Source organism: Rhineura floridana, chromosome 11, assembly GCF_030035675.1.
Source record: "Rhineura floridana isolate rRhiFlo1 chromosome 11, rRhiFlo1.hap2, whole genome shotgun sequence".
Taxonomy (NCBI): domain Eukaryota; kingdom Metazoa; phylum Chordata; class Lepidosauria; order Squamata; family Rhineuridae; genus Rhineura; species Rhineura floridana.
In genome coordinates, this window is record NC_084490.1 from 71,771,211 (window position 1) to 71,915,389 (window position 144,179).

The window sequence follows — 144,179 nt, forward strand, 5'->3', positions numbered from 1 at the left end:
CTTTCACATGAATATCTTCTGGTTCTGATTCAATAATGTAATCAATCTATATGACCCATCCAGCCATAGCCTACTTTGGGAATAACTGCGATATGGTATGTCCATTTTAATTGAATAATTTTAGCAGAGGGATTAACCTGTGCACTTTTTATAGAAGTTACAAAACCCACCCTGCTTAGGTGCCCTATTACATTTTTAGTGCTTTTTTGTTTAGTATGATTTAATGTTGTGTTATCCATAAAATAAACCCAATTCATGAAGGGTTAGTGAGGCTGGACTCCTGTCAAACTTTTTTTTTTTGGAAGTGACATATTTCAAATAATAGTAAATCTGCAGCACTCCCTCTGCAACACAGAAGATGGGATATATGGAGGATAGAGAAGGGGGCGAATTTCAGCATTTTCAGATTTGTTAACGAATTTGGTCAGAATCCGTAAATATTGTATGTCTTCAAATTGGGTTTGACTAATGCTTGCAACTGTCAGTGACACCGGCTTTTTAATAAACAAATCCATGGCTAATTTGACATCATTATTAACATAAACAGCTTTGCTCTGAAGTGTTGCAATGCGTTTTTCTTTGAAGTTCTGTCTCAGTGAGGTGATAACAATTGCCATTAACATCTTTGGTCAGCACTGCAGTAACCTGAGGCAAGGGGCAGAATTGACAAGCGATGATCTGCCTAATTTAAATTTAAATAGAAAACCCAAGAGACCATCACAGAAAGATCGCCAATAGCATTAGCAATTTCATTAGCTATTACAAGCGGATTGGAAATAGCAAAAAAATAAAAATAAAAATGGGGGGGGGAATGTTCCGGAGCAGCACCACGAGCTAGCTGAAAAAAACAAAACAGACCAGAACCAAAGAACGAACCCCATCCCTAATGGAGCATCCAAATATTGATATACAATGGGATATATACTTTATTCTAATGAATATTTACAAACCTACACTAATATACATATTGAAAATTGAATAGAAAGGTACATGTTTATTTTTATATATTATTTCAACACTTCTATGTATCAAAGTTGGTATAATAATATATCTTAATGTTTTCTCTGGAAAGATTCTCAAAACACATACAATTGCAATTTTTTTCAAACCAATTAATTTTATGGGAACTTTTAAGGATTACTGTACTTTGCAATTTCTTGTTCTCTTACACCGCATCTTCTTCTCTTTGAATTGGCTCCCAACCATTTCTGTTTTTTGAACTAATTGCTCCTCTGCTTATTCTAAACCTGTTCTAAATTTTAATGTACTTTGGCTAGTTTTGCTGACATGTTTCGGTTCTTTTCTCCAATTAAAGTGTGGCTTGCCTAAGCCTTCATACTTTGCCTTACAATCAACCTCGATTTCCCATTTTTGTTGTTTACAAATTAACAATTTTTTTCATTCAAATTTCATATTTTTTTTCATTTATCTTCACATCACAGGTTCACTGCTATCAATCATTTACTGTAACCTGTTCCTATGAATGCTTTACAGATAACTATCCTTCACAGTAAAGCAATCTTCTTCAAGTAATGTCAGCTGTATCTCATTCTCTCTCTTTCACTAGTGCCAGGTCAAATTTGCACCTCTCAGGTTCCACTTCTATTCATTTATACCAGTACTACCAAAACAACAACCGTGACAGTATAGGAAGTATATTTTCCTTCTCCTGGCCTTTGATTCCACACCCCCATTAATGCCCAGCAAGACACTCCACGGCAACAGCAGAATAAAACAAACACAAGGTAATCTTATTCATTCTTGGCATATTATTGTGCCAAACGAACTCACAACCACAGCAAACATTTTAAAAAGTTAGGACAAAGACTATACATTTTACTGACATTTATCTATATATACAAAAATACAAATAAAATAGAACAATTACTACACAGTAATAATATCTGATATGATATTTATAAGCTGATTCACTTTTCAGTTTGATCTGAACAGCTTGTCTATTTGCTAATAGACAAAAAACCTTTGAGGTTTAAGAAGGTACCTATAGTCAATAGTTATTTCTAGGAAATTTTAAAAAGCAGGGAAATTGGGCAGCTATAGTGAATGCACCAAATTGTGGAATAACAGCACTGACTATTCTGCTAGTCTCCAGTGGACACAAGGAGTGTCTCAGTTTGCAGAAGATCAAACAGTGGGTGGTGAAATATATTCTAGAAAATTTCTAGGTGTGCTCTGTTTTTAATTGACTATCCCCACCCTTCCTTAAGTGAAGTGATTTAAGCATAGCAGGCTGAACACATACATCTTGGTCAGGCCAAGTTTTTCCAACAGCTAGACTCATTGCTTAAGTAGCAACATATTGTAATCAGTCTAATTTTACATCAAACTACAGTTTCAGATTCAACTCTTAATGCGCCTGAAATAGAGCATAACCTCCAGTTTGAAACATAAAAGGCTGTCTTCACCATCATATGACATTGACCAATAAAAAGGCTTTGAAATTAATAAAAATAAAATTGACACAGATTTCTCGGATGAATAATGGGAGAAATATAATTTTCTAAGTTAGATTCTCTGTAGAAACAGCAATTACACAGGAAAGAAGCAAAGAAGAACATGAAAAAAATATAAAAATGTAAGTCTCCATCTCTGGAGATGCAGTCCTGACTGAAGGTGTTGCCATCACTCACCATAGACATGTTACCAAATTCTTCCAAGCTACACAGGAAGTGGATTGGACTGTGAAAGACCAACCCAATTTGTGTTTCCATTTTTACAAATTTGAAGGGCAATACAATATCCCAGAGAGTAGGTCAGGTCTCCTGCTTCCCTGGTGCATTCACTATAGCTGCCCAATTTCCCTGCCTTTTAAAGTTTGATAGAGATATCTGTTGGCTATAGGTACATTCTTAAACTACAAGGTTTTTTTTTGCCTATTAGTGAATTTCTCTGCTTTTTAATCTGGGACCTAAGAAATGGGATCCTGTGCAAGTTTGCTGAGAATGGATTGATCATTTGCATGCTTATTGAGTTCAATGGGATTTAGTACCCTGCAATCATGCTTAGGATAGGCGAAACTGACTATGGAGAAGGAGGAGGGAGGGAATGTGTAGGGAAGGAGGCAGGAGGGGAAGAAGAAGAGCAGAGGAGACAAGGAGGAGGGCAGGTTTGATCATTTGCATGCTTATTGAGTTCAGTGGGATTTACTCCATGCAATCAGGCTTAGGATAGGTGAAACTGACCATGGGGAAGGAGGAGAAGGGAAGAGAGGGAGGAAAAAGGGAAGGAAGGGGGAGAGGAGGGGTATGAGGGATGGGATAGGAGGGAGGAGGAGGGAAGGGTAGGTCTGAATGCAGCACAACCTGACATGGGGGCTGCAGTTAGTGCAGAATGGTGTGGCCCGATTGCTGACATAAGTGAGACCCTATCAGCTCAAAATACCTCTGCTCTGAAATCTGCACTGGTTGCGGATTTGCTACCAGGCCAAGTTCAAGGTGTGCTTTCCATGTTATGGGTGCCACATAGTACTTGTTCTGCTCTTGTAAAAAGTAAGTCCTTTAGTGTGGCAGCACCTACGCTTTGGAACTCCCTGCCTATTGACATTAGCAGGTGCCTTCATTGTACTCTTTTTGGCATCTGCTAAAAACATTTTTGTTTAGGCAAGCCTACTCAGGCATGTAGAAACTATTATGTTTTTATCTATTTTTAACTCATTGTTGGTTTTATTATTTTCAATGTTTTTAAATACCTGTCTTTAACTGTTTTTGCCAATAATTGTATTGTTTTAATTCCTTCTCTAAACCGCTTTGAGATTTTTTACTATAAAGCGGTAGATAAATGTTGTAAATAAAATCCACTAATATATTTTGGAGTCACTGTGGCCCTTGGGTCTCTTTCCATTTTTAGGAATCTGCCTTATACTGACTCAGGCCATTTGGTGCATTCCAGCTCAGTACAGATGACATGGACTAGCATTGGCTCTCCAGGATTCCAGGCACTAGTCTTTTCCAGAATAGAATTTTGGACCTTTGCATGCAAAGCATGTGCCCTACCACTGAGCTACAACCCTTCCCATTTAAAAAAATATATTTTAAAAAATATCTCCTAAAAAAGCCCTCCTTGGACCCTGATAATTTCAACAACTATAGGCCGGTAGCAAATGTTCCATTTCTGGGCAAGGTTCTAGAGCGCGTGGTCGCTCGCCAACTCCAAGCTCTCTTGGATGAAACTGATTATCTGGATCCATTTCAATCAGGCTTTCGGCCGGGGTTTGGTACAGAAACGGCCTTGGTCGCCCTGTATGATGACCTCTGTTGGGAGAAAGACAGAGGGAGTGTAACTCTGTTGGTTCTCCTTGATCTGTCAGCAGCTTTTGATACCATCGACCATGGTATCCTTCTGGGGCGACTCACGGATTTAGGAGTTGGAGGCACTGCTTGGCAGTGGCTGTGCTCCTATCTTGGGAATCGTCTCCAGAAGGTGATGCTTGGGGAACATTACTCGAGTCCCTGGGTGCTCCAATATGGGGTCCCGCAGGGTTCAGTTCTGTCCCCCATGCTCTTTAATATCTATATGAAGCCGCTGGGTGAGGTCATCAGGAGTTTTGGAGTGCGTTTCCAGCAATATGCTGATAATACGCAGCTCTATTTCTCCTTTTCATCTTCTTCAGGTGAGGCTGTCAATGTACTGAACCGCTGCCTGGCCGCGATAATGGACTGGATGAGAGCTAATAAACTGAAACTCAATCCTGACAAGACTGAGATGCTGTTGGTGGGGGGGCTCTCTGCCCAGATGGTTGATGTCAGACCTGCCCTAGATGGGGTTACACTCCCCCTAAAGGAGCAGGTCCGTAGTTTGGGGGTCTTATTAGATCCGCTCCTGTCACTTGAGGCTCAGGTAGCCTCGGTGGCACGGAATGCGTTCTACCAGCTTCGGCTGGTAGCCCAACTACGACCCTATCTGGACAGGGAGAACCTCGCCTCAGTTATTCATGCTCTGGTAACCTCTAGATTGGATTACTGTAATGCACTCTACGTAGGGTTACCTTTGAAGATGATTCGGAAACTTCAGCTAGTGCAGAATGCTGCGGCCAGAGTTCTTACTGGGACAAAGAAATTTGACCACATAGCACCTATTCTGGCCCAACTGCACTGGCTACCAATATGTTTCTGGGCCAGATTCAAAGTGTTGGTTCTTACCTATAAAGCCCTTAACGGCATCGGACTGCAATATCTGATGGAACGCCTCTCTCGCTATGTACCTACCCGTTCACTGCGCTCGACCTCTAAGGCCCTTCTCCGGGTCCCAACTCATAGGGAGGCCCGGAGAACAGTAACTAGATCTAGGGCCTTTTCAGTGGTGGCCCCTGAATTATGGAATGCCCTCCCAGATGAGATACGCCTGGCGCCTTCTTTATTATCCTTTCGGCGCCAGGTAAAAACCTACCTCTTTGCCCAGGCATTTTAAGCTTAATTTTTGATTTTAATTTTAATTTTAAATTTAAATTGCAATTGTAATTTTTATTTTATTTTTATTCTAATTTTGTTCTTAAATATGTTTTATAATTGTATAGTGTAATCCACACTTGTTCGTATTTTAAAATGTGGTTTTATCTTGTTGTACACCGCCCTGAGAGCTTGTTGCTATAGGGCGGTTTAAAAATGTAATTAAATAAAAAACAAAAAATTAAAAATTGTTCTTTCCAATTCACTAATGAATGCACATCATACCTAGGGCAGATCCACACCATTCATTTAAACCACATGCAAAGCACATTTGAAGCACATGAACACCACCACATAATCATAGGAATTATAGTTTGTTAAGGGTGGTGGGAACAATAACTGTGAGGGGGAAACCACACTTCCCATGATTCTTTAGGGGAAGTCATGGGCTTTAAATGCAAATTGGGTGTGCTTTAAATGTATTGTGTGGATCTACTTCATAAACTTTGCCTCCATGTAAATCATTTTAATTAATTTTTTAAAATGGAAATGAGCTTTAAAGTTTACTGGGTGACCATGGGCTACTCACCATCTCTCAGCCTAAACTGCCCCTCAGGATGAAAACAACAGAGGGGAACCATGACCACTCCAAGGAAGAAGGGCACACTGAAAATGTAGAAGAAATAATGATGTACAACCATAGTGTGAAATCAGATACTTACTGGGACATAGTAGAAAGAAATATTTATATAAGCATGACTATCAAATATTTTATTTACACAACCTGTAAAGATATTTATAGTGCAATTCTACATTTGTTTACTCAGAAGCAAGTCCCAATGTATTCATGGGGGGGGGCTTACTCAAACAGGGAAGTGTGCACAGAATTGCAACCTCAAGTGATAAGTGATTCACCCAACCCAAAATTCAGAATCATGCTACTTTAAGCTGTTTTGCAATAGTTTTATACTTGTTTTTATGGTTATTGGATTTTAAATGGATTTATTTCTTGTGAACTGCCTTGGTTTCTGGTTTGCAACCCTACCGCACGGGATTGTTGGAAAGACTCCATAAACACACACACACTGGAGGTGTAAAAATACATACACCCCATATAATAATTTATTGTCAAAACCAACAAGTTGGTCATTGCAGAGCATTTTAAAAAATCAGTATTAGTTTCCTACATAATAAAAGAAGTGATACCTAAGTAAGCCCTCCCTAATTGCTTTAAAAATAGGATTGGAAGAGAAGAGAAAGATTTTTTTTGCTATGCTCTTTGCTGTGTTCACTCAAAAGTTCCATTGATTTACAGCACAATCCTAACCATGTCTACTCAACAGTAAGTCCTATTGAATTCAATGGGGTTTACTCTGGGTATGTGGGATTAGCATTGCAGCTTTATTTCCAGAAAAGCAAGTACTGGATTAAAGCTTCATATTTGGAAGGTTTTCAAAACAGTGCCCTCTTCAACAGCCCAGGAAAATTTAAACTTGTTTGACTCCTGCACATAAGAGAGAAAAGACTGAAAGCTATATACTTACTAAATTTATGAGGTTTTCAGAAAAGTGGGGGGGGGAGTTTTCTGACTTACAATCATAACCTGACTTCACTTGTTGGCTACAAACATGAAAGAGCGGGATTAGAGCAGCCAGCTACAAACTCATTTAACTGATGTTGCGGGGGGCAGCTGATGTTTTGGTGTATATCTCGGAAACCAGACCACCTAGAAACTTGATCTTTCAAAAAAAATGAAAGCTGAGTGTCCAGAGATTAAGGTGACTCACCCAGAGACCCGGAGAGAACCCAAAAAATCCAGCATCTTCAGCCAAACAACATTACACCTGGTTGCAACCTCAAGTGATAAGTGATTCACCCAACCCAAAATTCAGAATCATGCTACTTTAAGCTGTTTTGCAATAGTTTTATACTTGTTTTTATGGTTATTGGATTTTAAATGGATTTATTTCTTGTGAACTGAGTTTACAACTCAGTGTAAAATACTGTGGTGTATTCTTTTGCACTACTGTGGTGCTTTTAGTTTTCATGTTAGAAATTCAGTTGTCTACAGCTATGAAGTTCTATGTTACCATGAATCCTTTCAGGTATGATCTGCAACTGAGTACTGAGAAAAAGGTTGTAGCAGTGTTGTCCATGCTTCTGGCCCTGCCCTGTTGGCATGAATGTCTGCACTACAGAAGCATCAGATGGCCTATATTTCCAAATCATTGGCCCATAGCATTGATTTTTTAAAATACAACATTGATTGTATCCATATATAAAAAGAAATTACAGCTGTATTGATATACAATAAGAACATAAGAGCCTACTGGATCAAGCCAATGGTCCATCTAGTTCAACATCCTGTTCTCACAGTGGCCAACCAGAAGTCTATGGGAAGCTCACAAACAGGACCTGAGTGCAAAAGCACTCTCCCCTCCTGCAGTTTCTAGCAACTAGGATTTGGAAGAATACTACCTCTGACCATGGAGGGATAGCACAACCATCATGGCTAGTATCCAAGTTGATGGCCATCACTGCCTCTTGTGGGAACAACTATGCGACATGTGAAGAAGTACTGCCTTTTGTTCTTCCGGAATCTTCCAGCTTAATTGGATGTCCACGAGTTCTAGCGTTATGAGAGAGGGAGAAAAATGTGTCTCTATCCACTTTCTTCTGTGCATCTGAAGGAAAATGAAGACCAAAGAGCAGAAGTGAGAGATGATAATGTAATACAAATGCAGATTAGGAAAAGGGTACAAAATAATATCCAAGTGTTTGGATATCCCAGAGAGCAGAGTTGGATCAATAATAAGGAAATGGAAGCTGCATCACACCACCCAGGCACTACCAAGAAAAGGCCATCCCCCAAAACTCAGTGCTTGAACAAGGAGGAGGCTTGTGAGAGAAGCCACAGAGAGGCCAACCATCACTTTGAAGGAGGTACAGAGTTCAGTGGTTGGGAGTGAAGTAATGGTACACCGGTCAACCATATCAAGAGCTCTGCATAACACTGGTCTGTATGGGAGGGTGGCAAGAAAGAAGCCATTACTCAAAAAGTACCATCTGAAAGCACATCTGGAGTTTGCCAGAAAGCATGAGAGTGCCCCAGCTGTGATGTGGGGAAAGGTTTGGTGATCAGATGAAACCAAGATAAAGCTTTTTAGCCAAAACTCAAAGCGCTATGTGTGGCGCAAGCCTAACACTGCTCATGTCTCAAGACACACCATCCCTACAGTGATGGTGGTGGCAGCATCATGCTGTGGGGATGCTTCTCATCAGGAGGGACTGGGCGTCTTGTTAAAAACAAAGAAGCAAAATGCAGGGGGAAATGGAGCAAAATGCAGGGAAATACTCCTTCAATCTACTAAAAAACTGAAGCTTGGGAGGAAATGCACTTTTCAGCAGGACAATGATCCCAAGCACAAGGCCAAAGCATCATTGGAGTGGCTCAAGAACAAAAAGGTGAATGTCCTACAGTGGCCCAGTCAAGTCCTGATCTCAATCGCATTGAGAATTTATGGCGCTATTTGAAAATTGCAGTCCACAAGCGATGTCCAAGCCAACCTGAACGACCTGGAGTGAATCTGCCAAGAACAATGGGACAAAATCCCTCAGACACTGGTACATACCTACCCCAAAAGACTGAAAGCTGTTATTGCAGCGAAAGGTGGCTCTACCAAATATTAATGTGTGGGAGTTGAATGCCTATGCAAGCAACATGTTTCAGTTTTTTATGTTTCTTCTGAACATTTCCCAACACAAAAAACCAATGTCACCTTACAGTAATTGATTTTGAGTTTCAGTGTTTCAAAATAAAATATCATACAGAACAAAATTACAAAGTACCATTTGTAATTCAGTAATAGGAGAGCATTGGTCAGGGGTCTGATTACTTTTGCAAGGCACTATATATTTCACCTCCTACCTCTTGTGCAAACTGAGACAACTTCTCATGTCCCTTGGAGACTATTCTGCAGAATAGTCAGTGCCATTATTCCACAATTGTTTTTGGAGTTTTTTTCATGTAAACTATGCAAAGAATTGCTGTACTTCACATATTCAGAGAAACAGAAGCAAAAGAAAATGATTTACTATAAGAAATTTTACTAAAAAGGCAAAATAAATATATGTATATTTAAAGTGACTATCTGAACTATATTAGCTATCTTAATATTGTTGCTTCCTCCCAGCTAAAACAAGATCAGCACAGCACATATCTTGTTTCTGTTATTTATGCTTGTTGCAGGTATTGCCACCATATGCTCAGAGGCACATGTTACAAAATTCTTCCAAGCTACACAGGAAGTGGGTTGGACTGTGAAAGACCAACCTAAATTGTGTTTGCTTTTTTTACAAATTTGTAGGGCAGTACAGGTCAGGTCTCCTGCTCCCCTAGTGCATTCACTATAGCTGCCCAATTTCCCTGCCTTTTAAAGTTTGATAGAGATATCTGTTGGCTATAGTTACATTCTTAAACTAGAATGTTTCTTTCCCTCCTATTAGTGAATTTCTCTGCTTTTTAATCTGGGAGGTAAGAAATGGGATCCTGTGCAAATTTGCTGAGAATGGACTGATCATTTGCAATGCTTATTGAGTTCAATGGGATTTACTCCCCTGCAATGCTTGGGATAGGTAAAACTGATCATGGGGAGGGGGAGGAGGAAGGGCAGAGGGGAGGAGGGGGATGGGAGCAGGCAGGAGGGGGAGCAGAGGAGGAGTGCAGGTTTGACTATTTGCATGCTTTTTGAGTTCAGTGGGATTTACTCCTGTGCAATCATGCTGAGGATAGGTGGAACTGACCTGGGGGAGGGGTAAGGAGGGGGAAGAGAGAGGGGAGGAGGAGGAGATTGGGTGGGTGGGCATTGGGCAGAGGGGAAGCCCCTTTCCTTTCCAAAAGAAAAACATTGTTTTTTTGTTTCCCCCCCACCTTTTTATTCTACAGCAGGCACATGTAGTCTCCCACCCAAATTTAAACCAAAGCTGTCCTGGCCACATCCACACCAGGCCTTTATTTCACTTTACACACTCATGGCTTCCCCCAAAGAATCCTGGGAATTGCAATTAGTGAAGAGTGCTAAGAGTTGCTAGGAGACACCCTGTTCCCCTCACAGAGCTTCAATCAGAGCAGCTGACTGTTAAACCACTCTGGCCATTGGAGCTCTGTCAGCAGAATAGGATTCTCCTCTCAGCACCCTTCACAAACTACACTTCCCAGGATTCTTTGGGGGAAGCCATGATTGTCTCATGTGAAATCAAAGTCTGGTGTGGCCCCCTGATTAGGCAAGTCCAGCAGCTGAGTCTGGCTTTTAGAACACTGACAGTTGGTTCTTACTGAGCATGCCTGACATTATCATTGACTTCAATGCTAAATTTCTTAAGTTAATTAAAAATCAGCCAGGCATTTGTTTTAACTTTTAAACAGCAGAAAATGAAAGTCAGAGTATGGGGCAAGGTCAGTAAAAGGATTCCAGGTACTCTGTGAACATGACTGATTTTTAATTACTTTCAGCAAATTATGAGAACTCTGACAGAAAAAAGTCCAAAAGGGGTCTGGATTTCCCCCCTCTCTTTTTACACTTTGAACTCTCGATTCTCTGTTTTTTTGTGTATCGCTGTGAAAATTTAGAGGATTGTTAAGCAAGTGGATCTGAAGTTTTGTAAGGTTTTGTTTTGAAATGAACTTATGGGAAGCAGCAGTATGGCATGGGGAGGTTATTTTCAATTTAACATTGCGGAATGCGAAAAATCCATGCTGGCTATAGTATACAGCCACTCTTGTGACTGTATAATTGAACCTATCTGCATGTTGGGGTTGACGGAAACAGTGTGACAATCTGTAGTGTCGTTAGTGAAGAGTTGAGTTTCCCAAAGGGCGTGGAAGGGGGTTGCCTTGTTAGGGCTTGCTTTTGAGGGAGTTGATCCTCTTTAAATTCTCTGATTGGTTGCCTGGCCCCCATACACAACTAGTACTTTTGTAACTATACAGAAATTACAAACAATCCCATAGAAAAATCTTTGCAGAAGGCTGCTTCTGGAAACAGTAGGTCAGAAGAGGTGGGAAAGCAAAACATATTGTGAAAGCATTTCACACTTTGTGTGTGTGTATGTGAGATGAAATCATGGCTGAATAGCAATCTGAGTCTCTTCTGTTCTAGGATATCTTCTAAACAACTCTGTAAAAATAATTTAAGAATGTATAGCGCACTTCAAAAAGATTCTCTGAACCTGACACACAAGCAGGGCAGTATCATTTCACACTCAGAAGACATTGAAATGAAGTAGTTTTAGGAAGGTTTCTGGAAACTACTATGTATTTTGATGCTATATACGTGAGAAACCAGCAGTAAATTCCACTGAATTCAATTCCACTTGCTCAGGGAGATGTGTGTTTAAGGACTACAACCACATTGGCTCAAGTTCCCTTTTTCTTGTCAGCTTTATACTATCAGGCTGCTTGGAATTACTCTAGCCAGTGCCTGTGAACAATTGAGGTAACAAATGCAGCACACCAGTTGCTACTAGAATGATTTAATAATACAAGATGCCTAACCAAGCAGCAGCTGGCATTTTATTTAATGAGTCTGTTTTGTTCTCATATTCTTCACTTTTTGAGGGCCTGACCACATCCTCTGCTTGATATTTTTTGAGCTTCGAAAACCTGGGGTCACAGCCAAAATTCCAAGACATGCTGGAGTTTTTACACAAAGAATTTGGTTGTGATGTTCTGCATGTGTTGCAGATGGGGAGGGAATGCTTGGAGACAAGAGAAAGTTCAAGTATTAAACTGGGAGATTGGAGGTTTGAGGTAACCAAGAAACAAGCTCTAGCATGAGGTTAGACCAACAATACCTGAACAGTACTTTTTTCAACTTAAGAAGTACTTCAGCTGTGTAGAGTTGGTTATTTCTTTAAAGATAATCTTTACATATGGGTTGACTACAAGCTGATGGGCAAATAACCCATGGAAGTAAGATGAGACTGAACGTGCTATAATTTGGTCTGCTTGGATCCACACTTAGACTAGCAGCAGTGCTGGATCTGGAACATGTGAACCACACTGTTCTGGCAAAGGATTTCATACTCTCTGAGCCTGCATGCCTTCTTGAGGAAGAAATTGGAATAGGCTTCACTGCCACTGCTTCAGTAGCACAAAATACTGCCATATAAAGCCAATGGGGCATTTTTATAGTTAGAATGATGTGAGGCAATGTTGGTTCAGACAAACCCATATCTTAATCGTGACCCTATACAACAATGAAATTGACTGGACAATTTTTCTGCCACAGAACAAGCTGCTTAAACTCAGGAGGCAAAGTCCCAGTGGCATATCCTGTGAGCTGTGGCTTGTCTTCATAGTAATACTCCTGAGACAAAAGCAAGGTAAAGGAGGTGGAGCCACTTCTGAAGTCAAAATATAAAGCTGCTGATTGGCCAGTACTCAGTGACTGCTATGAAAACGCTGGTATATTTCAAACTGTCCATTATAATGGCTACTGTATTAGTAGTTGACATCAGCATTGTACCATGCATGCCACACTTTCAGTTTGTCAGATGTTATACTTGGTCCTAGTGATCTCAGTACTGGGGGCAAGGAACAGGACAACTCTTTTTAACAATATCCCAATCTTTGCTTTGGTTAAAATGAGAACCAAGGCCCACCCACGATCTTCACAGCATGTTCAGTTTCAGTTCCTTTTTCTTGGAACTGAATCCTATGCATACTTAAGGGATCTCCCACTGAAGTTAGCTATGACTTCTGAGTAAATTAAATACGCTTGGCCTGGGAGAGCGTGACAAAAATGTGGAAGGTGAGGATTCAGTGCAGGTTGGTCCATGAGAGCAAATGGGGCAGTGCCCCATCAGCTTCAATCCACTCCCAGCCAGCCCTATCGCCCTTCTTGCACACAACCAGTCTGGGTTGTGGCACTGGCTGTCAGCTTCCTTCCTAGCAGAACTCAACAGGGAGGAGGATGGCAACAAAACTAGAATTGGTTGGCTCTGCCTGTCATTGGCCCTGGCTCCACCTAAAGTTGGTCTTCCTGCCTTCCGACCTACCAGTCCCAATGGACATCAGCCACCAAGAGATTCTAATTTTAGCATAGCACAAAATAAACAGCAGAACCAGCAGGTGTTCCCTTACCACATTTCAACAAGAAAGTGAGCTGGAAACTTTGAATTACTTTCAGCAATCATGTTAAAATAACCTTTTTAATTCTTTGGAAAGACCTGTCTTTAATCTATTAACATACATTCTGCTTTGAAGTAACAACCATTATTAACATGTCTTCCTGGTGAAAAAAAAAGGTAAAGAACTATTTCTCATGTCCAAGTCCAAGATCATACAGTCTTATGGAGGTATTAAATGGTGGACATGTAAATAATGGACATTAAATGGTTGCATTGGTGTTCTTTAAAACACCTAAAATCTATTTTTAAAAGCTTATTTCCACCTGAAAATCTACAAGAGGGACTACTGAACATTTTGAACATATACTCTGAATTGCTAATATGATTTTGCCATGGCAGGTGAGAGTCTTACTTAGAGGGACTACGCTTAACAGATCTGAACAAATTTATCTCTGGCCACATACTGTTGCTTGTGAATCAGCTTTAATTGCTTCAAACACTGCATAGTTTTATTGAACAGAACTGCACATTCATTTATTCCAGGTTTGTTCTCTTCCATTCCTCCCTAAGTGCACACCCCTTTATAGGATAGCCCTGCAATCATATAGGAGGGCATCCTGGAGACTAAAGGTTGCATCAGAACTTTCTCCCTGAGGGCCAGAAAGGGAGCATGGAAGGGGACTGACTGGGAGGGGGACAGATCCAAATGATCCAGAGCTTTGCCAAGCCACTGACACCTTTCCCCCATCCTTCCATATGCCTCCCAAACTCCCAAGAAAATGATGGAGGATGCCTAGCCCAGCAAGGCATAGGACAAGGTGGACAAAGGGATTATGTCCCCCACCCCCCAGGAGGCCTTATGATAGCAGCCGAAAGGGTGATCTAAAGAGGCAGAAGAACTAGGTAGTAGAAAAGAAAGAAAAAAATGGAGATCCCCATATACTTCCTCTATACTATATACCAATGTCAGAGATAGGCCACACTTTTCACTTTTGTAATCAGATATTGACATCATTTTTCAGCATGGCCACTGGAATGGGCTGATGGGAGTTGTAGTTGAAAAAAGTAACTTTTCCAAGCTCTGCGATATGCAATCCAGGTTTCTGCTAATTTTTCAATGCTCTAAACTTGCTCCCACTTTTAACACCACAGCAGATCTAAGACAGTAAAAATTCACATCAGACATTAAAAGAATTAAGCATAATGCAATACAAATAGGGCCTCTGGGGGAAATGTTAATTCAATTTAATCATTTTAATTTACACTGGATATATATAGAAGAGCATTTTTTTCAAACCCTACAGGTTAACACATTCACAAAAACAGAAGCATTGCTGAGGAACAGAGAAACTTCTGAAGCACTCTGTTATCTGAAATAGAAATAAAAACAAGGCACTCTCCATTTACAGCTGTAATATTCCTGATTTTAGTATATGAAACAAGACATGTTCACACTGAGACGTTTCTAAGAAGAGGAATAGTAAAACTGGTTTTTCATTTCATTTTTTTCACTCTTGAAATTTATTAGTGATTATCCTGCATGAATAAATTGATTAACTTAAACAAAATTAGATCCCATAGGTAACAAAGATAATCCCCCCCCCAAATCTATGGAAATGAAAGAAGTTTAACATGAAGTTTAAAGGTGAGGCTGAGGCTGAATTATCTTATTTCTGCAACTCAGCCTCTGAAACTCAGACATCGAGAATTGGTTGGTGAAGAGATTCTGAGAAGTCTTTCAAACTAATTCTGTACCAGGTACTTTTTAAAATGTTTGTATTTTATTAGAATAATGAAAATGAAAAATGGACTGCCTTCAAGTCAATCCCGACTTACGGCGACCCTATGAATAGGATTTTCACGGTAAGCGATATTCAAAGGGGGTTTACCATTGCCTCCCTCTGAGACTAGTTCTCCCCAGCTGGCCAGGGCCTGCTCTGCTTGCCACAGCTGCACAAGCCAGCCCCTTCCTTGTCCGCAACTGCCAGCTGGGGGGCAACTGGGCTCCTTGGGACTCTGCAGCTTGCCCATGGCTGCACGTAACCCCTGAGCCACTCACTGTGGGGGTGATCTTTAGCTGGCCCTTGGTGCCCAGGAGACACGAGAGGGGATTTAAACTCACAGACTCTGGACTCCCAGCCAGGCTCTCCTCCCCACTGTGCTATACTAGCGTGTAATGAAAATATAGTAAAAAAATTATTCCAACTACAAATGCATATTCTTTCTAATACACATTTTTTGCTTTTTGTTTTAAATCTTCATGTTCTATTTACTGTCAATGTGTCTCTTGCAGGAGAATGAAAGTAAAACATGAACCTGAATTGAATTACTGACAAAAGTTCCTATTCCCGCCAGTAGGTTATATCTTTTGCACATGTGAAAACATTAGCGTGCCTTTAAATTTCTCTTCTGACTATGTACATAAATTCAAAATAGGATTGCTTTGCAGGTCAGGAAAGATTTACCTACAAGAAAAATCAGTTTCCTCTGATATTTAATTATGCTGTTCTGTTTGCACATGAGACAATATTAAAAAAAGGCAATGAGTTTTAAAATATCTGCAGGAAAACTGAAAATATGTTAATGTTTTCCTATTGACAATATTACTAATCTTAACAGAAGAATATGTTTCCCCCAAAAGCATATCCAAATATAATAAATGATAAAATACCAGACTTTAAAAAACTAGATAATAATTTGATATCTAGGTTATCCAATGCATCTATCAGGCAGTTAAGCTGGCATTTGTTCAATTGTAGAATTTAATTTCTATATAAACAACAGTTAAAAAAATTACAAAATTACTGCAGACTGTTTAAAGATAACAAAAGATATCGGGACATGAGAGCAACATTCAAAAAGTTTCCTTTTTTTGTTTGTTTGTTAGCAAAATGACCAATTAAATCTTAATTTAATATAGTGCATATAATTATTTTTTGTAAAGAGCTAAAATATTTAAATATTATTTATGTTAGCAAACATGAGCAAAATCTTTAATATCAAAGTGCTAAACTGTACTGTCTTAAAAGTCACTGCAAATAAAACAGTCAGGTAAGTTTTACTTGTGGAAGGACAAATTTTATATACAGTTGGTTAATAGAAATGCACGCATATATGTGTGTAAGACCATCCACACTCATTATATAACTGAGTCCGTGTGAACATACTATTTAGTTAATCTGTGTAACACAGCTCCCATGAACTGGCAGTCATTGCAATAAATACAGGCAAAGCTTTACAATATATTATTGCATGCAAATATTTATACAAATAAAGACACTATGCAACAAATAGTTTCATATTAATATGGCATCAACAGTATAAACATACCAAAAAAAAGGAAGTACATACATGGAATGTTTAAAATGCAGCCTACTAAACCCTTCCTAGCATTTACATTCAGACTATTTTTTACAAGACATGTTCTTCCAAACTGTCTTGTATCCATTTACTAAGCAATTTGCTAAATTCAGTTCTAGACTTTAACTATGCCTGGTGCCGACCCTTTCAGTAACTATGCATTGTTATTTACTTAATAAGAATGTGGCCTCATCACAAATTGCCTGTGCCTTGCTCCCCCCCCCCAGGCATATTAATAAGTCATGTTACATGGATCCAAAGTTTGGGAAACTTTGTCATGGAAGTTAGTGCATGTAAAACTTTTTCCTCACCTTTGTTTCTTTCATTTTATTTTTTATATTAAAATAAATTATAATTAACGAATAAGACTTAGTAAGACAGCACTTTAAAAATTGCACTTGACCATGGGAGTTAACAGCCATTGTCATTTTGCTGTATCTGATTTATACGAAACATGAATCAACATTAGAAAAAAACAGAAGCTTCATTTGTGCCAGGATAATGTGCCCTTGGTACAGGAAGTATGCTAAAGTTATAAACTATAAAATACATACTACCTGGATGAACAATTCGTCATTGTTACAGTTATCAAACACTATTATTTTCAAACACAGCATCTACAATTTTCTGCTCAGCACCGAAGAGGAGGTGCTATTCATTAGAGTATTTTTCCTGCTGGGGTAGCATCGTCCAAAAGTGCCATATTAGTGATTAAAAATCAAAACAAGAACTGCACTCAACGCTCCCTCCCTCCAATTTCCTATTTCCAAAACTGTAGTTCTGTTTTAGGCAGTTTGCAAGGAAATCCATTAGGAAAAGTCCAATGCTTAGGGCTGGAACTGCTCCTCCCTCCCCAGTTAAATGAGAGCAGCATTCTTAGCAGTACGTTTCAGTCTTTTTCACGTGCTCTGGTAGACAGTGCCTTTCATGAGGGTAATTTCAACCTCAGAATGGTAAGGTGTCCAGAAACAGTTTGTCAATAATGGAAGGGGGAGGCACCAAATCTTCCAATTTCAGGTAAAAGATCCGCTGCAGTCCTAGTGTGCAGAGGGAACGCAAGTCAGCAAGGACCCCTAGTACCTTTGACTCCACTGGCTCAAAAGGTTGTCCTTTGCTTTGGCAGCTGAAGGCTAGGTGATCTTTAAAACTGCTCATGATCTTGTTGCATAGCTCATGCACTTTCTTTGGTTCTTTTAAGCCATGTCGTTCTGCAAAGCAACAGTAGAAAAACTAAATGAGCATTCATATTTTATGATCAGTTCAATAGCTCCTCTTATTTATAAAACCATTATCTAATTACTAATTAGATTACATAATATTACTTAGATTTGCATGTCAATATGAGACACACAAGTATGTATGTCAGTGAGAGACATATCAGCTTGGCTCTTAGAATGCCACTAATGTCTAAAATTGGCTTTTTCCAGTTAAGACACCAAAATGTTTATGTAAGTATAGGTAAAGAGAAAGTAATTTCGATGATATGTACAGAATTTTAGTGTGATCTTTTCATTGGAGGATTTGATGGCAGAACAGTCACAGAAGGTGTTTTGGAGATCTCCCAGCTTCCCTACCAGTTGTGAATGCTCAATAACTATGGCAACCATTATTTATTCAGTGAATTCAAGTGGAGATCAATATCCACCGCAAGCTTCATCAGTGCTAGGCCTGGAATTCCATCAGGAATTCACAGACACTCTAAGAAATGAAAAGCACCTCAACCAACCTTTGCTATTTCAATTATCTTCTACTTTTTGCATCTTATTTACCTGTAAAAAGGGCTGGAGGTAAATTATCTCAGAGTCAGCTATTCCAAGGCTGGGAAAAAATGGTTATATTATATTGTGTAAAGTACTAAATTGAGTACTACATTAGAAAACCTTAACATATAAAAAGATCTTTCACCATCCTCCCCTAACTTGTGACAAACACAAGATGGTAACAGATACAGAGAATATAACAAAGTTCATCTAGTCCAGTATGTTTGCTAAAGTGACCATCCAGATGCCTCCAGGAAGCCCAAAACCCAGAGATGTAGCCCTCCTTTACTGTTACCCCCCCCCCCCGGAATCATTCCTTTCTATGGTTCAGGTAAGACTTAAAACAAAAAACACCCCACCATCATTAGATCCCACGGTTGTAACCAATTATTGCCCAATATCAAACATTCCTTTTTGGGAAAAGTCTGTAGTGGTTCTCAGATGAAACTGATTCACTAGAACTGTTCATCTGGGGCTCCGCCTAGTTTGGAGACTGAAACTGTCTTGGTTGCCACAGTGCAGGTGTGGCTAACCAGAGGACCATGGACTGCATGCAGACTACTAATCTGTGGCCCACCAGCCCCTGCAGCTGTATCTCCAATCAGATCTCAGCCTAATTATGTTTTAACTTTTTAGTCATTGTTGTATGTCCTTATTGTTGATCATGTTGATCATGTGGTTTTAAATTGTATATGAAATGTTTTTTATCTTGATGTACACCGCCCAGAGAGCTTCGGCTATGGGGCGGTATAAAAAATTTAAATAAATAAATAAATAAATAAAATACTCTTCAGAGAGCAATCTTTTGTTCAGAGTAAAAGGCAGTGCTGAAGTGGAAAGGCTGGAAGTGCTGTTTTTGCATGTGTGTGAGAGTGCAAGTTCTGAGAGGCTGCACACTGATGAGTGTGCATGCTGTATATGTTATGTGTGTATATACACTAGGGATGAGCAAGAATTCAGCTGAACTTGGATTTAGCACCCGATTTTTCAATGGTCCATATATTCTCCATCTTTGTTTATTATAATAATAATAAAATTTTATTTTTAGGCCGCCTATCTGGCCGAATAATCGGCCACTCTAGGCAGCGTACATCATTAAAATTAAAATACAGCATATATAACAAATAAATACATTTTAACATCAATCTCCTATTAACAATCAACCCACATCTGTACACTATAAAACTGAAACTAACTAAAAAGCCTATACGTCCGTTGGAACAGCCAAGTTTTTAGTCCTTGGCAGAAACTTACCAGGGAGGGGGCATGGCGAAGATCGTATGGCAGAGAATTCCAGAGGGTGGGGGCCACAACCGAGAATGCCCTCTCTTTGGTCCGCACCAGCCTAGCTGTTTTAACTGGTGGGACCGAGAGAAGGTCTTGTGAGGCTGATCTCGTCAGGTGACATATTTGATGATGCTGGAGGCGCTCCTTTAGATAAACTGGACCGACACCGTATAGGGATTTACCGTATAGGGTCTCAGCCTCTGTATCAGATGTAATTGATACCAAGCTGCCCGGCTCACTGCTGATATCTGAGCCTCCATGGACAGCTGGGAGTCAAGAATGACCCCAAGGCTACGAACCTGGTCCTTCAGGGGCAACCTAACCCCATTCAGCACCAGGTCAATATCTCCTACTCTTCTCTTGTCCCCCACAAGCAGTACCTCGGTCTTGTCAGGGTTCAGTTTCAGCCTGTTTCCTCCCATCCATTCACTTACGGACTCCAGGCACTTGGAAATAGTATCTACAGCCAACTCCGGTGAGCACTTGAATGAGAGATAGAGCTGAGTGTCATCCGCATATTGGTGGCACTGCAACCCAAATCTCCTGATGATGGCCCCCAGCAGCTTTACATAGATGTTAAACAGCATGGGAGAGAGGATAGAACCCTGTGGCACACCACAATTCAGAGGCCAAGGGTCTGAAGCCTCCTCTCCCAATGCTACTCGCTGGTGCCTATCAGAGAGATAGGAATGGAACCACCGTAAAACAGTGAACTTCAGCGGTTTTCTTCTGACACGGATTTCCTCCTCAAATATTCTCTTGAATATATTGTTCTTTCATTTTACTCACAGCACACCAGTACAGCTCTCTTGCTCTCTCTCCCCCCACCTCCCTCCACTTGAATAATCCAAGCTCCAAGTGGAGAGGAAGCAAGCCAAGCCTGTAACAGCAGAGGAGGATGAGGTGAAGCCACGTTCCTTTCAAAATATTGATAATTTTGATAATTCCTATCAGCATATAGCAGACAAAGAACGGACTCAAATCGATACTGCCTATTAGGTCAACAGAATGCTTTCAAAGTGGCACTGGCCAACACATCCTATCCCTAATATACACTGGCCACCCACATTGCTGGCATGCAGCTCTTAAAAGTGTGGGTGACTGTCAATGTGGCAGTGACTCTTGGACCAAAAGAGGATAGACACCCCTGCTCTAGGGAATTACTTGTACTGGGATAGGGACAGTGGGAGTGCTGTTGGTTCTTCTGTACATCTTAGCAGCATTTGATACCATGGGACCATATGGGTGCTACTCATTCCCAGAGAGCTTCGGCTATGGGGCGGTATACAAATACAATAAATAAATAGATAAATAAATAGAGAAAAGGCCTAGAAGGTGGTGCTGGGGGGACTTCTGTCCTTGTTCTATACAAAACCACTGGGGGAAAAATCATCCAGAGGTTTGGGCAGTAGAGTCACGAGTATGCTGAGGTTACATAGCTGTATCTCTTCTATACATCTGTTACTAGAAAGGCAGAAAACTTGGGTCCGTGTTTCTGCTGTGGTATATGGGATATAACAGGTAGAAGCTTCACCCAGACAAGATGGCACTAGTAGTGGGCTGTGGATGGATTATCTGATTTGGATTAGGAGTGCAGTCTGTCTTGGATGCACACTCCCCTAAACAGGGGTGGCTAAACCTCAATTCGTATGCCAAGGAAATGGCTTGCCAGCTCCTGCAACTTCATTTCTCAATCTGATTAGGTCATAAAGCTCTGTCCATTCTGTAGAGACAGAGAGTAGCCAGAGGGATCTTTTATCTCCAATCTCAATGCCGTGGTGAGATAAAAGGCAGTAATCCCCCCTCCCCAAGTGCTTGGGTGAAGGAAAATGCTGACTCTTACAGAGTAGGCAGAGGTTTATCTCAGATCTCAGCACTGTGGTTCTTTGTGCTGACAATGGAGATAAGAATTCCCTCTGGCTGCCCTTAAGAGAGGATTTTAGTACTGAGACTGGAGAATAAACCCTATGCCTGCTCTTAAGAGTAAAAAAATGTATTTTGCCCTATCCCAACCCTGGAGTGAAGGTAGGGAGAAAGGCTGTCTTCTGCTTTGCACACAGCTTTGGGTTGTTCAACCCGGTACAAAAACAATGAAAGCATTTAAAAAATCTTAAAAACAAAAGACTTTAAAACAAATTGTTTTCACTGGAAAAAGGTGATCCAAACCATAATCAGGGTTTGCTTTTTTTTTTTAATCCATGTTGGCAGCCAGTTTGTTTTGGGGGCAATTCAAGGTGCTTGTTTTAACCAACACTGCTTGTTGTTATGTTTAATTATGTGTTGTGTATTCCAGATATACTGCCAATGAATTTCAATAGTGACCCCAAGTACTAGTGTTATGGGAAAGGGAGAACAAGTTCTCTATATATTAGGGTTGCCAGATTGCCCATTTAGCTGGGTTTTACCCAGATTCTAGCTATGCTACCCAGCGTTCACTTAGCCAGTTAGGTGTGGTGGATTCCCAGCTTTCATTTTTTTTTAAAAAAAACAAGCCTCTAGCCCAGCCTTTCCCAACCAGTGTGCCTGCAGGTGTTGTTGGACCACAACTCCCATCAGCCTCAGCCAGCATTGCCAATGGTCAGGAAAGATGGGAATTGTGGTCCAACAACATCTGGAGGCACACTGGTTGGGAAAGGCTGCTCTAGCTCTCGTGGATCCAGAGATACAAGGCAAAACATGGAGGCAGTTTTCTGCACATTTTGTGAGAAATCAGCCTACTCCTTTCATTGTTCTTAGCTACTGAGGGACACTGCAGCTGTCCTGGGAAAACGAAGAATTTTAGTCTGCTTGCCTGCTGCATGTACAAAATCTAGCAGTTCAGAATACTGCACATGCTTACTTGATCAACACAAGCAGCTCCACCCCTTATCTGTAGACTTTTTGGTTGAGTCAGCAAGAAGCAATAGCCTTCATCTCAATTGCCTCTGTGTCCCAGGGTATATGTTTTAAGTGGTGAATGCAATGGGAGGGTCTGCCTGCCATCATGGAGGATGGAATAAATGGTTATGAATCCATCCAACATTCCCTGCCCTGAACAAATACAAGATATAAAAGCATACATCTCTGTAGAAAAGGCTGCAGTATTTGTATTTGAATTTTTCAGCTCTGCTTCCTTGGTGCTTACTCCCAAGTAAAATATATTTATCCTCCTTTAAAATGACTGGCAGGCATCTGCCCACCAAAGATCACCCTACTTCACTTTTTCCCCAGGGATGGATGGTTTATGTGTTTGTACATATATATATATACACACACACACATATACATATATTAGGGTTGCCAGGTGAGAAGCATCCCAAACCCTCAGATTTCAGGGGTGGGCCCTAGTGACGTCATTAAGCATGATACGTTAGGCATCAACCACAGTTGCTTGGAGCATACAATTCAAACAAAAACATTTATCTGATTGGAAGTTAAGATAGAAATCTTAGCTAAAAGATGTAGTCTGGGTAGGGATCATTTAATCTAGCCTACTTGCTTCTGGCAAGAAGGGTTTAAGTGCCCTCAGGCCAGGCCAGTCACCAGAAGGCCATTGTAGGAAGAAAGGAGCCTAGTGTTGTGGAGATGTTAGATGTGAGCACTCAGGAATAAAGATGGATGACCCTGAAGGCTGCAATTCTAAACACAATTACTAAGGGACTTAGTCCCATAGAACTCAATAGGACTTACTTCTCAGTAGATATGGGTTGGATTGTGTTGTTGGTAAGGCTTGACTAGGGATCCTCTACAAAGATATCCATATCCAAGCAGGTTGGCAACCCTCTGCCTGGAATGCCCTGCCTCTATCTTTTACCATGGCTGCTCCAAACTTATTTACAGATTTCACTTCAGAAAGAGGCTTGAGAAATGAGTAAGAGTAAGAAAATTCTCTACCCTTTTCTGTCTATCCTGCGGGCTGCTATAAACTCACTTTGACAGCCAACCCAATTCCAGTGAGTACTAACTGACAGAGAGAAAACACACATGGTTTGGTCTACCTTCACACTTCCCAGTATGTGAATTCTCTTTTACCACTATTGGGCAAGAAACGAACTGTCATGCAACCAAGAAGATGCATCAACAGTGGATTTAAGGAGGTTGAGCTGAGCACATGGAACCGCTGTTGTTGTTTCTATGGATGTAAGGGAGTGAGGTCAGAGTTAAATGAAATGTAAATAGAAAAAGAAAAAGAAAAAACAGTGATAATTTCCTAAATGCAATACCATACCAACCACAACACAATTCCGATGACTAAGGTAGAAAACTCAGCATCCCGAACCAATCAGGGTTCTTAAATAAAACTAAAAAAATCCTGGCAGCCAGTCAGCCAAGTCTCAGAAATCCCCATGCAGCACAACCTGACATGTGGGCTGCAGTTAGTGCAGAATGCTGTGGCACAAATGCTGGCATGAGTGAGACCCTATCAACACATAATACCTCTCCTCTGAAATCTGCGATAGTTGCTGATTTGCTACCAGGCCAAGTTCAAGTTATGCTTTCCATGTTACGAGTGCCACATAGTACTTGTTCTGCTCTTGTAAGAAATCAGTCCTTTAGTGTGGCAGCACCTACACTTTGGAACTCCTAGCCTATTGATATTAAGCAGACACCTTCATTGTACTCTTTTCAGCACCTGCTAAAAACATTTTTGTTTAGGCAAGCCTATCCAGGCATGTAGGAACTATTGTGTTTTTTATGTTTTTAAGTCATTGTTGGTTTTATTATTTTGAATATTTTTAATACCAGTCTTTAACTGTTTTTGCCGATTTTATTGTTTTAATTCCTTGTTGTAAATAAAATACATAAATAAAATTTGGAGTCACTGTGGCCCCTGAGTCTCTTTCAATTTTCAGGATCAAAGGAATCTACCTTTTACCAACTCAGGCCATATGGTTCCGTTTGGTACCATCTAGCTCAGTACTGATGAGATGGACTAGCATTGACTCTCCAGGATTCCAGGCAATCGTCTTTTCCACAAATAGAATTTTGGACCTCTGCATGCAAAGCATGTGCCCTCCCACTGAGCTACAGCCCTTCCTCTGTTTAAAAAAGTATCTTTTAAAACTGTTCAGTTCACTAATGAATGCACATCATATCTGAGCAGATTTATATCATTCATTTAAAGCACATTCGACACACATTTGAAGCACATGAATCCCATCAAAGAATTGTAGTTTGGTGGTGGGAACTATAACTGTGAGGGGAAACTACACTTCCCAGGATTCTTTGAGGGAAGTCAAGCGCTTTAAATGTGAGTTGGATGTGTTTTAAATGTATTGTGTGGATCTACTTCATAAACTTTGCTTGCATGTAAATCGTTTTAATCAATTTTTAAAATGGAAATGAGCTATAACGTTTACTGGGTGATCATGGGCTACTCACCATCTCTCAGCCTAATCTGCCCCTCAGGATGAAACCCATGACCACCCCAAGGAAGAGGAGCACACTTAGAATGTAGAGGAAATAATGATGTACCACCATAGTGTAAAATCAGATACTTATCGGGACATAGTATCAGATACTTATCGGGACATAGTATGAAGAAATATTTATATAAGCATGACCGTCAAAGATGTTTATTATTTACACAACCTGTAAAGATATTTATAGTGCAATCCTATGTTTGTTTACTCAGAAGCAAGTCCCAATGTATTCAATGGGGCTTACTCAAACAGGGAAGCATTCACAGAACTGCAACCTCAAGTGACAAGGAACTTCAAACCAAACACCCAACCCAATATTCAGAATCATGCCACTTTAAGCTGTTTTGCAACTGTTTATACTCGCTTTTATGGTTGCTGGATTTTAAAGGGATTTATTTTTTGTTGTGAGCTGCCTTAGTTTCCAATCACCAACCCTACCTCACAGGATTGTTGGAGACTCCATATATACACTCAATGAAGATGTAAAAATACATACATCCCATATAATAGTTCATTGTCAAAACCAGTTGGTCATTGCAGAACATTTTTTTACAAAAATAAAATCAGTATTAGTTTCCTACATAATAAAAGCAGTGATACCTAATTGCTTTAAAATAGGATTGGAGGAGGAGATAAAGATGTACAACACAAACACAATCCTTTGCTATGTTCACTCAAAAGTCTCATTGATTTACAGCACAATTCTAACCATATCTACTCAACAGTAAGTCCTACTGAATTCAATGGGGTTTACTCTGGGTATGTGGGATGAGAACAGCAGCTTTACTCCTAGAAAAGCAGGTATTGGATTAAAGATTCAGACTGGGAAGGTTATCAAAACAGTGCCCTCTTCAACACCCCAGGAAATTTTTAACTTTTTTGACTCCTGCACACAAGAGAGAAAAAGACTTTTGCTACTGATGAAAGCTATATACTCACTCAATTTATGAAATTTTCAGATAAGCAAAAAACACACAACAGTTTTCTGGTCTTGAAATGTCTAACTACTGCCTGGAGGTCAAAAAATCCCTTGTCAATCACAGCCCTGACTTCACTTGTTGGCTACAAACTGAAAGGGTGGGGTTACAGCAGCTGGCTACGAACTCATTTAACAGAAGTTGTGGGGGGGGCAGATGAAGTTTTGGTGTACATCTCGTGAACCAGACCACCTAGAAACTTAATTTTTGAAAAAAATGAAAGCTGAGAGTCCGGAGATTAAGGTGACTTACCCGGAGAGTCTCCAGGTGAAAACCAAAGACCAGGCAACCCTAACGTATATACATACAGTACACACAGAGAGACTGTGTATGGATGTGTGTGTGTGTGTGTGTGTACACACACACACACACATTCAATGCAGTGGGGGAGGGTGTACGCTTTCCCCCCTTAAAACCAATAGTAATAGAACAGCCGACCTTTCTAATGCTAGCACAGCTTGCCAAGTCCCTAGAATTCACGATATTTCTGGATCCACAAGGGCTAGAGACTTGCTTTTAAAAAAAATGAAAACTGGGAATCCAGGTCATCTAATGGGCTAAGCGGTCACAAGGTAGCATGGCTGGAATCTGGTTAAAACCGAGCTAATCAGGTAATAAGGCAACCCTACTCCAATGAAATACTTACTGAACCTATGATTTGCCCCTGAATGTACACAAAATCTACAGGAACTCCAGATAAATATCAGTTAACTAAGCAGTAATGCAACAAATTGGAATCTTACAGGGCTGAGGACACGTAATGGAATTTTTAGGCATGCAGTCTCTCAATAGATGAAATGATCTCATGGCAGTATGGCCTTCTATGAACTGGGAACACTATTGCACCTCTTTTCAATCTGGCCTTCACAAGCATTTAAGAACGACACATACTCTTTTTGGAATCTAGAAGTAGTACATGAACATTTACTCAGACATGCTATTACCTCTCAAAACATTTGCAGAGTTTTTTTAAAAGATATACACACAAGCTTGGGTGAAGTTCTGTTTGTTGTGGGGGGAGAGAGAGAGAGAGAGCACTTACCTGTAATCATACTTAGAGCTGATAAGCATGCTAAGGCTGGGATGTCAAGGCTGAGGCTCTGTAAATTTAAGGAAAAGTCTTTAATTGAGTCAAGCCACTCCCCAAATCCACGAAGGCACTGAAGTCTATGAAGTACAAGTCCATTGCAGAAAACAAATTTATCTTCAGCAGTATCAGACCTTGAATGTAAAAAGACAGATCTTATGAACACCATTAGAGTAGCTTGTGTATACACTGCTGTTAAGTGCACATGATTTGCACATTAGCATAGGTCCATATACAGTATGCATTCAAATGCAAATATATTACTGCTTTCTTGGGGCAAAACCAAGTAGTGTCTATGACATCTGTTTGCACAGTTAACATCTGGGGGTAAAATGTGGCATATAGTTGAAGAAAATCTAATTAGCTAAAAATTAGCTGCCCTGGGCTCCTTTTGGAAGGAAGGGCAGGATATTAATGTAATAAATAAAAATTATAAAAATTCAGTGCTGGCCAAGCACATGAAAACCATGAGATGTTTGCTTTTGAACCTAACAGATACCATACTTCCTTAGGACTTGTTTACAGAATTATGGGTACCCAAGGCGGTTTTATAGATTAATGATTTGGGGCTGTTATCCCCAATTTAAACACATAGGCACGCACATTTTGTTGTGTGTCCAAAAGCCTGATCCTAAACATGTTTACTTGGAAATAAAATGGGATTTGTATCCTGGCAAGATCAAAACTTTTGGACAGGTCTATAAAAACAGCTCAAAAAATTTCATGACCCCCTCCCGCTAGGGAGGCAGGCTGGCTGCCAAGAAGGAAAGGGAAAAGCAGCCTTTCTTCTTGTTGCTTCACAAAAAGCCCTTTCCTCTTATTCTGAGTAAGGGCGTCATCAGCAGCGGCAATGCGAGGAAAGGGGAGCTGGTGATAGTGATCCCCTCTTCTTCTGGTATCTCCACCCTCAGCCTCCTTTGGCGTCTGCCATGTATTTTATAGGCAGATGCCTGCCCTCGGTGCACCTCAAAGACGCTCTGGCACTTCAGCAAAAGTCCTCCCCTCTTCTTTGGAGAAAGGGGGAGGTGTCATCTGCAGCAGCAGTGGGGAGCAGACAGTGTCCAGGGAGTGAAGACTTTTTAAAAAATAATAATAATACATAATTCATTTCTTTACTGTTCGCAGCCCCTTCTGGATTACTTCAGGGTTTATGGCCCCCAGGTTGGGAACCACTGGTCTATGGGATACTTCTACTATGGGTTCTGCTGTTTGCACTGAATTTCCTTTACCCAATTCTGCACATTCAAAATAACTAATATGCTAGGGTTTTGGTGTCTGTGTGTGTAGTGTGTCTTTTATAAAGTTGATCCCTTCTGCATTTTTCTTCTAATTATCCAGGATAATTATCCATTAATATACCGTGAGCTTTGCCGTGCATCCCTTTCTCTCTCCCAGTGTCTCCTGTACCCTTCAAATCGTTGCGTTTACAACCCGCTGTCTTTGGATCGGTCTTTAAGCTATCATCTCCATCCCCCAGAGGCTTTACTTTAAAGCCCTCTTGATGAGTTTTGCCATACTTCTGCCAAAGAGATTCTTCCCAGTCCTCGTGAGGTGCAGCCCATCTCTTGCCAACAGTCCCCCTCCAAGAAGCTTAGACCATGGTCCCAGAATCCAAACCTCTCCCGTCGACACCATCTGCGTAACCAGTTGTTGACCTGCACTATCTTCCTTTCCCTTTGTAGTCCTCTATCCTTCACGGGAAGAATTGACGAGAAGACCACCTGCGCCCCCAAATCCTTGACCTTCCTACCCAGAGCCTCATAGTCTGAGGTGATCTATTCCAAGGTGTTTCTGGCCGTGTCGTTCGTGCCCACATGGATGAGGAGAAAGGGGTACCTATCTTGGTTCCCAATGAGCCTCGGCAGGTTGTCAGCAACGTCCCGGATGCGTGTCCCAGGGAGACAACAGACTTCCCGATTCATTTTGTCCGGCTAGCATACCGGTGCCTCTACCCCCCTGAGCAACGAGTCTCCAACCACCAGCACCCTCCTCTTTTTGCCGAGAGCGGTGGTTGCATCAGCTTCCTTCTTCTGGGGTGTGGAGTCTTCCTTTGCAGTCAGTGTCTCTTGATGCAGGTGAGCTTGTTGAGGCTCTTCAGGGGTGCTGTCTGCCGAGAGACGCTGAAAGCGATTTGTTAGTTGCAGCAGTTCTGACTCCCTCCTGTTTTTCCTTGCCCTTACAGTGACAGTCCTCCACGGGGATTTGTTGCTGTTGCAGTCCTCTTCTTCCTTGTCACTTTCTTCCTGTACTTTGTGTCACTTCCTTAATTCCTCTTGTGTTTTATTGAGTGATGGGGGACTTCAACTACCCGGATATCTGCTGGGAGACAAACTCTGCGAAGCACAAAGCCACCAACAAATTCCTGATGGGCCTTGCTGATAATTTCCTCTTTCAAAAAGTAGAAGGAGGAACAAGGGGATCGGCAATCCTGGACCTGATCTTAACTAACATGGACGAATTGGTCACGGGAATTAAAGCAGTCGGTACCTTGGGGGAAAGTGACCACGTAATGCTGGAATTCGTGATTCTAGGGAAAGCCAAAGAAGAATATAGTCAAATATGGACCTTGGATTTCAGGAAAGCTGATTTTAGCAAGCTCAGGGAAATGATGGGTAGGATCCCGTGGCTAGATAGACTAAAGAAAAAAGGAGCCCAAGACACGTGGGAGTTCATGAAGAACGTATTACAAAAAGTGCAATTGCAAACAATTCCAAAGAGGAAGAAAAACGGAAGACATCAGAAAAAGCCAATGTGGCTACGTGGAAGACTGGTGGAGGAGGTAAAAGTAAAAAAGAGCATGTATAAAGAATGGAAGGAAGGATGCATCACCAAGGAAGAGTACCGACGAGCGGCTCGGGCTTGCAGGAATAGCGTAAGGAAAGCTAAAACCCAGAATGAGCTGAGGCTGGCGAGGGAAGCGAGGAACAACAAAAAGGGGTTTTTCAGATATGTTCGAAGCAAGAGAAAGACCAAGGAAACGGTGGGAGTGCTGCTCAATGAGGATGGCAAAATGTTGACAGATAGCGAGGAAAAGGCAGAACTGCTCAACGCCTATTTTGCCTCCGTTTTCTCCCAAAAAGGGAACAGTGTGCAACCTTGCATCGGTAGCAATCTCAGTAAGGGGTCGGGACTGCAGTTCGAGATTGATAAGGAGATAGTCAGGAAATACCTAGTTAACCTAAATGAGTTCAAATCTCCAGGGCCTGATGAACTGCATCCCAGAGTACTGAAGGAACTTGCGGATGTACTCTCGGAACCTCTTGCCATAATCTTTGAGAAATCCTGGAGAACAGGAGAGGTGCCAGAGGATTGGAGACGGGCAAACGTCGTCCCGCTCTTTAAAAAGGGTAAAAAAGAAGATCCGGGGAATTACAGGCCGGTCAGTCTGACTTCAATACCGGGAAAGATATTAGAACGGATAATAAAAGAGTCCATTGGCAACTATCTAGATGACAATGCTGTGATTAATAGGAGCCAGCATGGGTTTGTCAAGAAAAAATCCTGTCAAACTAATTTCATCTCTTGTTTTGATCGGGTCACTAGCCTAGTAGATGGTGGAAATGCTGTAGATGTCATCTATCTAGATTTCAACAAAGTGTTTGACAAAGTCCCCCACGACCTTTTGATTAGCAAACTGGTCAAATGCGGACTACATGGAAATACTGTCAGGTAGATTCACAACTGGTTGGAAAACCATACTCAAAGAGTGGTCGTCGGTGGCTTTGCTTCGGACTGGAAGGAGGTTTCGAGTGGAGTGCCACAGGGTTCTGTCCTGGGGCCGATACTCTTCAACATTTTTATCAATGACTTAGATGATGGGGTGGAGGGAAGCCTTATGAAGTTTGCGGATGATACGAAACTGGGAGGGATAGCTAACACAATGGAAGACAGGAATAAAATCCAAAGGGACCTGGATAGACTAGAAAATTGGGCTGAAATTAATAAAATGACATTCAATAAAGACAAATGCAAGATTCTGCATTTAGGCCACAAAAACAAAATGCATGGGTACAGGATGGGAAATACCCGGCTTAGCAGTAGTGCATGTGAGAAGGACCTTGGAATTGTAGTGGATCGCAAGTTGAACATGACCCAGCAGTGTGATGCTGCGGCAAAACAGGCACACACAGTTTTGGGCTGCATAAACAGAGCTATAGTTTCCAGGTCGAGGGAAGTAATAGTCCCACTATATTCTGCATTCGTCAGGCCTCATCTGGAATACTGCGTTCAGTTCTGGGCGCCTCATTTTAAGAAAGATATAGACAAGTTAGAGCGGGTCCAGAAGAGGGCGATGAGGATGATAGCCGGTACGGAGAACAAGTCTTATGAGGAAAGGTTGAAGGAACTTGGCATGTTCAGTCTGGTGAAGAGAAGGCTGAGGGGTGACATGATTGCACTCTTTAAGTACCTGAAGGGCTGTTACATAGAGGAGGGTACAGATTTGTTCTCTGCTGCCCCAGAGGGTAGGACTCGGTCTAATGGTTTTAAGTTGCAGGAGCGTAGATTCAGATTGGACATTAGAAGGAACTTCTTGACAGTAAGGGCAATTCGGCAATGGAACCGACTGCCTAGGGAGGTGGTGGGATCCCCTTCGCTGGATGTCTTCAAGCAGAGGCTGGACAGCTATCTGCGGGAGATGCTCTAGCTGTGGATTTCCTGCTGTGAGCAGGGGGTTGGACTCGATGGCCTACAAGGCCCCTTCCAACTCTAAGATTCTATGATAATATTTTCCATACTCATAATTTACTTCAGACTTGCCTGCCTGAGTAAATAGGTCCAATTTATTATTATACAAATTTATGAACTGCTTCACAGCATAAAGCCATCAAAGTGGTGTACAAGATAAGAACAGAACACAAAAACACCAGCTCTAAACTCAATAAAATCAATTCAACGAACTCTAAAAACAATAAAACTAACTGTGCAAATTCCGACAGCAAAATGATTTCATCAGATCACCGCAGAGATCCTGCCTGTCTCAAAAACAGAACTGAAGTTTCATAGCTCTCTATTTGTTATAATTTTAGAAAAGGCAGATTTAATGGCCTCATCATTATATTGTCATATTTTTACAAAATGAATCTCAGATTTACCTGATGGACAGTCTCAATACAAAAAGCTCCAAAAAGGCTGATTCTATCAGTAGAGTTTGATCTTCCTTTGGGAGGTCTGTAAATCCTGGGATTTTTTCTGCCCAGCCCCTGGATATGTCAATGGAGGCAGTGAGGAGATTATAGAACTGTTGTACATGTTCTGCATCTGTACCTGTAGAAGTCTGCTCGGTGGAACAGTACTAGAATGAAAGCATTACAAAACAGAAAAAGGAAAATATACTTTAGAGACAGGTTGAGAATAGTGTGATTTTTTTTCTGCAAAGCAAGCAGCGCTTATAAATTGTCAAGTATACTTTGTTTTTATACATGTAGCTCTTAATGCTTATTTTACCCCAAAACACAGTGTAAGTATGGCAATTCATAAGTACCCCAACTCCTCTCCCTAAATCATGCCTCAAGGCTTCCTGATGCTTATGTGAGAGGTGCATCAATCAGAAATATCCCTTTATCAGTCTACCTTGCATCATTATGTCTCTCTTGGACTAATATGATTGTGTGGACATGATGTATTATTTGTATTGTTTATACGCCACCCTTTAGTCGAAAAGGCTTTCAGAGCAGCTAAGATGGTCCCTGCCCTCAGGCTTGTAATCTAAAAAGACATGACACACAAGGAAAAAGAAATGGGAAGGAGGAGGGAAAAGCAATCACAAGTTCTTAAAATTATGGCTAAAGTGCTGGGAGAGGCCAGGGAGATCTGGGTTAAAAAGCTCACTGGATGACATTGGGCTAATTACTCAACCTAACCTAACCTGCATGATGGTTGATAGAATAATATTACAGACAGTCTATAACAGACCACCTTTTCTATAAAACTATTTTTCCCCATCAGGCTTCTGAATATGTATTTTTGATGGCTGAGGTCAAAAAGGTTTGCAAACATGTTATAATAATGTGAAAGTGATGTTTAAGCAAGTGTTTTGGTACACAAATACTAAAAGGTTGGAGTGGAAATACATATTATCTATGACCTGGATGTTTATTTCTTTTGCCTAAAACAGTACCCTATCTAAAGTTCTCCCCTCTAACATGTAGGATCAATTACCTTGCATTCTGGGTGTGTTTTCCTGGCCTCAGCTGCAGCATCCAGTGCTATGGAGCCGAGACCAGGAAAATGCATAGCATGCCATTCACAACCCAGAGTAAAAGTGATCTTGTATATTGTGATGGAAAGAGGGAGAAATGAATACCAAGATTGCTTTCAGCAGCAATCCTGTGTTGCATGAAAACATGTAACTCCAACTCCTGAGTATTAGTGTACTATTGATGCGGTTTTCTAGTGTCACTAGAACCCTTGATCCAACAGTATTAAAGGGATATAGGATGAATTCTTTGTTAAAAATTAACACATGCAACATTGGAAAAAAAATTAAGATTCACAGTGCAATCCTATGCACATTTACTCAGAAGTCCCATTGTGCTCAATTGAGTTTTCTCCCAAGAAAGTGTGAACAGCAGGGGTAGCTAACCTGTGGCCCTCCAGAAGTTGATAATCATTGGCCATGCTGGCTGGCGCTGATGGGAGCTGGAGTTCAGCAACATCTTGAGGAGTGTCACAGGTAAGCCATACCAATTTAGGAGAATGATGCCATTTCCCCCCACCCACACTCCATTTCCTTCACTTTCTTGCAATCCCATTTCCAATCACTAATTCTAATTCTTCACAAGCACTTCCTACCTTTTAAAAGCATATTCTATCACAGCTACAGGATATACAAATGTGTGGCCAAGCTGTGTACACACATCATTATTGATAAGAGTTGCCACAGAATTTTAGCCAAAGTAAAATTCAAGGGAATATTTGGAGGATCCTGCTCAGGTGGAACTTTTGTAGGAATTTCAAGGGAGTTTAAAAAGAAAACTGGTTTGGGACATTTTTAGACTAGGGCTGCACATCTCTAATTAGATATTTTGAGGGGCAAGGTTCAAATATCCCTTTGATATGTGTCTCAAAAGGTTAAAAAATAGTTCCCACTTGATTGTTTGTCACAAACAGTATTTCTTGATAACTGTTTTAGCATTCCTGTTTAGTGGATTTACAAACAGGGACTTGAATACTTAATCAGATGCAGGGAGCCTGGGGCCCTCCAGAAGTTGCTGGGATACAACTCCCACCAACCCTGACCATTGGTCGTGCTGCCAGATCATAGACTCATAGAATTGTAGAGTTGGAAGGGGCCTATAAGGCCACTGAGTCCAAACCCCTACTCAATGCAGGATTCCAAAGCATACCCGACAGGTGGCTGTCCAGTTGCCCTCTGAATGCCTCCAGTGTTGGAGAGCCCACCACCTCCCTAGGTTATTGGTTCCATTGTTGTACCACTCAAACAGTTATGAAGTTGTTCCTGATGAAATCTGCCTTCCTGTAAATTGAGCCCATTATTGTGTGTCCTGCACTCTGGGACAATCAAGAAGAGATCCTGGCCTGCTTCTGTGTGGCAGCCTTTCAAGTCCTTTAACAGTGCTATTGTATCTCCCCTCAGTCTTCTCTTCTCAAGGCTAAACATGCCCAGTTCTTTTCAGTGTCTCCTCATAGGGCTTTGTTTCCAGTCCCTTGATCTAGATGATGCTGATGGGAGTTGGAGTTTAACTACATCTGGAGCACAACAGGTTCCCCGTCCCTGTTTTGAATGTATGCAGCGCAGCTTATTCCATCCCTATCCAGAAAAGATGTCCAGGCTCCTGATGTTGCTCTCTCCATTCTCTCCACCATTCTGCTGATAGAGCAGAGATGTTCAATCTGTGTGGGGATCCTAGGATTGCTCAGAAGTTTAGCAGAGATGAGCTGATCAGAAATTCTGCAATGTTCAACTGCAGGGGAATTTGTGTATGTTCTGGGGCGTAGTTCATTTCTAATCTAACACACTTAATTAAAAAAAGTTTCATCACTGCATGTGTCTTAGAACGCTCGCCCAAATCGTCTGTAATGTGCACATATTCCATAGAAAGTGAGATGTGGGAAGAATTCCCTGGAGGTAGAAAGTTTGGAAACCTCAGTGAGGGAGCAAATATATTGATAAAAAAGAAAGTTCACAAAATGTCCTGCAGCTTGTGGTTAGCGTCATGGAGGCCAGTCAGTCACACAGATGAATGCATCTATGTTTCTCATTGTTATAAAGTATAACAAAGTAATCTCTGGAACTCTTTTTAGAACACATTGCTCTTTTGCAATGTGATATTGAATAGACTCAAGCGCAGGCTTTTAAATCTTATTGCCTATAATTTATATATGAAAGAGCACATTCCACATTACAAGTAACGATGGTTCCATATTACAACTCTGAAAAACAGAACAAAACCATTGCCTGGCTGCAGCTTTAGAATCTGTTGGCCTATGCCAACAGATTCAGTGGCTTTGTATGATCCCAACCCAATTCTGATATCCCTACTCTTACAAGCAAAGCTACTTCTCCTATGGTGCCATAATGGGAAAGGCTCATGTAGTTCCTCTAGGGAAGAAAACTTTTTCAGTCACTCATGCAGTCAAGGATCTCTGAGAAAGGTTTACACACATAGTTATGGTCAAGCTATTAGAAAGTGTGTGTTCAGTTTTCTGCTCTTGCTCTTTTGGCAGACCAGGCTTTTGTGCTGATGTATGGAAAGAAACATTAGACAAATGGTGCTATGGAAAGATGAGGCACAGCCACACTTTTTCATATGCAGACTTTCTTTTTAGTGTGATCTCAGCCAGTTTCCTAAGGTTCTCCTAACCTTCTCTGGCAATATAACAGGATGAAGTCCTATGGTCCCTGGGAAGGCATCCCTGAGGCCATAGAATAGATCAGATCTCTCTTGTCAGGTCATAGAGGGAGCCTCCCTCTTTCATTGCGAGAGCTCCTTGTGCAGCTTGGCCCAACGGACATCAGAGGTCTGTTGGACATGGTGGTCAAACTGCCTTTGTATTCCCCCCCTCCAATCTTAGGATTGCACTGTTAAGCAAGCAATATATAAATGACCTATATGTCTATATGCCAAGATAATGGATTAATATGTGAAAGGGTGAAAGTAAAATGTTCTAACTAGATAAAGTTATTATTTTGATTAGCACAACCTCTGTACAGGTTGAACTTGAAACCTAGATGCTGCATTTACCTTTAACAATGCATGTGCAGTGGCAGAGGTTACTGCTGCTGTGCCTCTCATTCTATTCTTTCCCAGGTCGAATTGCTCCTTCTACCCTTTCTGCTGCATTGAGTAGAACTTCAGTCCCTGCCCCCTGCAGCAGATGGGGAAAAAGAGGATGAATAACAAGGAAGTGGGAAGGACAGGGTAGGTGGCAACAGCTCAAACTGCATTCATGGTAAAAGGTGGGATCTCCAGTTTGTATGTTGCAGCCCTACTTAGACCTTCAACAATAAAAATAGTGCCACTAGAAAGAAAGAAACACATCTTCATTGATGCCAACTGAAATGGGAGGACCCTGTCTGGCCTGTTCCAGCAGTCTCATCTGCAAAAGCCAGGAGAGGAAATTTCATGGCAAGCACCTGCTAATGTTTGTAGATCCTGGCAGAGGCTCAGGAACAGAAGCTGATTAGCAATCTAATGTGGCAGCACAGCAAAAATTTTAATGCTACTTAAACTTAGGGTGCGGAGTAGTGATACAGTGCTTAGTCCGCCTAAAGAGTATTACAAGTCAAAAGCCTTGAACATGCAGCTCCCCAAACATTTCTCAGGGTCAGAGGCACATCTAGCTCCTGCCATCTACATGGTGTAGGTCTTTAGGCTTAAAGGCAACACCGACTCCAGTTTACTGCAGATGGGGCTGGGAAACTTTAATGCAGATTGTGCATTGATATATTTGATATATAAAAAGTGGTGTATAAATTGTAGAAGTTTTATTAATTGTGTATAACAGGAAGAAGAGTTAAATAGCTGCCTTTTCTTTTTATCAAAAAACCCCCTGATGAACACTTGAACTTCTTAGAGATTGCAATCTTACAGATTTTTGACAGGCAGGACTGAAACAGGTGCAGATTCAGTCATTACTGTATCTCCCATGCTTCAGGAAGCTGCTCCTGTTGGGTTTCTGCTTGTGAATTCATACCAGCAGAAACTCAATAGGTGCGTATGCCACCTTGAGCTCCTTGGAGGAGAGGTGGGATATGAAATAAATAAATAAATATGGGGGGGCACAGCGATTCCTATGTGGGACAATTGTAGTGAGAAAGCAGCAGTGGGGGAGGGCTTCACCAACTTCCTCAGGCTCCGATCATGAGCATGTCTGTAGGCACACAGGCTTGCTGCTTCCTTCCCTCTAAAATCTCTTTTTAATGTTTCTCTTTTAGTGTTTTTAATTTCCCTTCTAACATTTTTATTCCATTTCTAATCAAAGAGCTCAGAGCATTCAGACTTGGAGAAAGAGCTGGGGGAGAAGAGGAAGAGAGAGGCAGGGTACAAATTTTGTATTAGCCCTTGCACGCAACTGTTAAAAAGCATAGATGCCATTTGGGGAGGATGGGAGGAAAGGTAGCAACTGGAAGCCTCACATAACAAAAACTGGTATTTTCATTTTTTGGTAGTCAGAAGGCTCTTTAGGGAATGAGCCAACACTACACTGATGCTGTAGCTTCAACAAGGAAACGATGGCCTGGCATCCTTCTTTGGGCCTGTACAAGTGAATACCAGAGTAGATGCTATATTGGAAAACATGTGATTCCCTGACCCACATTTGTCAAGACAGGAAACCAGGCAGGGAGAGAGCATGCTCAATTCCTCCTACATCTAATAATTGTCTCCCGAAATGCCATTTTCAATGTCATTTCCCTCAGGCTTTTAGAGTTGGATAGGTTTGATGGGTGAAGTCAGTTTTCAATATGACACTACTATTGTATTAGTTACATAGGTTTTTTGTGTGAATTTTATTTTAATTTGTATATTATTATGCGTATTGTATTTTAATTATTGGTTTGTGGCCTATGACCATTGTGGTGAAGGGCAGTATAAAATACCTAAATAAAAAACTCCAGGTGGACTCACTTTTGGTTTCAGAGCCTGACTAAGGGTAAATGTTGCCCCTGAGGGCATTTGCAGGACAAAATGAGAAAGCTGAGGAGGAGCTAAGCATTCCTCTCTTGCTGATGGTTCCCTGTAAGTAGGGATGAGGAAGAAATTAGATTCATCAGTTTGTATTAAAAGCCAAATCAGACCCTCACTTTCTGAAACAATATCAGAACTGAAATACAGCCCTCTGAAAGTTGCACATATCTGAATTTTATGATTCAGTTCTCCAACCAAATAATGTTTCTAAAAGTGTGCCTGAAGTGTTCATGTAAATATTGAAAATAACATATAAAATGCATTAAGTTGACCTAAAGGGTTCCTGGTTCCCTAAGAGTTGCCTATGGGAGGCAACTATGCAGGGTTCCATTCTTCTTGTTCTGATGCCAACCTCTCTTAGGAGAGTAGTCATTGCAACCATCTACCTCATGTGTAAGTATTAGACTAGAAAAGGTTGTTATTTTCTTGTTGTGTCTGTGAATCCTCTTGTTTGTACCAAAACCCCTGTTTGGGTGTATGGTCTTAAAGGATTACTTGCTGCTATATATTTGGTGTGCACTTATATATTTTTAATAAAGCTACTTCTATTTAACCTGGTGTGTTCATTGAGAGAAAGGGTGGTTCTGAATTCAGCACCTTGATCATCTCAGTCACATAACTACCAAAGAGGGAGAAAGAAGTTAAAAGCTTAACTCTAATTTGAGGTATTAAACCAGAGGTTCCTGGCAAGGAGTGTAACTGTGGCTCTTGCCTCATAGGATCTTGGTTTTACCTATTGCCTGGGCCCAGAGATCCCCTGGCTCTGAGTGGACCAGTAACAAGGGTGATGGCAGCCTACCTTCTACCTTGCAGGGTTGGTGTTGGATTGCACAGCCTTGGCAAGGGTGAAGTGGTATTTTTTCGGTTCCAGTCCCATTTCCCTAAGGGTGGGGTTTGGGTCTGACGCATGGTCCCTGTGCCTTGACGGTAGGGATTCATGACATGGTCCAGGCCCCAGGTACCCAGCCAGCTGGGACTGATTGATACCACCTGTCCCTCTTTGGAGGGATACATAAGCCGGCTGGCTGGGGTGGCCTGGGAGACCCAGGGCCTGCAGGAAGAGAACATCGCCGCCCAGGGAAGGAGAGTCTGCTACTGCTGCTGCTGCTGTGGGATCACCACCTCCACCACCCTTCCCTGTGGGACTTCTGCCTGGCAGACCTGCATCCTGCAGGACCAGGCCCCAGGTACCCAGCCAGCTGGGACTGATTGCTACCACCTGTCCCTCTTGGGAGGGATACATCAGCCGGCTGGCTGGGGTGGCCTGGGAGACCCAGGGCCTGCAGGAAGAGAACATCGCCGCCCAGGGAAGGAGAGTCTGCTGCTGCTGCTGTGGGATCACCACCTCCACCACCCTTCCCTGTGGGACTTCTGCCTGGCAGACCTGCATCCTGCAGGACCAGGCCCCAGGTACCCAGCCAGCTGGGACTGATTGCTACCACCTGTCCCTCTTGGGAGGGATACATCAGCCGGCTGGCTGGGGTGGCCTGGGTGTTTGTTTGTTTTTTGTTAGTTTGTTGTGTGCTGCTTTTTTTTTTTTTTGTGGGAATAAGGAGGATTAATTTTATGATGTTTTAATTGGAAATTGGTTTTAAATTGTTTAGGACTGTGGTTTGTTTTTGTATATGTATATTATGTATAGTTTTTTGTTATTGTAAGTCACCTAGAGTGTCCACTAACCTGGACAGATAGGCGACCAATAAATAAATTATTATTATTATTATTATTATTACATTAGGATAAATTGTTTGCAAAAATGTGTATATTAGTCAAAACTGCACACAAAATACGTTTATTATGAGAAAGTTGCACAGAAATGCTGAAGAATTTTTATGGGTTTTTTTTAATTGCAAATTGCTGCAGAAACATGGAGAACTGAATTTAAAATTGGAAAAATTAGAAACTGAGGGAACCGAAACGGACAGATCCTTCTATCCCTACCTGCATCTCTACTGTAGGGTTATGAGGGTCATACAGGATTTGAAACCCTGAGTTTAGCTCCAAGGAAAAATACATTTTAATTAGGAATCTCCCTAAGTCACAACATGGGACGGAATTCTCATTGAAGCCAGTACGAGTTTTGTCTGGATGAAGACTTCATGGTTTGGGGTTAGACTCTCATCTCTCTTACGCAGCTCAAGTCTGAAATGAAGTTCCACCAGTGTAAAAACAGGTGGGACACCGAATTAGGCCTATGCCCTTTAAAGAGTCTCCTCCTAGTAAGTGTTTTTTGAAAGCAAGTTTCTAAATATACTGTTACTATGGGCTGGGTAAATTAATACCAGCCCTAAAACATTATCAACAAAAAGTCAAAATAAATTCAAGTATAACTTGAACTGATGCTCCTTGGATACTATACAGTTATCTAAGGTGACTTTGGGTCAAAATACAGGCTAGTCATAAGGCAGTGTTGTGCATTAGAAGGTCCAAATTAATTCTGCAATGTATTTAATGAAGACAAGCCAACTGTGTATAAGACATGTGGAAAAAGTGGATCTGACTGAACAAACCTATGTTTAACATACATCTATAATTAATATTAATTTTTCTGTTTATGATTTCCAATATTTATATAACTGAATTTTATTTAACAGAAGTGTTTCAATGCTGCTAAGCTTTGCTGACTATTAAAAAGTTCAACACCCAGGAAAACCTGAAGAATTAATAAAAAATCAGACTTTGGAACAAAATCTTGCAGATTACAAAAGTAAACCAATCAGCACACACACCCCTCAAGAAAAGTTACATTCTGGAATAAGGCTCCTGAAATCTAAAGTGCTAAATCTCAAATTACTTCAATATAAGTGGACCTTCCACATTTACTCCCTGGATTTAATGGGATTTACTTCTAAGTAAAGATGCAAATGACTGGATTGAAACACAGTCATAATCCAGAAATCAGTTAAATGTCATGGGGTTTCATTCATGCTTCTGTCCTCTCTCTATTACAGAAGAATGCATGAAATCCCTTCATATTTGCCCTGACCAATTTCAGGAATAAAGTGCATCTATGCAATACTTCTGTCACGACAGAAAACTTCTGACAAAACACTGTGCAATCACAAAGCAAGGGGGCTAGACCACCCACTACCATTGCTAAAAACCAACCATTTGTCTTCCTGCATCACTTTTTTTCATAAATTAAACAAACCAATTGATAAAGAATTTATTTAATAAAAACTATTGGTCATTACAAAACTAATGCTATATAGAAAAGTATAGAACATACTCTGGAATAATCAAGCTCTCTGGGTGCAGAATCGGATAAAGCTTGCACAAGAGCACTCATCATACTGACTGGAGGAGAAGGTGGGGAGGGCTGGGAAAGTTCTTGCTGTAAAGGGCTCTTTGGTTTGGAAGGCAGCCGGCCTCTTCTCCCTTTCAAACTGTCAGTACGGACAACTGATCAAGGAGTGGAGAAAAGAAAAGGGGAAAAAACAGAACACAATCAGTCTTCAAAATACCATGGCAAATTCCTACAAGATACACATGAATGTTGCAGGGTTAGCTTTTTGCCTAATACAAGGAAAATTAAATCAAACAGCCTGTCTTCCTCAAGAGAGAGTTTTAATTGCATAAATTGATATGGGGGGGGACACACACTTAAGCACATTGTCAGTATTCACTAGTTGTTGGAGCACCATTCTGTCTTTGTAATGATGTATAGTTTTGAATAACATTTTATTGACAGGAATAACAATTTATAGACATTTTATATGAGGCTTGTATATTTTAAATTTGCATATATTTGATTTTCATATGTACAGCACTGCAGTGCTAAAAACAAACACCTTTGCATTTGTAACTAGTACTTAAGATATTACAGACATGTATATATAAAAATGAAATATAATACTGACAAATACAACTTGTAATTGCCTGAAAATATGAGCAAGATGGCAATTTTCTTCAAGAAAAGTATTCAACCAAGTTTGTATTAATGATTTTAGATAGATAAAATAAGACTGTCAACCATTAAATAGTTTTACAGAGCAGTGTTATATGTCTACTCGTGTGAGCAGCTTTAGGTATGTTTATGTGGAAAAGCAACATACACAAACTGAAATAATAAAAACAAGTCAGTTCCATTGACTTCAGCGAATCTTATTCCCAGCTACGTGAGCGCAGGATTGCAGCCGCTCACTTGTCTAAGTGCCACTGAACTCAATTTGGCTTACTTACAAGTAGACACTAGATTGCACTGTAAGCTTCTTCTTTTTACTTATTTACATCCTGTGTTTCCTCCAAGGAGCTCAACCCAGTGGTTCTTCCTCCTCCGCTTTGTCATCAAAACAATCCTCTGAAGAAGGTTATGGTGAGGGAGAGTGACTGGCCCAAGATCAACCAGTGATCTTATTGGCTGAGTAGTGATGATCCCTGGTCTCCCAGGTCCCAGTCTAACACTCTAATCACTACACTACACTGGCTTGGATTAATCATTTGCTGTTTAAACCTATTATTTAAATAGAATAAATTATTCAATTTGCATAGAATTGAAACTTCATTGTAGATACGCTTTCAGTTACTGAAGGAAATTAAAAAACCTTTGGAAGAAAAGCCTGTATTCAATTGCCACTCTGTTCTGAGGCAAGGTTGGTGGCAACACATGAAAGGGCTTTTTCTGTGGTGGCACCTACCTGTGGAACTCCCTGCTCCAATAGGTTAGGTTATCCTTCTTTATTTGTGTTCTGCTGGCAACAGAAAACTTAAAATAAAACCCAACATATTGCTTGTTGGCAACTCTGTTAATAGTCTTAAAAGTTAGCTATGACTAATTTATACATTAGTCCACCAATTTCAATGGGTTTTCTGAGTATGATGCCAGTCATGTACCACCTGTTGTGTTTTTACTACCATTATTATTTTTGTTGATTTGTATTTTATTCTTGCTTCTAAGCTTGCTTTTTAGTCGTAAGCTGCTTTCAGCAACTAAAAAATAGCATTAAAATAACAAAATAATTCAAGACTTTATGGATTAAATTTGACCTCACCATTTCAAATGAGCCCCCACATTAATCCACTAAAAGTTTAATGGATAAATATATATATTGAATCAATAAAAGCTTGCATCCCTGAAACATTATCATAATTATTTACTTGGCTGTTGCCTAAAATGTACTTAATGTTTTTGGGAAAAGATAAATGGCAGAATGTACATGAATTTGATGAGACTGGATAGAAACCTTAGACTGCAAACCAATATACATACCTGGGCATAAACCTATTATACACAGTAGGGCTTGCTTTCAACTACATATATATATATATATATATGTAGGATTGTGTTGTTAAATACAGGTGGACAAGAGTCAAGAAATGCAAACATCCTCTTTGAGGAGGAAGATTTGAAATGAGCATTGTGTAAAACCTTGTATCACAGCAAGGAGAATAGGCTAAAGAGTTACTGTAGAAAGCCTTTTAAAAGTTCTGCTTTCCAGCTCAGATTTCTGGAGAATCTCTGAAGAATCTATGTCATTTGGAATAAGAGATCCTACATCTGCAGTAAAGTAACTGTTATACAACATGTAAGAACAAGGGCATTCATTGTTATTTCTAAAAATCACGACTAAATGAGAGTCCCTCCTTTCATACTCAAGCCATTTAGTAGGGTGATGTGTAAGCTAAAAATAGCAAACTCTTACCTTCTTTTACCATGCCGACACTGAGACACTTCTGAAATCGGCAGTATTGACATCTGTTTCGACGGCGCTTATCCACTGGGCAATTTTTGTTAGCCAAGCAAACATATTTTGCATTTTTCTGAACTGTCCTCTAGGAAGATAAAATGCAAAAAAGAGTGTACTAGATGAGTTGGGACCTGACAACTTGCATTTTAATTACAATGTGAAAAGTGACAGTGCAATTCATATAATTAAATAAAATTAATTTCCTAACACACTAGCCTCCAGGAAAAACAATTTTATTAGTGTTAGCTACTGACAATGAAAATCAACGATGGTTCAGAAGCTAGGCTCAGGAGACAATCAACTCCTAAATGATAAAATCATATCTGAAATTACCAGATCATCGCATCATACCTTTGGGGAATAGATTAACTTGGCTCTTAATATTCCTTTGAGAACAATTTTGTTTGGTCCATTCCCCTGATTATTACTGACATGAAAACAAAATCAAAATTACCTGATAATTGATTCTTCTTGCTATCAAGATAACTGGTTCAAATGTCTCTAACTATCTCTATCCTTAGATATCAAAATAACTAGTTTAAATTTCTTTCTCCAATTCTGTTCTTAAATATCAAAATAACTGGTTCATTCATCATTGCAGTCATCAAAGAGGAAATAAAACAGAGAAGCAAATGTACAACATACTGTATAACTATATAAGTTATATTATACAAGATATCTAACCATGTGCTCACAACAAGATGGGAAAAAAACAGGGGGCATGATTCAACCAAAGTTAAATTCTTTTTAGCTGTTGATTGCAATGGGAGAGTTAAGCTCAAATTGCTGTCCGATATAAAGGTTTTTTAATAATGAGTTCGCTGTGGATGCAGCATGCCTTGGCTTATATAAGGTTTATGAAATATTTTGCATGGAATTATTTTAAAATTAAACTCATTGATTAGATTTTGTTAAACATAAGTAAAACAGATACTATAATGTATTCAAACATCTAAAAACCTTATCAATAAAAGGGACATTTCTACAAATAAATAGTATTTCTCATTACACTATTTTCTTTTGTTGAAAGCTGAAAACCAGTGAAGGCACTTCTCCTACACATACCTATCTGGAAGTCCCAATGAATGCAACAGCACTGACTTCTGAATAAACACACAAAGGATTGCTCAAGCACATCTTTATATCATAATAATTTTTAAAAAACCTAGTCAATGACTTTGCTATATTATGACTTGGGAATTTACACTAGATGTGGGAAATTCTTGTTGTTATAAAGGGCTCACACTTGACCTTTCTCCAAGATTAAAGAAAGATTTCTGTGCTTTAAGGTTAGGGCTTTAACATGAAAAACCAGATAAATGTGCTGCACATGTATTCTCACTAAGTAGTGACTATAATATAAAACACCCTTCCACTAAACACAATAGGACAGCTGCAGTCACTCCCTTCAGTGGATGCAGAATCTAGGAAGCTCCAGCCATGGAAGAGTTTTCTTGGGCAAGTCCCACTGAAATGGACAGAAGCTTACAACCCCCTGCTCATTTCAATGGGGTGTGCACAAGAGAACTTCCTGGTAGAATGTGTCCTTGTTTGGTCTTAAAAACAACAACAACCGAGGCAGAGTGACATTTCAGGATCAAGAGCAGTCTTACTAAAAGCAACCTTGTATCTATGCATCTCAGATATGAAACTTAATTTGCAAAAAATCAACCAACATACTTACAAAACTGTGATATGCAAAACAAATGTGCATATACATACAAAGTTGTTTTATTTAATATCACATTTATATACGACAGAATGCATTTCAAATGCTCAAAATATTTCAGATATTTTATCTTAGTAATTGCCACAGTAGTCCTATTAAGGTAGATCTGTATTTGCATCCCATATTGAGCCCAAGAAGGAGAGACTGGCTTGCTGAATGTGAAGAACAAGCAAAAAAATTACAAGGCACAAATGTTAATGTAAATGTATGTTTCCCTACATTCACATACTAAATATAGTTTGCAAAAGAAGTCAACCAAGGTACTTATAAAAATGTGATATAAAAACAAATATATATATGGTTTATATATAATCAAAACAAATATATTTGTTTTGTATAATATATCTATATATGAGTGAGTACATTTCAATTGCTCCAAGAATTTCAGATATATTATCTCAGCAATCACCTGGGGACTTACTTCTGAATAAAGTATAGGATTGCACTGTAAAGGCATTCTCTGTGGGGCAGTCTATTCCATAAAACACCTTTGGTACATTGCAGGGCTCTTTTAAGGTGCTGGTGTTAACCTTTAAAGCCCTTAACAGCTTGGAACCCAAGTACGTTAAGGACTACCTTCTTCCTTTTGTTCCTCCCCCATGCTCCAATTATCATCTGCGGCTCTGCTCCAGAGTCTTCAACTCTGTGAGGACAGGCTGGTGTCAACCAAAGTTAGGGCTTTCTCTGCTATTGTGCCCACCCTATGGAATGCCTTGTTAAGCGAGAAGCATCAGGTCATTATACTGCTTTAGACAGTTGCTGAAGATGCAGCTTTTTAAAAGCCCTTTGGCTCTTGCTAATTACATTCTTTGCTGGCTTAGTTTATTTGATGGCTGTTTCAGAATTATTACATTTGTTTTTAGTTTTATGTTAATATTTTTGTTGTGTGAGTTTAATTTGGGAGCTGTTTATTATTTTACACTGTTCTGTTACTGATTTGTTAGTTGCCTTAAGTTTCCTTGGAAAATTAGGCAGGGTAATTTTTTTTAAAAAAAAATAGAAATAATGCAAAGCTTAGGGATAGACAGAATATGCAGCTAAAACTGTTTTTTATTATTTTATTTAGAGTATCTGCACCTTATTCTTCAGACAAAAAGGCTCTCAGAGCGGCTTACATATAACAATTAAAAAAGACAAAATTTGTGTCCAAGACCCACCAAAAGCAACCTAACGTGTTCCACTGATGTCACTAGGAGACCACATGTATGGGCACATGGATGAGATAATCTGCAATTCTTACCTTGAAAAAGCCTTTGCAACCCTCACATGTCCGAACTCCATAGTGCTGACAGGCAGCATTGTCCCCACATACAGCGCAAGTGCCCTCTCCTGATGATGAACTTCTGCTGGGTGGAGAGGGAAGACCACTGCTGCTACCACTGCTCTCACCCAAAAGACTGGAAGTGGCAGCATTGAGGCCCAGTGGTGAGAAGGCTAAGGCAGCTGCTCTCTTGGACAACGGAAGCCCATATGGATGGTTTTCCATAGCAGCCTGGCTAGCGGTGGGTCTTTCCGATCCTATGGGTAGGCTCAAGGCAGTGGTATCGTAGCACATGTGGGCACTGGCAGACGGTGTGTGGGGTGGTGAATGTTTGAAATGGAAAAGTGGGAAGCGGCCAGGCACAGTTTTCATAGGGACAGTGTTCATCAGGTGTCTGGGGGCCATGCAGGTCTGTGCTGGTGGAAGTGGGTGGGGTGACGGTTCATCCCAGGGGGCCTGGTGGGGAGGAAATCCAGGGGTGGTGGGTGTGGAGGGTGGGGACTGCTTGAAGTACATGGAAGTGTTCAAAGCCATGCCTTCATCAGCAGAGGGAGACAGTGAAGGGTGATAACTGTGCATCCGATTGTCTTCCATCTTGATGAGGGGCCTCTGGCTTGTAGAAGAGGAAGGTGAGGAAGAAGAGGTGGCAGACTGCATTTGGTATAAGCAGGAGGGCTTGAGCTCATAATTCCCAGCATAGCCCTCCATAAAAGTGCTGAAGCTGGGCAGAGAGGTGGTGGCAGCCGCACTGATCTCAGCACTGCTCAGCTCCATGGTAAGCTTGGCATAATCCGGGTTCATGATCTCAGGATTGTACTCTGAGCCATAGGTGAAGGTCTGAGCTGCATAACTTGAGCCAGGGGGCGAAGGGCTGTACTGGGCTTGTGCACAGGGCATATCTGCAAGGGCAAAGGTAAAGGTCCATTAACAATGGCTTTATTCCCAGCTTTCTCATCAATATTTTCCCCTGTATTCTTCCTGCAAGTTCTTGCATTTTGCAGAAGCAAATTAGACATGTTTTCTCTATTCTATCTTGGAGATGCTTTAAAATGTGACAGATTTCCTACTTGGGAAAATATTTTTTTGGGAAAACACTAGCTATTTGTAGGCAATGACATATGCATCTATCTTCCAGTTTGCTGTATGTATACAGCATGCATATGCAGTGAAAGATACATGTATAACATTGCTTTGCATGTTTTCTATGACACTATCTATGACAGCACAATCCTATACATGCCTACTCAGAAGAATCCCACTGAGTTCAATGGGGCTTACTCCCAAGTAAGTGGATATAGGTTTGCAGCCTGAAAGGTTTTCCATATCGGGAGTTCTTCACATTTGTGACAGTCTTTGGAATGAATGTGAAATTGTACATCCTTCAATGTACAAGAGTCAGCATCAGCTTTCAATCAACTGGATGAGGTCAGCAGCATTATTCAGAATTCAGCCCCGTTCCCCAACTGCTTAAATCTGAGTGATTTTTCTATATATTAAACATGGAGCAAAAGAAAAATGTAAAGCTTCTGAACATTCACTGTTATGTCATAATACCCAGAAAAGAAGTGGTGTGTGTGTGTGTGTGTGTGTAGGAAATCAGGTTATCACAGACATTACAAAAGAAAAGAAGAAAAGAAACTAAAAAGTTGGTTGTCTACACAATATACCTCAAAGGAGGAACATTCACAAGACAAATGCTTCTTGCTGCTGGATCTGCATGCTATGTTTCTGATTTTTTTTATATCTCACAGTTTGTTCTTATGAAAGTTAAACAAGCTAATTTTAACCTCAGCAATAATGATTTAATAGGATTACAAATATCCAAAGGATTAAATGCTTGCATTAAAACTCTCAGTCACCAGATCTTAGTTTCCAGTTTTGAGAAATAAAACAGACCTTTTGGTAAAAGGGAATAACATATATTGCATATCGATTATGTATGACATTTAGAACGTCTGGTTCTTTTACATTTATTTTGAAATACACAAACAAAAATATAATTCCTATAAAGGCCTCCCCAACTTAAAAAGTAGCTCTTCTTTAATGTGTAAAACAACTTCTTACTTACATTTCCAATTTTCCATTAAAATTCATAAATACATTTATAACACAACTAGCCATCCTATCAATAATAATTTCATATTTATATTGAAATATGTTTTACAGATTTTAACAACTGCAATTTGCAAAGAAAGAGAACTCTGGCTGCAATCCTATATTCACCTACTACACAGTAAGCTCCATTGAAACAGACTGCTGAGAAAACATGCATATGGAATTGCTCCGTCAGTCTTCTTTCAGACAGTTTTGAAAACTACAAGAAAGAAAACTCTTGATTTTAAATTGTATTTCACGTTTATTTATTAAAAACCAGTAGCTTCATAGGACTCTTCTCCAGGTATTTTTTAAAAACGACCTCTTCAGACAAAGACTAAAAATATAAGAGAAACTCCTGAAAAACATTCTGTTTCTGACATCAACCATTTTTGAGAGGAAAGCTGCCCTGAGTGGTTCCCTGAGTAATGTTGTTAGACCACGTGTAGGCCACATATTGGTGGTTAGAAAAGAACCCTCCTGCCACCCACTCATCTCCAGCAAGCATTCAGGGAGCAGGGTGGTTTAACAAGAAATTAAATGTCACCGTTTGACATTTGGACACTCTGAGGAGGAGGAGGAGGGCTTTTGCACCGAGCTCAAAAAGGGAACACGAATCCTTGGAGTCCCCCCCCCCTTTGCAAGAGTACATCTGAATATCACATGAAGTATTTTGGAGAAAGAAGAACCTTCTAGGCAGTCTTTGGGAGGCAATTCTACTTAGGGATAAATTCCCCGTCACCTCCCCTTTCAGAAGCTTTACAGGAGAGATAAAGAGGAAGGGAAGAGGAAAGGGGTGCCATACCTGGAGGGTGGCTTGTTCGCTGAATGGTGGGGGCGGCTGGCTGGACGGTAGCAGCTGTCACTGGGGCAAGCTGAGGCGAGGGCGATCCCTCCTCTGCGACGGGCCTCACAAGAGGGGGCTCTTCCGACCTGTGCTCTAACACAGAGAGAAGAGAGTTGGAAGTTGATTGGCAACTGCTGCTTCCTGGAGTCGGGTGGGGTGTGAATCCAATGTCCCCAAAGACCTTCTTGAAAAGCTTTCTCCAAACCCCGGAAACAGTCTGGTCCCCTCAGTCAGGACCTAGCCACATTCATTTGCAACATCAGCAGGATCACAGGGTGGGGAGGGGTTAGACCTTTCAGAGATATTCCAGGCCCCGTTCACCTCTCAATGAAAGTTCCTGCTTTTAATGGGAGGAAGGATCCGTCTCCAGTTCTTTTATGGAGGCGGCTCTGTTTTCCATCCATTTGTTTATTAAGATGTAAACCTTTTCCTGCCTTCCAGGGTTCTGGGTAAGCGAGCGCAGTGAAGGCACTGAGACCACAGGCAAGCACAGGGCACCGTTAACAATATTTTTTTTTAAACCATCAACCACAGCTTTTTGTAGTAGCCGTTGGCCTTGTCAACTTTCTGGGAGAGTTTTCATATACAGTTTTGAATATTTTATTAACATGAAACATGATTTTGGAACCTGTCAGGCTTTGGGTTCTGGCTGTTCTTTATGATTCTGGGGTCCTCCACCCAATTTCTGGCCACAGGCAGCCAGTAGGTTTGCCTGACGTCCAAAGAACCAAATGGGCCCCCGCCCCTCTGAAATACAGGGCAGTCCAGCTCCAGTAAGGAAGAAAATGCTGGGGTGGGGAGTCCTCCCAAGGGGTCAGCTTGTGGAACCCATCCGGAACTCCAACACCCCGCGGCGTTAGATCGTATTCTCTCCCGCTTTCCTTACGCACACAAAGCGCACGCGCCTCACCTAGGGTCGCAGGCACCAGCATGCAGGAAAGTTGCATCTTCGGATTCACACAGAGCAGCGCGCGGGTCTTCCTTCCGCTCACCCGATGAATCACCTGGGAACCTCTCTTACCCCCCCCTTTCACATCTGGAGTGTGAGCATCAGGCATTGTGTGGCTTCTGTATGCGGTACGCCCTGGGGGCGAATAGCCAGAGCAGAGCGCTCTCGCCAAATCCCCCTTCTCCTTCCACGAATCTGCTCGCGGCCGCTACTGTCTGTCCTGCAACTGCTTCGCCCAAGAGGCTGCCCAGGCGGGATCTCCCCTAATGGGGATGCCTGTTCCTCGCCGAGTTTCCCCCTTCCTGACTTCATGGCATGCTTTCTCCATGGCTGTGAGTCAGGAGTTCTGTCAAAGGTGCATTTCTCCTCTGGAAGTTTTGCACGAGCCTTTCGTCCATCATCTTGCCTAGCCTGGCCTCTTGGTCCTCACGCGCAGGGCCCCCACCTTGCTTTCCTCTCCCGTGCCCGCGGGCCATTCGAGGGCTTCACAAGCGGGCAAAGGATGGACTGGGATCCTCGGGGCCAAGCTGACCTAAGGGGGTAACCCTCAATCCCCCTCCCTTTCTCGGTTCGCCATAAGGAGAGGGATGGGCCAACAAAGAAAAAGCAAACTTTCGCAAGGAGGAAGCAAAAAAAGTCGCAGGAGTTCTGCGAGGGGCACCGGCGTTTGCGAGGGAGCATCGCCAAATTACCGCCCCCCCCGAATAGGCGTTGAAAATGGCAAGTAAATCAGGAGCCCGGCAGCCCATCGTATTCTGTCAAGAACAAATAGCGCGAAATCATAGTCATGGCCCTTCCGCACCGCTTAACGGTTAGGAGGAGAGGCGCGTAGCCTCAAGCCACGGCTGTGAAAATCTTTCCTCCGTAATCCCAGATGTATGGCTATTGGTCAGAACTCTGCCTACGCTCACAGACACTCTTCTAGGTTTATTACTTTCAAGACAGAGTAGCCAAAAGAGATTCCGGGGCTGCATATCCCGGCTCATGGCTACTTCAGACACTTCATTGGGGCCAGGATTCAACCCCACAATCTGTTTTCAATGGACGAGCCTTGTAAAATAGGCAATTGTAAAAAGTAGTAGTCACGAGCATATGTAGAATGTCTTTTCCGGGTCAGCCCACAAGCAACAGTAGACAGCGACCTGGGATTAGAAAGGATCTCTTTCCCTTTAATTAAATTGATTTGTCCGTCCGTCGTCCCCCCCCCCCCATATTCTAATCCAAACCCGCCTAGTCAATTTGGGATTTCTCTTAGTTATTGCCGCAGCGGATCAGATCAAAAAGTGCAGAAGGAGAGTCACCCCTTTGCCTCTCTTCGCCCTGTTCCACGTGCGGGCTTGTCGTAGTTGAAAAGCGTCAACGAGGCGCAATCCCCTCAACTTTTGTCCGGGCCCTTCCGCGCACCAGATCAGATCATCTCCGCCGCCAGGTCCTTTAACGAGCTCCCCGCCCCGCTTTCTCCTCTAAGCTATCCCGCCGGCTTTTGTTTTCCCCTCTTCTCCCATCCCCAATCCAACCTTTGCCCAAGCCACCCTCGCGCAGCAAAAACCAACAGGGAAGGTCCAAGAGCACGTCTTTTCCTCCGAGAGAAAGCTCCGCTGGGGCTGCCCCGGACGAGGACAAATTGCCGCCATTCATCAAGCCCGGGAAGGCAAGCCCACGAGCATCATCCCCATGACAACTACAAGCAGAGGAAAGAAAGCGCCGCTGGCCGAGATCGAGAGAGCAGGCTGCACAGAAGAGCCCACATCCCCAAGGCTGGCGCTTCAAGTGGCGAGTTCAATTCTGATCGGCCGCTTTCCTCTTTACTACCGCGAAGACGGAGCGTTTTGTTCCCTGCCCGGATTTGCCGTGACCAAAAGTGACCCAAACTTTGCCCAAGTGTCTCCCCGCCACCTCCATCCCCTGTTGCAGCAGCACCTCATTCATAATACTGTATACGTACTCGGTTGCTGTGGCGGTTCCGTCTTTACATGTAGTGTGTCCAACGCTTTATTTCCCTGAAAACCTCAGCAGGTTGCCGCTGTCCTGAGGCGTAGCAGAGATGAAAGCCCAAGGCTCCGATGTGGCTTCAGTCCGGGGGGATGCGCTGTCCTGAGGCATTGGATGGTTGGAAGGGGCGGGGGAGAGCCGGGATATAGCAGGAGCGAAGCGAAGCCGCGTCTCCCGCGTGTCGCTGCTGTGAGAGTTGGGACTGAGTAAGGAGTCCAAGCCAAAGCAATGTGTCTTTGTTTATATAGGCCGGCCGGCTAGCTGCGGCGCGCTCAGAGCCTGTCCCCGTCCCTGTCGGTTGTAACTGAAGGAGGCTCCTGAGTGCGCGCTTGCTCTCCCTCTCCCTCCACGCCGCGCGTCATTTATGCGAGAGGAGCCGTAGAGGCCTCTTCATACAGCGGCTGGAATGCGAGACGTCAATAGTGACGCCATGGGAGCCTGACGCTACTGACCCCCGCCCCCTGCCCTCCGCGCCGGGTGTCTGTGCGTGTATACACACACATGTGTGTGTATACACACCAGCCCTAGCCTGCACGTTTGTTTGCGGAAAGGCACGCCGGCAATAGTCCAGCAATGCTCACTCTTGCGAAATAACTACTCCACTTCATGGGAGAAAGCGAAGGAGAAAACGCGGCACAACCTCTGGGCGCCGCGACTGATTTGAAGCAGGGCTAACAATTGGGATCCTCGCTTCCAGACACCGTGGCTTGATGTTGCGTCTGCGGTCCGGGTCGCAGTGGCAAAGGACGCTGGTGCAAAGCATACGCTGATAAAGGGGCGCGGAGGAACTCTCTTGACTGCTGGGTGAATTTACTAATCAGACATCGCGACCCCTATTCATTGGGGCAATTTTTCCTGCATAATAATTTGGTTCTGAGTTCAAGAACTTCCAAGTTAGATTCTTGGCATCTTGTTTACTTAAAGGTAAATGTGAACCCCCTCCCCCCCCAAAATAATCCAGAATATGGGTCTATATACTCTACGTGAAACCTGCGATATAGCGATACTGCGAACTATCAAGAACGTCCCCACATGTGACTGAAATGCAAATCATACTGGCTTTTCATGCTGCTGGGAAGAGGCTAACAGCATTTTCCAGTTTGCAGAGTTCAGATAGATTTGTTAAATTACTGCTGAAGCGCAGGAAAACTTGTATCAACCCGAAAGAGAATAGAGAATGGCACATTGGTCCACACGTGTGTTCGTTTCACAAAAGTAGCAGTATGTCAATAAATTATGCTTGAATGTTGAGGGAAATTTGACGTGTGGAAGAGATGAAACACTGAAAAATCAATTTGCGTCTGAGAGTATTTTTCTGCAGTCATGTGAACCTTTCATAGGTGTAAGTTTCACTGAATCGGGCTTATTTCCAATGTAAACTTGCACTATACAATTTAGGCTGTATATTTATGTACATATGGCTGGCATCGTTATGAAAAAGAAAGGCATGATATTGGGCCTTCCTTGCACAGCTTCATTATGCATGCTTGCATTACTTATCGGAACAAGCACACCAGAAGTCCGTAGACAAAATCCCTTATACTCCACCCCCATCCGCTTTTACTATTCTCTTACACGGAGGGAGCCCCTCTCAGAACCAATCGGAGCGGGTACGTCACCATGCAGCGCCGGCCCTCGTGACATTCTGGCCAATCTGAATACGAGACGCGAGGGGCTCAATTCCAAGCGGGGCGGGGACAAAGGAGGCTTGACGCAAGGAAGGCGCGTGATTGACGCAAGCATCGTTTCTAAATTTAGCCCCCATGGAGTTTTTTGTGGTGATAGAGGCGCGCGAGGTGGGTCTTGAGCAACCCGTTGGGCGGTTGGTCTGGCCTAGAATGGGTGGGCGAGCGCCTGGGTGGTATTTCTCTCGCGCGCAAAAGGAACTATTTTGGGAGAGGAGTATGGCCGGACGAGCCAAATATAGTGCGAGCAGAAGATATTTATAGCGCTGTACATCCGTTACTGCCAGCCGTCTCCCTGTTGCTTTCCGGGGAGGGGGTGGGAGGAAAGTACAGAGTCAGGACCTTTGCAATCGGGACTCGGTTTTGCAAAGGGGTCATCTGAGTGGGGATTCCCCGGCCTGACCGGGAGGAGACGGCAGGGGCTGCCCCGGGCCGAGCCTGACGCAATGGAGAGAAGCCGAGGGCGGGTAAACGGGGATATCCCTGGCGGGGCGGGGCCTCCTGCTAGTAGCAGCAATATTGGTTTTGCTCCTTGCCCGGAGGGTGCCGCTGCCCTCTCGTTTACATTCGTTGGTCGTTCCTACAAAGGAAAGGCACCTCTAGCCCAGCAAAGCTAGCCAGCAGCCTCCCTCCATCCTGGAATTATTGCCTTCTTAAAAAACACTGGGGAAACACTAGTCTCATGAAATGCAAGCGAATCGCGGCGAGCCCGTTGTTGGGATCCTATGTCAATGGGACATCGGAATACTGCTAACCACGTAGTGTAAAAATCTGGAACGTGACAAAATAGATCCTTGAAGTTGGCGGCACCCCCTTTTCCACTTCGCTTTTTGCTGACTTCACTTGCTGGGGTAAATCTGTGTGCAGCGCTGAAGCTGCTGATCTGGAATCGTTCGAGACACAGGTGTGGACAAAAGACGCAGTCCTGAGAATGTGCAGTGCATGTATACTCAGAAGGAAGTCTAATTGAATTTAGTGAGATTTGTTCCCTAGTAAATGTCTCTGTTTGCAACCCGACACTGTCAGTATTTACTCGGAAGTAAGCCCCGCTGACTAAAGTGGGATTTGCTCTCAGGTAAGTGAGTACAGAATTGGAGCTTTATGGCACAATTCTATGTGTATTAACTTGAAAGTAAACCCCACTGTGTAATATGTAAGTGACTGCGTAGGACTGTACCCTTTGTACTCCAGCTGTTGAAAACAAAATGGAGTAGTGTTTCAATACAGTATTTATTCCTTATTGATAGCCCTGAACAAGAAAAGTAAAAACTTAGGAATATATCCTTAGCTGGTGCTAATGCTGAAATATATATGTATTCAGGTAGGGGCTGATGACATTGGGGGAAATGTTTGATGTTACTGTTCACTTTTGAGGACTGCCACAGTTGATAAAGCTGCAAATGGGTAGCTTCCCCCCATCTTTTTTCAGCACTCACACCCTTTCTCATGGGGTAAGGTAAGGCATGAGCAAGAGAAAAGATGAGGCTGGGATGGAAGGGTTGGGGCTTTTGCTTCTGTATACTGTGAGCCTTTCAGTCGATATAGGTATTTGTGTCTCATTAATTTCAAAGTTAAGGGCGAAGGGAGTACATCTTGATATGATAGATAAGTTCCATGAGCTGGTGCAGCAAAAGCTGGAATTCTTTACAGTTCTAGGGTTTCTTTATTTTAGTTCTAGTTCTTATTTATCACCATGTAAAATGGAATATTGTGACAGTTTTTCAGATGGGCAGACCACACTCTTCCCCTCAGCCAACACATTTCTTCCCTAGTGGCTCCAGGGGCCAGTGGTTCCATGCTGCCCTCTACTGTTGGACAGCATAGGAGCTGCAGGGAAGCAAACTTGCATTTTCTTTGGGTGCTATGCTTTGGAGTTTCTTTGAGGATCGGATCTTGAACTATTTTTTCTGCAAGTCCAGAAGAGAGACTCTTCCCCCAATTCCAGCTGTTGGTTGTCTTCTGCACTCTGAATGATTGAGCTCAAAAACATGATAAAGACAAGTTGGGGGCTGTGAGAATTTATGTGGAAAGCTCCCTTTTTTTTAGAGGGTTACATTCAATGTTAGTCCTACTTAGAGTAGACCCATTGAAGTTAATGCATGTGACCAACTTGGGTTCAATACTTTCAGTGGATCTTCTCTGAGTAGGACTTAGTTGAATACAACCCAAAGACAATATTGCAGGAAGGGAAACGGTGCTGGTATAATGGTGGGGATGCCCTTAAACTGAGTGGTACTGTGCAGGGAAGCTGTTTAAATACCCCCCTCACACGTTCCATATTATTAGGTACTTAAAAGACCCTGGGCACAGGCCTATGATACAACTTTACATAAAATTTGCATATGCTTACTTATATGTAAAGATTCAGATTTAGGCCTCAGAGCAAATTAAGGCTATGAGCATACTAGTCGCCTACTGTAAAGTGTTTGCATTGGCCACCCCTGGAGGGGCTACAGGTTGATCTGCCAATAATCTTTGAAATCTGTTTGAAGCTGTTTAAAAAACAACAACACTCAAGCTGATCTCACCAGGATTTAGAGTAAAAAGGGGCAGGGTTTGACTAGCACTGTGTTGCTCCTGTTTTCAGAAAAGAGAGGTGGAGATGCACTGGAACCAGCAGAACAGTGAGTGTGTCTCTACCCTAAGATGGCATCCGGCTGGGCATGCAGCAAAATGCAGTGCTAGTGAGACCTCAGCTACCCTTAAGCAAAGTAAAACAATTTAAGTTTAAAAAGGCAGGGAAGGGGAAAGAGAGCTGGGGCCCAGCATAAAAGACATGGGGCCCAGGCCCCCTGGCCTACCCTGTAACAATACCCATGAACTTCAGTGCTACATGAGGAAGTTTCTCTGCTTTCCACAAAGCAAGCTGCTCAGCCAGTCTCCCCCCCCCTCTCTGTGTGTGTTTTTTTTTTAACCTCCTCTCACTATACTGTTTTGGAGAGATTGGGGATTTACGCTCCATCTATGCTGTCTAAGAAAGTTTCATTTTCAGTAGGGGGAGAGGAAATCAAGTCATTGAGCTAGTTTTCTCCCCCATTTGTGTTTTTGCAGAATGTGGGTGGGGAAATTGGACCATCCAGGGCCACTTTTGGCCCCCTCTTGCTTTCACCATTGTAGTGTTTTTTTCAGAGTTTCTAATGTTTTCATCCTATGGGAAGTCTGTGCACATTTGCAGCCATTCTCCTCTCCCTCTTATTAAACAAAGTAATATCACTGGGATTGAATTCTTACTCCTGCTCCTAATGCAACCCATCCCAGCACATTCCAATGCTATCTCCAGCTGTCAAGCTTACCAGGCACCAGTAGCCTGGGGCAGGGACTCTCTATATTGGAAGGACAGGGAATGACGTATTGGTGGCGGAGTCGCTCTATACGTGAAAGAAGGCATTGAATCCAGCAAGCTCGAAACCCCAAAAGAGGCAGACTCCTCCACAGAATCGTTGTGGGTGGTGATACCATGCCCCAGGAGGGACTTAATACTGGGAACGATCTATCGTCCCCCTGATCAAAATGCTCAGGGAGACCTTGAGATGAGATATGAAATTGAGGAAGCATCCAAACTAGGAAATGTGGTAGTAATGGGTGACTTCAACTACCCGGACATAGACTGGCTGCATATGTGTTCCAGTCATGACAAAGAAGCAAAGTTTCTAGATATTCTAAATGACTATTCCCTAGACCAGTTGGTCATGGAACCGACCAGAGGGACGGCAACCCTGGACTTAATCCTCAGTGGGGACCGGGACCTGGTGCAAGATGTAAGTGTTGTTGAACCGATTGGGAGCAGTGACCACAGTGCTATTAAATTAAACATACATGTAACTGGCCAATTGCCAAGAAATTCCAACACGGTCACATTTGACTTCAAAAGAGGAAACTTCACAAAAATGAGGGGATTGGTAAAAAGAAAGCTGAAAAACAAAGTCCAGAGGGTCACATCACTCGAAAATGCTTGGAAGTTGTTTAAAAACACTACATTAGAAGCTCAACTGGAGTGCATACCGCAGATCAGAAAAGGTACTGCCAGGGCCAAGAAGATGCCAGCATGGTTAACGAACAAAGTCAAGGAAGCTCTTAGAGGCAAAAAGTCTTCCTTCAAAAAATGGAAGTCTTGTCCGAATGAAGAAAATAAAAAAGAACACAAACTCTGGCAAAAGAAATGCAAGAAGACAATAAGGGATGCTAAAAAAGAATTTGAGGAGCACATTGCTAAGAACATAAAAACCAACAACAAAAAATTCTATAAATACATTCAAAGCAGGAGACCATCTAGGGAGACAATTGGACCCTTGGATGATAAGGGAGTCAAAGGTGTACTAAAGAACGATAAGGAGATTGCAGAGAAGCTAAATGAATTCTTTGCATCTGTCTTCACAGTGGAAGATATAGGGCAGATCCCTGAACCTGAACTAACATTTGCAGGAAGGGATTCTGAGGAACTGAGACAAATAGTGGTAACGAGAGAGGAAGTTCTAGGCTTAATGGACAATATAAAAACGGACAAATCACCGGGCCCGGATGGCATCCACCCGAGAGTTCTCAAAGAACTCAAATGTGAAATTGCTGATCTGCTAACTGAAATATGTAACTTGTCCCTTGGGTCCTCCTCCGTGCCTGAGGACTGGAAAGTGGCAAATGTAACGCCAATCTTCAAAAAGGGATCCAGAGGGGATCCCGGAAATTACAGGCCAGTTAGCTTAACGTCTGTCCCTGGAAAACTGGTAGAAAGTATTATTAAAGCTAGATTAACTAAGCACATAGAAGAACAAGCCTTGCTGAAGCAGAGCCAGCATGGCTTCTGCAAGGGAAAGTCCTGTCTCAGTAACCTATTAGAATTCTTTGAGAGTGTCAACAAGCATATAGATAGAGGTGATCCAGTGGACATAGTGTACTTAGACTTTCAAAAAGCGTTTGACAAGGTACCTCACCAAAGGCTTCTGAGGAAGCTTATCAGTCATGGAATAAGAGGAGAGGTCCTCTTGTGGATAAGAAATTGGTTAAGAAGCAGAAAGCAGAGAGTAGGAATAAACGGACAGTTCTCCCAATGGAGGGCTGTAGAAAGTGGAGTCCCTCAAGGATCGGTATTGGGACCTGTACTTTTCAACTTGTTCATTAATGACCTAGAATTAGGAGTGAGCAGTGAAGTGGCCAAGTTTGCTGATGACACTAAATTGTTCAGGGTTGTTAAAACAAAAAGGGATTGCGAAGAGCTCCAAAAAGACCTCTCCAAACTGAGTGAATGGGCAGAAAAATGGCAAATGCAATTCAGTATAAACAAGTGTAAAATGATGCATATCGGAGCAAAAAATCTTAATTTCACATATACGCTCATGGGGTCTGAACTGGCGGTGACCGACCAGGAGAGAGACCTCGGGGTTGTAGTAGACAGCACGATGAAAATGTCGACCCAGTGTGTGGCAGCTGTGAAAAAGGCAAATTCCATGCTAGCGATAATTAGGAAAGGTATTGAAAATAAAACAGCCGATATCATAATGCCGTTGTATAAATCTATGGTGCGGCCGCATTTGGAATACTGTGTACAGTTCTGGTCGCCTCATCTCAAAAAGGATATTATAGAGTTGGAAAAGGTTCAGAAGAGGGCAACCAGAATGATCAAGGGGATGGAGCGACTCCCTTACGAGGAAAGGTTGCAGCATTTGGGGCTTTTTAGTTTAGAGAAAAGACGGGTCAGAGGAGACATGATAGAAGTGTATAAAATTATGCATGGCATTGAGAAAGTGGATAGAGAAAAGTTCTTCTCCCTCTCTCATAATTCTAGAACTCGTGGACATTCAAAGAAGCTGAATGTTGGAAGATTCAGGACAGACAAAAGGAAGTACTTCTTTACTCAGCGCATAGTTAAGCTATGGAATTTGCTCCCACAAGATGCAGTAATGGCCACCAGCTTGGACGGCTTTAAAAGAAGATTAGACAAATTCATGGAGGACGGGGCTATCAATGGCTACTAGCCGTGATGGCTGTGCTCTGCCACCCGAGTCAGAGGCAGCATGCTTCTGAAAACCAGTTGCCGGAAGCCTCAGGAGGGGAGAGTGTTCTTGCACTCGGGTCCTGCTTGCGGGCTTCCCCCAGGCACCTGGTTGGCCACTGTGAGAACAGGATGCTGGACTAGATGGGCCACTGGCCTGATCCAGCAGGCTCTTCTTATGTTCTTATGTTCTTATGTTCTCTCTTTTTAAGGACTGTTTAAGATAGAGTGTTGGACTATGATGTGGGAGACCAGGGTTCAAATTCCCACACAGCCATGAAGTGCACTGGGTGACCTTGGGCCAGTCACTGCCTCTCAACCTCAGAGGAAAATGAAAAATGGACTGCCTTCAAGTCGATCCTGACTTACGGCGACCCTATGAATAGGATTTTCATGGTAAGCGATATTCAGACGGGGTTTACCATTGCCTCCCTCTGAGACTAGTTCTCCCCAGCTGGCCAGGGCCTGCTCTGCTTGCCACAGCTGCACAAGCCAGCCCTTTCCTTGTCCGCAACTGCCAGCTGGGGGGCAACTGATCTCCTTGGGACTCTGCAGCTTGCCCACGACTGCACAGGTGGCAGGGCACGTAACCCCTGAGCCACCCACTGTGGGGGTGATCTTTAGCTGGCCCTTGACACCCAGGAGACACGAGCAGGGATTTGAACTCACAGACTCTGGACTCCCAGCCAGGCTCTTCTCTCCACTGTGCTATACTAGCTGTATCAGCCTCCGAGGAAGGCAATGATAAACCACCTCTGAATGCTGCTTACCATGAAAACCCAATTCATAGGGTTGCCATAAGTTGGGATCAACTTCAAGGCAGTCCATTTCCATTTTCAAGCAGATGCCTGAAAAGCAACTTCTAGCTGCACCATTCTCTTCCTTACATTTCCTTCCTAGTAATGCTTCTGGGCAAGGAAGGAAAGATGGTGAGGCAGCTGGAGGCCTACTCTGTTCTCCGGCATAACCAGCCACTGCTCCCCCAAATTAATGTTGTTTAAAAATTAAAACATTCAGGAGGAGAAAGGTGCCTCCACAGGCACTAAGGAAAGGGATTGGGGGTCTTCAACAGGAGTTTGACCACTGGATATTAATGATTCATTTTAATTGCAACTAGTTGCGTTTTCTAATGTCCCTTTTGCTACTTCTGGCTATTTGTGATTACAAGTTAGTGTAATATAGTGGATTTTTTTGTTTTTGATTAGATGCTTGAAGAGCCTTATTGGCAAGAAAGGAATGGGTGGGTATACATTTTTAAATACATAGATACAAAAAACACCACATCTTGAGAATCTGAACCCTGAGGTATAAATGCAGCTCTCTCTATCTGACCCTTGGGACTCTCCCTGCTCTGTGTCCTCCTTGAGGATTTCTGCATGTCTGGAATGTGTACTTGAACTGTGGTCTTAAACTGTGGCAATGCCACTTGCTTGCCTGGATGGAGGAATGTGGGTGTAAAAATCTGTGAGTTTTGTGTGGCATTTAATTGTGCCACCAGTATGATCCTGATTCAATATTCACTAATAGGCAAAAAACCTTGTGGTTTAAGAATGTACCTATAGCCCACAGATATTTCTATCAAACTTTAAAAAGCAGGGAAACTGGGCAGCTATAGTGAATGCACCAGGGGAGCAGGAGACCTGACCTCTTCTCTTGAGATATTGGACTGCCCTACAAATATGTCAAAAACTGACCATGGGGAGGAGGAAGGAGAGGGGAGAAGGGGGAAGGGGAAGGAGGGGAGGGGAAGGGGATGGGGAGGGAGGGGCAAAGGAAGGGGGAGGGAAGGGGCAGGAGGGAGGTGATATGAGGGAGAAGGGAGAAGGGAGTGTGGGTTTGATCATTTGTATATTTTTTGAGTTCAATGTGATTTATTTCTGTGCAATCATGTTTGAAAATGGAAATGGACTGCCTTTAAGTTAATCCCGACTTACGGCGACCCTATGAATAGGGTTTTCATGGTAAACAGTATTCAGAGGTGGTTTTACCATTGCTTTCCTCTGAGGCTGAGAGGCAGTGACTGGCCCAAGGTCACCCAGTGAGCTTCATGGCTGTGAAGGATTCGAACCCTGGTCTCCCAGGTCGTAGTCCAACACTGACCCAGGAGAGGGGCAGGGAGGGTAGGAAGAGGGGAAGGGGAGGAGATTGGGTGGGTGGGCACTGGGCAGAGGGGAAGCCCATTTTCAAAAGGAAAACATTGTGAACAGTATCATTGCCTTTCAATGTTTCCCCCACTTTTTTATTCTACAGCAGGCATATGTAGCCCCCCACCCAAATTTAAACCAAAGCTGTCCCTGACCACATCCACACCAGGCCTTTATTTCACTTTGGACAGTCATGGCTTCTCTGAAAGAATCCTGGGAAGTGTAATTAGTGAAGGGTGCTCAGAGTTGCTAGGAGACGCCCTGTTCCCCTCACAGACCTTCAATCAGATTGGCCTACTGTTAAACCACTCTGGCCACTGGAGCTCTGTCAGTGGAATAGGAGTCTCTTCTCAGCACCCTTCATAAACTGCACTTCCCAGGATTCTTTGCGGGAAGCCATGACTGTCTCACATGAAATCAAAGTCTGATGTGGGTGTGGCACCCTGATTAGGCAAGGCCAGCAGCTGTGAGTCTGGATTTTAGAACAGTGACAGTTGGTTCTTACTGAGCATGCCCGACACTATCAGTCAGTTCAATGCAAACATTTTATCAGCCGGGCATGTTTTTAACTTTTAAACTGTGGAAGATGAAGGTCAGAATATGGGACAAGGTCAGTAATAGGATTCCAGGTACTCTGTGAACATGGCTGATTTTTAATGAATTTCAACAGATTATGAGAACTCTGACAGACAAAAGTCCAAAAGGGTTCTTTTTAGACTTTGAACACTCGATTCTCTCTGACTGTTTTGTGTATCACCATGAAAATTTAGAGGGTTGTTAAGCATTTCTGAGTTCAGGACTATATGTTTTGTAAGGTCTTGTTTTGAAATGAGCTTATGGGAAGCATCAGAATGGCCTGGGGGTATTTTCAATCTAACATTGCAGAATGTGAAAAATCCACTCTTGTGGTTGTATAATATTTATTGGCTGATATGGTCCTAGTAATTCTGTTTCCTCCCTAGTTTAGGGATTACCATGATGATGATGATGATGATAATAATAAATTTATTAAATTTAAATCCTGCCCTTCCAAAGGGTGGCAAACAATAAGCAATAAAATAATAAAAACATCTTAAAAACAATTCCAATATAGATGCAGATAGGGATAAAGGTCTCTATACGAAAGCCTTGTTAAAAGAGGAAGATCTTCAATGAGCATCAAAAAGATAACAGAGATGGTGCCTGTCTAATATTTAAGGGGAGGGAATTCCGAAGAGTAGGTGCTACACCACTAACGGCCTGGTTCTTATGAACGAACCTCCTGATAAGATAGTAGCTGCAGGAGGCTGTCACCTGCAGAGCGCAGTGATTGACTAGGTATATAAGGGATGAGACAATCTTTCAGGTATTCTGGTCCAAAGTAGTATAGGACTTTATAAACCAAAACCAGCACTTTGAACTTACCCTGGTAGCTAACTAACATTCAGCGTGCATTCACACCATACATTTGTTCCACTATTATTCCACTTTAAACAGTCATGGCTTTTCTGGGAAGGGTTGTTTGTGAAGGGTACTGAGAGTTGTTAGGAGACTCCTATTGTTTTCACCGAGCTACAATTTCCAGAGTGGCTTAACAATCAATCCCTTTCCCCAGAGAACTCTGTGTATTGTAGCTCTGTGAGGGGAATAGGGGTCTGCTAACAATTTTCATCACACTTCACAAACTACACTTCCTAGGATTCTATAGGGAGATCCATAACTGTTTAAAGTGGGATAATAGTAGAATATATGGTGTGAATGTGGTCTCAGTGGAATTCTTTCAGTAGCAAGATAACATGTTGGTGATATTGTGCCCCAGTGAGCAGTCAAGCCATCACATTTTGTATCAACTGCAGCTTCCAGACCAACCTCAAGGGCAGCGTACATAGAGTGCATTGCAGTAAACCAGCCTGGAGATTACGAACTCATGGACAACTGGTCAAGCTATCACATTCTAGAAATGGCTGTAGCTGTCTTACGAGCCAAAGCTGGTAAAACGCAATTCTAGCCACTGAGGGCTCCAGGGCCTCTAGCAACAGAGATGGGTCCAGGGCCATCCCAGATATGAACCTGTTCTTTCAGGGGAAGTATGCCCCATCCAAAGCAGGCAATTGACCAATTATCCAGATTTGGGAGCCACTCACCCCCAGTGCCTCCTGTCTTGCCAGGATTCAGAGTTCAGTTTTTTTACCCTCATCCAGCCCACCACTGAGTCCTGGCACTGGTCCAGGGCTTGCATAGGAGGTAATAGGATATTACCAAGAAATAGAGCTGGGTATCATTATTGTATTGATGACATCTCACCCCAGATCTCCTTATGACTGCTCCCAATGGCTTCATATAGATGTTAAATAGCGTTGGGGACAAGATGGTACCCTGCGGCACCCTACAGTACAACTGCCAGGAGGTTGAATCACCCAGTGCTATTCTCTGAAACTTACCCTGGAGATAGGATTGGAACCACTGTACCCATCTGGCTAAGTTGGCTCAGAAGCATACCATGGTCAATGGTGTCAAAAGCCACTGAGAGGTCAAGTAAGAATAACATAGTCACATTCCCCCTGTCCCAGTATAGGTCATCCAGGATGACCAAGGCCAATTCAGTCCCATAACCAGGTCTGAACACAGATTGAAATGGGTCAAGTTAATCTGTTTCATCCAAGAGTACTTGCAATTGTTGCCCCACAGCCCTCTTGATCACCTTCCTTAAAAAGCAGGTATTTGTGAACAGCTAGTAGCTGTCACAAAACAATGGGTCCATGCAGAGAACCACAAACCATTGTAAAGGTCAGATCACTGCCTTTTTCAGGATGTCTGGGACCACTCCCCCCTGCAAGGATATGTTGACTACATCCTGGATCCACTTGGACATATCCCCTCAGCAAACTTTAATAAGCCAAGAGGGGAAAGGGCTGAGGAGACACGTTGCTGGCCCCATCATACTAAGGATCTTGTCCACATCATCAGGCAATATCAATTGAAACTAATCCCAAGAAGCTGCAGAAATGTTGCACTGGACACCTCTGGAGACTGCAGTTAATGTGGATGTGACACCAAGATTGCTGGGAAGCCAACCAACTTTACTCTCAGAGTGCCTGGCAAACAATTCTGAATGGTCTAAAACTCGATTCCCTGTAGTAGATATTAACAGATAGACAAAATTGGCAGAAATTGACACAGTCATTACATCCTATCCCCGCTTCACTCACTCTTCCCACTCACATCTTTGTTGTTATGTGCCTTCAAGTCCATTACGACTTATGGCGACCCTATGAATGAGTGACCTCCAAGAGCATCTGTCATGAACCACCCTGTTCAGAACTTGTAAGTTCAGATCTGTGGCTTCCTTTATGGAATCCATACATCTCTTGTTTGGGCTTCTTTTTCTACTGTTTTCCCCAGCGACATTGTATTTTCTAGTGAATCATGTCTTCTCATTATATGTCCAATATCCCTCACCATATTAACCACCCCAGCAATTAACTCTACATATCTGAATTGCTCCAGCCCATCCAAACCTTTCCCCAAGAAAGAACTTTGATCTGAGATAGGGTGCTAAACTCAGGCAAGTTTTACCGGTTTACCCCTTACTGTGCCCTTTACGAATATAACCACCAAGTTTGCCAAATTGTGCTACCGTTTCCTTTAGAAGGAATGTGCCTCACCCTTTTTTTGATAACTTTGCTTGTTTGAGCACAATAGTGGGGCTATCTTCTTCTGCTGATCACTGGATTCTGCATTTAAAGTATGATTTTCAATTTTGCTCTTGGATGTTTTGCAATAATTGGTGATTGCCTTTCCAGGTTCTGTCGTAGGGCTAAGTTTAGACAAATGGGCTTTTAGTGAGAAAGAACTTGGAGCTTGCAGATTGGACTACCATCACTATTCAGTGACATCACCACTCACTATTTATTTATTTAAATACTTCTAATCCTGCTCTTCAGAAAAAAAAAGTTACAATTATGCCAGATGTATGTATTTGTAATGAAATGTTTGGTGTTTCTGTTTTGGTTTTAATATATTTCATAAGGCTAGTTGTCTGAGGAAAATGGAAAAAGTAAAATTGCAATGAGTTAGGAGTGAGACATTTCTGGGCAGTCTTGGCAACTGTTGCCAAGAGAACTGGAATGCTGGGAAAGTGATAGTTGAGGCAGTTAGTCCAGGGAGAGAGTGGAAGACGAGAAGGAATGGTGGGCTACCGAGCAAGAAGGCAGTGCTGTTGTGAGTTTGTGAAGTATTTCTGGTGAGGGGAGACTGTGATTAAATTGGGAGTGGCTGTGGCAGAACAAAACCGACGGGCATTCAGCAGCCCGCAGTGCCAAGGAGCAGCACAAGAGCATCACCTCAGGCAACTCTGTGGCATCAGAAGGGGCTTGATGGGGGACAGAATTGCAGTGATAGTTGATCATACCAGAAAGGATAAAGCCTTGTTAAGTTTTTATAAGCTGGAGAAGTTATCTCTTCCCTTGTTTATAATAGAATTGTTTATAATAAAATATAACAACAAAGATATTATAACAAAACATAATCAAAACCAAATCAAATACCTGAAGAGCATAAGGTGGACGTTGTCCTGGGGCCACTGGAGGGGTCAGCATGAAGGGAGGCAAAAGGATCCAGAATATAGGGCAACAGTTGCATTAATCTTTTAAGAATTTATTCTCCCATAAAACTCTTGTTCAAATACAAGGGTAGTTCTTCTTTTGCAAACAGGGTATAGATGAATCTCTGCATAATTTTATTGATAGGTTAGAGGAACAGGCCCAGGCTATTGAACCATCTAGAACCTGGTAGTGTGAATGTGAAAGAAAAGTTAAAGGGTGACGCCATTGAAAAAAATGAGGATTGATCCTCTTAGTGGGCAATTTTCGTTACACAGAACGCAGCACCCGGGAGAAAGCTGCTGGAACTTTCAGCAACAGGCCTCGCAACTGTGGAAGTGGGAGTCCAGGTCTAATAGGACAGAACTGGTCTCATCTTTGGAAGCTTGCACCCAGGTATAGAAGGTAGGTAGTGAAGGAAAGAAGGAGACAGAGTTAAAGGAAACTATGAATGTAATTGAGAAGAAATTTAAGGAGCTGGTGACAGATCTAAATGCAGAAAACAAGTGGCAGAGGGAAACTATTGGTTGGGCAGAGAGTACAAACAAGGGGTTTCTAGGGATTTTCCTGCATTCAGCTAGAAATGGGATGAATACAGTCATTTCATTTGTCACTGATGCAAAGAGCTGGGACATATAGATTGGCAATGCAGGATCCAGTTACACTCTTCCACCCTGCGTTCAGTGGGAACACCTGACTTCTCAACAGAGCAGGTGGTAGCCTTGACTCCCTTTTCTTCCCTCATCCTTTGCAGCCTGATGTAATGGCTGCTGCCAGGTTTCAGCTGATCAAGGGAGGAGCTTAGCTTCTCAGCAGAGCAGGTGGTAGCCCTCATCTTTCACAGTGATGTCCCCATATCTCCTAACTAATAATTGTGTTAGTTCTCAAGATGGTACCATGCTTGCTCCTTAAAGGTACAAAAGCACAGATTTATGACATACTGTCCCAAAATATTTTTAGATGTGAAGAAAGGTTTACCCATCTAAAGTAGTAGTTCCATTTTTCCCATGCCTATCAGTAGCCTCTCTGCCCCACACTGCAAACTGCTTTTAAACTCCCCCAAGCAAAACTTTGAGCTATTTTGGAAAACCAGTATATAATTATTTTAATTAAATTAACAACAACAACAACAGGTTTATCATGTTGTGCTAAGGGATTTCCATGTTCATTCAAGTTCCAAAATGCCATGAAATTACAGCTGTTAAGGGCCGTGCCCTAAATGGACAGGTTATTTAGGCAATATGGATATAGTATTGTTATCCTGTGGTTAGTTCCTTGGAGCTGGATGGCTCAGATTTGTCTGTTCACTGGAATAGACACATGGAGCCTATGCAGGTGAAGTTATCATGCAGTTGAAGCTACTGTTCCATGTTACAAGTACCCAACTGCCAACCAATACCATTCATGTGTGTGTGTTATGTGCCTTCAAGTCAATTATGATTTATGGCGACCCTATGAATCAGCGACTTCCAATAGCATCTGTTGTAAACTACCCTGTTCAGACCTTGTAAGTTCAGGTCTGTGGCTTCCTTTATGGAGTCAACCCATCTCTTGTTTGGTCTTCCTCTTTTTCTACTCCCTTTTGTTTTTCCCAGCATTATTGTCTTTTCTAGTGAATCATGTCTTCCCATTATGTGTCCAAAGTATGATAACCTCAGTTCCATCATTTTAGCTTCTAGTGATTGTTCTGGTTTAATTTGTTCTAACCCTCAATTGTTTGTCTTTTTCGGGGTCCATGGTATCTGCAAAACTCCCCTCCAACACAACATTTCAAATAAGTTGATTTTTCTCTTACCCACTTTTTTCACTGTCCAACTTTCACATCCATACGTAGAGATCGGGAATACCATGGTCTGAATGATCCTGACTTTGGTATTCAGTGAGACATCTTTGCATCTGAGGATCTTTTCTAGTTCTCTCATAGCTGCCCTCCCCAGTCCTAGCCTTCTTGTGATTTCTTGACTATTGTCTCCATTTTGGTTAATGACTGTGCCAAGATATTGATAATCCTTGACAAGTTCAATGTCCTCATTGTCAACTTTAAAGTTACATAAATCTTCTGTTGTCATTACTTTACTCTTCTTGATGTTCAGCTGTAGTCCTGCTTTTGTACTTTTCTCTTTAATTTTCATCAGCATTCATTTCAGATCATTACTAGGTTCTGCTAGTAGCATGGTATTGTCCGCATATCTTAAATTATTGATATTTCTTTCCCCAATTTTCACACCTTCATCTTGATCCAAACCCACTGTCCGTATATGTTCTGCATATAGATTAAACAAATAGGGTGATAAAATACACCAGTGTCTCACACCCTTCCTGATAGAGAACCAATTGGTTTCTCCATCTTCTGTCCTTACAGTAGCCTCTTGTCCAGAGTATAGGTTGCATATCAGAACAGTCAGATGCTGTGGCATCCCCATTTCTTTTAAAGCATTCCATAGTTTTCTGTGATCTACACAATCAAAGGCTTTGCTTTAATCTATAAAGCACAGGGTGATTGTCTTCTGAAATTCCTTGGTCCATTCCATTATCCAATGTATGTTTGCGATATGAGCTCTGGTATCTCTTGCCTTGCTAAATCCAGCTTGGATGTCTGGCATTTCTCACTCCATATATGGTAAGAGCTGCTGTAGAATCTTGAGCATTACTTTACTTGCATTGGAAGGCAATAGTTCGATAATTACTGCATTCCCTGGGATCCCCTTTGGAATTGGGATGTATATTGAACGCTTCCAGTCTGTGGGCCATTTTCTTTTTCCATATTTCTTCAAAATATTCTGTCAAAATTTGGAGAGATTCCATTTCAGTAACATAGCAACTCTATTTGCATGCCATCTGTTCCTGGTGATTTTTCTTCCAAGTATTTTAAGAGCAGTTTCCACCTCACATTCTAAAATTTCTAGTTCTTCATACGGTTCCTCCATGAATGAACCTGTCATCCTTGCATCTCTTTTATATAATTCTTCAGTGTATTGCTTCCATCTTCCTTTTATTTTATCTTATAATCTTTTATTTTATAGTGTGTTCCCCTGTTAATTATTCAACATCCCTTCTCACTATTAAAGCAACCCCATTTCTTAATTTCTCATTTCCTGCATAAAATATTTTGTAGTTGCCTGATTAAAAGTGTCCCATTCCCATCCATTTTAATTCACTCACACCAAGTATTATAATGTTGATGCTTTCCATTTCTTGCTTGACAATTTCTAACTTTCCCTGGTTCATGCTTCTCACATTCAATGTTCCTATTGTGTGCGTTGTACCAGTGGCGTCACTAGGGTTGGTGTCACCCAGTGCGGTAACTCATGGTGTCACCCCATGGACCTCCTCCCATACCAGACCATACAGAATCCTTAGTAATGTTTTTTGTACTAATGTTACTCGTAAATCGTAATTCCCGTATAACACTGAATGTAATAGCACACACACACACACACACACAGAGAGCCAGCTGTGGGATCGTCACACAAACAACCTAGAACATTTTTTCCCTTTCACAAGGACATGCAAAAGATTGAACTCAGGACCTTCTGCATGCAAAGCACGTGCTCAGCCTACCACTGAGATATAGGGTAGAAAAGCACTCACTGGTCTGCTGGCCTGGGGATAATTCTGAGGGCCAGTTAGAGAGGCTTGGAGGGCCACATTTGGTCTCTGGGCCTAAGCTATCCTCCCCCCCCCCATTCTAATGAGCAGCTACAAGTGAAACAGGGCAGGGGGTGCAGAAATCCTGATTCAATAGGTCCCCTTCCCTAGTCTGCACAGTTTTGTTTTGGCTTCAGAGGATCTCCAAATCAAGGATTACAGGGACAGAAGAGGCAATGTCATTTCCACACAGAATTGAACGGAAACCTATCTTTTTTTGAGAAATTAAGCACTGGGGATCATATTGCGCCAAGTCTAACAGCAATGGTAAATTTCTATTAAAAAAAAGTGCCAAAGCTCACGGGTGCTTGCTAGCTCTGTACCCCTAAACCAAGGGATTTTCTCAGTTTGCATAAAGATTTTGTGTGGTTTGGGGACATGGGAAGCTGTAGCCTTTCTTGTGGGAGTTCTATGCAAAAAGAAATATCTAAGGGCCATTGTGCTTACGACACTAAATAATAATTATAACAATAATAATAAGAATGATGATGCAGGCTGTGAAGGAAGACCATTCTGCCACACAAAGAATTTATTTCTTTAAAAGATATGTATACTCTGTCCTTCAGAATAAATGTTCCCAATCCCTGGCAGTTAACATGTAGTAACAATTCTCCTTGCCGTTTGGTGGGGTGACACACATGACTAAAGTCTTACCTCTAAAGTGCTCCTATAACTGTAAGGACTACCCTGAAAGAATCCTGGGAACTGTAGCTTGTTAAGGGTGCTGGGAACTGTAGCTCTGTCAGGGGGGGTCTGATAACAATTCTCAGCACCCTTAAGTAACTACAGTTCCCAGGATTCTTTTGGGAAAGCCACGACTGTTAACGTGGCACACGAGTGCTTTAAATATGTGGTGTGGATATGACCCAAGCTATCCTAGAAGAGCACACCCTAAGACTTAACTGGCCATCTGTATGGGCCGTATGGCTGCAGTGCTTTGTATCCACATTAATGCAAAGAGAGACCAAATCTACCTGACTTCCTGGACAGCAGTCTTGTGCACGTTTTCTTGAGAAGCCAAGCGGGCTTTCTTCCGAGTAAACTTGCACAGGCAGATCGCTCTGCAAATGAAAATGTGCCGACTGTGCTCAGGTGCAGCAGCCTCTAGCCTAGCCTGGGCTGGTAACAGGCTACAACGCTGCTGTTCCCGTGCCCCGCCCTTCTCTCCCATATTGTTGTGGCCACCGGTGCTCTCTCTACCGCATGCGCCTTGAAATTCCTTCGCTTTTTGCAAACTTTCCAACTCCATGCCGCCCCGGGCCAATGGCGAGACGAGCTACAGGAAACCGCGAAAGGCTAAGCCAATCAGAAGAGGCATGGGGGGACGACACAAATTAAATCGGGGCGGGTAGAAGAGTCCTTAACGAATTAAAAAGTTGAAGCGTGTAACAACAGCCAATGGTGGAAAGGTGCACAAGAATTTTCTTTTCTCCTCCTCCATCCGCTTGTTTTCCCACGTGCGATAGTCAAAGTTGGGCTTTTGAAGAAGAAGCCAGTCTGTGTCCCAGTGATTAAATCCCTGAGGCCCCGCCCCACGGGAGATCATCCAGCCCATCTGCGCCCTTACCTCACGCCTCTGTGTTAGTGCGCATGCCGCGTGGGCAGGGCAGCTCTCCCCTGCTTCCTGGTGCCTAGGGGCGGGGCGGCTCTGGGTGTCACCCCCCTCCATGGTGTCACCCGGGTGCGATCTGCACCCCCCGCACCCCGCTGGTGATGCTCCTGCGTTGTACAACTCCGGACTCTCCTTTTGCATCTGTGCACATCAGCCTCTGGGTTTCCTTTCGGCTTTGGCTTTGACCCAGTGGCATCATTAGTCACAGCACTACTCGTACTTGTCTGTTGTTCTTCCCTAGTAGTAGCTCGCTGAGTGCCATCTGACCTGGGGGTCTCATCTTCCAGCACTATCCCAAGTTGCATTTTGGATAGTCGATTCATAGGGTTTTCATGGTAAAAGGTATTCAGAGGTGGTTTACCATTGCTTTCCTCTGAGTCTGGATGCATCCTAATCTGGTGTCTCAGTTTTGACCATCCTAGAGGGGGGATACCATCCATACTGAATGATAGAGTTCATAAGGTACGTTGATGGTCATCTAGTCAAACCCCCAGCACAGTTAAAGCATCTTTCCTTTTAGCAAATGAAGTGAGAGAATGGACAAGACAGAGACTCATGTGCTAGTGTCAGCATGATGTCATGTAATATTGTGCATTATTGTGTACTCCAAATTTGGAGCAGCATTATGGCAGTAGTTTTTTGTGCCAGGATCCAGCTCTATAATATGCAAACTATGAACAAATATCATATTTGAACTTCTAAATGAGTCACCAGATCACTTTGTGGAATAGGTTTTCAGTTCAGAGTGCACCCTCCTTGCAAGGCTCTGAGCCCCAAAATGGTTTTATTTATTTATTTAAAGAGCAGACATGCCATTTAAGAATAGAATATCAGTTCTTGTGTACTGATGTTTGAATTCTCATACCTTGCCATGGAATTTGTTCCTCTTGAAGCTCTAAAGCCATTTTTTTCTTCCCTCACAGGCGATATTATGATTGAGATTGGGATTACAATCAGTTGTAATATACATTGTCTTACCTAATTACTTAAAATGCAAGACTTTCAATTAACTGGCCAATGACACAGACTGACACTGCAATATTACTGATAGCTACTCTGCACTAACCTCAGTCCTTACATGTGGTTTATGTTTGACTAAGTTTGTGTAGTTACAATGCAATCAATAAACTATGAAGTCCAACACTTGAAATTTTCCTGTTTCATAAACTCAAAAAGTATTTAAAAGTGAGGCACTCTATGTATCTAATCCAGTGAATAGTCAAATTTATCCACCCCTATGCCACTAATAGCCATCCAGTTCCAAAGTAGCAGTGAAGCTGGAATTAACTACAGGATAGGATTATATATCAATATTGTCTAAGTAAGGGCATGGCCCGCAGCAGCTGTAATAGTATTATCATGCAGATCAATTAAACCAGCTTCTCAATGTAATTGGAAATAACCCTGAGAAAAGTTGGATTTCTGTGGTGTTTGAAGTTAAACAAAACCATAGCCTAAGTGGGCTTTCTTATTTAGTATATAAAAGTATCAGTCAACCACATTAAAATCTCTTTTTAATAACACATAATTAATGTGGAAATGGTAGTTTCAGATGTTGGCGCCCAGTAACCTAGTTACCATTCTGAATGAACTTGTGTTGTTTAATGTGAATAATTTTGCTCAATTCAGGGAATGGGAAAAGAGAGGGTGTTTGCTTAAAGATATGCAACTGCATCAAGTGGTGCATTTCCCTAACATTTGATAAGCACTCTTTGCGTGTGATTCTGTAGACAACTGTGGATCCACTTAATAGTTGTTCCATTCAGCCCACATTTAGCTAGCTTACTAATTAGAATATGTTGGGGCACTATGTCAAACTCTTTGCTGAATCAAGATACATTATGTCCACAGCATTCCCACAGTCTACCAGGGAAGTTACCCAATAAAAAAATGAGATAAAATTAGTTTGGAAGGATTTGTTCCTGACAAATCCATGTTGGCTTCTCGTAATCACTGCATTGCTTTCAAGGTGCTTACAGACTGACTGCTTTATAATGTGCCCCAGGATTTTCCATTTCTAGTGATTGAATGGTGACGTTTCCACAGGTTTTATAGATCTTTGGAGGTGAAACGTAAAGAATGGGATGCTCTTGACATTGGTGCAGTCTTTAAATCTTTAGCTTACATTATTAATCAGAGATGCTATAAATTTGGAAATAAAAACTAAATTACTAGCCAATGCACTCAAAAGGAAACTGATTCAGCAGTGAATAATCTTCATCAAATTGGGGCAGGGAAGAGGACATTCAATGCTTGGGGAATCAGCATTACTTTCATTAGCAGGAGGGAATTTACTGGACTGGTCCAGGGAATGGTTAATGTCTCACTAGGGAAGGAGTTGTCCTGCACTTTGAAATAAATGGTGGTGCAGCTCCTTTTGAAGAGGTTGTTATTCAGTCCAGAGGTTATCGAAAACTACCTCCCAGTCTCTAATATTCCTTTTCTGGGCAGGGTGATTGAGAAGGTGGTGGCCAGCCAAGTGCAGGTAAGCCTGAAGCAAATTATTTTAGACCAATTTCAGTCTGGTTTGGGGTCCATTTTTATTAATGAAACAGCCTTGATCTCTCTGATGACCTTTATCTGGAGAGTGATGGGGGAGTGTGACTGTGTTGGTTCTCCTTGATCTCTCAGTAGCTTTTAACATTGACCATGGTGGGGGTGGTGACGTCACCCAACAAAGATGGCATCTTAGGTCTGCTCTCCACTACTCCTGGCACTAATTCTTAACCTCTCCCTCTTGGGTAAGATCACCTGAATGAAGATAGTGGCCTAGTTCTTGTTCCAATTATCACTAGTTCCTGTAGGTAGAACAATAATGACACAAGGGCAGAAACTATTTAATACATTTATTCACATGAATAAAAGAGCCAGATTGGCATTAAATGTCCATCAAATCTAAATACAGTAGGTGAGGTTTTCCATACCTCCAATTCCCATTATGTTTCTTTTCAGATTAAGCAATCTGCTTAAGCCTTGGGTCAAATTGGAGGCCAGTAACTGGAATGGCACTTTGGCTCAGACAATTTCCCTTTTTGCCCTCTTCCCATAAGAAATGAAAAAAGGTTGAGAACTTTTGTTCGTTTGTTTTTGGCCTGCTTGTTGATGACATGGTGAAAATCATTATGTTTCTCTTACCCCATCATCCCCCTTTTTATTGTCATGATAGAAAGGCACTTGGTAGAATTTAAAAGACAGGTGGTGGTTACTGGGAGATTTCTATCATGGTAGTTTTTCAGAAGAGCAGCCCCAAGACAAGTTGGAGGGGACTCAGCAACTTGGTTGTCTATTCAGTAAGTCAGATTCATTACTTTATCTCAAATGGGCCGGCTAAGGATCTATCACTGCTGGGTTCAGTTGATAACTGCGAAGAAGCCATTTTGGCAATTAAGCAACATATAAATAAATAGTGATAATAATGTGTGAACTATGGACTCCAGAAATACATGCCTTCAAACAGGCTGGTACAATCCCTGCAGAAAGGTGCTAGGACCACATTTTAAAATATCTAAAAATTCTACAAATGTCACAATGGATACTGGGGCACAACTATTGGATTCAAGAGATGCACATTAGCATCATCTGTGATATTGCATGATATCCTGAGGTTTGCTCCTCAGATTGTGCAATGCAGCCATTTGGGCAGCAAAATGGAACAGCTGAAAACTGGTTCTGGAGCAGACCCAGATTAAGTGGTTTACAAAAAGGTATGACATCTAAACTGCTGTTTCCACCAGAGGAGCTATTTTTCAATACTAGCACAATGAAGATTTGCCAGAAACACTCACAGCAGACAAAGCCTGAAGCAGTTCATTTCACCCTTTCTTTGGTGCTTCTGTGAATGAATTGAGCACCAATGCATGAGCTCCAGCAAAGCACTCAAGGCAGAGCCAAACTAAGGAAAAAGCAACTGAAGACCTGGAGTGCTCCTTTCTCAAAGAAAAGGCAGTTGCTAGGGAAGATAAAAATCTCTCCAGGAACAGCATACTGTCATCAACTCAAAGCCCTCACAGAAGCTGAGCTTCTTATGTTCGCTGCAGTAAAAGCAACAGCACATAGAACAACATCTTACCATGCGAGGTTTTGTCAAACAGCCCAAGGCCACAGAAAGTCTCTGGCTTAAGCCTGCTCAAAAAAGTTTTCCCCCAGTCCAAACAGCTGCCCTTAAGCCCCGTATCAAATATGTATTTGATGATAATATAAAGTATAATAAATAAATAATAGCATTATACTTTTTATATTTTTAATAATATAAAATATGTATTTTATAACTACTATTTATTATGGGGCATAGTTGTGGTTAAGGGAAGTTGGTTAAATTGCGTCCCACTATTATAATGAGAAATTGGGGCTGGGAGGGGTTAGGTAATTAAAAATGGTTCAACAGACTGGTTTAAAACTTGGGAGTGCAAGAGAGGTTTGTTTGAGGATGGTCTATGGTGAATTTGGGGTGGCAAATATAAGAAATTGCTTATTTTGAATTATTTAAATGTTGGATGAGAAACTGGCATGTTGACATTTTATCAGAAAGGCACTCTTCAGGCCAATTTTAGTCAATGGGCTTGCTTGATCTACTGTTGCTAGTGGTTTCTGGCCAATCTGGAAGTGTAGAAGCTTGTTGTTGCTAGGCAAGATTTTCACAAACAAGGCTTCAGCTTTGAAGAGTTTATATTCAGGTAGGCCAACAAGTTAGAAGTTTGTATGGAAGGAAATGGGAAGAAGAAAACACCGGAGGAGGAACTGGGGTGGGGAAGTGGAGACCAGAGGTACAAGCAATAAATATTATAGGGTATATACAAAATATTCTGTCAGCAAGTGTCAAAATAATATAACATTCAGAATGTTTCCCTTTCTGTATAGGGAGTCCCATGGATATAAGTCCAAATGTTCAGTCAGTAAACAACAAAATGAGACTTCCATCTAATTCCACTATCAACAAGCTCATATTTGCAGACAAGCCAGAGAAAGGATATTGTCCATCCTCGATTTATATAAGAAACAAACCTTTGCCATATGACCTAAAATGCACCAGATGTCTAGTGTTCTCAGATATTTTTGTGCCATAATGTTAATGTCTGTCCCTTAAGGATTTCCATGTTTACTGATAGATGGGCTGCAACATTGAGAGAGATAAGCAATTCTGTAAATTTAATGTCAGTATTAGGACCCTCAAGTATAGAAAATAGTAGCAATTGAGGAATAAATTCATAGAATCATAGAACAGTAGAGTTCAAAGGGGCCTATAAGACCATCATGTACAACCCCCTGTGCAATGCAGGAATTCAAATCAAAGCATTCCTGACAGATGGCTGTCCAGTTGCCTCTTGAATGCCTCCAGTGTCAGAGAGCCTACAAGAAGTTTGTCTTGTCTATCCCTATCCACATGGTGGATTTCCTGGAGAGAGAAAAAGCTTACATTTCCTAATGTATTTGGAGACCCTCCTTCCCTTCAGCATATCTCCCAGAGCAACCATCTTGAACTCAGCTGTTCAATATTTTGGGGTTGCTTGACAGAATCTGGTTGTCTCACCTCAAAAAGGATATTGTAGAGTCAGAAAAGGGCAACCAAAATGAGTAAGGAGCTATAGCAGCACCCCTTTGAGGAAAAGTTACAACATTTGGGGCACATGATCAATGTGTATAAAATTATACATGATGTGGAGAAAGTGGATAGAGATTTTTCTCATTTTCAGTTCTAGAACTCAGGGACATTCAAGTGAAGCTGAAGATTCGGGACAGACAAATGAAAGCACAAGACAAGGAAGTCCACAGAAGAATGTGAGAAGAACGTGGACTAGATGGTCCTTTGCCCTAATCCAGCAGCCTCTTGGGGGATAAATAATCTTTTTATTTAGATTCTTTTTCAAATGTGTGCCTAAACTTTCCAGAATAGATAACAATGAGATTAGCCCAATTGTGCTCTTCATACATATACATTATTTTCTGAATCAAACTTAATATTGTAAAACAAACCGAAAATGAATTGAAAAGAAAAATTAAGGTATATTGATATACTAACTGGAATGTTTCCCTTGCAGCTCAGGTTTGTAACCAATGCATTTTAATACATTTGTATAGATATTCAAGTATACATCTCAAATTAGATTTCATCCTCACGTGGATGCTGGTGAAAATAACAATATCGTGTTCATAATAATATAACGCACTATAAAGTGATAGAACAGTAGTTTATTCTCTTTTGTTTTGTTTGCCCTTCCAATGGGAGGGAATTAACTTGCACCACTTCTAAGGAGCTTTTTGGAGGAGTGCCAGGGAAACAAGTAGCCCTAGTGTTCTGCAGATCCACAACCTTGTGAGCCGCCTTGAGGGCCTTAGGCGGCATAGAAATAGAATAAATAAACAAATAAATAATTGTCAGATACTAATGATTCAAATCTTCCTTTCTTTCCTAGGTATGCTAACTGACTATATAAAGCATAGCCAACACAAAGACTCGAAATGCATTGTTCTCAGAATTCGTACAAGTCACTAATGAGTATAAGCTGAAGGTGGAGATTTGGCATTTTGCCTTTGGTTCACGTACGTACACAATAAAGTCATCCCAGACTGGAAGAAATATGTCTGTTGTTTTCTGTCCACTTGCTAGTCTTTGTCTCTGTCAGTTTTTTCTAGTGACTTTCCAAACTTTAGAATACCATGTGTTCAGACTGGCTCCCTTTAAATCCTTCCAAGATCTGGCAATGACTGCTCTAGCCACTGTTAAATGACATATCAAGTCTTTATTCTTCAGGCTCTTGTTCTGATTGGTATATATGTTAAGAAGTGCCAATTGCTATACAATGTTCTGAATTTATTTTATTTATTTTATTTTATTTATTTATTAGATGCATATCCCGTCCTTTCTCCCTTTCTTGCCCAGGGCGGCAAACAAAAGCACTAAAATCACTTTAAGACATCATAAAAGCAGACTTTAAAATATATTAAAACAAAACAACTATTAAAAACATATTAAAATAAAATATCTTTAAAAACATGTTTTAAAAGCTTTAAAAACAGCTATTTTTTAAAAAGTTTAAAAACATTAAAAAACACTTCCAACACAGATGCAGACTGGGATAAGGTCTCTATTTAAAAGGCTTCTAAATTTCTAAAAAGCAACAACAAAAAGAGGCTAGCATCCAAACCAGGAAAAAGAAGGAGGGGCCAAGATGCTGGAAAAATAGAAATTTATTGTATTATGAGCCCAACGAGTTTCAGCCAATTAATCGTTTGAAATGCAATTTGACATTTGACCACGTCACCAACATATTGCAAAAAAGCATAACAAATCACTGGCACATTATACATCATATTCCTGGTTGTCATGAACAACCCCTTATCTCTTTCAAGAGAACCAGGAATTTAAGAGACATCCTGATTAAAAGTGAATTTAGGGATAACATTCATAAGAACATAAGAACATAAGAAGAGCCTGCTGGATCAGGCCAGTGGCCCATCTAGTCCAGCATCCTGTTCTCACAGTGGCCAACCAGGTGCCTGGGGGAAGCCCACAAGCAGGACCCGAGTGCAAGAACACTCTCCCCTCCTGAGGCTTCCGGCAACTGGTTTTCAGAAGCATGCTGCCTCTGACTAGGGTGGCAGAGCACAGCCATCACGGCTAGTAGCCATTGATAGCCCTGTCCTCCATGAATTTGTCTAATCTTCTTTTAAAGCCGTCCAAGCTGGTGGCCATTACTGCATCTTGTGGGAACATTCATCCCATCACAAACACCCTGCCAGGCACTAGTGCACCTAGGGGTCATCACCCCTGTGGACACTGTGCCTATTGCAGGTTTACATGTTAAATCATGGAGTTTGTTAACCCTATTAATCAAAAAAAGGACACTTTGAACCATTTCTCAACATGCAATACTGCCAGAGTTATTTATGTTATTCAGTGTGGATGTTTGAAACTATATATTGGACAGATCTCTAGAATTGTTAAAACACACATAGGGGAACACCTGAGCAATATTAGGAACAAGAGGTCTGGAGCCCCCTTAGTGGAGCATTTCAATAACTGCCAACACTCTATTGCCAAGCTAAAATTTTGGGTCTTAAAAAAAGTATGTGGAGGGAACAATGACATTTTACTGAGGAGAGAGATATGGATATTGAATTTGAAGACCATGACCCCTAATGGTCTAAATGAGGAGCTTGAATTTTTTCCTCTACTATGAAATTCAGTAAATATCCATGGTCCCTTACTTGTTTTCCACCCACAGGTGGTTGTCATTCAGCAATAAGGAATAAACTTAAGTGATTCCACCAGTATCCTATTTCTGGTTGCTTGTATATACTCATGCCTAATGTTCTGCTTTTTGAGGCGTTTATACTGTTGTAAGCATCTGTCATGAACCGCCCTGTTCAGATCTTTTAAGTTCAGGTCTGTGGCTTCCTTTATGGAATCAATCCATCTCTTGTTTGGCCTTCCTCTTTTTCTACTCCCTTCTGTTTTCCCCAGCATTATTGTCTTCTCTAGTGAATCATGTCTTCTCATGATGTGTCTAAAGTATGATAACCTCAGTTTCATCATATTAGCTTCTAGTGACAGTTCTAGTTTAATTTGTTCTGTCACCCAGTTATTTGTCTTTTTTGCGGTCCATGATATGCGCAAAGCTCTCCTCCAACACCACATTTCAAAGGAGTTTATTTTTCTCTTATCCATTTTTTTCACTGTCCAACTTTCACATCTATAAATACACCTATACAGTGTGTGTAATGCATGACATGGTCCAGAAGGTTAATTAAAGATCTACATCAAGTTCATTCCCATGTCAGGGATCCTGGGTCCCTCTGCCTCACCTGTATAAACACAGGCTTTAGGCATCTGTGCTTCACAAATTTTCCACTGCCACCAATTCACTCAGAATACTTTCAACATCCTTGTGTATAGTAGGCTTTAGGCATGGACACCAACGCTAGAGGCAGTTTAAACCTTAAACTAAGATTGTATGTTTATTAAGGGGATACTATTTATATATGGGAATGCTGCTACTTATACTGGGACTTTAAGGTGCTTGCTGACAGTTTCTGAAGACCCAAGAGACACCATTACTGACACCAGCCTCTAAGTGGCTTTCCCTGAGGCCAATTTCCCTAAAACTCCATCCCAGCCAAATACTTCTACAACACACTTCAGCTATGGGGGACAACCTGTCTCTGTACTTTAAAGCTCCTCTGGTTGTCCTCCTAGCTGTTTGGACAGTTTAGCCAACCTTAAAAACCCACTTGTGTCACTTTCCTCTGATAATATCTTTACATAGGGCAGGCTCTCAGATTAGCTCCCTTACCCTGATTTTGCCCAGACAAGTATTACCAACACACTGAGCTCAGTATGTCCCTCAGCTATTCTCTGGTCTTATTCCTCACCCTGCTCTCATGAACCAACTTTCTATCTCCTCAACACCCAACTTACTCCAACCAACCACCATCAACTGAAAGTCAGCCAATCAAAGCCTGCTGTCTCCCAGACCAATCAGAATGGATTTACCTGATCCAGGCCCATCTAATACATTCTCAAAGCGATCATACCTCTCTCGTCTCAGAACCTGTCACTAAACAACCACTGCTAAGCATGCTTGTAACAATGTAACAACACAAGGCCTCATAACAGTCACAGAAGTCACAGAATATTTTTTCTTCTAATACAAACATAAATAGCCATATGAGAGAGAAAGCATTTCTCCACACCTCCTCCCAAAGATCTGATTTGCAGACATTCTTTGTTAGCAGTATGTCTCTGCATCAGGACCTGTGGTTCTCCAGATGTTATTGGACAACTCCCATTATCCCTGACCATTGGTCATGCTGGTTGGAGCTGATAGGAATTTATAGAAAAGCAGAGAAAGAAAAAGAGAAAGCAGGTGCCTAGTACATTAGAAGAAATTAAGACTTTTTAAACCAAAGAATTGAAAGATTTTGAAGAACAAATGCTAGACAGAGTTAAACAGAAAAAACGTTGGTATACACCAGAGCTTAGGGCAATGAAACAAGCTGGAAGATGGCTTGAATGCAGTGGAAGGAAAACTCCACATGAATGCAATTGAACACTAGTTACTTATTATCGAGCCTACTCAATGGCAGTAAAGGCAGTGAAAATGACATACTTTGCCACTTCCATTGCAACCTCACTGTGTCATCCAGCATTGCTCTTCCAAGTAGTGTGGGGCCTTTTGCTGTCTGGCCTATGGAGGTGGTGGAACCAACAGTGGCCCACTGTGACTTGTTGGGAAGCATTTTGAGGATAAAATCTCTTGTATCTGCTGGGACCTTGACTCCACTGTTATAGCAGATGAATCTCAAGAGAAAGGTGAAAAAAGTATACTAAAACTAGAGAGATAGCAAATGAATTTAAGAGTTTTATGAAAAACTATGCACATCAGAATGTCCTCCTTATGAAAAAATCAAGACTTATTTAAGTAAAAAAAACTACCTCACCTAACACCAGTGGAGGTACTCCTCTTACAGAGTCCTTTTACAATTACTGAATTGTGGAATGTGATTATTAGCTTACACAACAAGGCCCCAGTTCTGGATAGGTTTATGACTGAATATTATATATATTAAAGACCCTCTAGATAAAAAAGAACAACCATTATTGGGTGTATTGAATGAAATCATGCAAAATCTCTCTTTTCCAAAGATGTGGGAGGAAGCAAGAATAGTGATGATCCCAAAGAAAAAGGATATCAGAAAAGTTGAATCTTATAGACCTTGTTGAATTAAGATTTTAAGATTCTGACCTCTGTTTTGGCCAAGAGATTAAAAGCAGTGATTGCTAACTATATAACATTCAACTAAACAGGATTTATTTAAAAAAATGCAGATTGCCAACAAATATAAGGAAATTATTGAATATAATGCATATTGTTAACAAGTCAAAAAACCCATATGGTCTTATATTCTTGGATGCTGAGAAGGAGTTTGACCATTGAGAATAAGGATTCTTCTTTCAAATCTTAGACAATATGGGAGTAGGAGGTCAATTTGCTTCATGGGTGAAAATGAGTTACACAAACCCTAATGCTTCTGTCTTGGTGAATGGAATTGATTTAGATAATTTTTTTATTTAAAAAGAGGTACTAGACAAGGTTGTCCCTTAGCACCCCTTCTGTTTGCTTTATCTATAGAACTATTGGCAGAGGTGATTAGTTAAGAATTTAAAATCAATTTATATCTCATTGACATAGCTATTTTTTTATATGACCTAATGACTGCTTAGACTTCTAAATCTGATACCTGAGTACAGTCAAGTATCAGGTTATAATATAAACTTGGTTAAATCTGAATGGTGTGGGTTCAATATGGACAATTCTTAAGGCTTTTACGGGGTAATTCCCCCTCGGCTGAAGGCTACAATGCACAGAGAATATGGGGTAGTCTCCCCTCCCTTTCTCTATGCTGCCTCCCTTGTTATTTGACCTGGACTTGGACGCCAGTGAATCAGTATGACCCAGGGACACGATGTGATACTCTACCTATTCCAGGCCGCCGCCGCCTCTCATGGTGGAGAGTGCCGAGCCAGGCTGGAGCCGGAGATGAGCTGCGGCCTCTCGGTGGGCCTGGTGTTGCGGCCTGTTCTTGGAAGACGCTGCGTTGCTACGAAGATCTTTTGGCTTCTGAGGGTTAGGAAGCACCCCTGCAGCAGCCGCTGACCTACCATATGGCCTCGTCCACTTTGCCTGATATCGGTTGTGTTTACACCCTGGCTCCTTCGCCTTGGCGTCTTTGAGAAGAACTGCCCTGTTGGTTTTGATTTTGAGGGGCCTGTTTGTCCCGCCCCTCTCCCTGCTGGAGTTGCTGGACGCTAAGATTGGGGGGGGGGGAGATGGCGTTTTAGATCTTGCAAACGGACTATCACCCACACTGGTTTTTATAACAATGTGGGAAGACTTACACCAGGAACTTCCATCTGCAGTTACATCTTTGGAGAAGCCTTATTATTGAAACTCAGTTTCCTCTATCTTATTGTTTAGCTTTTACTGTTCAGTTTTTTTGATGTTTTGATGTTTTATATGTTTTTGCTTTGTACGTCGCTCAGAGTGGCTGGTTAATCCAGCCAGATGGGCGACTAATAAATTGAATAAATAAATAAATAAAATCTTAAGGGAAAAAAGTTGATTTTGCTAAAAACTATAAAACTTCATGGAAAGATAATCCAGACAGATACCTCAGTGTATGGATCACACAGGATCTAGATAGCGTAACAGAATACAACCACACTAAATTCAAAGTGGAAGTAAGAGAAGATCTGGTTAGATGGAATCAATTAAAAATCTCATGGTTAGGCAAAATGTCTGCCCTTGAAAACGGTCATTCTTCCAAACTTTTTATTTTTTTTTGAACATTGAAACTGTTGCCAAAGACATAAGAAGAGTGGCAAAATATGTTTATAAAATTTGTTCGGCATGGAAAAAACACAGGAGTTGCAAAAAATCCACTAATAAAAACAGTGAGAAATGGGGGATTATCTTTCCCATCTATGAAACAATATTATGAGGCAGCTATGCTAATACATTTGAGAGAATGACTTCAGCCTGATAGAGCTATAATGTTAGAACAACAGAATGTCTTAACAAATTTGAAAGACACATGCACTGAGAAACCTCAACCACTCTGAAGCTCTGCTGACTTAATTCTGCTGGTTGACGTAACTGTATAGCTCTATCCAACAACAAGCCAGGCCCAACTGGAAGGGGTTCAAAGGAGGGCAACAAAGATGATCAGGGGACTGGAAACAAAGCCCTATGAGGAGAGACTGAAAGAACTGGGCATGTTTAGCCTGGAGAAGAGAAGACTGAGGGGAGATAGGATAGCACTCTTCAAGTACATGAAAGGTTGTCACATAGAGGAGGGCCGGGATCTCTTCTCGGTTGTCCCAGAGTGCAGGACACGGAATAATGGGCTCAAGTTGCAGGAAGCCAGATTTTGACTGGACATCAGGAAAAACTTCCTGTTAGAGCCATATGACAATGGAACCAATTACCTAGAGAGGTAGTGGGCTCTTTGACACTGGAGGCATTCAGGAGGCAGCTGGACAGCCATCTGTCGGGAATGCTTTGATTTGGATTCCTGCATTGAGCAGGGGGTTGGACTCGATGGCCTTGTAGGCCCCTTCCAACTCTACTATTCTATGATTCTATGATCCTCCAACAAGTCTTTGCAATCTAGAATTGTTTATGCCCAGCACAATCTGATCTCTTATTAAAGAATGCCTGAGCTCTATGAAATCGCAAGTCAAACTTTTTGCTCTTAAATCTGAAACATTCTAAATGTTTCTCCATCTTGCTGATACCATGATCTAAATTTATATCTTTCCATTGTCTCATTATTTTTAGGAAGACAGTACTTCTCAAACTTTTGCACCAGCACCTTATAACGTTTTGTCTCTTCAGCAGATGGCTCAAAGGAATTATAAAACTTTACTCCATCAGTGCCTGCCACATTAAGAAAAATAGCTATTTTCTGTGCATCTAGCTTATCTGACTGCATCAAACAAGAAAATCTGAAACTCTTCTTGCTTAAATATCTTCCATTCTTCAGCTGCCTTGTTGTGTGAGAGAAATAAAGGACATGGAGCCCTATTGAACCCATCAGAATCATTCATATGTTCTGAGCATATGCAGAGGTGGTTCCTTGCAGGCCACACCTATATAGCAACAAAGCACATTCTGGGAGCCAGGAAGCAGAAGAGGAGCCTGACTATTCGCTTCCTGAGGAGCCTTGCCATTTGCTTCTTTATTTTCTTTCTTATATCACTCACTGTCATTGACCTGGACATATTTGTGTGTGCCTGAGACTAGAGAAAATGAGCACCAATAGACACAGTGTGAGACTGTTGCTTCATAATAATATTTATCTTTTTTAAACTTCGTTTTCATGATGTGTGGCTAGTGCTCTGCCTCTTGCAGTAGTTTCAATTCAAAGCCCCTCCAAGTGGCATAAAAATGAACATGTTGTGTTTGGTATATATATTGCAGTGGCATACAGAAATAACTAGTCTGGAAGACTGGTGGTTGAAAGAATAAAGAAACTTATTCTTAAGCTCATTACTACTGGGAAATAAAGTAGCATTTAACTACGTACTTACATGTGGCCATTGCAGAACCATGAGGCTTGCACTCAGAGGAGCCATCTCTAACTTAATGAGAACAAAGAGAAGGAGAAATGGAAATGGACTGCCTTCAAGTCGATCCCGACTTATGGTGACCCTACGAATAGGGTTTTCATGGTAAGCGGTATTCAGAGATGGTTTTACCATTGCCTTCCTCTGAGGCTGAGAGGCAGTGACTGGCCCAAGGTCACCCAGTGAGCTTCATGGCTGTGTGGGGATTCGAACCCTGCTCTCCCAGGTCATAGTCCAAACCATGAGAAAACAAACAAACAAAAACAAACAAGTAGTTACTTTAAAATAATGAATCAACAGAATGAAGAATAGGTTGCATTTTTCTGTCTGTTGCCTCCCCACTGGTTTATTTTATTTATTTATTACCATTATTTTTACCCCGCCCTTTTTCCAAAACTGGAACTCACGGCGGCTTCCAGATAAAAGCAACCTGGTTCAGGTTACTTGTTACATGAGTAACTTTTCTCACAGATGTTGAAAGTGGTCTCTGGGAAATGGCATAGTGAGAATATTTGCAATCATGTCCTACTGGCCAGTACAATAAGCCCCTTTTCATGCATGTCTCCCAACAGGCAGTATTTCACAACAATATGCGTAGTACGTATGCTGATTCTTTCAGACTGTGAAAGCTTTATGCCACCCTGGGGTCCTACAGGGAGGAAGGGTGGGATATAAATCTAACAAATACATAATAAATAAATAAACTTTGGTAGTCTTCCAGGATCTGTATGGGCTTTGGTTAATCTATTCCTAGATCTTCCAATAACTGACATAGCCATTTCAGTTCCTGGCATGCTTGGGCAGTTAACACATATTCTGCTGGTGGATTTGTGATCTGCTGTGACCCTGGCCCAATCTGCACCTGTGTATGCCACCAGTTTAGGATTGTCAGTGGCCTATATCTTTAATTTCAGATCTGCAATCCCCTTTAGATATCTGGCCACTCTCTTTACAGCATTCTAGTCACTTTTCCTTGGTGATCTGTTTTTTTTTTACACAATATCCCTACTGCTATGGTTATATCTGGCCTTGCTGTTGTTGCCAGGTACAGTAACTTTCCTACAACTGTCCTGTATTTGTTATTCTGTGAAAGGGGTTCACTGTCTTCATCTCCCTTTAGATTATTTGTCTTCATGGGTATTGACACCTGAGTGGCATCCTTGAGTGCTACTCTGGTATATCATGGATCTTTTGTCTTTGGCTAAAGAGATAGCTTCCATCTTCTTTCTGTTTGGATCCCAAGGTAGTGGGTGATGTCTCCCAGTTGTTTATCTCTTGATTCAACTGCATCTTCATAACTCAAAAGTAAGTCATCACTATAAATCAGTATATATGTCCATCTGCTGTTTCTGTATTGTGTGTAGAGATAGGGATCAGATGGACCTTGCTTGAAATCTTCTCTGGTGAGCATCTGATTTAGTTTCTCATTCCATGCTCTTGTGCTTGTTTTAAGCCATATATACTTTTCTGAAGTTTACACACAAGTGGTTTGTCTCCTGATTTTTCAAATTCAGGAGGTTGCTCCATGTACATTTCCTCCTTAATTTCTCTGTAGGAAAGCAGTCTTTACATCTAAGTGTTCAACATGTATCTTTCTTGATGCTGTCACACTTAAAAGTGTCATTGTTGTGGTATACTTCATGACAGGGGTAAATGTTTAGTTGTAATCCTCTCCATAATTCTGGGAATGGCCTTGGCTACTATATTGGCTTTATATCGCTGGATTTCCCCTTCTGCATTTTATTTATTATTTATTTTATTTGATTTTTATACCGCCCATAGCAAAGCTCTCTGGGCGGTGTACAACCAATGAAAATATATAATTACATTTCAATTTTTAAAAACACCTAATCCTTGAAACAACAGTTAGACAAACAGACAAGACATATAACTAACATAAACAACATTAGATACAAATATTAAAATACTAAAATGCTAAGATATTAAAAATATTAAAATGCCTGGGCAAAGAGGAAGGTTTTCACCTGGCGCCGAAAAGATAGTAAAGTAGGCGCCAGGCGTACCTCGTCAGGAAGGGTGTTCCATAGTTCGGGGGCCGCTACCGAGAAGGCCCTCTTTCTTGTAGTCGCCTTCCGGGCATCTTTCTGAGTAGGCGCCCGGAGGAGGGCCTTCGATGTTGAGCGTAGTGCCCGGGTAGGTTCATATCGGGAGAGACGTTCCACCAGGTATTGTGGGCCCGTACCGTGTAAGGCTTTATAGGTCAAAACCAGCACCTTGAATTGGGCCCGGAAACGTATAGGCAGCCCGTGCAAGCCGGCCAGAATTGGTGTCACATGTTCCAACCGCTTGGTCCCGGTTATTAATCTGGCCGCTGCATTCTGCACAAGCTGCAGTTTCCGAACCGTCTTCAAGGGCAGCCCCACGTATAGTGCATTGCAATAGTCCAACCTTGAGCTTACCAGAGCATAGACAATAGATGTTCCCTGTCCAGATACGGGCGTAGCTGGGCCACCAGCCTAAGCTGGTAAAAAGCACTCCGTGCCACCGAGGCCACCTGCGCCTCAAGTGACAAGGACGGATCCAAAAGGACTCCCAAGCTATGCACCTGCTCCTTTGCTCTGAAGACCCACTTACACCCCATTTTTGCCTGCTGGCAGTTCTGTGAGTATCCACGTCTGATTTTTTAGTAGAGCCTATTTCCTCTTGTGAAGCTCTTCTCCACTCACTTGCTTCTGTTCTTCCCATGTTGGGGATTCATGAAGTACTGCTGCCTTTGCTAAGTAGGATAGTCGTGTAGATGGCATGCCTTTGTTGGATTGGAATGAGCATCTGAGTTCTGGTTCTGGAGCCCTGTCTGCCTGCATGGTGACTTCCAGATCTGCCTTTCCTTTATCCCCTTGTGCCTGAGCCTGGTCTTCCATCTCTGCACTGGTGATGGAGGTGGATAAACTTCAGCTTTGTATATTGGTTGGTATGTTATTTGCTGTTCTTGGCTGTGAATTTCTTCTGTTGAGTACTCTACATGAACATGGTTTGTGTTGGTTCTCTCATCTTTATCAAAGTACACAGTACTGTTCATTGTGATTTTTCCTGTTCTTGAATCCAATATTTTGTAGCCTTTGCTTCCTGGAGCATAGCCAATCATTATTCCCTCTTGGCATCTGTTGTCCAGTTTTGACCTCTTCTCCTTTGGTACATGAACATAGGTCTTGGATCCAAACACTCTGTTGTGCTGCATGCTTGGCTTTCATCTGTGCCACAGTTCAAACAGTCTTGCTTGTCAACTTGACTGGCAGTTGGTTTTGCAAGTATATAGCTGTTATCACAGCCTCTCCTCAGTACTGATTTGGGTACCTCAGAGTCCAACAACATGCATATCACCATCTCCATTAGTGATCTATTCTTTCTTTCTGCAGTGCCATTCTGCTCAGGCATGCATGGTATTGTATGTCTGTGTGCTATGCCCTGCTCTCTCAGGTGTACTTGGGTGTGGTATGACATATACTCACCCCCATTGTCTGTTTGAAGAGCTTGAGGCTTCCTGCCAAATCTGTTGCTCAGGGTTGCAATATATTCTTTCAGCAGCGAAGGGTCTGACTCTTCTCTTTCAGCAGGTAGCTCACACAATTCCTGGAATAGTCATCTACAAAAATTAATAAGTAGGTTTTCTGCCTTAGAAGATGACTGGAGGGGCCCACAGAGGTTGATGTGCGCTAACTCCAGTGGCTTCTTTGAGTGCCTTTCTCTCTGTTGGAGAATGGGTGGCTTTGTGCTCTTCCCCTTTATGCAGTTCATGCTCCTGTCTTCACCACTGTTGCACATCATTATTGTTATGCTTTTGGTCAGATTATTTCTTTGCCTGTTCCTTTGTACAGTCTAGTTCAAAGACTCCCTAGTTCTCAAAGGCTCTAGCATATACCATCCATGTTTTTTGTGCACAGGTTATCACAAACATTCATATTAAAGCCAGCTCCAAGACAGGGTGGTTTCCTGGTGACAGAGATGGAAGTTCTGTAGACCACAGCAACTACCCCCCCCTCCGTCCCTGCAACCTGTGCTTGTGTTGCACCAATATCCAGGTGGGCAAAGCTGGGTCAGATCAACTCCTCCCAGCTCACCCACCCAGGTCTTGGTAATGCACACCAAATCAGCACCTTCATCCATGATCAAATCATTGATGAGTGTGGTCTTATTGTGTACTGATTTGGCGTTAAACAACAACACACACAGGCCAGTGGGCACAGCAGATGAGCAACGAGGAACCCATCTATGACAGGAGTGGCAGCAAGGAACAAGGTGAAGATAGCCTTGTCCTCGTCTTCTATTCACCACCTCCCCATGGCTATACTTCCCTTTACCCATGATCACTGAAATTGGGGTGGCATCACCCATGTTCCTCCATAATAAGACTCCTCCTAAACACCTGTAATGGACCCAACAAAAGGCTACCAACAAAACCTACTTGAGCCAATTATCCCAATAGGCCTCTGCGAGAATTGGGAATAGTCAGACCCACTCAATATTTTTCACACACGGCACATCTACTCCCCCACGTCTCACATCCAGGGAGGGGCAGCCTTCTGCCACTTACAGACTCTCACTCTGAAGGCATCTGGCGACTTTCTCCTATCATTCAGTTCACTGCACAGGCTCTCACATTGCACAGAAACTACACATGAGCCATACGGCCTCCCTACTACAAATCTCCTGCAGATTTCATAGAAAAAAAGAAAGAAAAAGAGAAGAGGGTAGCTCCCTTGCCTCAGGACTTCCTAAGGGGTGACCCCGCTGGTTGCAGACCTGCTGCCCAAGGGCAGCCAGGCTTTCATGCCTCCTGACACAGCCAGGAGCTGATGCAAGAGGCTGCAAGATTACCTGCAGCCTCTCTCTGGAGCGAGGGCCAGACAGGGGGTCCCAGTCCTTGCAGCACTTACCAGGGACTTCACCTGTCTCAAAAGACAGCAGCCCAGAGGAGCAAACAGCAAGCACCCAGATGCTCAGATACTCACTCCCAGTCATGGCTTCCCCCAGAGAATCATGGGAAGTGTAGTTTGTGAAGGGTGCTGAGAGGAGACTCCTATTCCCCTGACAGAGCTCCAGTGGCCAGAGTGGTTTAACAGTCAGCTGCTTTGACTGAAGGTCTGTGAGGGGAACAGGGCGTCTCCTAGCAACTCTCATCACCCTTCACTAACTACACTTCCCAGGATTCTTTGGGAGAAACCATGACTGCTGAAAGTGAAATAACAGTCTGGTGTGGATGAGGCCAGGGACAGCTTTGGTTTAAATTTGGGTGGGAGGCTACATGTTCCTGCTATAGAATAAAAAGGTGGGGGAAACCCTGAAAAAGAATGATACTGTTCACAATGTTTTCCTTTTGGAAAGGAAAGGGGCTTCCCCTCATCCAATCTCCCCTCCCCTCCCCCCTTCCTGCCCTCCTCCCCCCACAGCCCTACCCCAGGTCAGTTTTCACCTGTCCTGAGCATAATTGCACAGGAGTAAATCCCACTGAACTCAAAGAGCATGCAAATGATCAAACCTGCCCTCCCCTCCTCCTTCCTTTTATCCCCTCCCTCTTGCCCCTTCCCTCTCCCTTCCTTCACCCCTTCCCTTCCCCATCCCCTTCCAATTCCCTCCCTCCCTCTCCTCCTCCTTCCCCTCCCCCTTCTCCTCCCCCAGGTCAGTTTTACCTATTCTAGGACTATGACCTGGGAGACCAGGGTCCAAATCCCCACACAGCCATGAAGCTCACTGGGTGATCTTGGACCAGTCACTGCCTCTCAGCCTCAGAGGAAGGCAATGGTAAACCACCTCTGAATACCGCTTACCATGAAAACCTATTCACAGGGTCGCCATAAGTCGGAATCGACTTGAAGGCAATCTATTTCATTTTCAAGCATGATTGAATGGGAGTAAATCCCATTGATCCCATTGCAAATGATCAAACCTGCTCTCCCCTACTTCTCCCTCCCATCACCTCCTTTCCCCCCTGCCTTCCCCCTTCCTTCCCCCTCCCCCCTCCCCTTCCAACCTCCTCCTTCCCCCTCCCACTCCTTCTGCCCTCATCTCCCCCTTCTTCCTTCCCTCTACTTTCCCCTCCCCCACCTCCTCCCCTATGGTCAGTTTTACCTATCCTAGCCATGATTGCACAGGAGTAAATCCCATTGAACTCAATAAGCATGCAAAGGATCAGACCTGCCTTTCCCCTCCTTCTCCTCTCCTCTCCCTTCCTCCTCTCCTGCCCACTCCAGGCCTCCCTCCCTATGGTCAGTTTCACCTATCCTAAGCATGATTGCAGGGGAGTAAATCCCACTGAACTCAATAAGTATGCAAATGATCAATCCATTCTCAGCAAACTTGCACAGGATCCCATTTCTTACCTCCCGGACTAAAAAGCAGAGAAATTCACTAATAGACCAAAAAAACCCTTGCGGTTTAAGAACGTACCTATATCCAACAGATATTTCTATCAAACTTTTCAAAGCAGGGAAATTGGGCAGCTATAGTGAATGCAACAGGGGAGTAGGAGACCTGACCTCCTCTTTGAGATATTGTACTGCCCTACAAATTGTGAAAAACAAACCCAAATTGTGTTTGCATAATGCTGTTATTTAAATGTATGGTGTGATCACACTTGGAGTACTGTGTACAGTTCTGGTCACCTCACCTCAGAAAGGATATTGTAGAGTTGGAAAAGATTCAGAAAAGGGCAACCAAAATGATCTAGGGGATCGAGTGACTCTCCTATGAGAAAAGGGGCTTTTTCATTTAGAGAAAAGGCATGTATCAGGAGATATGATAGAAGTATATAAAATTATGTATGGTGTGGAGAAAGTGGATAGAGAAAAGCTTTTCTCCCTCTCTCATAACATTAAAAATTGTGGACATCCAATGAAGCCAAATGTTGAAAGATTTAGGACAGACAAAAGAAAGTACTTCTTCACACAGCCAATAGTTTGCCCACAGTAGTTCGGGCATTGGTGACTTCAAGACTAGATTACTGCAATGCTTTCCTTGCACTTGAGCAACAACTGCAGTTAGTGCAGAATGCTGCAGCGAGTTTGTTGATGGAGTTGAGACCATGTCAACATATAACACTTCTGCTCAGAGAACTGCACTGATTTTCAATTTGTTACTGGGCCAAGTTCAAGGTGTTGCTACTAGTATATAGAGCTGTTAACAGCTTGGGATTTGCAAGACTGCCTTACCCCATATGTGTCCACTTGAGCATTTTGCTCTTGAAACAGGTACTGTTACAGGTGGCACATAATACTCATCCCACAGTTGTAAGAAATTGCTCTTTTAGTGTGACGGCACCTACTCTTTGGAACTCCCTGCCTATTGACATCAGGCAGGCGGCTTTACTGTATTTCTTTTGGTTCCTGCTTAAAACTTTTCTGTTTGGGCAAGCCTTTCCAGACTCACAGATGTTGATCTGTTTTAATCTTTTTAGTAGCCGTTTTAATTGTTTTAAATATGTTTAATTATTTCTTTTTAACCATTTCATCGATAATTTTAATGTTTTTTGTAAAAGGCATAAAGGTCATTACATTCAAGCAGTATATACATTTTGTTAAATAAGTTAATAAATAGTTAAACTATGGAATTCACTCCCACAAGAGGTAATGATGGTCACTAATATAGGTGGCTTTGAAAGAGGTTTAGACAGATTCATGGAGGTTAAGGCTATCAATCACTACTGGCCATGATGCTTATGCTCTGCCTTAACAGTCAGGGGCAGTATGTTTCTGAATACCAGTTGCTGGAAAATGCAGGAGGGGAGAGTGCTCTTGCTCTCAGGTCCTAATTGCAGGCTTCCCATAGACATCTGGTTGGCCACACTGAGAACAGGATGCTGGATTAGACGAGACATTGGCTTGACCCAGCAGGCTCATATGTACCTCTGTGTGTGTGGTTTTAGACTGGTATCTATGGTGTGCAGTACTTGTAATTTCTCTCTCAAAAATTTATAATAAAACCCACTACATAGATTATCATCACCGTTACAGTTCTTGCAGCCCTACTTTGCCTGAGGAGATTGCATTGCTCCTTGTATAAACAAAGTTGTTTTCCTATTTCGTGTGAAAGCTGTTCTTCTAGCCTACCACTTCAAGTCTGCATCAACGAATGACACATTTCTGAGGTATTGCGTCACAAAGAGCCATTCTGTCTACCAGGGACAATCAAAGGGAAGCAAGCATTTCTGTTCTAAAATGAAAAGCCCAAATAGGGTTGAATAGTCACCAAAGAATGTATCTCCCCACAATTCTATAATGATCCGCAATATCAGATAGTTATTTAAAAACACTTGCAGGAAAAAAAACCACCCAAATTTCCTCCTCACATTGCCATGTAGATATACCCCAAAATGCAGTTATGGGAATAGGTTAAAAATGTGATAAGCATGATTCATCAAAATCATAGCTTAATCTAAAAGATTTTGCTGGATGTATTGAAAAATAGAGAAAGCTGAACAGTCAGTCTAAAATGTGAAATATTATTAGTGATGGGGGAAGATGGGGGAAGTGACATTTAACAATTAGACAGAGGCTGTCTCTATAGATGGAATGTATATCAATATTTTCACTACTGGAATTATTCACATATCACAATATGGATAGAAAACAAAGGGCTGGTTCACACATGCATTTCATCATTTGATGGCTGCAACATTACTTGATGGTTTATATGTATGAATGATCCATTACCAGATTAAATCAGTTGAGGCCTAACTGGTTCACATCTCTCCCAGTTCTCCTTTGTACATTAGATAAGGGTTCATAAAAAGTAAAGGTGTCCCCACACTTGTAGTGCGAGTCGTTTCTGACTCTTGGGGTGATGTCTTGCAACGTTTACTAGGCAGACCGTATATATGGGATGGGATTGCCAGTTCCTTCCCCGGCCTTTCTTTACCCCCCAGCATATGCCGGGTACTCATTTTACCGACCACGGATGGATGGAAGGCTGAGTGGACCTCAACCCCTTTTACGGGAGATTCGACTTCCTCCTTTCGTTGGAATCGAACTCCGGCCGTGAGCAGAGCTTCGGCTGAGAGTCATCGAGTCCAACCCCCTGCTCAATGCAAGAATCCAAGTTAAAGCGTACTTGACAGGTGCCTCTTGAATAGGGTTGCCAGGTCGGAACCATCCCAAAACTTGACATGTCATGGGAGTGGGTCCTAGTGAAGTCACAGGGTGGGCCCTAGTGACATCATGGGGGCAGGCCCTAGTAAGCTGAATGTGCTTTAAATGTATTGTATGGATCTGCATTACTTCCTCTGGAAGCTAACAAATGGGAATGCAGTACAAAACAAAAAAATTAAAATTAAAACATGGAAGGAATACACCAGGTATGGGCAGCCTTAGGACTTCAAGGTATGGTTCTGATCCTGGGGAGTTGCAATTCAGAACCATCCAGAGGGCCTAACAAAAACCATACCCCCCTTTTTTAAAAAAAATAGAAATAAAAGAATATAAGGTTGCCGGAGGTAAACTTACCAGAACCAAACCCACAACAATTTAAAAGGAATTTATACACCTATACACCTGATCTTTCTACAATGAGCACACACAAAACTACTTAAAAAAACAACAATCAAGAAATACTTAAAACTCTCTTATTACTTATCCTGGGATAAAAGAGATGAGTCCCTGGCAGAGATTAAACCTTTGACCCACCCCTAAAACGATTCCATAGCTGAAGTCAAAGCTTGTGACTAAACTATAATCCAATACACACTTACCTGGGAGTAAGTCCCATTGAACCTAATGGAGCTTACTTCTGAGTAAACATGTATTGGATTGCAGCCTAATCCAGGTTCATGCCAGTGGTGCTTTAGTAGTAAGGATAAAGCCAGCTTTTTGAGTGTCTATAAAGACCTGAAACACATTTTTCCCAAAATGCAAATTGCATAGACAAATGAAAATAAACACAGTATATTTTAGGCAACTCAATAGTGATCTGAGTGCCAAAACAGATGCGACATCAACTGTATGAATAAGTTTAAATGAGTAGTAAGATTCATCAAAGCAAGGACTGTAGGCTTAGTCCCTATAATTGTTTTAAATTAATCGGTTGTAAAGCAAACCAAGCCACACTTAAACTCTGATTCTCACCTCTTTTGCTGGTTTTGTTTCTTTCTTCTAGCAGGCATAGGTGAGGCGAAGTAGCTTGTGAGCAGGGGGGATGCCACCTGCCTGCGCCCAGCCCCAGCCTCATCCTGTCAGTTGCCCAGCCACTGCCACCCCCTGGCTGCATGGGCTGCTGCCACCCTCCAGCCCTGCCGCTGCTGCTCAGGGGGAGCCCTGCATGGCACAGCTGCCTGCCTGCCCACGTGCTGCCCAGGAGATCCTCCGCTTGCTGCCGCAGCTGCCTGCTCTTTCCTGTGCAAGGGAGTCCCCAGGGGTGAGGTGGGACCAGGGAGGGGCGGAGGGACGCAGCGGCGGCGGCGGCTGGTTGCTGAGTGCATGAGTGAGTGCATGCGCAAATGAGCAGGCGGGCAGGAGGGGAGGCAGCGGCCTGCCCAGATCCTTCCCAGCAAGCAGAGAGCGAGGATGGCTCCCCTTTAGTGTATGCATGAAGCATGCATGCATGGCTGGGCAGGAGCCTGGAAAGCCGGAGATCCAGGTAATTGGGGGTGATTTGACCAGAGACTGGAGAGGGGCCCCAGATGCCAGAGTCTCAAGCTGAAAACTGGAGATCTGGTATCCCTACTCTTGAATGCCTCCAGGTTTGGAGAGCCCACCACCTCCCTAGGTAATTGGTTCCATTGTTGTGCCATTATAACAATTAGGAAGTTTTACCTGATGTTCAGTTGAAATCTGGGCTTCCCAACATGAGCCCATTTTTCCATGTCCTGCACTCTGGGATGATTGAGAAGAGATCCCAGCCATCCTCTGTATGGCAACCTTTCAAATAGGAGAGTATGATCAGTCTTCTCTTCTCAAGGCTAAACATGCCCAGTCCTTTCAGTGTCTCCTCATAGGGCTTTATTTCCAGTCCCCTGATGATCCTCAGCACCCTCCTCCAAACCTGTTCCAATTTGTCTGCATCCTTCTTAAAGTGCAGTGCTGAGAACTGGATTCTGTAAAGATGAGGCTTAACCGATGCCAAATAGAGGAGAACTAGTACTTCACATGATTTGGAAACTATTCTTCTGTTAAGGCAACCTAAAATAACATTTGCTTTTTTTGCTACCACATTGCACTGTTGGCTCATATTCAGCTTGTGATCCACAATTCCAGGATCCTTCTTGCATGTAGTATTGCTGAGCCAAGTATTCCCGGTTTTATAACTATGCATTTGCTTTCTTTGTCCTAGGTGTAGAACTTTGTACTTATCCCTGTTAAATTTCATTCAGTTGTTTTCAGCCCAATGCTCCAGACTATCAAGATCCCTTTGCATTTTGTTTCTGTCTTCCAGGGTATTAGCTATCCCTCCCAATTTTGGATCATCTGCAGGGCATCTCCTCATCCAAGTCATTAATAAAAATGTTGAAGAGCACTGGGCCCAGGTTTGAGCCTTGGGGTACCCCACTCATTACCTCCTCCCAGTTTGGGAAGTAACCATGGATAAGCAGTCTTTGATTCTGTAGTCTTTGGTTGCCAGGCCCGGCCTCCAAGAGGTCTTCTGTATCTTTAAAAGTTGTGCAGGGGGAAGGGAGAATTCCACCTTGTGGTTTTTCCCATTACAGTGTTGCAAGAACACCTGCACTTGGCTGACTTTCTCTTCTCCTAAAGATACAGCATCAGTCTCAGGCCATGGATCTGGCAACCCTACCCTGTATGTGTATATATGTGGGGGGTGACTGACATTTTGCATTTAACCAGATGTAACTTGAAAGAAAAGAGTGTCCACAGTGTTGCCTGTGTATGTGTGTTTGTGTAGGCAGGCAGAAGGAGAGAGCTTTTTAGAAGAGTTTCTAGTGTTGTTCATGGCTGAGTGGGAAACTTTTAGATCCCATTCCAATGCTCTTAACCATTGCGGTTATACATATACTGGGGTTACCAGGTGTCCGGTTTCTGGCCAGAGACTCAGGTTTTGGGGGTTCTCTCTGAGTCTCCAGGTGAGTCACCTTAATCTCCAGACTCTTAGCTGTCATTTTTAAAAAATTAAGTTTCTAGGTGGTCTGGTTCAAAAGATATAAACCAAAATCTCACCCTCCCCCACAACTACTTTTAGTTGCTCTGATATCTGTTCTAATCCCTGCCCTCTCTGGTTTTTAGCCAATAAGTGAAGTCAGGGTTGTGATTGACAATAGCAAGAGCTAAACCTTATTTCAGGTTCTGAGAACAGTTTCCTTTTCCTGTTTGTCTCACATCAGAAATTCAGTCAATATATAGGTTTCAGCAGCATTAAGAGTACTTTCTCTGTACATGATTGGGACTTGCTTCTGAGTAAAAATGCATAGGATTGCTCTACAACAGAAGATCACAGCAGGATCTTGGTAGGCATAAAGGTGTACACGCAGGGTTTTGTTTATTACTTGTAAAATGATATATTATACTTTTATTGTTCAAATAATTTTTGAACAGATGTTTTAAAAAGTGTACATACTGCAGTGTTATACTTTTCAAGTTAAGGAGTCAAAGTTTAAATTTTACAGGACTGTGGAAGAGGGCAGCTTATTTGGCTGATTCATAACCTGTTTTGAAAACCTTTCCAATATGAAATTTTCCTGGGAGTAAAGTTGCAATGCTAATTCCACATACCTGGTAGTTAACCCAATTGTATTCAGTAGGACTTACTTTTGAGTAGACATGGTTAGGATTGTGCTGAAAATCAATGGGGCTTTTGAGTGAACATAGAAAAGGATTGTGCTGGAAATCTTTCTCCCCCCCCGATCCTTTTTTTTAAAGGAGTTAGGTAGGCCTTACTTAGGTGCCACTGCTTTTATTTGGTAGGAAACTAATACTTAAAAAAAAAAGTTTCTGCAATGACCAACTGGTTTTGACAATAAACTATTATATGGGGTGTATGTATTTTTACATCTCTAGCGTGTGTATATATGGAATATTTCCAACAACCCTGTGAGGTAGAGTTGGAAACCAAGGCAGCTCACAATAAGAAATTAAGCCATTTAAAATCCAATAACCGCAAAACAAATATAAAACAGTTGCAAAACAGCTTAAAGTGGCATGATTCTGAATTTTGGATGGGTGAGTGAAGCTCCTTACCATTGAATTGCAACCCCATGCATGCTTGCCTGTCTGAGTAACCCCCATTAAATACATTGGAACTTGCTTCTGAGTAAACATGCATAGGATTGCACTATAAATATATTTACAAGTTGTGTAAATAATAAACATCTTTGACATTCATGTTTATATAAATATTTCTTCATACTATGTCTGATTTCACACTATGGTTGTAAATTATTATTTACAAATGATTATTTCATCTATATTTTAAGTGTGTCCTTCCTTGGGGTGGTCATGGTCCCTCTCTGTTGTTTTCACCCTGAGGGGCAGATTAGGCTGAGAGATGGTTGTTTTCAGTGTTGTTGTTTTCAGATCTGTGACTTGAAATCTCACGATTTTGTATGGGTTGTTGACTATGCCTAAACCTTGGGGTGTTTGGCCTAAAAAAACTGTCAGGCTGTTTTTTATGTGCACTTATTTGTGGAAAATGTGTAATATACTTAAATTGACTATTACTAAGTAAACTAGTTGCCATATTTGCTATCATACTTTCTTTTATTTTTGTCATTCAATTTCATAGTTTGAAATAGTGCTGTTTACTAAAATTGGATTGATTTAGCTGTTGAAAAATTACATTTCAAATCAAGTACAAAATTTTGAAATAAAATGTTACTTTTATGCTCAATGGTTGAATATTTTCAACCATTTTTAAAATTACCTACTTCCACTTTTAAAACAACAATTGGCTGTTTCAAAGGGACTAAGTATATGCTTGTCTTTATCTTTGATACAGTAATTACATTTTCTCAAATTGTAAGCTCTTTAAGCTGTGGTAGGAATCATACAATAGGCACAAGTGAGCTAAAAATACATCCCAGGCAGTTTCATATTTAACTGGCTAATAACTGGCAACAGAGAGAAACAGGAGCCAAATATGAAAACAGGAAGTTCACTCTACAAGCTGCATTTTTCTGATAGGTAGGATTACTTAAAGCCTTTGCTAAAATAATAACCCCCTTCACAGTTTAAATAAAGGCAGAGTTGTTGGCTATTATTTATAGCTCTGCGTAGCTGAAAAGCAGTGACCGTATTATATTTTTAAAAGCTGAACTGTGTCCTGGAAACAGATTCTAAATTTAGCACTTTTATTGTGACAATAAAGCCTTCAGTTTTATTTTCTGTTTTGACTCAATATTTCAGTATAAATACCCTAGGTGGTCTTCATGTAGTAAAGTGACCTCAATTAAAAATCTAACTTTGGTCATGAAATGATGGGGTGGCCTTAGTTGCGCTAATATCTCTCAGGCACCCTCCTTCAGCAGGGATGTTAAGGATAATCAGGCATAGAGCAAAAGAATCTGTTGCTCCATAACAAAAATGTCAAAATTCACAGTTGGGCAACACCTTTATCAGGATCAATCAAAATGTCACAAAAAAGGTGTATGAGTTATCAATCAGGGGGTTGGGGGAGAGAAAAGAAAGCTGACAAAAATGAAATCACAAAATCTGTGTTTAGTTACAGGCTGCTTTCACACATGGGGTAGCGCTCCTGTCCCGATTTCTAAAATTCCTTTCACACTGCAGTACCTGTTGTGTTAAGGAGCAGCTTTTTCAGCCGAAATACTGGCATTTCACGCAACTGTCTTTCACATGGCTTGTTTTCGTCCCTCACCCATGCACACTGTTCCTCACTGTGTAGGAGGTCTAAGATCTTGTCCCATCACCATGAAAGCCCTCTTCCTTTAGGATCTGACTTTTTAAATTGTTTTAGTTGTATCAAGACGGGTGTGTGTGGGAAATGCTGCTGCTATCTGCGCTGATGCCGGAATACCGGTACAACGTTCATCAGGCCAAAAAAATATATATGTGTGCGACTAAGGGGCGGGAACGCACTGTATGCTGGGATGCCTGTCACATGAGCAGCTGCAGCTAGAAATAAACTCCTGCAATCTTCTGAGTTCCCAACCTTGCTAACGGATTATTTCTGGTATCATTTATCATGGAAATTAGCGCTAAACTTCCACTACATTCCACTAGAATTCTGGAGCTAGCTTGTGCGTCGTGTGAAAGATCATATATAATGTGCAAATTACCAGGTAAGAAATCATCAGAATAACGGAATAAAGTGCAGTGTGAAAGCAGTCACAGTCTTATGCTGGAGTGCAGCAGCAGCAGGAGGAGACAGCAGATGTTATTAGATTAGGAAGGCCAGCGATAGGGAATCTGTAACCCTCCGGATCTTGTTGGACCATAATATCCAGAATCTTTGGCCATTACCTATCCTGGCTGGAACAGATGTGAGCTAGAGTCCAACATCTGAAGGACTACTGATTCCGCATCCATGGATTAGGCTCTACTAAATTTCAGTTGCACCTGGGATTGCTAAAACAAAGAAGCATACAACACTTTCCCCATTATTTAAAAATATAAAATCTAGCAGTTACCCTAATCCATACTGTCATCTGTATAAAAGGTTAATCGCAGTGATAGGGGTTGGACTTAAACGGGGGAGAGCTGTCCTAAAATCCTCGTTGAGCTAGGAAGCCTGCTGGGTTGCCTTGAGCAAATCTCTGAATGTTTTGGCAGAATCTCTTGGTTCCACTCTGAACCGTTAGTTTGTTTAGAACAGGGTGGGGAAGATGTTGACTCCAATTCCCATCAGCCCCAGGCAGCATAGCCAATGGTCAGGGCTGATGGGGTTCTAGTCCAACACATCTAGAGGGCAACAGGTTCCCCCATCCCTGTTTTAGATTTATATGCTGCCTTTTAATAAAAACAAAGTTCTCAAAGTGGTTTACTTAGTTAAACTGGACAAAATAAAACATCTTAAAACATGGGAAGGTTTTCACTAGTGTTTGATATGCTCTTCTATCTCTCTTTTGGTAGGCCTCAAGGGACAGATGGTTGAATACTTGGTGGAGGAGGGGATTGAAGGTGCTGAGGAAGCAACAATTTGAAAAGCCCTCTCCTGAGCCCTCCTGTAGCTTTTACTGGTGCCTTAATGGGCCAGCAGCTAGAGGAGGTATAGCTCCCCTATCCTGGAAATATTTGTCAAGGGCCAGACTAAATTGTTGAAAGAGTGTAAGGTCTTTTGCATTCTGTTGTGCCAAGACACCAAAGTTGATTGTGAAAACCAACACAAACTCTTCAGTCTACTCAGGGAGTGCACAGAGGCCTCCAAGTATGCAAACCCTCTGAAGCAAATGAGGCACAAGCTGGAGGAACACCCCTAGGCCCAGAGCTTGGAAAAGTTACTTTTTTGAACTACAACTCCCATCAGCCCCAGCCAGCATGGGCACTGGATTGTGCTGATGGGAGTTGTAGTTCAAAAAAGTAACTTTTCCAAGCTCTGCCTAGGCCACATGAAACCCCACTTCACATGTGCACAAGGAAGGCAGGTACAGGTCCCCAGGCCACAGTACACCAGGCCATCTCTTACTCTGTTTTCAGAATAGGTTCAGAAGCTGAACAGTGTGACATGTCTGGGATCTACTCTAGAAATGTTTCTGCCCCAGCTGGAGCCTGGAAGTCTGGTCTGGATTGTGATTTGGGCAAAACTTTGTCCCATCCCAACTCTCAGCTCAGTCTACTTCATGGGGTTGTTGTGAAGATAATGATTAAAGGGAATAAACCTATGTGGACTGCCCTAGACTCCTTGGATGAATAAATTTTAAAAATTGAGCTTAGGTGGCTATTTTGCACTACCAGCCACCTTTGAAATGTATCATGGAGGAGTGCAGCTAGTTTTTTCTCATTTTTCAAACTATTATTTATACAATAAATATTTATAATAAAATTCCTATGGAAACAATAGAAGTCATGTCATAGCAGACATAGTACATAGTGAGTAGAATTCTCAGCATGACAACAGAACACGTTTTGCTTCTTCATTAGCAGAACAAGGTTTTTTTATTCAGTGAATTTGTATACATTTACTTGTGCTAATTAATTTTGTTTTTATGTATGGTTTGCAGAATAAATAGTAAACAGAATGATGAGCATGGAGGTGGATAAGGGGGCTGGAACTGAATGCTATAGAATGAATAAGAAATTGAGTTTTTGGTGGGCAGAAATCCTGCCCTTGGGGTGCATCCCCTGTTTTTTAAATATATATATAAAAAAACTGGCAAACTCTGAACATCTTGCTAGAGCCATCAGCAGGCCTCCTGTTGTAGCATTTCACCAACCTCCTAATTTGCGCAGACTGTTGGTGAGAGCTGTGCTTAAGCCACCTATCACCAATCTAGGGTCTCATCCTTGTCACTCCAAACGCTGCATCACCTGTGTGTACCTCAGGGAGACAGCCACTTTTACAAGCACTAGGACAGGCAGGACATATTACATCAAACAGAACAACACCTGTAGGTCCTGCAATATAGTTTACATCATCGAGTGCAAAAGACCAGGATGTCATATCCAATACGTAGGAAAGACCACAACTGACCTACGCACGCGCTTCAGGAACCACAAGTCGGCAATTTTGACAAAAAAAGTGGAGCAACCAGTTGCACAGCATTTTAACATCGAGGGTCACAGCCTGTTGGACTTTTCCATTACAGCGATAGAGATGCCAGCGGATCCAGCAGCATTGACTAAAAGGGAGAACTTTTGGATTTGGACACATTGGCACCACATGGCCTGAACCTGGAGGACAGTACCACCACTACTTAGCTTCTGCAAATGAAGCCCCTCTGAGCATTCCATCCTCAAAGCTCTATAACGGCCACCTTGGTAGCAGCATTTGTATGTTGGCAGCTGATGAAGGTGGAAGCTGAAATGTTTTGTTAATACAATAAAAACCTCTGTTTGGTTAAACACAATTACGTTCATATATATATATAATAAAGAATGAGAAATGTATTTATTTTGTTTGTTTGTTATTGTTATGCGCCTCCAAGTCAATTACGACTTACGGTGACCCTATGAATCAGTGATGTCCAATAGCATCTGTCATGAACCACCCCGTTCAGATCTTGTAAGTTCAGGTCTGTGGCTTCCTTTATGGAATCAATCCATCTCTTGTCTGACCTTCCTCTTTTTCTATTCTCTTCTGTTTTCCCCAGCATTATTATTTTTTCTAGTGAATCCTGTCTTCTCATGATGTGTCCAAAGTATGATAACCTCAGTTTCATCATTTCATCTTCTAGTGACAGTTCTGCTGTAATCTATAAAGCACAGGGTGATTTTCTTCTGAAATTCCTTGTTCCATTCCATTATCCAATGTATGTTTGCGATATGATCTCTGGTGCCTCTTCCCTTTCTAGATCCACCTTGGACATCTGGCATCTGGATGTTTTTTAAATTGTGTTTTGGCATTATGATTGCTTTGTTTTTCTTCTTTAGCTTTACTCTGATTTTTGATACGACCAGTTCATGATCTGTACCACAGTCTGCTCCTGGTGTTGTTTTTGCAGAAAGTATGGAACTTCTGCATCTTTTCCTCCCAATTATATAATCAATTTGATTCCTATATTGACCGTTTGGTGATGTCCACTTGTACAGTCATCTTTTTGGTTGCTCAAAAAATGTCTTTGCAAGAAACAAATTATTGGCTTCACAGAATTCAATAACTCTTTCTTCTGCTTCATTTCTATCTCCTAAGCCCCATTTCCCCATAATTCCTAGTTCTCTGTTCCCTACTTTTGCATTCCAGTCTCCCATGATAATCAACACATGGTGTGTGATCAATTTCTTCCTGTACTGCTGTGTAAAATCTCTCCAATTCCTCTTCTTCTGTGTTTGCCATTGGAGCATAGACTTGGATGATGGTTAATATGTTAATAGGTTTCCCATTTAATCTCATTGATATCACTTGCTCAGACCTTGCGTTGTAGCTCCTAATTGCTCTTGCTACATCACTTCTCACTATTAAAGCAACCCCATTTCTTCTTTTGTAGTTGCCTCATTGAAAATGTCCCATTGCCATCCATTTTAATTCATCCACGCCAAGTATTGTAATGTTGATAGGTTCCATTTCTTGCTTGACAATTTCTAACTTTCCCTGGTTCATGCTTCTCACATTCCATGTTGGTATTGTGTGCGTCGTTCAACTCCGGACTCTCACATCTGAGCATATCTGCCTCTGGGCTTCCTTTCTGCTTTGACCCAGTGGCGTCATTAGTCACAGCTCTACTCGTACTTGTCCTTTGTTCTTCCCCAGTAGCTCGGTGAATGCCTTCTGACCTGGGGGTCTCATCTTCCAGCACTATCTCATGTTGCACTTTGGATACTCTATTCATAGGGTTTTTGTGGTAAGAGGTATTCAGAGGTGGTTTACCATTGCCTTCCTCTGAGTTTGGATGTATCGTAGTCTGGTGTCTCAGCTTTGACCATTCTGCCTTGGGTGCCCCTGCTAGGAGTCTAGCTTCTTGGTCTAGACTCCTGATGGCATTGCTCTCAGCTTCTTCAACATACTCAAACCCCCTCACCACATTAAGGTGTGCATCCTAGAGGAGGATTTTGTTTGTACAACTCAATATATAAATACGAGAGCAGTGCACATTTTGAAAGAATATACAGAAAAACAGTAAACCATTTTCAACAGTACAAAGTATAAATGGTTGGAATTGTCACAAGCATGCCTCAAGGTTGTTATGGAGAGGAGTGACTTTATCCTCAAAGCACTTAATGAAAATGCCACAGTGGGTCTTCAAGGGATTCACAGGCCCATTTGCCCAAGTGGGTGTTAACAGCCTCTTCTAGACCACCCGGAAGGTTTCTACTGGTTGATTACTTGTGGATGATATGGAGGCCTGCTTTGCTGCTTACACAGCCACCAGGTAGGCATGATTATGTGCTCTAATCTGTGTTAGATCAGCTTTGGAGTAAGACTTGTGTCATTTGCCCTCTCCTTGTTGTCTTGCCTCCTTCACTGTCTGCACCTCTTTGAAGTACTAACCTCTCATATGAAATGCTTACTTGCCATATAGTTCCAGCTAGGTAGTGGACTCATGGACTTACTTATATGAGCTATTGCTAGTCGGGTGGTATATAAGTTTTAAAAATAAATAAATAATAATAATAATATATGCTTTTAGACGGTACCTTGGGGCCAATTTTAGTGTTGCAAGTGTTAAGTTGGAAATGTAGATTGTGATGGTTATTGTTATTTAACTCTTGTAAATTATGTTTTGTAAATCGTATTGCTTTATTGTACTGATTTATTGATGTATTCTGTATTTTGATATTTGTGTCTTCTGTAAGCCGCCTTGAGGACCTTGGGCCGAAAAGCGGGGTATGTATAAACAAACAAACAAGCAAGCAAGCAAGCAAACAAACAAACAAATAAATAAATAATGTAACCTCATATAACACAATAATCCTACCAGTAATAAACATAAAGCAAGATATCAAGGGGTGTGTATAGCTTTCACCTTCATGGTGACCCCAATGATGGTCTGAAAACTTGCTTAATTTGAATCTAAGGGTTGGAAGTTGTCCATTGTCTAGCTAGCACATGCTGTCTCTGTGCCTTTCCTTAGACGGGTTCTCTGTTGCAGCTGCTGTCAATTAGCTGGTGAGTACTATTGTGTTGAGCCTCCACTTCTCCACGAGAGCCAGGGAGGGGGGAGACACGAGTTCCAGGTTTCCCAGCTGTCAGAGGGCGCGGAAGACCAAGGAATTGTTGAGTCTGAGCAAGACCTTGGGAGGGGAGGGGAGTTTGACTCCGGACCAGTTCCCACGGATGGCGCAGCCTCGGAAGCGGAGAGCATGCCATCCCCCGACAGGTTGGAGGAGCCGTTGGAAGATGTTCCAGAGAGGGCAGTGACTCCCCCTTTGCCAAGCGGTTGCCGGAATGCCTCTGTCGTGCCCGGGTTGGGAGTCAAGAACAGAATCACTTGATGAAAGCAAATCAGTTTTTATTAGAGTAATTTCCAGACATAGGCTTCTCCGCCTCATGAACTCTTAACATGAACCAAAACCCACGGCATGGAAGAGAGTTGATAGAACAGAGTTTCCAGCATTCCCCGTCCCTTATCAAGGGGGCTTTCGGGCCCTGATCCTCTCACTCCACCTCAAACTGCCCACATCTACGCCCCTTCCCTCCTCTTTTCTTTGGCGCCGTTTTAACTGTCTTCGGGTGCGGGGCGATGGGGGGGCGGCTGCCTCCTCCCCTTCTGATTTGGAAAGGATGGTAGGAAGTGGGGGGGTTGGCCCACCGCTTCAGGCGATTTCTCTCTACCCTTCTCTGCAGCCGAACGACCTTGGTCCTCCTCCTCCTCCCTCTCTGTCTGTAACGGCAGCACATTCCTAGGGGGGGAGTGCGTGAGAACCGAGTCTGTTGTCTGTTCAAGATTTCCCCCCTCTATCTGGGAAGCTTCTCCCTCCCCTCCAGATGCCTCAGCCCAGCTGCCCCCCTCTCCTAGTTCATTCTCAGAAACATCAGAACTCCAACCATAGCTCATGACAGCCTCGAGCGTGTCACCGCCCCCTGACCTCGAGCCGGTTGCTAAGGAGACGGTTCTTTCAGATGAGCCATTGGAGGCACACACCCCGTCACCTCACTCTCGACGCCGCGAGAAGCGGACAGGACAGAGGCAGGACTTGCGGAGGAGCCAGAGATTATGATCTAAAACTTTCCCTATTTAAGATTGTCACGCTCTGGATTAAGTTGCTGAGTCAACTTTCTTCACATGTTGCAGAGCATGTCTAGAATACAGTTAGGGATTTCTAGTGAGCTAGCTTAGAGATTTCTATGAAGCTCACTGCTTTTGATGTATCCATTACTTTAATAAAACAAGATTTGATTGCACCTACATCTCAGCCTTGTGAATCCTGCTCTGAACAGGACATATTGGAAGTTTCTGAATGCAGATAAAGACAAAGACTATCAATGCTAGTTGGAAGCTAGATGGAATGGGGCTCTCAGCTGGACTTGTATTCAGGGACAATGGAGGGACACATGAGTGCTGTATCTTCTCCCTCTGATGGCCTCAGCAATTTACATTTGGGGGACAAATCTGATATTCCAACTGCAAAAATCCTGCAAACAGTGTTGCAACCCATTTATAGTCAAATCTTATACACGTTTTCCTAGAAGTAAGGTATATTGTGTTACATTTATTCCTAGATACGTGTGCATAGTGTTGCAGTTTCTGTTAGGCTGAGTAGTTTCCATGTAATTTTTTTTTTAAAGTTCATAAACAAATATAATAACACAGCATTGAGCACAAATAAATATGTATGGGACCTTCCATAGCTCCTTGAGCATTCCAGTTTGATGATTTGTGTGGAACCGGGTTCTGGGTGAGCCACTGGTCTGCTAGAACAGCTAAATTGTAACTTTATCAAAATCTGCAATTTTCAGAGGATTCAGCTTGGATTAATGACTGCTAGTATTCACTAGTTTTTTAACTAGAGAAAATTGCAGTACAAGTTACCAATAACAATAATAAGGATGGATGAAAGTTTATTAAAAATGACAATTGACAAGCACATTTCTTTACAAAAGGGAATATTTTGAACTGGAAGTTTCAAATTACAGCACTTAGGTGAGTAGGTTTTCTGTGGAGCATAATTATTTTTAGCAACCACATTTTGAAATTCAGATATTTGGGATTCCAGTTTGTCTCTAAAACAGAAAACGGATGTGCTTTACATTTCTTTGAACAAGAAATTCATGACACAGTATGTGAAACCAGGAATGAACGCTGGAATGGGACATTCCCCCCCCCCACTTGTGTCTGAGCAGGTTAATTCCACTGTGTTAGCTTTAAAAGTGTGATTTTTACCTGGTACTATATCTACTTGAAAGTATATTTTTAACCCTCTTGCTGCCAAACAGATTTGGATATCCACCCCTTTTTAAGCGCTTTATTATTGGGGCAAAACAGTAATAATTTATTATTTTTATTTTTTATTATTAAATTTATATCCCACTGTTCCTCCCAAAGGGAACCCAGCTTTGGAGAACAAATAAAGAGGACCCCCATGTGAGAATTTAGCAACAGCAATACATTTCATTTGTTATTGGTTGTAGATAGCTCCATATAGCTATCCATTGTCTAGTACATGTTGTGTCTGTACCTTTCTCTCCTTGATAAGGTCTGTAAACAGCTCGATAGTGCGGCTACATTGGCTAGTTGCCAGTACCCAACAGCACCACTGTTTGCTATGCTATGCTTTCAAAGAGTTTATGGAGCATAAGTGGCTAAAAGGGTGAGATGGGAAGTTTCTGATTCAAAATCACCTCAAGCAATCATCAGGTTGCCTTAAGCAATCCATTGTACTGTCAGCTTTAGTTCCCCATCTAAAGTATAGGGGTGAAAATACTGTGTGATAATACGCGTGAAACACTGTGCACTGTATAACTGCTAATGCACAAGAGTGGATGTATACAGCATGGATTTTTGGCATTCTGCAATTTAAATTGACCCCCCATGCCATTCTGATACTTCCCATAAGCTCATTTCAAAAGAAAATCTTACAAAATTTATAGTCCTGAACTCAGAAACGCTTGCTTAACAACCCTCCAAAGTTTCATGGTAATACACAAAACAATCGGAGAGAATCGAGAGTTCAAAGTGTCAAAACAGAGAGAGAGAAAACAGACCCCTGTTGGACTTTTTCTGTCAGAGTTCTCATAATCTGTTGAAATTATTTAAAGATCAGCCATGTTCACACGGTACCTGTAATCCTATTACTGATGGTGCCCCATACAGTGACCTTCATCTTCTGCAGTTTAAAAGTTTTAAAAATGCCTGGCTGATTTTTAATTAATTTAGGAAATTTAGCATTGAAGTCAATGATAAGCCCAGGCATACTCAGTAAGAACCAACTGTCAATGTTCTAAAAGCCAGACTCCCAGCTGGTAGGCTTTCCTAATCAGGGGGCCACACCCACACCAGACTTTGATTTCATGTGAGATAGTCCTAGCTTCGTCCAAAGAATCCTAGGAAGTGTAGTTTGTAAAGAGTGCTGAGAGGAGACTCCTATTCCCCTGACAGAGTTCCAGTGGCCAGAGTGGTTTAACAGCACCCTTTACTAACCACATTTCCCAGGATTCTTTGGTAAAAGCCATGACTGCCTACAGTGAAATAACAGTCTGGTGTGGATGTGGCCAGGGACAGCTTTGGTTTAAATTTGGGTAGGAGACTACATGTGCCTGCTGCAGGAAAAAAAGGTGGAGAAAACCCTGAAAAAGAACAATACCCAGTACCCAGTGCCCAGTACCCACCCACCCAATCTCCTCCCCTCCCGTTCCTGCCCTCCTCCTCCTCCAGGTCAGTTTCACCTATCCTTAGTATGATTGCACAGGAGTAAATCCCACTGAACTCAAAAAGCATGCAAATGATCAAACCTGCCCTTCCTTCCCCTCCCTCTTATCCCCTCCCTCCTGCCCCTTCCCTCTCCCTACCTTCACCCCTCCCTTCCCCTCCCCCATCCCCTTCCAATCCCCTCCTTCCCCCCTCCTCCATGGTCAGTTTTTCCTATTTTAGGACTATGACCTGGGAGACCAGGGTTCAAATCCTCACACAGCCATGAAGCTCATTGGATGACCTTGGGCCATTCACTGCCTCTCAGCCTCTGAATACCGCTTATCATGAAAACCCTATTCATAGGGTCACCATAAGTCAGGATCGACTTGAAGACAGTACATTTCATTTTCAAGCATGATTGCACGGGAATAAATCCCTTTGAACTCAATAAGTATGCAAATGATCAAACCTGCCCTCTCCTCCTCCTCCCATCACCCCTTTTGCCCCTTCCCTCCCCTCCCCTCCCCTCCCCTCCTTCCCCCTCCCACTCCTTCTGCCTCCCTCTCCCCCTTCTTCCTTTCCTCTACTCTCCCCTCCCCTCCTCCTGTCCCATGATCAGTTTTACCTATCCTAGCCTTGATTGCACAGGAGTAAATCCCACTGAACTCAATAAGCATGCAAAGGATCAGACCTGCCTTTCCCCTCCTTCACCTCTCCTCTCCCTTCCTCCTCCCTTCTCCCCTCCCCTCTTCCTTCTTCCTCCTCCCCTGCCCACTCCAGGCTTCCCTCCCCATGGTCAGTTTTACCTATCCTAAACATGATTGCAAGGGAGTAAATCCCACTGAACTCAATAAGTATGCAAATGATCAATCCATTCTCAGCAAACTTGCACAGGATCCCATTTCTTACCTCCCAGACTAAAAAGCAGGGAAATTCACTAATAGGCAAAAACACCTGCAGTCAGCCCAAATGATCTTGTTTTAGCAGGGAGGAAGCAACTATATTAAAACAGATGATATCATTCAGATAGTCACTTTAAATATGTTTGATTTACTTTGCAATTTTAGTGGTTTCCTATAGTAAATCATTCTCTTTTACGTCTATTTCTGTGAATATGTGAACTACAGCAACACTTTGCAACACACACCAAAAAGGTCCAAAAACAATTGTGGAATAATGGCACTGACTGTTCTGCAGAATAGTTTCCAATGGACATGAGAACTGTCTCAGTTTGCACAAGATCAAACAGTGGGAGGTGAAATATATTCTAGCAAAATTCTAGGTGTGCTCTGTTTTTAATTGACTATGCCCACCTTTCCTTAAGTGGAGTAGATTATGCATAGCAGGCTGAAAACATGCATCTTGGGCAGGCCAAGTTTGTTTGTTTTCAACAGCTAGAGTCATTGCTTAAGTAGCAACATATTGATTTATTAGCCTGCATGTAGCCAAGATCTGGTTCTACATGACCTGGTCTAATGCCACTTGGGAACAGACAGTCTTGCATGAATGGCTCTTCAAGCATTTCTGCCCTGAGGTGGGACAAAAGGCTGGGTACTGTTAAGCCCATTGACCAAAGTGGACCTTCGTGGGGCAGTCAGTAGCCTCCTTTCTGTAGTATTTGTGCAAAGCGATCGGTGATGGACAGCGTGGTGTCTATGAAGCTATTGACACAGTTGGCAAGGCAAGTTTCTGTTCTGGAATCCAGCTTGGAACCTGGCTTGTTGACACATTTATCCCAGCAGACCTCCATGAAGTTGTGAACCTGGGCGGTGAGGCGGGCCCGCTGCTCCTCGACGGCCACCAGGCGCTGCAGCTCCAAGGCTTCAGCCTCCCTCTCTGGGTCCTCCATGGCGGGAGGCGGGAAAGGCCTCTTGCCGCAGCAACTGCTGCCGCCACAGGAAGAGCACGAGCGTAGCAATATATGGTGATCTGTCTGATTTTACATCAAACTGCAGTTTCAGGTTCAACTGTTAATGTGCCCAAAATAGAAATAGAACATAACCTCCAGTTTGAAACACAAAAGGCTGTCTTCACCCTCACGTGACAATGACCAATAAAAAGGCTTTGAAATTAATAAAAATACATTTGACACAGATTTCTAGGATGAATAATGAGGGAAATATAATTTTCTAGGTTAGATTCTCTGTAGAAACATTATTAACACAGGAAAGACGCAAAGTAAGAAGAACACCAACAAACATACAAAAATATAATTCTCCATCTTTGGAGATGGCAGGTGTTGCCACCACTCACCATATGCTCAGAGGCACATGTTACCAAATTCTTCCAAGCTACACAGCAAGTGGATTGGACTGTGAAAGACCAACCCAAATTGTGTTTGCATTTTGACAACTTTGTAGGGCAGTACGATATCTCAGAGAGGAGGCCAGGTCTCCTGCTCCCCTGGTGCATTCACTATAGCTGCCCAATTATCCTGCGTTTTAAAGTTTGATAGAAATATCTGTTGGCTATAGGTACATTCTTAAGCCGCAAGGTTTTTTGCCTGTTAGTGAATATGGAATATAACATACTTGTAGGGCAATTCCTAATGGAGGGAGGCCTCAGTTTTTAACTCATGAAGTGACAATGTTGATTCAACACTAGTCCTGCTCAGAACAGGTCCATTAAAGTTAATGGACATGACTAACTAAATTCATTAATTTCAGTGAGTCTACTCTGGGTAAGACTTAGTTGACTACAACCCAAAGACATAAGCTGGGGTGGCATGGTATCTATTCCGGATTTTAAAAGAGCACTGAAATATCAAGAGCCAGAAAATAGGTTCTATAACTGTGAAACAATTAAGGTTTTCTGTACCTTCTTTGTAAAACATGTGGATGGTTTCATTTGTACTGCTGTGCCACAGAACTCTATGTTATGAAGTGCATATGTGTTAAATACCACCCACCCACCAGAACTTTTGTATGAAAACCATTGAAATTAACAGAAGCTGGGCACTTTCTGCTCATTTCAATGAAGCTTACACAGGAGTAATTGGTGGATCCTCCTGGCCCATAGTTTTTTTACAAGTAAATCCTGACAGCGAATTCAGCCTCTTCCTTTACTTTCAAAGATGACCATATTTGCTATATTGCTGTCATCATGTTATCTGATTTAAGATTCTGCAGTTACCCTAGCCAGCTGTATTTGGCAGGAAAAGAACTGAATTGGCTGAACGTTTGTGTTTTGCTTTCCTATGAAACATGAAAATAATGTAAAGTATTTATTTATTTATTTATTACTACCAGCCTAAGACAAAACTACACAAAATGTACATTATTTTTTGAACTTTCAGCCTGGCTCCACACAGCTCTAAATGTGTTTGTCTTCATTTCTCATTCTTTCCCATTGCTATAGCGTTTAGAGGAACTGCAGTTGAATGACTAAGTTAAAATCACAAAAGAAAGTAATGAGTCATGCTGCTTTTCCTAATAGCTTCTAATGCAGAAAAGCCCACATCATAGCTCCTGTTTTGAATACATCCGTGGGAAGGGGAGGGGGGGGTAAAATTATAGTAGGTATACTAGCGTAATGTTCCCAGTTTCCAGCTTGTGTATGCAATTACCTAATATTCCTTACCAGCTGTTTCTTAACATTACTCATACCAGTCTAAAACAACCATCTTCTCACTTTACTCACCAAACATAGCTTCTCTTAGTGAGCTTTAAAATGCTTTTGTATATGATTGTCACAAATTGTTACAGATTTAGGTAATTATATTACAAGCTCCACAGACAAATGTGTAATCATGGAAATAACCTTGTTTAATGATAATTTAATGCATCCTAGAGTATTGAAGGAACTGGCTGAAGAACTCTCAGAACCGCTCTCTATTATCTTTGCGAAATCATGGAGGACCGGTGAAGTGCCAGATGACTGGAGGAGAGCTAATGTTGTCCCTATCTTCAAAAAGGGCAAGAAGGAGGAACCGGGGAACTACAGACCAGTCAGCCTAGCAACAATCCCTGGAAAAACTCTAGAGCAGATTATAAAGCAGTCAATCTGTAAGCACCTTGAAAACAATGCAGTGATTACTAGGAGCCAACATGGATTTATGAAGAACAAATCCTGCCAAACTAATCTCATCTCATTTTTTGACTGGGGAATCTCCCTTGTAGACTGTGGGAATGCTGTGGACATGATATATCTCGAATTCAGCAAAGCTTTTGACAGAGTGTCCCATGATATTCTGATTAGCAAACTAGCTAAATGTGGGTTGGATGGAACAACTATTGGATCCACAGTTGGCTCCAGAATCGTACTCAAAGAGTCCTTCTCAAACTGGGCGGAAGTAACAAGTGGGGTACCACAGGGCTCGGTCCTGGGCCCAGTGCTCATTAACATTTTTATTAACGACTTGGATGAGGAGGTACAAAGCATGCTTATCAAATTTGCAGATGATACAAAATTGGGGGGCATAGCTAATACCGTGGAAGACAGAAACAAAATTCAAAGGGACTTTGATAGGCTGGAGCATTGGGCTGAAAACAACAGAATGAAATTTAACAGGGATAAATGCAAAGTTCTACACTTAGGAAAAAGAAACCAAATGCACAGTTATAAAACTGGGAATACTTGGCTCAGCAATACTACATACAAGAAGGATCCTGGAATTGTGGATCACAAGCTGAATATGAGCCAACAGTGTGATGTGGCTTCAAAAAAGGCAAATGCTATATTAGGGTGCATTAACAGAAGTATAGTTTCCAAATTGTGTGAAGTACTAGTTCCCCTCTCTTCAGCACTGGTCAGGCCTCATCTTGAATACTGAATCCAGTTCTGGTCTCCGCACTTCAAGAAGGATGCAGACAAACTGGAATGGGTTCAGAGGAGGGCAACAAAGCTGATCAGGGGACTGGAAACAAAGCCCTATGAGGAGAGATGGAAAGAACTGGGCATGTTTAGCCTGGAGAAGACTGAGGGGCGATATGATAGCACTCTTCAAGTACATGAAAGGTTGTCACATAGAGGAGGGTTGGGATCTCTTCTCGACCGTCCCAGAGTGCAGGACACGGAATAATGGGCTCAAGTTGCAGGAAGCCAGATTTTGACTGGACATCAGGAAAAATTTCCTAACTGTTAGAGCCATACGACAATGGAACCAATTACCTAGAGAGGTAATGGGCTTTCCGACCCTGGAGGCATTCAAGAGGCAGCTGGACAGCTTTGATTTGGATTCCTGCATTGAGCAGGGGGTTGGATTTGATGGCCTTGTAGGCCCCTTCCAACTCTACTATTCTATGATTCTATAACAATACCAGTGGCTGAGATCTGGCATTAAATGTGCCAAATCTTATTTTTTTCCAGTTTCACAGAAGTAAAAAAAAAAAAAAAGTCAGGCTGTCTTATATGATAAAATCTTATATTACTTGACAAATGTTTATTAAGGGTTGACTGTGGAAAGCGGATGGGCAGAAGGTAGTGATTCAAATGGGTAAGAGGTGGACATCAGAAGGCTGATGTTCCCATGGTAGTTTGGAAATAACTAGCTGAATGGTTGGCTGTGAAGTGAAGGCTTAAAACAGGAGTTGCCAATCTTTTGGCCAGTGGGCACATTTGGAATTTTGAGAAAGTACCACTGGCACCAGTCACAAAATGGCTGCCATGGGGGTGTGGCATAACACAAATGGCTGCCACATCAAAAGAGCAGAAAGAGTCAGAACCATAACACAACGTGGGCATGACCCCCAATCAGTGGGGGAAAGCCACCTACACCAGCCACTGCTGTATGCACTCACATAGAGAAGCTCTTTGCCCCTCTCCTTTGTTTAGAATGGATGGGAGGGTGAGTGTCCAGTTCTGGCATCCAGTAAAATGTGGACATGTTTAAGGGTATGTGTTCAATGTAGGAGAGGCTGAGCCAGTGCAAAGAGCAACTGAGCAGGAACAGCAAACAGTTGTAACGTGCATTGTGAATTTTTAAGGGGATATTTATGGAGCCCTTTCATGAGCACCATATGGAGTTAAGGGATGGCACACTGGTGCCTGTGGGTGCTACATCCAATTTTCAAGCTCCTGAAACACATTCAGGAAACACATCCAGATAATGTACATTCTAACCTATATGGTGTGAATCATGGGTGGGGAACCTCCAGCCCACAGGCAAAACTTGGCCTGCCAGTCCTCTCCATTTGGCCTGTGAGGCCGTTTTGGGGGAGCCATGCCCACCTGCTCTATGCCTGACTTCATACATAATGCTGGGGATAAGGGTGAGGCTTTAAAGGGACAAGGCATCTCCCAGCCAGCCATCAGCTGTTGGGTCGTAGGAGAGCAGAGTTCTATGCAAAGATAAGAGCTCTCTTATAGACTCTCCTCAGTGCTAAAGTATACTTTAAAGTGTTTTCCTGCATCTGCAATTGGAATGTAAAACTTTAGTTGGCTAGCATGTACATTTAAGTACAGAGCACCCCTGTATGGTATCCAGGAGGGAGTAACACCAACAATGTTATGGGGGGGAAAGGGTGGTCTTGATAAAGTATAACAAAACCAGAATTGCAGGGTGAATTATTGAAGGCAGTCCTAGAGGGGAGGGGAGGAAGAGAGCAAGAGAAATGAGATTGAAACTAGTTAAATGTATTGATTTATTATGTGTGGAGAGGGACAGTTGGTAGGCCAAAGCATACTGGGCAAATAAAGAACTCAGGTTGTGCACCTCACAATTAACTTTAGGCCACCACATCTGATATGAGCTGAAAATGAATCATGTCTGGCCCAATGCAATTCAATGCCATTTCACAGAAGACTTGGATGTGTCTATGATTTGGGGTAGCCGAAAATCTATTATGGAGTACAAACCCCCAGTTTCTTAATCTTTTTTACATAGTTTGGCTATTATTGGTGCGGGTACAAGCACTTGACAGTATTATGCACTCAAATAAATTGTTCGGCCGTAACATAGAGGACACACTCCTGGTGTGTGTTGGCCCAAATTGTAGAGTACACCCCCTTTCCTTATACTTTTTTCACATATTTTGTCTGTTGTTGGCATGGGGTGCCATGTCTGACAGTGTCTGGTGGCAAATTAAGCATTTCATAGGGGACACCTCCCGGGAGTTAGGGGTGGCCTAAAGCTTGCTGTGGGTGCATAACCATAGACCCAGTGTTCTTCATGTGATCGTGTACATCTTATATGCAGTGGTCACCTGGGGTCATCACACATTTAATGTGCATTGTGCAAACATGACAATTTTGATTGGAGAGTTTTGAATGATTGTAGGTCTTGAAGAGGACATTCCCCCAGGCATGGAGATACAGTATATGATATAGGGTAGCCCAAAGTTTATTTGGGGTTCAGGGTCACAGAAACTTTAATTTCTTATTAACTTTACTGATTGAGCCCTGTTTCCAACTTTTGTGCAAATAAGGTACTGTGAACTAGTAACCAATTTCAGTATCATCTGACTGGGATCTTCAAGGAGGAGGAGACAAACATGAGGCCAGCAGGATCTCTCTGTTGCAGACAAAGGAAGAACCACACACAGAACCACACTAAGAGATTGGGTCCCGGGGTCCAAGATCAGTTATAGTATAAGAAATAAAAAATTGGGGTGGCACTTGAAAGGTGAACAAAAGAGAAGAGCAATTGTCTGTGCTTTTTTGAATAGAAAGGACCAGTGAATTAGAAGGGAGCAAATGGAAGGGGATCTGAAACTGACTCTGAATGGGTATGCTTTGGTGCTTGCTGAAATGTCACACAAGAACATAAGTGATCAGATGACCTTGATTGCATTAGAATATGAGGGAATTTGGATCTTGCACATCCAAGAGTTCTTAGGCTCAAGGCAAAGAAGGTCAACATGCTCTCTTGTCAGTATCAATAGAAGGACAGTGACTGATCCTGCAAAGACACTCTGTCCTTGCTTGTGAGCCCTTGCGACCTAGCTGTTACAGACAAGACTGAAGGGCACATAGAAGGCGTGGGAACAAAAGTGAGGTGAGGTGGTGCTTTCTGGTCACAACACAGTCTAGCATCCTGTTTCTTACAGGGGCTAATCAGGTGCCTTGGGAAATCCGCAAGCAGAGCTTGAAGGCAATCGATCACTTCTGCTGCTGTTCTTTGGTATTCAGTGGTATATTGCCTCTAAACCTGGAGGTTCCATATAGCCATCATATTGGTAGCCCTATCCTCCATGGATTTGTCTAATCCACTTTTCACTCTCTTAGTTAGCAGCTGTCAGCATCAAATCTTGTGGCCATGATTTCAATATATTAATTAATATTAATATATTAATATTATATTTAGGACAAACATAGTTCTTAACACAATAGTTCTTGGGGTCACCCCATTTCATTGGGTGACCCTAAGTTCTAGTATCATGGGAAAGGGAGAAAAAAAATCTCATTATCCACTTTCCCCACACCATATGTAATTTTATTAACATCTTATCATGTTCCTGCTTAGTCATATTTTTTTTCTAAACTAAAAACTCTCAAATGTTGTAGCCTTTCTTTGTAGGGAATGTCTTCTAGTTCCTGGATCATTTTGGTTGTTATTCTCTACACCTTTTCCAGCTCTATACAATCCTTTTTGAAATGGGATGATGGCAACCAGAACTGTAGATGCTGTTCAAAGTGTGGACACATCATACAGTTGTATGAAAGGCAGTTTTATTTTCAACCCTTTTCTAATCATCCCTAACAAATTTGACTTTTTCACAGCTGCTGCACACTGGGTCAACATTTTCCTTGAGCCATAGCAACATAGGAAGTTGCCTTATTTATTTATTTATTTATTTTGTTACATTTATATACCGCCCATAGCAAGTAGCTCTCAGGGCGGTAAACAGAATAGGATAAAATACATACATCATAATAATAAAATCACAAAACATATAAGACACAATGAAAACAAAATACAATTAAACAAAATATAAGATGATAAAAAGGATTAGTATTACAAGATTAAAAAGATAAAAAGATTAAAATGATTAAAATGCCTGGGAGCATAAGAAGGTCTTTACCTGGCGCCGGAAAGATAATAATGTAGGCGCCAGGCGTACCTCTTCGGGGAGGCTATTCCGCAACTTGGGGGCCACCACAGAAAAGGCCCTAGATCTAGTAACCACCCTCCGGGCTTCACGATGGGTTGGTACCCGGAGGAGGGTCTTAGATGCTGAATGAAGTGAGTGGGTAGGTTCATAGCAGGAGAGGTGTTCCACCAGGTATTGCGGTCCCACGCCATGTAAGGCTTTATAGGTCATAACCAGCACCTTGAATCTTGCCCGGAAGCAAATAGGTAGCCAGTGTAGGCGAGCCAGAACAGGAGTTATGTGCGAAGACCGACTGGTCCTCGTCAATAGTCTAGCTGCCACATTCTGCACTAGCTGAAGCTTCCGAACTGTCTTCAAGGGCAGCCCTATGTAGAGCGCATTACAGTAATCCAATCTCGAAGTTACCAGAGCATGAACAACTGAGGCGAGGTCGTCGCCATCCAGATAGGGGCGTAGTTGGGCTACCAAACGGAGATGGTAAAACGCGTTTCGTGCCACCGAGGCCACTTGAGCCTCAAGAGACAAGGAAGGGTCAAAAAGGACCCCCAAACTATGGACCTGTTCTTTCAGGGGGAGTGTAACCCCATCCAGAACAGGATGCACATCCACCATCTGAGCGGGGAAGGCGTTCACCAACAGTGTCTCAGTCTTGTCTGGATTGAGTCTCAGTTTATTAGCTCTCATCCAGTCCCTTATCGCGGTCAGGCAATGGTTCAGCACAACAACAGACTCACCTGAAGAAGATGAAAAGGAGAAATAGAGTTGCGTGTTATCAGCATACTGATGACAACGCACTCCAAAACTCCTGATGACCGCACCCAGAGGCTTCATGTAGATGTTAAAAAGCATGGGGGACATTTTTTTTTCTTGTCCGTTTTATATCTTTCTAACAATTGTAAATAGGCAAACCATTGAGAACTATATCCTTCCTTTATCAGTTGTTCTCTCTCTTTCATTATATATTCTCCATGTACATTTTCTAATAGTTCTTGATAAGTTAACCATTTCTCTTTTCCAGCCATTTCTCTTCTGTAAAACGCTTCTTGACTTGAGACACATAATGGTATTTTCGAATAGAACCTTGGTTTATATCTATTCCATATTTTCAACAGAGGACGTCTTATAAAATGATTATTAAAGTCTACATTTACTTTTACTTTGTCATACCATAGATATCCATGCCATCGCCACTTCAGGTTATGGCCCTCCAAATCCAATAGTCTTTTATTCCTCAATAAAATCCATTCCTTTATCCAGACTAAACAGCAGGCAGCAAAATAAAGTCTCAGATTTGGTAATCCCAGTCCTCCTCTTTCTTTGGCGTCTTGTAGTAATTTAAATTTAACTCTTGGTTTTTTTCCTTGCCATACAAATTTAGAGATATCTTTTTGCCATTGTTTAAAAGGTAAATCAGAGGATATTACAGGTATTGTTTGAAACAAAAACATCATTCTCGGTAATACATTCATTTTTATCACAGATATTCTACCCATTAATGACAATTGTAGTTTATCCCATTTTAGCAGATCTTTCTTAATCTCTGTCCATAATTTTTCATAATTATTATGAAACAACTTTGAATTTTTATTTGTCATAATGATACCTAAATATTTCAACTTTTTCTCTATTGTAAAATCTGTCTTGTCCATTAACTCTTTCTGTTCCCTTAAAGTTAAATTTTTCACCAACATCTTTGTTTTTTGATTGTTGATCTTAAATCCTGCTAACGGTCCAAATTCTTTTAATTTGTCCATCAATACATTAATTCCTTCCAAAGGGTTTTCTAATACAATTATCAAATCATCAGCAAATGCTCTCAGTTTATATTCTTCTTTTTTTATCTTTAATCCCGAAATCCTTTTATCTTGCCTTATATCTCTAAGCAGCACTTCTAAAACCAGAATAAATAGAAGGGGAGATAATGGACATCCCTGTCTTGTACCCTTTTGTATTTCACATGAATCCATTAAATCTCCATTAACAATTATCTGAGCCTTCTGAGATGTATAAATCGATCTAATCCATTTTATAAAATTGTCTCCAAAATCCATTTGCTCCAAAACCTGAAACATAAATTTCCAATTCAAATTATCAAATGCTTTCTCAGCATCTAAGAAAATCAAAGCTGCTTGTTTATCATTTCGTTGTTCTAAATATTCCAACACATTCAAGACATTCCTGACGTTATCACGTAATTGTCTTTTAGGTAAAAACCCCGATTGATCTTCCTGGATAAATTGTTGCAATATTATTTTCATTCTTTCTGCCAAGATCATTGTAAAAATTTTATAGTCATTATTCAATAGAGATATCGGCCGATAATTTTTTGTTTTAGTTAAATCTTGCTCCTCTTTAGGTATTAATGTTATGTTAGCATTTTTCCAACTATCCGGTATCTTTCCCTCTTGCAAAATAGAATTCATTGTATACTGTAAAGGTAGCAAGAGTTCTTCCTCCAAACATTTATAGTACATTGCAGATAACCCATCTGGTCCTGGCGCCTTTCCTGATTTAATTTTGTTTATAGCTTCAGATATTTCTCTTGACGTGATAGGGCCATTAATAGCTTGTCTCTGGAAGTCTGTAATTTTAGGCAAATTCTGTTTAGATATATACTCTTCTATTTTTTCAGATGGGATTTTCTGACACTTGTACAATGTTGAATAATATTGATGAAAAATCTTTTTGATTTTTACATTATCTGTCAGCATCTCATCTCCTTCTTGTATCTTTAAAATAATATTTTTTGACGTTCTTTTCTTAATTTATATGCTAACCATTTCCCCGGTTTATTTGCAAATTCAAAAGTCCTTTGTTTAGCAAAATTTAGTTTCCTTTCAATTTCTCTAACTGTCAGCATTGATACTTGATTCTGTAACATTTTAATTTGATTTACAATAGAAACTTTAGTTGGATTCTTTTTCAATTCTTCCTCTTTTTGTTTTATTTCTTCCAAAATTAATTGCATTTTCTGTTGTTCCTTTTTTTTTAATTCAGAGTTACATTTAATAAAATATCCCCTCATAAATGCCTTACTTGTATCCCAAACAACATTTTCATTTGTTCCTTTATGTAAATTATGTTCAAAACACTCTTTTAATTTTTTCTTACATTCTTGTACTACTTTGTCATTCTGTAATAAAGATTCATTTAGTCTCCATCTAAATCCAAGATTTTTTTTTTTATAAGTTAATATCACAGGATTGTGGTCCGAAAAAGTTTTTGGTAATATATCCATTTTAAAAATATCTTTCACTAGATTTTTAGACATCCAAATCATATCAATCCTCGAGAATGTTTTATGTCTTTCTGAAAAATAAGTAAATTCCTTTGCGTTATCATTTATATATCTCCAGGTATCCACCAATTCTAAATTTTCCATCAGTTCAAAGCAAATCTTCGGTAATTTACCCTGTGTCTCTTTAATATGTATGGGTTTGAAATAAGTAAATCTGATTTTGAAATAGGTTTGTGTACAAATGATGAAAATACAATTGCGAAAATGTATAAACTCTTACTGAAAATGGATATGGAAGAAGAACAAGTAAAAGAGTGTATGGTAAAGTGGGCAAAAATTTTTGGTTATAACATACAAATGGATCAATGGGAAAATATGTGGAAAAAAGGCTTGAGATTTACATTATGCTATAATCTTAAAGAAAATTTCTATAAAATGATGTACCGTTGGTACATGACTCCAGAAAAGTTGTCAAAAATGTATAGTAATGTTTCTAATGTTTGTTGGAAATGTAAACAACAAGAAGGATCATTTTATCATATGTGGTGGCTGTGTAAAAAGGCAAAATCATTTTGGGCACAGATAGGTAGGATGATGCAAAAAATTCTAAAGATAAATATTCAGTCAAAACCAGAATTTTTTTTATTGGGTTTTATGGATAAACAAATAGAAAAGAAATATGGAAGAATAATATTATATATGATTACAGCAGCAAGATTATTATATGCACAAAAGTGGAAAATGGAATCAACACCAACAACGGAAGAATGGCTATTGAAATTAATGGACTTAGTAGAGATGGATAAATTGACATGTCTACTTAGAGAAAAATCGACAGACACATTTCTTAAGGAATGGAAGCCTCTCTTAGTCTTTTTGTTGAAAGATCAAAATAAAATGATGATATTGTGATTTGACGATTAACTAAGATAGCCTATGGAGAAAAGTGATCCTGTATGTATATATTAAAGGACAGGTTTGATGTATATTATATACTCATAGCTGATCTGCGACAAATCGGAAGTCAACTATTTTATTTTTATTTTTGTTGTTGTATTGTTATGTTTTTTGACTTTGTTTTGTTTGTCTTTTGAAAAATTTGAATAAAAATTATTAAAAAAAAAAAAGCATGGGGGACAAAACCGACCCCTGAGGGACTCCACAATGGAGAGTCCAGGGTGTCGAGTAATGTTCCCCAAGCACTACCTTCTGGCGATGATCCGCGAAGTAGGAGCGGAACCACTGCCAAGCAGTACCCCCAACTCCCAACTCCGCGAGTCTCCCCAGAAGGATACCATGGTCGATGGTATCAAACGCCGCTGAGAGATCAAGGAGAATCAACAAAGTCACACTCCCCCTGTCCCTCTCCCGCCAAAGGTCATCATACAGGGTGACCAAGGCTGTTTCAGTGCCGAAACCGGGCCTAAAACCGGATTGAAACGGATCCAGATAATCGGTTTCATCCAAGAGCACCTGGAGCTGGTTAGCAACCACCCGCTCCAAAACCTTGCCCAAAAAGGGGACATTCGCCACCGGTCTATAGTTGTTCAAATTATCTGGGTCCAGGGAAGGTTTCTTTAAAAGAGGTCTCACTATTGCCTCCTTGAGGCATTAACCACTTCCTTGGCCCAGCCGGTGGTTCCAGCCCTGCTAGCTTTCACTAGCCAAGATGGGCAAGGATCCAGAACAGACATGTTGCCCGGACCATTCCAAGCACCTTGTCCACTTCCTCGAGCTGCACCAACTGAAACTCATCCAATAATAAAGGACAAGGCAGTGCTCCGGACACTTCACTGGATTCATCTGTCACAACGTCGGAGTCTAAGTCTCTACGGATGCAAGCAATCTTATTTTGAAAGTGTCCAGCAATTTCGTTGCAGCGGGCTTCAGATGTTTCTATAATATCGTGAGGGCCAGAGTGTAAAAGCCCCCGCACAACTTTAAAAAGCTCCGCTGGGTGGCATAAGGATGACCTAATAGAGGCAACAAAATAAAGTTTTTTCGCTGTCCTTACCGCTTTCATATACAACTTATTGGTGGCACTTACCAAAGCATGGTTACATTCGTTGGGAGTTCGCCTCCATCTGCACTCCAGCCTCCTCCTCTCTTGTTTCATCACTCTCAGCTCCGGGGTATACCACGGAGCTGTATGAGCTCTACATCGGAGGGGGCGTGCAGGAGCGATCGTGTCAATAGCCCGAGTCATCTCCGTATTCCACAGTGCGACCAGGGCCTCAACAGGAGCACCAGTCCTATCAGCCGGAAAATCTCCCAGGGCCCTCTGAAAACCAAGAGGATCCATCAGACTCCGGGAGCGGACCAGCCTAATAGGTCCTCCACCTTTGCAGAGGGGAAGAGCTACTGTAAGTCTAAATCTCAACAAGCGGTGATCTGTTCATGACAATGGGGTAGATGAAAAACATCCCACCTCCAGATCACCATCTCCATGACCAGTGGCGAAGTTCAAATCAAGAGTGTGTCCCGACACATGCGTTGGGCCGGTAGAAAATTGAGACAGCCCCATTGTTGTCATGGAGGCAATGAAGTCCTGAGCTGCACCAGATAAGACAGCCTCGGCATGGACATTTATTTATTTATTTATTTATTTATTTTATTACATTTTTAGACCGCCCTATAGCAATAAGCTCCCAGGGCGGTGTACAGCATAATAAAACAGGTTAAAATACAAAAACACAATAAAACATAATTAAAAATTTTCAATTTTAAATTCAAATTTTTAAATTTTTAAAATTTTTAAAATGCCTGGGCGAAGAGGTAGGTCTTTACCTGGCGCCGAAAAGATAGCAAAGAAGGCGCCAGGCGTATCTTATCAGGGAGGGCGTTCCATAGTTTTGGGGCCACCACTGAGAAGGCCCTAGCTCTAGTTATCGTTCTCCGTGCCTCCCTATGCGTTGGGACACGGAGAAGGGCCTTGAAATCCCCCAGTACCAAAAGTCTAGGGGATCTCAATAGTACCTCCGAGACTATCTCCGTCAGCTCAGCTAAGGAAGCTGTTGGGCAGCAAGGTGGACGGTACACCAATAGTATTCCTAGCCTGTCTCCCTGGCCCAATACAAGGTGGAGACACTCCAGACCAGTCGCCACCTGGACAGGGTGCTGTGTGAGAGGGAAAGTACTCCTATAGACCACAGCAACTCCCCCTCCCCGGCCCTCAGATCTACCACAGTGCTGAACCAAATACCCGGGTGGGCAAAGCTGGGAAAGAGCAACTCCTCCCTGATCAGCCACCCAGGTCTCGGTTATACATGCCAGGTCGGCACCCTCCTCCAGGATTAAATCATGGACAAGGGAGGTTTTATTATGTACCGACCTGGCATTCAAAAGCAGCACCTGGAGATCCGAGAGCTGGCTGATAGGACAACCAGCAATCCTGTGGGTAAGAGGAGAACCGGAACAAGGCACAGACACAACTTGTCTGGGACGAGTTCCCCTTACCTGGCCAGTTCTTATGCCATGTCAATCAGATCATTGGTCTATCTAGCTCACTATTGTCTCTGCTGGTACTGAAAAGGTTGCAAATATCTTAGAAGAACATGTACATCATTTCTAACAGTTTAAAATCCAAGCACAGAGGGTGTAGAATGCTCACCATGGCCAAAACATGGCATTGTTCAAAACTCTGCTCGTACTGCCACCATGACATATAGGCTGCAGCAGAGACACAGGCAGGCAGGCACAAAGGGAGGGGAGGGGTGGCTTTGATGATCTGTAAGGGGAGGGGGAGGGAGTAGGCAGAGTTGGTTGGTGTTTGTGTGTGTATGCAACAGTCACCATTGCCACCACAGGAAGCACCTCCTCCCCAAATTCATCAAATATTTAAGGACCCAATCCCCCCATAATCATACCTCCTGTTTATTTTTTTTGGGGGGGAAACAAATTCAGAGAAAACAGAGATCTCATGGTGGTTCAGATCAACCAATGTATATGTGAAGTTAGGATTTTTTGCCCCATACGCATTTTCCTCGCGCTTCCAGGTGTGGGTCTTTATCAGCACCCAAAAACTTTTCTGCTTTAAGCTGGAAGTGGAATAGCAACTCTTTTTCCAGACTTCTAACACTCTGTAACCAAGTAGACAGTCCCTTTCCACCAGACCCAAATACCTGGTGGTGGTGGTGGGGGTTTCATTGAGACCACTGTGGGTGATTAATACTCCCTCTACCTCACTGCACTCCTGATCATGATTCCTCCCCCCCTCCCTCAGTGCTGCAATGTGAGGAGAAAAGAAAGAAAAGAAATAGATATAAAGACAATGCTATTTAAAAAGGGAAGGGTTGATTCCTAGAGAGGAGAGACAGACTGTGGAAAAGGAAAATGGCTATACCAATTTAGGAAATGCCCAGCAATGCAATAGGTCATCTACACCTGGAGAAACTGCACAGCTATTCCACTGGTTTTTTTAAAAAGTCAGATTTTCAGAGCTCTGATAAGCAAAACTGAAGACAGAAAAAATAAGAGGATGTTTTGTTCATGACATTTTGGAACTGCCCTTTCAAACTGAGGGAGCAAAGCATTGCTATTGCGCAGTAAATGTCCAATGTGCAACAACCCAGTTTACCTGGACTGATTATTAAGCTAACTGGTCTGTAGTTTCCTGAATCACCACCAATCTCTTTAAAAAAAGAAATCTGCCTGGAGGCCAATTTTAGGAACAACTTATATATTTTGTTAATCAGCAGTTACACAGAAATGGGTACAGAGCACATTGGCTTTATACACTTGAAACTGTATAATGTAAAGGCCATTGTACCCAAGAAGGAGCTGTAGCCAATCCCAGAGCCATTAATTTTTGTATAACACAAACATTTATTCCACATTCACACTTTACATCTTTAGAAGTATATAGAAAGGGTCTTAGACATATATCTAAAAATGTAATGTGCAAAGTGGTCCTAACAGTCAAAAAGTGGCTGGGTTTACAATACAATAGCTCACTATATTGTTGCACTACAATACAATACAAACAATGTATTATTGTTGTATGCACCTCAATCTCTGAGCAGTGTGAGACTTCAGGAGTTTCAGTGCTTACCCAGGGTTTGATTTCCTTGGAATGAATATCACTGGAGACTATGTTGTCTTTAGGATATGTGCTTTTATTTATACATATATGCAACCTGAGCATAAGATGAAAGAGTTCACAGCACTAACACTCCAAAAGATTTACTCTCATTAGGTTTCCTGGGAGGCTTCCCAAAGCCATAGCTTTGGGTTCAGCACAGAGAGCATATCAAGCCTCTGTATGTTCCAAGCTCCAGACCAGACTAACCAAGGCTAGGTCCTAGGGCTATTGCTCTTTCACCTACAAGATGACCTCCAGCCAGGTGAGGGGGTGGGGCCTACCTCTTCCTGAAAGAGTATCACCAGCCAGTTGTTCCTATGGCAACATGGCCAACTCTTTAGTTATGCAGGTAGGATGCTTAACAGACTGGGCCAGGATAATAAAGGAACTGGCTTGATGAGTTTAGTGGTTCCTTCTGCTACACATTCCAACCTTATAGAGATAGAATTACAGGCTTGGAGGGGACCCAAAGACAATCTCCAGTCCTATAACATTATTACATTACAGAGGAACCTTTAGTATGATAAATGTTTAATCAGGATTGTAGGCTGAGAATTTTTGAATTTAAATGTAATTTTTCCTAGGACATATGCACACAATCTATCTTTGACAATCCTTTTTAAAAAAGCATTAGCTTCCATTGGGCAGAAACAAAGAGAGGAATATAAACTGATAACTTTGCAGTAGTATCTCAGTTGTGCATTAGATGTTAAAGTGGCATTTCTGAAAAAGCTGTGGGTGTCAATGAACACTACAAGGCTCAGGGAAACAAGTGCAAGGAATTAAGCACTCAGAAGCCACAAATCTAATGCATTCTGCCAAGTAAAGAACAACAATTTGAAAAAAGGACTGCACTTCTGAAGGGGGATGAATCAAAGCTTGCTGTGAGTCATCCTTAAAACCATAGCTGGCCTAATCATCTTATGCATGAGGTCACACCCTTGTACTCCCTATTTATCAATCTGGATTAATCATATCTCCGTGGTTTTGCATTTATAATTAATAAAATTTGATTTGCAGCCATATATTATTAATATAAATTAATACAGCTGTTATTTATTAGAATGAAGACATAATAATTTTATACCAGTGGGGAGGATTTCAAAGTGCCTCACTGCATTCTTCTGAAATATTTATCTTAATTCCAGGGTTGAGTTTGGGGGAAAAAAGATCCTGCAATGTTGAAGGAGAAATAGCAGTGCTGATTAGCTCTTTCCTGTGTGCCACCAAAACACCTGTCCCAACTATGGAAACGTTTTGTGCTTAAAAGTTTATTTTAAATACATTAATAATGTCAAATGATGAGTAAAGGCATGAATGTTGATGAAGTGCTTAATTTTTTTTTAAAACAGACAGCTATTGTAGGAGGGGCAAGGTTGATAGATGAGCCAGTTTAGAATTTTTGTGCCAACCTATCAACTCCCATGGCTAAGACTGTTATCAGCTGTGAGCTCTTTTTTTCTATTATGCTGTTATTTGTATTTATCAGAACACTTAGAAGTGGCAGAAATAGTATTAAAAATAAATTATCTTAAAAAAAGAGTTTAAAACCATAAAGTACATAAAACAGCAGAAAAAAACACATATAGCAGATAGATACAATGCAAAAAACAATAGCAGACGGATACAATGTAAAACTGCCTTTCAGTTTGATGTTTTTGGAAGGTTAAAGAATTTAAATAAATCTTGTCAGTGGAAACTAAGGAAAGATGTGTTCTGGGAAGCACCCCTCTCCTCTTGGAGAGAGAATTCCACAGCAAGGGTACCAGAGCTTGGAAGATTACTTTTAAAAAGTAATAAATTACATGGCCCAAATAGGAGTAATTACCATTACAATTGCAATTTCTCTGAAAGTAATTTTGAGAAAAAGTAATCACTACAATTACATTTCAGTCACTTTTTAAAAAAAACGCCTACAAGGTGCTGGCCTTGGCTGCTGCACATCTAAGTAGCCTAAAACAACATTAAAAATAAACACACACATACAGAGGTAATAGAATAATTATTTTTATCCGTAAGATGGCAATGCTGGTCTCTGTGCTGGTAAGGGAGGTGGGGAGGGAGGCAGAGGCCACTACTCAGATCTTTGCACGTCAAACCAAGTGCAACCCCCCCCCCCAGCCAGGAAGCATAATCTCTCTCACTTAACCACCTCCCGGACCCTGCCCTGCCACCAACTAAGCGACACTCACCCAAGCAAACCTCTTCTGCTGAGATGCGCGCATGCACGCACGTGCACTCACTCACACAGTCATCTTGCACCTCCACAGTTCTTTCTCTCCATTTTGCTGCTGCCTCCTCCTGCTCCTTTATCCATGTTCTTGCCCTCTGGCTCCTTTTTCCCTCCACTCCATTCTTCACCACCTCCATCCATTTTTCTAAACAATTATTTTCTCCACTCCCCCCCATCTCACTCTCTACCTCCTCCCTCGTCACCTCCTACCCACTCACAGAGCATGAGGGAAGAGCGACGCTGCACAGAAGCCCAGTTTGAGGCACATGATTTTCATCCACAAATCAGAGGAGCAGAAGACTTCCCCTGCTTCCCCCCCCCCCAAAGTAATGCCCAAAAGTAATGCTGGAAACATTACAATTACTCCACAAAAGTAATAAAATTACTCCTAGTTCTATTACAATCAAAATGTAAAGGAATTACCCACTCGTTCCTCAAAAAAGTAATGAATCACAAGTAATTTGTTACTTGTAACAAATTTCTTCCAAGCTCTGAATGGTACCATATATTGCTTCACACATTTTCTCAATAATTATTACAATAATATTTTATGGCCAGTCACTATTATCACTCCATATTTAGATGGGTGGGGAAGTTGAGAGAATAACACCTTGCCTAAGACCAACTATAGAGTTTATAGCTGACATAACATCTCAACTGAGAACAGTCTGGTGCTGATTAGAATTCTTCACTTAAAATTGTGTCATTTATTCATGAAGAACTGTGATATGGGAGCTGCTTTTTCTTGGCTTCATCTCATGGTGCTGCTGTAACATTTAAAGTCCTGGTACTACTTGGGTAGAGCCAATCATGCAGGTCTTCTCCACAAAATTGGTTGCCTAGGGACTGATGATGTGGGAAGAACCTGGGTGATTGGCCCTGCCTATGTGGTATTTGGCCTGAAAATGTCAAAGCAGTGCCATACAATGAAGACACCAAGAATCACCTTCTACACTGCAGTGGTAAAGTGGAGTGAAGCAACCTGCTTCAGGCAGTACAACTGGGTGAATAGATGAAGGTAGGAAATGATATCTGAATGAAAGAACAAGGTTTTTTAAGATGTTGGCACTAGGGATGTATTGGAATTTCACCCATTTAGAATTTGGTACAGAATTTTCCATTAATTTACTTGTTAACTATCACAGCGAATCAGATTTTTATGTAGTGATTTTCCACGGCTATTTTCAGAAGCTGGTTTTTTAAAAAAACAACAACTCTCAAATATTGATAATTTATTTAATTTATTGACATATCCTTTAAAATATTGAAATTTACTTTAAAAATATCAATATTAATATTAACTGGTGCCTGGACTCAGTGGTGGGCTGGATGAGGGCCAATAAACTGAATCCTAGTAAAATGGAGGTGCTGTGGGTTGGTGGTTCCCAATTTCAGATAATTGATTAATTGCCTGCTTTGGATGGGGTCATACTCCCTCTGAAAGAGCAGGTTTGTAGTCTGGGGGTGCTTCTGGATCCATCTTTGTTACTAGAGGTCCAGGTGACCTCAATGGCTAGGAGTGCCTTTTACAGCTTTGGCTGGCAAGACAGTTTCGGCCGTTTCTGGACCGGGATAGCCTGACCACTGTTGTCCATTGGTAACCTCCAGACTGAATTACTATAATGTGCTCTATGTGGGGCTGCCCTTGAGGTTAGTCTAGAAGCTGCAGCTGGTGCAAAATGTGGTGGCATGAGTGCTTACTGGGGCCGGGTATCACCAACATGTTACCCCACTGCTGAAAGAATTGCACTGGCTGACTACCAGACCAAGTTCAAGATTCTAGTTTTGTTGTACAAAGCCCTACACAGACTACCTGAAAAATCATCTTACCCCTTATATACCCAGTTGATCACTACACTCTGCAAGTAAGGGCCTCCTGCAGATGCCATCTTATCAGGAGGTCTGTTCCGCACAACATAGGAAGCTGTTCTGACCCAGGTTGAGAGGGGAAGCATCGACGAGGGTGATACCAACTTTGAGGACTGGGGCGATGAGCTGAGGGAGGGGTAAAGCAACTAGGAGAGTTCACAGCGTGCCCAGCCCCTGTAAAGATTCCGAAACAGGAAAATACATATATATATAAAACATGGATTTCTTTGGGGAAAAGAAGACATTTGCATGAAGGCAATGCCCTCCCCCTCAGTTTCAGTTCCTTCATGATTGCAAACATAAAATCACACCAAAAGGCTTTAACATACATTGTTCTGAGAGAAAGGTGAAATCCACAAGTAGGCTGTATACACACCGTGCATTAAAACACATGGTGTCACCAAAAGAATCCTGGGAACTGTAGTTTATCCCTCACAGAGCTACAATTCCCAGCACCCTTAACAAACTGTAGTTCCCACGATTCTTTGTGGGAAGTCATGTGCTTAAAATGTATGCTCTTCTACACAACACTCATTTCTTTTTCCAAGCTTTTCTCCAGTCACAAAAAAGCTGTGAATGAGCAATCTGAACTGAAAACTGGGAACATTTTACAATTTATTTCATATCCCAAGCTTTGGATTTAGCAGTTGCTTACTGCAATATTTTCAGGGAGGCCGGGTCTTAAGATTAGAATGAGTACATTAAAAAAGAGTGGAAAGCAGGACCTGACATTATGATACAAGAACACTATTTTCCATGTCTGCCTGTTATCGAAGAACTGGAATCTGTACTGACGAAGATAATGTGATGTCACTCTTTAATCTGGCAAGCTTGAGGAAACCACTTCCTCCATATGTAGGCTGGCGGTCTTATGATTGCTATTTAATTCTGAAATGCTCATTGAAATGATGTAAGAAAACAAGTTTGCTGTTGTGTGTGTATTTTTAAATATAGTGAATGAACTCTATTATGAAATGTTCTCCAGCTATGTTAGGAAATATGCTGGTTATTCAACAAATTATACTGATCATCTAAAAACAACAATAAGGGAGGGGTTGAGGGGCAACGCATGTGAGCTACAAATGCATGGAGCTGGTCCCTTATTTTAACTCTTCCTCCCAATAGCAAAGAAAATTTCCTCATGATTGAACCAAAGTGAATGAAACTAAAACCCAAGTTTCTAAGGATGTCTGAAAATTTTCTATGCTATTGGAAGAAACAGTAAAATTAAGAACCAGTTCTGTACATTTGTAGCTCACACACTCAACCTCTCCCTGTTTTTGTTTTTGTTTTGCAGAGGAGGGCTTTCTTTTGAAGTAGGGAAAGGGGTGCGTGAAGGGGTGGAATTTCACTAGACATGGTCCACAATGACCTGCTTACGTAAGTATTTCATAAGGGAAGAAAAGCAGTCATATGGATACATAACAACTGCATTTGGATGCAACACTATACTTTACTGCTATGTGAAGATGTGCTCCCCCTCCATTTTCTTATTCTGGCATGAATAAGTATTTGGAAGAACCTGATTCCATTTTCAACTTTCAGTTCCGAACGATCCAAGATAAAACCATGGTTTCTGAATCTGGCTTGTTGGCTAAACCATAATTTAAACTAACCACAGTTTGTCCTGATTCAGAGAAAATGGTAAACTGTGGTTAGTTGAAAATGAAATCAGATGCTTCCAGTCTCCTCCTTGGGGCCTGTGATGTTCCTGCTTATAGTGTAAATATGGTAAGTGCTGTTTATATAGAAGACATATGGTAAGTGGAGTGAAAGAGGAGGGGGGAGTACATGAGCAGTAGAATGCTGGATGATTGGCTGAGCGTTTGAATGGCTGGGAGTATAAATGGAAGAATGACAGTTGAATCTGGGTGGATGTTGGGAGTGTGGAGAAAGAGGGAGTTGGAGTTCTGATTAATAATAAGTCAAGTACAAAACAGGAATAGATGAAACCATACGCTTGTGAAACATTCTAAAACTAATCTTGTTATTTCTGATATTTAATAAATACTTATTTGGTTTACCAAAGGCCTGATCCTTGGCTGGGGGATATACATACCAGAAGGGAGGGCAAGGTAATTACCAAGGCTGAACAGAAACAGTATCTAATGGTGGCAGCAGTGAAGGGAGGAATAATAACAATTCAAGTATCCAGAGCAACCCAGAGTTGTATGCGTTATCTATAAAGATACAAGGGGGTTGGGAACAGCATAAGCACACAGTCACAAAAGTAACCAGCTAGAGAGAGACTCAGGCAAAGTTTCTGGGAGTATTGGTTATAGTACGTGACTGGTGGTGCTGCCTAGCAGGGGGATCTATGAGATCTGTGCTAGAGCAGAGTGAGAAACCATATAAAGGACGGTCCGGACTGGTGGTATCCCTGGTGGTGCCTAGTGAAAGGCAGTAGCCACAAGCAGGTGGGAACCTGACAGGGAGAACCAGGGAAGGACGTCACATGTGGTGATAGCAGTGGGATTCGAACCCTAGAGAGTCCCTAAAAGTGGTGTGGCTAAAAGAAATAACAAATAAAGATTACTTGTAAGAGTGACTGGCAAAGAGTGTGTCGCAAAGTGCGAGTGAACTCCTAAAAACATGGCTGAATATATAAAGATGAAAAGAGGAGCTGGTGGAGAAGTGCATAACATTCAATTTACCTCACGAGGGTAAAGGGGTAGATGAATTGCGAGTAGCATTGATAGCATTCGCATCTGTTCAACAAAAACAACCTGTCAGAGAAGAGAACCCAGAAGGGTTCTCAAGCAATCCTGCTTATATAGAGTATTTGAGAGAGAAGTTAAAGTTGGAAACTGAGAGATTGAGGATGGAAGATGTAGAGAAGGAAAAGCAGCGGGAGTTGGAAATTGAGAGAATGAGAATGGATACTGAAAGAATGAGAATGGGGTTTGAGGAGAGGGAGAAGCAACAAGCATTGGATGCTGAGATACAGGTGGAAAAGTTAAAATTTGAAAGAGAGAAGTTTCATTTTGATGAAACAAGAAAGGACAGAAATGAAACCAATATAAAGGTTACACCAAAAGATTTTGCGTTGTTTGAACCTGGACAAGACGCACAGATTTACCTCAAAACCTTCGAAAAGGCAGCTCAGATGTGGGGGCTACCGGAGGATAAATATATGTAATATTTATCAAATCTGATCAAAGGGGAATTGGCAGAGGTATACCAATATTTCCCCTCAGACAGGCCTGTCACATATGCCGAGTTTAAAGAGGCAGTGTACAAAAGATTCAGACTTGGACCTGACTACTTTAGGAAGTTATTTTGAAACTGTCAGATCCAAGCAGGGAGGTCTTTTGTTGAACTGGGAGCAAAATTGATGGACATATTTGGAAAGTGGATGGGAAGTGCCAAAGCTCAGTCAGTGGAAGAGGTGAAAAGCCTCATGATACTGGATCAATTATACCATCAGTTACCACCAGAAATAAGGCTCCTTGTCAAAGACCATTCCCCTACATCTGTTCAAGAGGCCACAGAGTTGGCAGATCACTTTGCCTCCAATAGAACTGGCTGGGTGGGGAAAACATCAAGAGAGTTTAAACCCAGACCATATAATGGTGGCAGAAAGGATGTGGTACCACAGCGAGTGAGTTCTCCAATAAAGTCTGAAGGGCACAGGACACCCCAGAGTGGATCTGTGTACCCTAAAATGGAGGAGAAATTATGTTATAAATGTGGTAGACTGGGGCACCTACGTTTTCAATGTGAGGTTGCCAACCCGATTGGTAATCCTGCTCAGGGAAGGGCAGTGAAAACAGAACCAAGGGAGTTAGAAACGAAGAAGGTTCAGTTCTGCCAGATAAACTGGACAAATGTAAAAGACTTTGATTCGAGTCTGAGGGAAGAAGTGAGTGTGCAAGGGGCAAATTATTGGGCATTGCTTGATACTGGTGCTGCTCAGATGTTACTGAGGCCAGATTTGATAAAATCTGAGGAAATATTACCTCAGGAAACGGTGACAATCCAAGGAGTGAGGGGTGAACCAGAAAGCATACCCATGGCCCTGATAAAATTAAAGTGGAGAGGAAAGGAGGAAATACGTAAAGTAGGTATTAATGCCCAACAACAAGAACCAGTGATACTGGGAAGAGATGTTATGGGGGCACAAGGAAAAATATATGTGGTGACCAGACAACAACTTGGCAAAGCTACAGAAACCATGTTAACAGAGGCCGAAGAAAACAGGGTGGAACCTGTTATCGAGCCTACGGTCGCCATAGCACCCCCTGGCAGGCCTGCTAAAAGAGACAAACTGTATCGAATGGTCTCTAGTGAAGAGGCAGAGCAGTTCAGGGAAGAGCTGGATAAGGATGCAAGTTTGAAGCAAAGTTACTGGTATGACAGAACAGCCAGAGAACGTGTGTATGATGTGGGAGATATGGTTATGGCATTCATACCCAGGAAACATGACAAATTACAGGCCAACTGGGAGGGACCATATACCATAAGGGAAAAGCTTGACACAGTGACGTATGTGATAACCACAGACCAATTAAAAAAGCATAAAGTGGTTCATGTAAATATGTTGAAACCTTATCACACCAGGGATGCACAGGTATTGCAAGTTACCTTATTCCCTGAGGGAAGTGGGCCTGAACTTCCAGATTTGGTACAGGAAAGTAAAGCCAAAGGAGGGGTAGATCAATTGGAATGGTTGGAGGAGGTGAAGGAAGAAGTCAAGAAAGAGATTCTAAGAGTTTTAAAAAATTATGGGGATCTCTTCAGCAATAAACCTGGCCGAACCAGTATAGCCAGACATTCAATTGATACTGGAAATCATGCCCCAATCAGATCTGTTCTGAACCTGACAGGGAGAACCAGGTAAGGACGTCACAGGACCACACCAGACAAGATGAAGGGAACAGAAAGCAGGATCATGCATGTAGTGACAAATGTATGGTTTACTGTTAATTAAGTTGGAAACTGCCTTATACTGTCAGACTACTTATCCATGTAGCCCAGCATTGTTATTCACACTTACAGTGGCTTTTCAACATCTCAGACAGAATTCTTTTCCACCTTTGCTACTTGATATCCTGTTTTTCATTGGAGCTGTCAAAGACTGAAACTTGGACCTTTTTCATACAAAACATGTACTCTGCCATTAAGATACGTCCCCTTCTGATTTCTCCATCCTTGATTATTCTATGTTTGACAAGTGAAAATGCAAACTGACCAGTGGTGGCTGGCGAACAGATTCAGTAGTGAGAACTGCCATCCCCTTCTGTGGGTTGATGACTGGGAGGAAAATTCCAATGCTTAACAGTAATTGTTCAGAAATTACAGTGGAAGCAAGGATCATCCCAGCCAGTACTATGCAAGGACTGATCAGTTAGCCATCTTCACCAACATCACAGCCCACCCCTACAGCCCTTAAAGAACTATGCACCACTGAGACAGCCCCTATCTTCAAAGTTGCCAGAAAGAATAGGAATTTCCCTCCCTCCTCAATTGCTCTGCTCTGCAGAGGTGGCCAGTGGTTCCCACTACTGAACCACTTTGAAATGTGGGGCAATATGAAAATGTGCAAAACATTAAGGGGAAAATCAAAGTTGCACCCAGACCCACCCAAAATGATGAGGCAGACACAAACATATGGGTTAAGAATGGGCAACATCTGTTAATGCCACATTAGACCAGTTAAAGCAAATGACAGAAAATGAAAACTGGATTAAGCCAAACCTTGAGACTGAGATCTATGGAGAGGGCCTGGATAATTTTAAAAGACCAGTGCAGGCCCCTATAAATCTGAGTGCTATGGGACTTAATTCCAGCAGCTCAGATTTTTGAGCCAGTAACCTTGGCTCTAGGCCGCAGAGTAGTGAACTTGCTACTCCTGGCCTTTCATTGCTGGCACATTATCTGTGCCTAGGGGATCATGTCCATCTCACCCCCGACTCCAGCCTTGAGGCACTGAGTCTGTGATCTGGGCAGTCCTCAAGGAGGGCTCCTGTCCCCAGCATCTGGCCTTGAGGCTTGGATGGATAGTGTGATGTTCCTGCTTATAGTGTAAATATGGTAAGTGCTGGTTATATAGAAGACATATGGTAAGTGGAGTGAAAGAGGAGGGGGGAGTACATGAGCAGTAGAATGCTGGATGATTGGCTGAGCGTTTGAATGGCTCAGTGTATAAATGGAAGAATGACAGTTGAATCTAGGTGGTGTTTGAGAGGTGAATTGGGTGGTGAATTGAGGAGGTGGATGGTGTTTAGTGTTGTTGTTGAGAGTGAGTCGGGGTTCTGAGGCAATTAGTAAGAAGTCAAGTACATAACAGAACATAGATGAAACCATACGCTTGTGAAACATTCCTTAAGTGATCTTGTTATTTCTAATTCTTAATAAATATATTTCTTGGTTAAACAAAAGCCTGATTCCTTCAGCTGGGAACACATAGCAGGGGGAATAGCAAAGTAACCAAGGCTGAACAGTTGTATCGAATGGTGGCAGCGGCGGATCGGAGGAAAGTGTATCCAGTCCCACAGAGAAACCCAGGGCTGTAAGCTTCAGTGCAAGAGGCTGCAGGGGGGTTTGGAAATTACCTATACCCATAGACACAAGGTATCGAGATAGCCTGGCAGGGACTAAGGCACAGTCTAAAGGTTATAAGAGATACAGAGTGTGGGGTAGTAAGGCCTAGCAGGGGGATCTATTGAAATCTGTGCTAGAGCTGTAAAGGGTAAGAAGAAAACCTGATGTTCCTATCTGCTGGTAGCCATGAGCGAGAGCTTCACAGGTGGTGCTGGGGAAGGACATCACAGATAGGTCTGAGGAAGTTCCCTTTCACCTTCTAGAAGGTGCCTCAAGGTTCTCATCGAATTATTTCCACTTACCCCCTTTTCCCTAATTCCGCACTGACCCTGCCACAGAGGGGACCTAGCCCATGCTTAGGTCACCTCACCTCCCACCAGAGCCAAAGGTGATGCCTGATACCCTGCCGCAGATCCTCAAGGAAAATATTGTACCCCTCATCAGAGAGGTGTACTCCATCCCCGTACAGCTGTGGCAGAGTGTTTGATGTCTGGATGGGGGATGAACCCTCCCCCACCTGCCAGCAAAACCCGCCTCAAGGAGCCATTCACCGTCCTCCTGGCTTCATCCATCTGCTTGGGGGCGCCACAGTTCCACACTCTGTGCTGAAGCATATCGAACCAGATTATTCTCATCCCTGGGAAGGCAGACTGGATCGAAGCAAACTCCTCCTCCACCTGGAAGCGAAATGACAAGATCTTCCTCACCCCCAAGTCATTCTCCCCCAGGTGGATCAACAAGACTTGAGGCAGAGGCCACCATGCAGCCGCTGAAGCAGGACTGGGAGAAGCTGGCTCCAAAGCATGCCATGCTGGCCGGCCCACTCCACGTGAGCGATCGAACTAAGGCCAGGCTGTGAACCCAAGCCAGACTCCCTAGCCCTGCGAAGGGCCTAGAAAACAATACTGTGGCCACAAATCAGGATGCAATTAGGCTCACTACTCCAGCCAAAACCTGTAAAAACAAAACAAAATTCAAAACGAAAATCCAGTGAAGAACCTCAGCACTTACACAAGTAAAACTATTTAAAAGGCCGGATATACTTCTTAAAGACTCTGGAGACTCCCAATGGCCTGAATACGCCTGTCTTCCAGGCCCAAAAGTGCTGCTGTAGAGGCCGCACCAATGCGAAAAGAGTGGGTTCCAAGGCTACCAGCTGGAGCCCCAGCCATCTGTAAGGCTTTTTTCACCACTGCCCAGAACTAGAAATGAGTCAAAGGTGACTGATCCTTGTGCTGCAATAAAAACCCCGGAGTCCAAAAACCTCACAGGATGCCAACAAGACCAAAGAGCCTTTGCCCCTCTGATCTGTCTTCGATTTAGGTAGCCAGACAGACAAACCCCCATCAGTAAAGGCAACATCAGAAAAACCTAAGGCTCTGGCTGAATGATCAAACTTAGAAGCAGCAACTAACTCGCTAACCCTGAACTCCCCCCAAAACGCCAGGAGCATGGCAGCCTTGAACAGTTGACACTCAAAGTTAGAGTGACGTAAGACTGCGAGAGCCCTGATGCAGGCCAAGAGCAGGGTTGGGGAAATGGAGCAATGTGCATCAGGCTGTTGAGGTGCTACCCTAGCCCAGCCTTCCAGCATCTTCCTAACTCTAAAATCAGGGAACCCCGATGCCTTGGAGTAAAAGGCTAGACCTGCCAACTTGCCTGCTATCAGGGCCGGATTAAGCTGAGGAGGGCCCCTAGGCTGATTCTGAGCCACCCACCGTCCCGTCCCGTCCCATCCCATCCCCCCCGCTTCACCTACCTTTCTGCTTTTTTTTGCGGCTGCTCGCACTGTGCGCGCAGGTTTGCGCCCCTCAGGGAAACCTCGGCCACCATCTTGATTGATGGCAAACCGCAAGAAACAGCGGAGAAAAAGGTAAGTGAAGCGGGGGGTGGAGGGTGGCTCGGAAGCAAAACAAAAACAACAATAAACCCAAATGGCCTTTACAAAACTATTGTACACAAACCCCAACAAACCCATGAAATCAGATATTGTCCTAACTACACCAAAATTAATTAAGATCTAAAGTACCAGCAAGGTCTACCAAAAAAAGTAACTGAAGAGGGGGGGAGAACTTTGCCCCTGCCTAAATTAATATTAATACTAATTAAAGTTAACTTTATAACTAAAACTTAATCATTAATTACTATCACTAGGATGATTAACCACCACCAATCCGACCAAAATCCACAAACCACCACCCCAGGCAGAATCCAAAGTAAATCCCACACCCTGTTGTTGCCAGGTGGGGGGGGAGTAATGGTATAATGCTCTAAAAGGACTAAAAGCCAGGGGGTAGCAAAGAAGGGGAGAGCAGGCCAGCCAAGCAAAATAGACCAAGCTACAATGCTAGCAAAAGGGGGCCAACTGCGCAACCCCACCAAGCCAACCCTGCAGGCCTATTGAACCAGCTGGGCCCTAGCTACCGCACAAACCAGGCCGGACAAAGCCGGCAGACCCAGGTGCTGCAGGTGGTAAATGGAAACCGCCAGAGCAGCCCTGCTCCTGCGCTGTGGGGGACGCCAGAGCAGCCCTGCTCCTGGCTCTGCGACTGCCACTGCCCAGCCGCTGCTGCCACTGCTGCCGCTGTTGCTTCCACCATTCTCTGCCAAAACAGGTGTATGACCGCAACTGCAACCGCTGCTGTCAGCGCTGCAGCAACAAAGATCTAGCCTTGCCCCACACGAGGTACGTAAGTAAGCAGCGAGAGGCAAAAGCATCTGTCCTCGCTGCCGCCAAACCCCACAATGAGCAGGAGAAAGGGAAAGGCGCGAAAGCCAACCAACCAGGTGGCTTTGCCCATGGTCCCCGGCAGACTAACCATCTGCACCCGGCACCAGGGGTCATGCCCCATCAAGGCTGGGCTGGGTGCAAAAAGTGATCCCCCTCCTCCAATAGCAAAGCTGGGGGAGGGGACCAGGATCGCCGTTCAGTCTGTGGTGTGAGATCCATGCAATACAAGTCATTACATTGATGCAATCAGTGAGTCAGCAATGGCAGAGTGGCAAACCTGTTGCCCTTTAGCTGTTGTTGGGAATCCAGCTCCCATCAGCCCCAGCTTGCACAGCTGATGGTTAGGGATGATGAGATTTGGAGTCCAACAACACAAGGAGGGCCAGAGTTTCCTCATCCCTGAGCCGTTTTGTCCAACTCGTTCCCTCCTTCCCTCCTTTCATCCCCCGTCCTTCCCTCTTTGCTGTACAGGTCACCTAGTTTCTACCGCTTGTGGGGAATGGGGAGTCAGACAAGAGGAGCAGTGACTGCCTTCTCTCCTAGTGCAACTGTGAATTTAAAGGCATCAGTGTAGCTACCAAAAGATTTTTCACAGAGGTTTTTGTTGGAATATCATCCGCATTATTCAGTAAGTCTGAGTGGTGGTTCCCTTGTTCACCTTCATCAACTGCAATTTCAAATACTGGCTTGCATGCAGGCATGAATAGGGCCATCAGTGAACTGACATCACAGACTGCTTCCATTATACGTGCTTCCATTTTTAACTCATTCTGCCACCTGGGATTCAACTCATTCTTCAAGGTGAGAGAAATGAAGTGTAACCCAGGCATGCTTGAAGTACTAGTCCTGAATGGTCATCATGATTACACTTAAAAACTAAAGTAAAATATACAGTCAATATGCAGCATTTGCCAGCATGTTTTCCTTTTCTGTCAGCCCACTGGAGTTTTTATAAGATGAATTTTCTGTGATGAGGCAAGCAAGAGCTCCCAAGTTTTAGCCTAGTGCTCTTCAGCACATGGCCTCTTCCTCTTTCATGTTCCTATGATAGGAACGTTTCTGGGAGTACTACAACAAGCATAACACTATAGGGCCCCCACTGTGGGAATTGGGTATATTTTTCTACAGGGAAAGTTCCTGTCATGTTGAATTTACAGACATATTGGAGCTGGAAGGCAACCAGTTGGATGGAGCCATCGTTCTTCAGATTGTTGCTTGCTACTTTGTAACATTGTAAGAATAGTTAGACTGTCCTCAACTCTCTCTTATGATGAGTTGGGGCTCTTAAGTCCAAGCATAGGGACCAACAGTGACTCTGAGCCTGTCCTCTGATGTAAGAGAAGGCTGAGAAAAGCGTGGATTAGGTAGGCTGGCCTTTAACCCTTACAAATCCACTTTCCTGTTCATTCACCTGTAAGGAATTTCCATTAGAACGGCAACCATTTCCATGTACTATAGCCACAGACAAGTTGTATGAGAATGAGCCATAGACTTCTTTGTGTTGTCAATTCTTTGCTGACATATAGTGTTTCTGTGGCAGATAGCTCCTGTTTATTTTACGTGCCATCTTATTATACAGTAAAGCAGTTTCATCTAACTCATCATCTACAATCCTAAAATGGATTCTTCACTGAAGCCACTGTCTGCACATTAATCTATGCATTAATGACTGGCATTGATACATTCACCTGCACCACTGCTGTGAATTGCTAAGGTTTGTCTTGCTGTTGTTGCCTTTGTAATTATAGTATTTAATGCGGCATCCACCAAGAAGAGTGACCTCTTACATCTTATGTTATGGTCTTCCCACTTAACATTGGCAATTCTATTGGAAGCATAAACCAGTTCACTTCCTGTAGTTTTGATCCAGATATCAAATACATCCAAGAAAACCCATCTTTGTGTGAAAGCCATCTAAACGCTGTACCATTAAACATAGTTCATTATGTTTCACCACAGACAGTGGTTAGGATTGAAACCAAGTTAATGCCTAGCTTTTTTGCATGCAAAAGTTACTTTAATGAACACATATCTAGCACTCATATCAATCATTTTTAGAAATCTGACAGTAGGCTTACTAAGACGTGGTCCTTTATATACAGCCTGCATCATGCCAGGCCATGCAGGTCTTGGAAAGCACAATAGCCACAAGAATTTCCATAGCAAGTCAAGCTTTCAAATGGGATCACGGGCTATGATGTGGTATGGGAGGTGATTGTAAAACATAACATTTGTTCTATTGAAAGATCCTTTGAAGAAGTGTATAGGAACTGAATCCAGGAGGGCTACATCTATCTATGATA

The 144,179-nt window shown here is 42.1% G+C and overlaps 1 protein-coding gene and 1 long non-coding RNA gene across 5 annotated transcripts; one reads left to right on the plus strand and one right to left on the minus strand.

Annotated features, from left to right (window-relative positions):
* Positions 1-16,586: 16,586 nt before the first annotated feature.
* Positions 16,587-53,572, minus strand: NR4A3 (nuclear receptor subfamily 4 group A member 3). Of its 4 annotated transcripts, none has more exons than XM_061590063.1 (8): positions 53,071-53,571; positions 50,135-50,269; positions 47,215-48,134; positions 44,201-44,330; positions 41,788-41,960; positions 32,502-32,701; positions 27,364-27,542; positions 16,587-18,103 (listed from the first exon to the last, which is right to left on the minus strand). In XM_061590063.1, exons 3-8 carry the CDS (start codon positions 48,130-48,132, stop codon positions 17,841-17,843), a joined length of 1,863 nt encoding a protein of 620 aa, XP_061446047.1. In that variant the 5' UTR covers positions 48,133-48,134; positions 50,135-50,269; positions 53,071-53,571; the 3' UTR covers positions 16,587-17,840. The 4 variants fall into 4 exon arrangements, with proteins under 4 accessions (XP_061446047.1, XP_061446046.1, XP_061446048.1 ...); XM_061590062.1 differs by lacking the exon at positions 53,071-53,571 and adding an exon at positions 51,087-51,154; XM_061590065.1 differs by lacking the exon at positions 53,071-53,571 and adding an exon at positions 51,087-51,154 and having other exon boundaries at positions 18,017-18,103; positions 27,364-27,421.
* A 1,347-nt stretch (positions 53,573-54,919) lies between these two features.
* LOC133366371 (uncharacterized) lies at positions 54,920-79,346 on the plus strand. The gene is made up of 2 exons (XR_009758389.1): positions 54,920-55,877; positions 79,183-79,346. It is a non-coding gene; the product is annotated as an uncharacterized LOC133366371 (long non-coding RNA).
* Positions 79,347-144,179: the final 64,833 nt, after the last annotated feature.

Coding starts and splice junctions, on each gene's coding strand:
- NR4A3 (XM_061590062.1), bottom strand. CDS start 51,123: ATGCAACTTTCCTGCATGCTGGTGCCTGCGACCCTAG. Junction 32,702..41,787: donor GAGAGCTTGATTATTCCAGA/GTATGTTCTATA, acceptor CTTTCATTCTAG/TACTGTTCCACCGAGCAGAC. Junction 18,104..27,363: donor AGCTCTAAGTATGATTACAG/GTAAGTGCTCTC, acceptor GTTGCTTTGCAG/AACGACATGGCTTAAAAGAA.